Source organism: Tenrec ecaudatus, chromosome 2, assembly GCF_050624435.1.
Source record: "Tenrec ecaudatus isolate mTenEca1 chromosome 2, mTenEca1.hap1, whole genome shotgun sequence".
Taxonomy (NCBI): domain Eukaryota; kingdom Metazoa; phylum Chordata; class Mammalia; order Afrosoricida; family Tenrecidae; genus Tenrec; species Tenrec ecaudatus.
In genome coordinates, this window is record NC_134531.1 from 66,655,975 (window position 1) to 66,778,440 (window position 122,466).

Below are 122,466 nucleotides of genomic sequence, written 5' to 3' on the forward strand. Positions count from 1 at the left end.
TCAATCATGGTTGTCATTGTTGCAGCCTCTGTATCAATCCATCTCATTCGAGGACTCTTTTTTATTCCCCAAAGGCATTAATTGTCCAACTTTTGCATGCGTCTGCAGTGATTAAAAGTAACAAGGTTTTTGTCCAGCACAATTTAATCCTCAAAGTGACAGCATTTAGAATTGCCCAGACTTCCGTACCTTGATTTACAGGTTTGTTTCCTTTACCCTTGCTAACTTCCATCTCATCCCTACTGGGCTATTAACCTAATCAATATTTAAGACTACAAGTTTGTCGTTTTTCTTTTGGTTGTTGACGCTGCCTTGCCATCCAGGAATATGTTGTTCTGATAAAAAGGAAGAAACCAGCATTGTGTGGTCAAGTGTAACTCGGGAAACTCCAGCTCTTGCTGGAAAGGTCCACAGGCCAGGTCCCATCACACCACCGACGTAATGAAAAACTACTATCTGGTGTTCACATATTCTCTTTATAGTCCCCGTGCTCCCCTCACTTCCAGCTCAACTGTAGCCTGCTAAACGAACAAGCAGGCACTGGAGGGCACCCAACTCCAACGGGCACGAGTCGTGGCGCGCCAAGTTCCAAGTGCAGCATCCACGCAGGGGTTCTGAAGTTCGCGCTCCGGGTGTCTGTTCTACAGCGTTCTCCAGGATTGTGGGTAGTTGGACACAACTTCACGGGCTCCCATCGGAAGTCCCACGAACAACCCAGCCGGCGCGCACGCCGTTCCGCGAGGCCGAGGAGGGGACGTGCGTGCTGACGTGAGAGACGGAGGGCTGTCCCGGAAGTAGGCACGTCGGTAAGGGCTTCCCGGCGCCGCGCAGGCGCACAACGAGCCGAGAACGAGCCGAACGGCTGCAGCCCAGACCTCAGCACGCCGTGTGGCCGATGCTGAGGGTTCGAGCTTTTTAACGAGTGACGCTATGATGCCGTCGACGCTTTAGAGCCCTAAGAAACATCGGGGAGGGAAAAAAAGCACGCCGCTGTAACCATGGCAACCGGACCCAGGGGGCGGGGCCGGAAGGGGCGGGGCCGGCGCGTTTGCTCCTCCGCCCTCGGCGCTGAATTATTGGCGGGAGAAGCGACCTCGGAGGCACGCCCGCCCGCTGTTCTGCCTCAGTGTCCCTCTGCCTGCCCTGCGCGGCCACTGTGCTCGCCAGCCCGCAATGGAGAAGCCGCCGGAGGAGGACGCCGCTTCCACGCGCCAGGACGTAGGAGGGGAAGGCGGGCAGCTGCAGGCAGCCGGCGCCGCGGAGGCGAGCGAGGAGGACCACACCACCTTGCTGCTCAGGTTTTCCCTCTGGCCGCTGGCCCGGGGTCGAGGGGGCGGCAGTTCAGACCCGCCAGCACCTCGGGGGGAGAGAGAAAGCTTTCCGCTCCCGCAAAGATGTACAGCGTCCGCAACCCACAGGAGCGGTCTGCTCTGCCCCTTAGGGTCGCCCAGGTGGCAGTGAGGGTCGATTCGAGGGCAGTTTGTTTTTGCACACTCCCTAGGGCCCGTAGGGAGACCTCCACAGCCCTGAGAACCTTTGCTCACCTCCCGGGGGTGCCCTGGTTCCCGGCCAGACGTTGTGGGGGTGGGGTGGGGGTGAGTACCCCGCCCCTTTTTCTTTGAGCAAAACGCTTCCCTGCTGTTTCCTTTTTCACATAATCTTTTATTGGGTTTTCCGTGAATGTTGACACAGCTAAATTAAATCCCAGTTCTTCGATTTTTCATAGGAACTTGTTCAGTAACATTTCTTCGATTTTTCATAGGAACTTGTTCAGTAACATTGGTTGCCTTCCTCCCAAGTAGTTCAGCCTTCTCAATTTTTCTTCTGGTTGTCCCATTACCAGCCATCTCGTTTCCCTACCCACTTTCCTTCTCACCTCTGCGTTAAAGTAGCAGGTGGGCGAACAGTAATCCTGGATGATAGTCTTCTGATTTGACCAAAAGGTAACCACAGAATAAATATTCAGTTCAAGGTTTGAACCCTTAGTCTCAATTGGCTCGTTCAGTGAGCCTGGACCAGTTTCATATTTTTCTCCCATTTTATTGGGATCCATCCATTGTGGCCTGGATCCAAAAGCTCAATAGTGTTTGCCAGGCATCTAATTCTTCTGATCTCAGAGAAGAGGAGGCCATATTTTTAAAGTCCTTGCCATTAAAATTTCTTAGCTACTTAAAAACTCAGTCACTGCCATGGAGTCAATGCTAACTCCTAGCCACCCTTGAGGGACAGTAGAACTGTAACTTACCTGAGTAAAAAGCTCTCAGTTGTTCTCCCAAGCAAGCAGCTGGTGGTATCAAACTGCTGACCTTGCAGTGTGCAGCCTAGTGCTTAAATACTACTGCCACTGTGGCGCCTTAAGTCACAAGGAGGAACCCTAGTGGCACAGTGAATTACCACAAGGTCAGCAGTTTGAACCCACTGGTTTCTCAGGAGAAAGAAGAGGCTGTCTGCTCTGGTAAAGAAACCCACAGGGGAAGTTCTACCCTGTCCTGTAGGGCCACAGTGAGTTGGTTGGTTTTGTTTTGTTCTTGGTAATATTACAAGACAATTCAGAATTAGAAAACTACCATGCAAATGTGAAGCATTCCGTAAATACAAAGATAATTGCTTTTTTAAAAAACTCACTTTTATTTCTATGTTAGGAGCCCTCGTGGTATAGTGGGTTGCTAACTGCTGGATCAGTGGTTTGTATCCACCAGCTACTCTGTGGGAGAAAGAGGTTATCTGCACCCACAAAGAGTTAGTTTTAGAAACCCACCAGGGAGTTCTATGAATTGGAGTAGACTCAGTGAATGAGCATTACTCTTGAATTAGGTAGACCCATAAGAGTATGTAAATAGAAACAGTATGAATTACTTACCTATCCAAGGATCAGCATCTTGATTATTTCTCTGGGTCTCAAAAGATTACAACCTGTGTTTGTTACTCATTCCAGGGTTTACTGGTTTAACCATTTTGGTCTTTTTTGTTAGCAGTTATCATTAAGCCCATTCTAGCCTGGCCTACTAAGCAAAAATTTCTAAATCAAATTTAAAAATTAAGAACAGATGCTGTTTTCCCATTGTATTTCATTTTATGTCTTCTGTTGAAGTCTTCGATTTCTTGGTGCTAAATATTAGGTGCGATGAGGCCTATTGCACCAGGAGCATATTCTGACACTTTAAAGTTGACCCGTTTTGTTCTATCACCTTTTGAAAACAGGTGACTTGGTCTCTCACGTGAGACCAGTACCATTGTTGTCAGTGAATTCTGTTTCATGGCCACCCAGTGTGTGTGTCAGTACAACTGTGCTCCAAAGGGTTTCAGGGCCTAGTTTTTCCGCAGTAGCTCTGCAGGTGTTTCTTCTGGGGTGTCTCTGGGTAGACTCGAACCTCCCACCTCTAGGTTGCACTCTGAGTGCTTACGCCGTTACACCAGAGACTCCTTACTGCTGTCGAGTAGGACCTGTCAATAAATATGGCTCTCTTGTTTTGTTTCCCCTCAGGCTAAGAGCGCAGACAAAACAACAACTCTTGGAATACAAATCAATGGTTGAAGCAAGTAAATATTTTCATTTCCAAATAAAATATTGTGAACTTGATGATAAATAGTACTCTAAGGAAAAGAAAACCAATTTTACAGAAATTACTGATTTAGGGAATGTGAAGTGTGCAACCTAATGTGGCATGAGGCAATTTGTAGGAGCTTCAAAAAGCTGATGGAAAAAATGGAATTGAAAGATAATGGAGTTTTTCCATGAACTTTTTGAAGCCCTCTAGTTTAAGGCTCACCCTGAACCTTAGGAACTAGTTAAGGAGTCAATACACTTAGTGTGTATATAGTTTTTTTTTTAAATCATTTTGTTGGTGGCTCGTACAACTCATCACAATCCACACATACATCCATTGTGTCAAGCACATTTGTACATTTGTTGCCATCATCATTCTCAAAACAGTTGCTTTCTACTTCAGTCCTTGGTATCAGCGCCTCATTTTTTCCCCTCCTTCCACTAACCTCTCTCATGAACCCTTGATAATTTATAAATTATTATTATTTTTTCATGTCTTACACCGACTGATGTCTCCCTTCACCCACTTTTCTCTTGTCCTTCACTCTGGGAAGGGATTATATATAGATCATTGTGATCAGTTCCTCCTTTCTCCCCCCACCTTACCCTTACTCTCCTGGTATCACTACTTCAATATCGGTCCTGAGGGGCCATATCTCTACTGGATTCCCTGTGTTTCCAGGTCTTGTCTATGCTCATGTTCATGCTCTGGTCTAACTGGACTTGTAAAGTAGAATTGGGGTCATGATAGTGGGAGGGAGGAAGCATTAAAAAACTAGAGGAAAGTTGCATGTTTCTTCGGTGCTATACTGCTCCCTGACTGGCTCGTCTCTTCCTTGTGACCCTTCTATAAGGGGATGTCCAATCGTCTGTAGATGGGCTTTGGGTCTCCACTCCATACTCCCCCTTATTCTTAATGATTTTTTGTTCTCGGTCTTTGATGTCTGATACCTGATCCCATCGACACCTCATGATCACGTGGACTTTGTTGCTTCTAAGCTAGATGCTGCTGCTTGTTTATCTTCAAGCCTTTAAGACCCCAGACACTATATCTTTTGATAGCTGGGCACCATCAGCTTTCTTCACCTCATTTGCTTACGTTCCTATTTTGTCTTCAGAGATTGTGTAGGGAAACTGACCATTACTGTGGAATACCAGGTTATTAGAACAAAGTGTTCTTGTGTTGAGGGAGGACTTGAGTAGAAAAAGAATATCCGTCTGCCACTTTAATACTCAACATACAAATATGAGATCTATTTCCCTGTCATGATATATAAACATATTTACATATGTGCATGCCTGTATTTAGACCTCTGTAAATGTCTTTTGCCTCCTAGTTATTACCTCTATTTTCTTTTTTCTCTTGTACCACTATCTTGTTCGGCCTTTATTCGGGTTTCAGTAATTCCTCTTGGTTACATTGCCCTTGATCAGGCCTTACCAGGCATCCTACACCCGCTCACCATTGATTTTAGATCCCTTGTTGTTCCCTTGTCCCTGGGTTTGTTAACACCCACTTCCTTTCTCCCCCTCCCCCCTCCCGTGCCCCGCCCCCACCCAACTATTAGATCATTGTTTTTTCCTCTGGATTGTTTATCCCACCTATCTTATCCAGATAGACATGCAGAGACAATAAGCACAAAAACAAGACAGAGCAAAACAACAACAGCAAAAAACCCAAACCCTATAAATAGCGCCAGGTCTGTTAAGATTGTTTTCTGGTCAAGTCTGATGGGGTGCCATGCCCTGACCCCAAAGTCTTATTTTTAGTATTCCCAGGGACTTCATTGCTTTGCTCTCTTGGCTGCTGTGTTTCACCCTTAGCGTTTCACCCCAGTGGTGGGGCAGACTGGGTACAATTCCTGAACTGTGCCTCCAGTGTTGTTGTAGTGATATGGGTCAGTGAGGGAAGTCCTGTTTTTTGTTTTGTGGTGGGGCCCGCCCTATGGTCCTCTCTGTGCATTGGCTGCTCTGAGCAGGAATATCATCCTCAGGCTTGGTGGGTCAGGATGTGCTACACTCTCTCCTTCCCTTTTCGTTTGCTCCTGTGTGCTCTGATCTGACATGTCCCTTTCCCTGAGCTGTAGCTTCAGTGCTGTCCTCTGAACCTTTTCTATTTCTTATTAATCAGTGCAAATCCTTTATTTTAGAGAAACATGAAATATTTTCTCCTACTTTGTTCCTTGTTATCATTTTCTTAATCTCATTAGAAACAGAGGGGTTTAATTTTTTTAATCATTTTATTGGGGGCATGTACAATTCTTATCACAATCCATACATTGTGCCAAGCACATTTGTACATTTGTCGTCATCATTCTCAAAACATTTGCTTGCTACTTGAGCCCTTAATATCAGCTCCTCATTTTCCCTCCTCTCCCCCCACTTTTCCCTCCCCATGAACCCTTCATAATTCATAAATTATTATTTTGTCATCTTACACTGTCCAGAGGGGTTTAATTTTAATGTGTTGAAGATGTGTTCGCCTGCATCAGTACAAGTTCGCAGGTTGAAACCCTGTGGGACAGTTTCACTAGTTTGCTATGGGGTCACTATATTTGTCCACCAATTATTTGAAACCCCCTAGAATGGAAGGAGCCCTGGTGGTGGAGTGGCTATTCATTAGGCTGCTATATTCAAGGTCAGCAGTTCAAAGCCACCAGCCAGTCCACAGGAAAAAGAGGAGGCTTTCTACTCCCATACTTAGGTGCTCAGAAACTCACAAGAGCATTTCTATCCTGCCCTGTAGGGCCACTATAAGACCAACGACTCCGCGGCAGTGAGTCGTTAGTGTGCATGGATCTCTTCTGGGCTCTCCCTTCTCAGGTTCATGGAAGTATTTTTCTTTCTCAGGCCAGTACCACACTGTCTTGATTACTGTAGCCTTAGAATAAGTCTTGAAAGCAACTACTGTGAATTTCCAGCTGTTACCCCTTAGATATAGGTCCTTTCCAGTTCTCTGTGAAATTTAAATCAGCTTACCAATCTCTGTAGAAAACAAAATGTGATGAAGTTTGAGATCAGTCAATCAATATTAGAAAAATGTTACATTAACAACACTAAGCTAGGGGGTGGGGTGGGGGAACCCTAAAGCAATACTGAGCCGATAAGTGCTCATGGTGTATAGCATCACATTTACATAGCTCTGCCGTTTCTCTTAGCAATGCTTGGTAACGTTCCGTATAGAGGTCATAAACATTTTGTTAACTGTACCCTTGAGTACTTTGTGATTTTGGATGCTATTATATGCATTTTTTCCTTTAATCTTCCACCATTATGCTCGCCCACATATGATTGGTTTTATACTTTCCGGTCATCCTAAAATCGTTCTAATTCAGTTGCCACTAGCTACTGAACACTTGAAATGTGATTAGTCCTAGTTGAGATGTGTTGTAAGTGTAAAATACACACAGAAGAAAATAAATACTTGTGAAATATTATATTGATTTTTATATTGATCAATAATTGGGGTGTATTCGATTTACTAAAGTGTGGAAATTAATTTCACTTGTTTCTCATTTTTATTTGTGGAAACAAGTAATTTAAAATTACTTATGTGGTTTGCTTTTTTTGCTGAACATACTTCTCTTGAGTCACGTTGTTCTAAAATGTCAGTAACCTCAAAAAACTCTTACTCATAGATGAAGAAGAAACTCCAGAGGAACTCATGCAAGAAGAGCAAATTGAAGCGTAGGTTAAATTTTTCAATTTTGTTTGTGTGCGGTTCTTAGTAAGAGTTACGATTTTAGGGTATTGTCTATCTTAGAACATAGTTTTTCTTTTCCACCTAATTTGTCACACATGTATTGGGAGGGGTTGTTCATTGTGATTGAAACTTACATGTACATAAGTAGTTACATCAGCATTTTATGTTAACCTCTTATAAGATTTAACAAACCTACAAATGTACATTCTGCAAATTTACTATGTTTTCAAAGATTTGCTCTGACAATTTTAGCAACTCTCTATTTCTGAAATTCTGTTGTTTGTGCTTCTTTCTTAGTAAAATTGAAGGCCTGGAAAATGAAATTCAAGATGCAAAAATTGCATTTGAAGTGAAAACTCTTATGTTACACAGGTGATTACCGCATTTTAACTTTAAACATTGTCAACACAAAACAAAAAACGCACCAGTTGACCTCGAGTCAATTTTGACTTACATTGGCCCCATGGGACTCACGCAGTTGCTGTGATCTTTTGGACGGAGCCCTGGTTGCCTCATGGTTACACTTTGGGTTGCTAACCTCAAGATCAGCAGTTCAAAACCACCAGCTGCTCCGAGGGAAGAGTTAGAGTTTCAGAAAGCCACAGATGGCCTTCTGCTTTGCCCTGTAGATTTGTTAGGAATCAAATTGATGGTGAGTTTGGTTGGATTGGGTGATCTTTGGAAGGAACTCACTAGACCTCTTCTGAGGCTCCTCCACTGGGTGGACTGGAAACACCTGTCTTTTGGTTCCCAGTTGGATGTGTAACTGGTACGCACTGAATGCACAATGTTAGATGTTGTCCAGGGTTCCAAACCAAACTCACTGCCATGCATTCAGTTCCGACACATGATGACTCAGGTCTTGAGACAGCTTGTTCTCCTATAGACTTGTGTTTTGAATTAATAATCCAGGTCAAATGGATAACTTGCTTTCCCAGGTAAATGTCTTCATGTAGCTTACTGAAAAGTAGTTAAACTAACTATAAATGTTTCTAAGTGAACTTTTTCTGTTTCATATTGCTGGCTTATTTAAAGTGACATCATGGCTATTGTGATACCCCCTTTTAATGAATGAAATTTTGTGCGGTAGCAAAGAAGTAATTCCTATCATTGAGTTGATCGGTTTTTCTTTTAAACATTTTATTGGGCCTCTTACCGCTTTTTTATTCTTATTTGTTAGCAACGTGAATGTAAAAGTAATTATGGAGCTGGTATAGTAATTTATGGAGCTGGTATGCATGTTGTGAAGTTTCTCTCTCACCAAGTGTGACTTGATATTCGTTTCTATTTTCAGGCTGGTTAATCCCTGTAGTGTCTAACATGTCCTACAGCCCTGAACCAAAGCGGGTGATTCAGAGAGCAAAGCCCCTGCTGGGCTTCAGATTCCACTCAGCCCTCGGCCTGACAATACACAGTGTCCATTTCAGTCTTAGTTCATGTTTCCTAGGTTTTTTATAATGATGGCGATTTAGCTACATATTCCCCATACAATACTGTTAAGAAACCCACTTTAATGTTTAAAGGGAAATCGATCTTTCACTTCTGGTCTAAAATGTTTTAATTTGCCATAAATACTGTCCATGTTTTATAATGCACGCTTTTTTCTTCATAGGTTAAAACTTTCAGCTCTACTTGAACATAACCTGGAAGACATCGACACCAAGATGAGGTAAGTAATTTTTCCCCTGGCTGCAGTATGGATGGGAATTCTTAGATCTGCATAATGACTTTAATATTCTGAATTATTTTTCATTAACTATCACTTCCAGCCCCTGTTAACTTGGGAGTGAGGGAACGTTTATAGTGGGGCTCCTCAGCATGACAGCAACTTTTCCTTACTCGTCACAACCCTCAAGACTAATGGCGCTTTTAGCATCCAAGCCCACAAGCCTGTGTGATCACGAGGTGTCCATGGGATCAGGCATCAGAAGATCCAAAACAATCGTATAATGCAAACACAGGTGGAGACCCATAGCCCACCTGTAGATAATGGCACGTCCTCTCACAGAAGGGTCACAGGGAAGGGATGAATCAACTAGGGTGCAGTATAGCACCAATGAAAACCTCTGGTTCCTTGAGGTTTCCTCACCCTCCACTATCATGACCCCAGTCCTGCCTTCCACTGCAGGCTAGACTGGAGCATGTGCCAGGTACAGATAAGAGATAAGAGCTCAGAACACATGGAATCCAGGAACAGGAATGGGAGTAGCAATACACAGAAGGTAGGGGGAAGGTGGGGAGAGGAGGAGAGGAAGAAGGAACCAATCTCAATGATCTACACATAACCACCACCCACACCCCCAAGGGTATGAGCAACAGAAACCATAGGTGAAGGGAGACAGCAGTCAGTGTAAGTTATGAAAATAATAAATTATCAAGGGTTTACACGGGTGAGGGTGGGAGGAAAAAAGAGTAGCTGATACCAAGGGCTCAATAGAAAGTAAATGTTTACAAAATAATGATGGCAACATGGACAAATATGCTTGATACAATTGATGTATGGATTGTAAGAGCTGTAAGAGTTCCTAATAAAATGGTCTTTTCATAAAACAACAGTAATAATAATGGTGCTTTTATCCAAATGATTTTAAATTTTTGAAGGAGAGCTTTAAAGGTTTTTACTCAGTATTCGGTATAAACCACGAACAGTGCTATCTCATTTAGCAACTACCTAACAACTGCACAGTGGAGTAGGCAGCACACTCTCTATTTTTTCACTGGCAGAAATTAGTTTGCCCAGATTGGCAGAGAGTCAGGGAATTTCTAACTACCAGACCAGCCCAAAAGAAGCGATAAAGGAAGTCCTTAAGGGAAAAGCAAGGACATCAGACAATGACCTGAGATAAAGGCATAAGAGAGCATCCTTTAGATACCTCGCCCACTAAAGAAGGCACAAAAGCAGAATAAAATGAGGAAGCCAACTGGTTACAGGAACCAGAAGATTGTAAGTTGTAAGCAACAACTTCCAAAACAAAATGAGAAATGAAAAAAAAAGATAAATGAATGATGCTGTTAAGGAGCTTCCATATAAAGACAAAGTCAAGGTGGTTTCACGATAGGATAAATATAAACCAGAATAATCAAAGAAAACTAATAAAACTGTCCACAAAAAATGAAGAAAAAACACCAAATACCAAAGCAATAGTAATAAGTGAAAGTCAAAATAAAATTCATATACCAAAAAAAAACGCAGCAAAGACATTATCGCAGGATAAAGCTGTTGACGCCACACACCAAAAAAGTAAAACAAAATGGCAGGAGTGAATTCTTACCTACAAGTAATCACACCCACCACTTGTCTGCCAAGCTTGCCAAGGTGGATGAAATAAACCAAGTGCAGAGCAGGCGATACCACTTTTTATAGAATTAAAAGTCAAGGACAGAAAATGCTGGCTATAAGAGAAACTCATTGTAGTGCAAGGACAGGCATTAAGTTTACATGAAACTTCGGGATTGATTTTGTTAAATTAAGACCTGGTCTACAAGGAATCCTAGTGGCACAGTGGTGATAAGTTGGGCTGCAGTCTGCAAGATCAGCAGTTTGAACGCTGGAGCAAGACGAGCTTCCTACTCTCATAAAGAATTACAGCCTCAAACTGCAGGGTCAATTCTGGCCTGCCCTATAGGGTCACTAAGTGGGCACCAACTCAATGGCAGTGAGCGTGGTTTGGTGAGTATTGTCGTACATAGGAGCCCTGGTGGCATAGTGGTTAACCATTGAGCCGTGAGAGAAAGAGCAGGCTTTCTAGTCTGGTAAAGAGTTACAGTCTCAGAATCCCACAGGCACAGTTCTACTCTGTCCTGCAGGGTCTCTATGAGTCAGAATTGACTTGATGGCAGAGTTTGGGTTTGGTTTATTTAACGTACAGTGCATAATGAAAGCCAATGTATATCAAATGACTCTCATTAATACACAAGTAAACTCATTTTTAAAGTTGTCATAATTTATTTCTTTTTCAGTTTGTTTATCGATAACATGAAACCTATATTAAAGCTAAATAAATCAATCACAGCATTACAGCAGGTAAGCTTGCACATTAGGCAGTTTTGCTCTCATGATTTCAGTGGCCAGGTCTTGCTGATAATTGTACTGTATAGGTTTAAATAGGATGGCTCAAAGAAACCAGTGTGGTTTGAATATCCTGTGCTTAAGTGTCTTTCTTTCTCTCATGCTCTTATTGTTGCTCATATTCTGCTTGGAATTTAATGCACTGTCCTCTCCCTTTTATTGTGTAGAATAGAGTCCATTCTTAAAGCTCTTTAGACAATATAAACTAATAGATAAAATACAGAGGGAGGTTTTAAAAATGCTTGTGGAAAAGTGGAATTAAACGATAATGGTATTTTTCCATAGATTTTTTGAAGCCCCTTATACAGTCATTTAAATGTTACAGATTTCTTCTTAGGTAATTTGCTTTTAAAATTTTTCATAATAGGAATCTTGGGACTTAGAGGAAAAACTGCTTGCGGTCAGAAAAAAGAGATTACGTATGTAGAACACTTTCTTTTCTTTTTAATTGTAGAAGATGCTTTGTAGAAAGAGCCCTTACTGTGGAGATTAATAAGGCCAGGTCGCTCAGTCAATGAGAAATGTCCTAATTTTCAATATAAAATTTTTATATGTATCAATTTTTAAAATATGAGATGAAAGGCATATTTTGTTTTTGTTTGTTCACAACTTTAAACAGTAAAATTATTCTGTCCCTGATGGGCGTAAAAATTAAGTAACCCCCAAAAAGTGTCAGATGATCAACACCAGAGGGTAAAAGAAGGGGGAAAAGGTGCCAGAGTTGATTGTTTGTTTGTTTTTTTAAACATTTTATTAGGGGCTCATACAACTCTTATCACAATCCATACATATACATACATCAATTGTATAAAGCACATCTGTACATTCTTTGCCCTAATCATTTTCTTTTTTTTTTCTCCTCTTTTCTTTTTTACATTTTATTAGGGACTCATACAACTCTTATCACAATCCATACATATATATACATCAATTGTATAAAGCACATCCCTACATTCCCCGCCCCAATCATTCTCAAAGCATTTGCTCTCCACTTAAGCCCTTTGCATCAGGTCCTCTTTTTTTTTTCCCTCCCTCCCCGCTCCCCCTCTCTCATGTGCCCTTGGTAATTTATACATCGTTATTTTGTCATATCTTGCCCTATCTGGAGTCTCCCTTCCCCCCACCAGAGCTGATTGTGGTGATGATGACATAACCCTTCTTGATAGATCGAACTATTGGATCGTACGATGTGTTCTTGTAACTCAGTTGTTTTTAAAGTGTAATCTGCAAGTCATTCCTCCTCCTAGTCTCCCTTTCACCCTTTTCCCTGCAATGTAAATGAATATAGACACATACACAATGGATACCATATATATTCCAGTATAAGCCGACCTGAATATCAGCCGAGGCACCTAATTTTACCACAAAAACTGCATTAAAAATGTGCCGAAAAACTCGGCTTTTACATGAGAATATATGGCAGTTATGATTGTGCAGATTTCTTAGTTTATCAGGAACATAAGATGACGTTTTGTGTGGTAATATTGCAATATTTACTTCAGAAATAATCCATGTTCTCTTTAGGGCATGTGGAAATAAAAGTATATATGTAACAGAAGTTGTATTTTTTTTAATTTTACCACCAAGATGTAATCAGCCTTTAGTGCATATTGCCTATAAAATAAAATTGGCTGTAGTTTCTACTATATTTTTAACAGTATAAGTAGGATTTATTAATTTGTAGAATAATACACCACTGACTTGTCCTTTAGTGAACAATCTCAGCCATCTGATCCAGTCACCTTTTCTTCTTATCTGACATAATCATTCTTGATGCTCAGTTTTTCCCATTACATTTCAAGCTTGTTTGGACACACCCGTTAATATTATAGAATTACACTCATTGGTTTTTTAGAATTGTGTAATTCTTAGACCATTCCGGGATATATTCAAAAGCCATCAATGGTGTGTAGTCCTTGAGAAGGACATTTTCTCTTACCTTGCCAGGTGTCATTTTTGTAATTAAAGGAGGAAAAAATGCTTCCTTTTCTCTATGTACACGTGTATACACAGACGTATGTATGTTGGCATCTCAGAATAACCCTTCTACCACTGTTGGCGTCGCGTCTTTAGTCTCGTTGTCATATAAATACCTTACACGTGCCATCATGTATTTGTTACACGCTAGCACCTTGAACATTTCACAAAGGGTGCTTTTCAGTACAAGCAATCCCTGAGTAACATCCGACGTAGGTACAATCCTTAGTTATATAGCCAGCCCTTGAGAAGCCTATTAAATTAAAATTTGAAGTTCATACAGTGACTCCCATGACAACTGTGTACTTTGAAAAGTGCATCAAAACATCACTGTATTATGAGTACTATTATGTTAAAGGTATTTTCGTGTTTCTGCAGGTATATTGTTAATATTTTTTATGGATAGAAAGGTATACCATATAGTAAGACAAATATTTGACTGATGTTAGATCCAAGCCCATTTCTAATTTCCTATCAATGTACAAATTCAAACTAAAGGCAGACTTGGGAACAGAGCTCATTTATTTTCCAGGGACTGCCTATGAAAGTAGCATGTTAGTCCCCCAATAAAATTATTTAAAGAAAAGAAAGGTAAAATGAGGAAGCAAGTAAACTCCTAATGAGATTTGTAGGTAGAATTTGACACCGAAATACTACGACTAAGCATGTTAAACTCCAGTCCCCTAAAGTGGTTTTGTTATCTGTTCTAATGCCTGATTCTTAGCTTATGTTTAAAATAATGACATTTCTTGAGTCACAATCATGCAAAAACGTGTCCTCAAAAATAGGTTAATAAAATGGAGGGATTCTCTTCCCATTGCAAAACAAAAGAAAAGTAGCACTTTGGAATTTTCTGCTGGTATAGATCAGAGTAGAATTCCAACTTAAAATGCTATTCATTAAAACCTTTCTCCTAAATAACCAGGAAATGCCCTGTTAAGGATTTTCATATGCTTTGCATGTAGTTGTGTTGTATATAGTGTGTATTTTTGTAAATAATTTTTTTACCTAACAGAATTAAAGCAAGCTTCAGCAAGCAAGCTTTTAGAAATTCAAACTGAAAGAAACAAACAGAAAAATATTTTGGAGAGTATGGAAAACTCAGGCATATTCAAGGACATACAACAAAGCCTCCAGAAGGAGATACAAATTACTACAGTTGTTCAGCATGTGTTCCAGGTAATATTCAAGCCTGAAAATTGAGGAGGGAGTGGACGTTCAAAGAAACGAACATTTGAAAAATCACCCATCATGTCCTGTTGATTCACTTTTAATTATGAATATTCTTATATTTAGGTCATGATATAAGAGTTCAGTGCCATCTATACATCTGGTTACATGTATCTAGGATTCATGTAGAGTAGATGTTGAAGGCCTTCCACATTATTGTAGATATTACACACTTCTAAATAGAATGACGTCAGCGTCTCTGGAAGCAGTACGGTGTAATGGAGAGCTTCAGACTCAAAAGTTGTGTGTGTTTGGGGAAAGGAGGTGGGCTTGCGGTCAGTGGTAGCAATTAATAATTAAGATGCAGGCTGTTTACAAGTTACTGCTTTAGAGTATTTTCTAACTATTTTATCTTGTTCTTGTTTAGAAAGATTGGTGTTGTGAATAATCTAGGTAAATCTGTTTGATGTCTGATCCAAGTAATTCTCAATAAAGATTGGCAGTTGCTTTTATGTCAATTGTACAGTTCCAAATGTAATGGAGGTTTTTCGTTACTTTTTAAGTTGTAAAAAGTAATGGAATGTCCGGAATGGTTGAGATGAAATATTTAAATTGCTACATTTTCAATTAAGTAAGATAAAGAGTTGTATGCTGCCTACTATGTTTAAAGCTGACTTAGAGAATAGGAGGCTTCCTATCTTACCATAAGACATTTTTTTCCTGAATCTTATTCATTTTGCTTTTCTTAGTGTGTGTGTCAGTGAAATTTTTTATGTTTTAACATGTATTGTTTTTTGTTGTTTTTTTAACAAGTTTTTTTTTTATCATTTTATTGGGGGCTCATACAACTCTTATCACAATCCATACATACACACATCAATTGTATAAAGCATATTTGTATATTCGTTACCCTCGTCATTCTCAAAACATTTGCTCTCCACCTAAGCCCCTGGCATCATTCCCCCTTCCTCATGAACCCTTGATAATTTATAACTTATTATTTTGTCATATCTTACACTGTCCAACATCTCCCTTCACCCACTTTTCTGTTGTCCATCCCCCAGGTTTTTTTTTCTTTTTTACAGTTTCATTAGCACTTCACATACCATGCAGTTTAATAGCTCAGTCATATCAAAAAGAGTTGTACAGCCATTACCAAAATCAACTTTAAAACATTTTCTTCTTGTACCCTTTGTTATTTGTATAATATTTCTTTAATTGTGGCAAAAATATACACAACCAAACCTTTTCCAATTTAATAATTTCTGCATGCATAATTCAGTGCCATTGATTCATTTTTTACTTTTGTTTAGCACATGATCCCTCATGCTGCTTTGAGGCTTCTATTATTTTGCACTTTTGCATTTATTCATATTCTGTAAGTTAATGTTTATTTTGATATAATGAACTCATTGCTTTGTTAAATAGAACTTGGCTTTGACTCTAGAAACTTTGTTCCTAAGATTAACCATTATGAGTTCCAAACCAAAAAACCAAACTCCTTGCTATCTAGTCAATTTTGACTCCTAGTGAGTACTCCTGTAAGACAGGGTGGAACAGCCCCAATGGGTTTCCAAAACCAATTTTTCACATTAGTGACCCTCCCCTCCCACCGAGTGGCTAGTGAGTTTGAACTGCTGACTGTGCAGTTAACAGCCCGATTTGTCACCCCTCCGCCACCAGGACTCATATTCACTTGCTTACTTGTACCTGCCTCTGTACCTTGATTGGATTCTTAGATACCAGTCCTTTCATTAAGAGCCCTGCTGATGTAGTGAGTCATGTGTTGTGCTGGTAGCCACAAGTTGAGCCGTTGAAACCAACCTGCGACTTTTGTGGAGAAAGATGCAGCTTTCTGCTCCCTTAAAGAATTATAGTCTTGAAAACCCAAAGGGGCAGTTGTACTCTGTTCTTCCACGGTCCCTGTGAGTCAGAATCCACTCTAACCCTTTCGTTTATTAATGAATGAATAAGTAAGAGTGTTTTTGTATAGGCCAAAGTTATAGTATTTTTAGATGTAACAACTTATCATCTTTATATTTTAAAGTCTTTTTAAAACAGTATTGAATAAATAGTTCAGTAGCAATTCATCTTAGTATTTCAAAGAATAAAAACCTGAATTTTCATTAGATAGTATCATAACGATTCTCTTCTCATATACCACAAAAATAGTCTTGACTTTATTTTGTAGGTCTTTAAGAGGCCTGTGGTATCAGCTCCTCTTTTACCCCTTAAAACAGGGGATATTAATTAAGTAAAGTGACTGTTTTCCACCAGAGAAGTGTAACTTTAACTCTAACCTATTTCTTCTAATTTAGAGTAGCACTGTAAATATTTTTCACAAGTGAAAACTATAGTCACTGATGAAGCATGAATAGTTAATGTAAACATTAAAATATTCCCTGGCATGATTTTTTTGGCATTAAAATTTTTTAAAATTTCATTTTGTTGTTGAGAATATACATAGCAAAATATTAATCAATTCAACAGTGTCTACGTAAGGAACTTGGTGACGTCAATTACATTCTTTTAGTTGTGTAAGTGTTCTCACCCTCCTCTGAGTTACTCCTCTCCATTCACATAAACTCACTGCACCCCTATCTCTCAAGACTGTTGTCAGTTTGATCTCATAGGTTTTGAAAGCACTAATGCGCAGAGCAAGCATTCTCTATTATCCAGCTAAGCTAGTGTTCATTTTAAGATAATGAAATAGTGTTCATTTTAAGCTCTGAAATAAATCATTTTGGTCTGAAGCTTGAAGATTCTTTCAGGATCCTAGTGTTGCTGGTTCGTCTAGCCTTCGTGGCTCCGGAGAATCTGGAGCCCATTCCCCGTGTGATCAGGACCCTCCCAGAGAACGTCTGACGAGAATGTGCAGTGATGTAGCCAGCACCATTCAGTCCTGCTCGCCTGACAGGAGGCATTTAGTCACAAACTGCATGACTTCCCCCATACCTGACTTTTCTTCTCCCTTTGTTGCTCCCTGGTGGGATGTGATCTGCGTGGTCAACAGTTCGAAACCACCAGCAGCTCCAAGAGAGAAAAACTGGGCTTTTTACTCCCGAAAACAGTTAATAGTCTCGGAAACCTACAGCGGCTCACTATGAGCGAGCACTGACTCAATGGCAGTGAGTTTGGTTTTCAGGCAACTAGAGACCAATTATTGTGTCTTAGATGGTTGCTTATAAGCCTGGAGAGGCATTGCACAATATAGTGGAAACCCTAGACACTTAGTAGGCCACGTAACAGTGCTCTCCCATGGACTCACAAGGACCTTTGAATTAGGATTCCCTCGATGACAGGGAGTTTGGTTTTTTGGTATCCCATGGAACTAAGTCCCATGAGCTGTTTAGTTATATGAAGCAGGCTCAATGGCTACTCTTATTTATTTTGTCTTCATTGGGTGATAAATATATCTGTCACACAATATTTCGCCAGTTCAACTTTTTACAAGTGTGCAACTTATTGATAGCACATAGTATGCCTGGCTGTGCTGCTGCTGTTTGCTGTGGTCCAATTGGTTCTGAGTCATAGAACCCTGCACACAACTCTGTCTTGATTCTTCACTCACCATAAATTGAAAGCCAGGAAAAGATGTTTCTAAAATTGTGTAATTTTTTTTAAAGTACCCATATCTTAATTTTTATGTCTTTTTAATTCCAGAACCTCATTTTGGGGAGTAAAGTCAACTGGGCGGCGATTCCTGCCTTAAAGGACATTGTTCTGGATCTTGAAAAGAACCTCACCACGATCTAATGAGACAAATAACATCTAAGTGGACAGATTTCAAGTGAAAATGCATTCTTAGTGGTTTGGGCACTATTCTGTACTGTATAAAAAATTTTTAATTCTCATGACAACATGGCTTCTGTTATTATTTTTTGCATCTGTTGTTTTAAGGGTAATTAGAGTGAATGACAAAGTGTAAAAGGAATCTGACAACCTTTGAGTTGGAAGACTGCTAAAAGAAGTCTGGCCCAGCTTCCCATTAGGAGCCACACTGTTTCTACAATATTTCTGGCAGTCTTCGCTGTTATTTGGAATACTCCTGTACATTTGTCTGTCTAGTAAAAATATTAGAAAAGCATGGCCAAAGGGTGAACACCTGTGGATATTTCTGATGGGAGGAGGGGAGACTTTAAAAAGTGTTAATTTCTTTCTTTTTTTTTTTCTTTTACATTTTATTAGGGACTCATACAACTCTTATCACCATCCATACATATACATACATCAATTGTATAAAGCACATCCATACATTCCCTGCCCCAATCATTCTCAAGGCATTTGCTCTCCACTTAAGCCCCTTGCATCAGGTCCTCTTTTTTTTTTTTTCCCCTCCCTCCCCTTTCCCCCTTCCCTCATGTGCCCTTGGTAATTTATACCTCGTTATTTTGTCATATCTTGCCCTATCCGGAGTCTCCCTTCCCCCCTTCTCTGCTGTCCCTCTCCCAGGGAAGAGGTCACATGTGGATCCTTGTAATCAGTTCCCCCTTTCCAACCCACTCTCCCAGCATCGTCCCTCACACCCTTGGTCCTGAAGGTATCATCCACCCTGGATTCCCTGTACCTCCAACCCTCATATGCACCAGTGTACAGCCTCTGTCCTATCCAGCCCTGCAAGGTAGAATTCGGAGCATGGTAGTTGTGGGGAGGAAGCATCCAGGATCCGGGGGAAAGCTGTGTTCTTCATCGATACTACCTCACACCCTAATTAACCCATCTCCTCTCCTAAACCCCTCTATGAGGGGATCTCCATTGGTCGACACTTGGGCCTTGGGTCTCCACTCTGCACTTCCCCCTTCATTTAATATGATATATATATACATATATATATATACATACATATATACATATACACATACATACACACACATATCTTTTTTTTTTTTTTTGCATGATGCCTTATACCTGGTCCCTTGGGCACCTCGTGATCGCACTGGCCGGTGTGCTTCTTCCATGTGGGCTTTTTTGCTTCTGAGCTAGATGGCCGCTTGTTCACCTTCAAGCCTTTAAGACCCCAGACACTATCTCTTTTGATAGCCGGGCACCATCAGCTTTCTTCGCCACATTTGCTTATGCACCCATTTGTCTTCAGCGATCCTATCATGGAGGTGTGCAGTCAATGATATGATTTTTTGTTCTTTGATGCCTGGTAACTGATCCCTTTGGGACCACTCGATCACACAGGCTGGTGTGTTTTTCCATGTGGACTTTGTTGCTTCTGAGCTAGATGGCCGCTTGTTCACCTTCAAGCCTTTAAGACCCCAGTCACTATCTCTTTTGATAGCCGGGCACCATCAGCTTTCTTCACCACATTTACTTGTTCACCCACTTTGGCTCCAGCCGTTGTGTCAAAAGTGTTATTTCTTATTCAGCATCCACTACTTTTTTTTTAATCCATGACTTTTGATTTGCATTTCCCTGATGATGAATGATGTACTTACAGATCTTTTGTACATATTCCTTGGAGGGATGTCCATCCAGACCCTGTCTCCCATCTTCGTTACTTTATGTTTTTTAATTGAAGCAGAAGGGTTCTTTACATGTTGGAAGAGAAAGGTTTTCCATTTTGGTGAACCAGCTGGTTTTTCACACAGGTACACAGTTCAGTGGAGTTCAGTGGAGTGCCGGAGTCAGTGGGGTCCTTAAATGAACAAAAAGAACCTCCATCCAGGCATCCATCATACTGGATATAAAAATTAACTCACAATTATCATGGGCCTAGACATAGAGTGTAAAACTATACACGTTTTGGGGTAAAGCATAGGAAGAAACCTTTCAAAATATTTTGGCCCAACATAGAGTTCTTTGATCTGGCACCTTCTGGCTGTAGCTTCACCACCAAGCCACACAGTCAAGGCTTTCCTGTGACAGCTTTTCATCTTTTAAAAACCTGATGATCGCAGTCGCTTCAACAAATGACCCCAGAAATTTCAGTTTAGCACAAGGAAGGTTTGCTTTTCATTTGTGCAAGTCCTCTGCAGGTTAGGAACTCTCATGACACCCTGGAGAGAGCGGTCATGGCTTTATCTTGGCATAAAAGCATTGGTGGTCAGGGTCACTGGCCAGAACCAGTCACGTGATCTTACAGCTCAGCTTCATTTCCAGTTGGGACTATTTGGTTCCTTCTGCCATTGGGTATCCTCTTTACTTATACTGATACAATAAAATAAATACTGTTTTAATCCTGAATATGCGGCACTATTAGGCATTAAATTATGTCTCCCTCAAATTTTGTACCGAATCCCAACTCCTATGCCTGTGGATGTATTCCCCTTTGGGAATAGAGTTTTTTCTGTTAAGTTAATGAGACTGTGAAGAGAATGCAAAAGGGGAAAAGATGGATACTTTGTGAAGAACAAGGAAGCGAGGAAGGCTGGGGCTATAAAAGTTGAGACAAATAACTTAGCCCCAAATTGACAGCCTGCCCTAGAACTGGTGCCTTGAATTTTGGGTGTCTAGCCTTTTAAACCAAAAATAGTAATTTCTGTTCATTAAGATCACTCACGGGGTATTTGGGTTAGAGCAGCCTTAAGAAACACATTATATATATACCTTGCGATAAACTGATGGAGGGCCATATCTCACCTCCCCTTTGGCCAGAAGGCAAGGGTCAAACAATCCTCCATGCTCCATCCTACCTATTTTGACACCAACTCTACTTCTATGTTGGGTTCAGTGATTTGTTGCAGTGGCCACAGAACTCAGACCGTATTCACGATTAAGAAGGCTTATTAAGCACGTCAACAGGTTACTATAAGTCAGGATCAGCGAACAGTAAGGATACAGTCATTGGCCAGCTAAGTCTCTGGTCCTCAGTTTCTTAGCCACACGGTCTTTCTTGACCTTTCCTCCACTGGCCCAGGGAGGTGGCCCACTGTCATTTTGTCCCATGGTTCCACAGGTCAGATGACGAGATGGTATCCCATAGACTTGGTGCTGCTCAGAACCTGTGCCACAGGCTATGATGACTCGTCTTGGCGGCTTCAGCCACTGGAATGTGCTCTTCCATGATTCTCGGAGACTTCTCTCCCCAATGCTTCAAAGATGACTTGTAGCCAGAGGGGTGTTAATGAAAGTGGATCAGACCCCGTCTATTAGCATCACAAACCCCACTGGCTTAGTCCCACCGATCATTTGGTGAAAGTTACAGAAACGTGGATAGGAAAGCTTTATTAAGTTTCATGCCACATTTATTCTTCACACAGCTGTTTCCACTTCTGTGCTGTCCAGGAGAGCTTCATATACAGAGAGCTTCTTCAATTTTTATGAGTTAATTAGTTCAGTGTACAACTGTACTTAATTTGATTGAACTATTAAATTGTATGATCTGCAAATTATAAATAATAAAATAGTGGAGTAAAATATGTTCCATTTTCACTTGTAGCCAGTCTCTGAAAATTTATATTCCAAGTTTTTCAGTCATACAAATAATGCTGTAGTAAATAATCCTGTACCTATACCTATGCCATATCCAGGAGCACTGGTGGTATGTGGTTATGTGTTGGACTGAGTCTGTACCACACCATCCTGCCACTCAGCTTCACAGGGCTGGCAGTATGCCTCCTGGCTGCACACAGGCAACAGGGCCCCACCTGCCAGGAGGGGTGGGAGGCCTGCATTTAACCAGTGCTCTGCCTGTGGCTGCCCCTGCACAGCCCTCTGCCTGAACTTCCACCCATCTCCGGAATGGCTTACAATGCTATCCCACTCTTGGGCTGGCTCCAAAGCTGTCCAGAACAAAAGCACAGTTTCTATCGTTTACTTCCCATCTCCCTGGGTCCTGCCAAACTGGATCCATGACTTTCTGACCCAGACTTAAACATTTATTATACAAATATAATTAAAAGCTACAGTTTTGGATTGAAGGAAGCCGAAATCCATTTCTAGAAATGTCAGGAGACTGCATGGGAGCATGTCAGAATTTTGCTCCATAATTCTATCATGTACCATTGTATGTGGGCACAAAGGAGTTCTAGTGGCATAGTGGTTATGCATTGGGCTGCTAACCTCAAAGACTGAGTTTGAAACCATCAGCCACTACTCAGGAGAAAGGCAAGGCTTTCTACTCCCATGAAGAGTTGCATTCTGGGAAACCCACAAGCTGTCAGACTGTCCTAGGAGTCTGAATCAACTATGGCAATGAGTCAGTGAATGTGTGCACATGCATTATTTATGTGGGCATACTATTTTCAGGAAAACAAAAATGGTAAGTTGTGACTTTAAAAATTACCAATAGGCCTTCATAAAGGTGGTATCCTCTTTATTCTTATCAACAATGAATAAGAGCTCCTCTTTCCCCATAGGCTATATCGAGTGTTGTCCAAACTATGGTTGGTTGTTTTTTTTTGCCAACTTGTTGGGTGGAAATAATGTTTCAGTGTGGTTTAAATTTGTCTTCAATCAAGTAAGGGTGAGGGGACGGCCCCAATCCCAACGACGTGGACACCTGTCCCTCCCCTCCAAAAGAATTTATTTCAGAGGACAGCTCTGATACATACACTACAGTGGAGTGGATTCCAACCCACAGCAAGCCTGTAGAGGGCTGTAAATCGGCACAGGAGTGGAGAGTGGCATCGTGCCCCGCGGAGCATCGGATCCGGGGTCAGCAGTCTAGTGCTCACCCAGCAGTTTCACCAGGGCTCCTTGAATGTGTGGACAAAATTGATCTTTCTGGAAACCGGCAGCCCTATCTTTCTCCCTCAGAGATGGTGGATTCTAACCGCTGACCTACCTTTCCGTTAGCAGGTTAACTCTCCACAAGGCCTCCCCAGGGCTCCTAGGAAACCAAGGTGAGGCGGCCCGACGCTGACTTGACTGCCCTTCCAGAGCTTGCCTTAACTTTCACGTTTTAAAGAACTTGTACTATGTCGTTTCAGGTTGAGTTTTTGACTAGTCCGAAATTGTAAGCTGGCTAGTTGTTGAGTAAACGGCCCTCGATCATTCACCGGCTGGTAAAACTAGAAGACAAAAATAATCACTGTCCAACTTGGCTAGCAAAGTAAAACAGTGAAACCCCTGGGTCCGGCCAGAGGGGCGGGGCGAGACAGGCGCGGGGGGCGGGGCGAGCCCGTCGCCGCGCCCACTGGCCCCTCCCCGTGACGTCGTCGTAGGAAGGCCCCGCCCCCGGCTGTCCGCGACTCTAGTGCTCGCTGCGGCTCTCACGCGCCCGGCAAGCGGCCCCTACTGAGGGGGTCATGATGGGCAGCAAGATGGCGTCCGCCAGCAGGGTCGTTCAGGTAAGTGAGGCGATTGTATTGACTTCCGGCTCCGAGGGCCGCGGGGAGGCTGCTGAGCACAGCAGCGGCGCTGGGCAGGAAGGGCCACGCAGGAAGGAGCCTGCCGGTGTCCGCCACCCTGAGGAGGGCCGGCGGCGGCGCCCGAGGGTGTGTGTGACCATTAGACCTCTGAGCCGGCTGGGCTGGGAGCCGGGGTCCCGAGCTGAGGGCGGGAGCCCGCCGCTGAGTGCGGTGCGGCTTCTCGTGGCGGCGGGGTCCTTGAACTATCCTCTGCCCGTACCTCGTTAGCTCCCTTCGGAGTCTGAAAACAGGCTGGCCTGCCTCGGCGGTAGCTGGCCAATCGCCGCGTGGAGTTGTCTGTGACAGCCAATCGGAAGGAAGGAGGTAGCGGAGAGGGGCGGGAAGCGAACCCCGACTCCAGCTCTGTGTCCCTTCAAGGACTTGGGCTTGGCTGTAGCGCTGGCTCTCCTGGGAATGGCTCTCCCCATCCTTCCAAGCGTCTGGCGACAAGCGAAGTGAAGGAATTTAGGAAAAGGGATATTATTTAAGACTGGTACTGGCACTTGGTGACCAGAAGATGAAACACTTGAAGTCATTTGAAGTATCGTACTTTGTTGGTGGGTCTGTAGCCTCTTAAGAACACTGTCAATTCTACTAAAGTGAAAGATTGCCCTATTACCTACCAACTCTACTCTTAGGTTTATACCCAGGAGAAATGAGTGCAACTACAAAAAGAGTTGTATAAGAATGTTCATAGCTGCTTATCCAAGATAAGAATGATCTGGGCCCTTTTAACGGCAGCTAAGACCTGTATTCAAATAGTCACAGTGCAAAGGCATGTACGCTAATAATAAGTGATTACATGAAAATACTAGCAACATTTCTTGATTACTTCTGGGCCAGGCCTATACGTGGTGCCTGGCAAAATAGCCATTGATTCAACAGACTTCCACAAACTGTTGGGAAATCTTCAGTGGAAACATCTGGTGGGACTACACAAGTCATTTTAGAGGAGTAAGTTCAAGGTAAGGCCAAGCACTATACATTCGATTTGTTTGGGGTGGTGTCAGAGCAGAAAGGTGATTGCTCTTCATTTAGGATATGGTGGGGCTATCTCAGCCTCAGGGGGAGCACAGGGGTACTTGGATTAATTCAGGGTTTGGGATTTATAGGTGAGGTGAAAATAAGGGCCCAGCAATAAAGATGCTGACAAGAGAAGAGTGGAAGGACTCGAAACTGACTGATGAAGTAATTCAGGGAAGAGGAGGTTGTAGCTGGAGTTAGGTTTTAGGTTAAGATTTTAGGGATGGTACAGGCCCTGGTGACATTGAACTGCTAAACCACAAGGTTAGCAGTATGAACCCACTAGCCACTCCTCTGGAAAAAGATGGGGCTTTCTGCTCCCCAAAAGATTTATAGCCTCAGGAAACCCTCTATGAATTGAAATTGATTCAATAGTGGTAGGTTTGGGGATAGTGGGTTTGGCTACAGCCAAAAAAAACTGTGAGACCTGGCCAATCGACTGGAAGAGAGCCAAACTGTTCATTCCAAAGAAAAGTGATCTAACAGTATGTGGAAATATTGGATAAGACCATTAATATCACACCCAAGTAAAATTGTTGATAAAGAACATTCAAAATCTGTAGCAGTAGTACATCAACCGGGACGGCCAGAAATTCAAACTGGATTCAGAGGAGTATATGGAACAAGGATATCATTGCTGCTATCAGATGGATTGTCAGATGTCATTTTGAGCACTAAGATGCACCTGATCCAAGCTGTGGCATTTTTCGGTCACTTCATAGGCATGTGGAAGCCAGGTGGTACGTAAGAAAGACCAAAGAATTGATACATTTGAATTATGTTGACAAGAATGTTGAATATGCCATGGGCTGCCAGAAAAACATGGGTCTTGGAAGTAGGACGCTGAATGCCCCTTGGAAGGAAGTGAGGCTGGTGACTCTCACCTCATGTACTTTGGGCATGTTATTGAGGGGTACCAGTCTTAGAGGATGTCATACTTGGTAGAGGGTCAGAAAAAAAGTGGAAGACTCAGTAAAATAGATCAACACAGTGGCTGCAATAAAGAATTGAAATATGGCAAAAATTGTGAAGATGGTGCAGGACTGGGTAGTGTGTCCTTCTGTTGAACTCAGTGGCACTTAGCAGTAGTTTTGAGCTCAGTTTTAAAAAAAAGTCAGAAAAATTTTTAAATGTAAGAGAGAAGATTCTCATAAGTGAACAGTAAACTAGAAGAAACATAGAACTTCTAGGCAGGATACAACTGCCCCTGTGAGTTTCTGAGACTATAACTTGACGAGAGCAGAACTCTTGTCTTTATCCAGAGAGCAGTCAATAAGCACCTTGATAAAATTGTGAATAAGAAGAAAAATGAAGACAAAGTCACAGTAATGAAAAAGATGTAAAAGATTCAGGGAAAATAATTGAAGTAGATGAGAGGAAAGATGACTGAACTTCTGTTTGCTGACCATAACAATTTATAAGCTACAGTTCATTACCTCTATAGTCTAGACCAGCAGTTCTCAACCTGTGGGTCGCGACCCCTTTGGGGGTTGAACAACCCTTTCACAAGGTGTGTTAGTCTGGGTATTTTAGAGAAACAAATCCACAGAAACTTATGTATAAGAGGGAGTTCCATATAAGGTTAAGTGCACATCAAGAAAACATCCCAATCCAGTGCTGCCCAAGCCCACGAATCCAACATTAACCCATATGTCCAACACCAATCCATAAAGTCCTCCTCCATCTCACTAAACAGATGCAATGATGCCTACTGCAGGAAGAAAGCGGAGTCAATGAATGTGTAAGCATCTCAGCACTAGCAGGGGTCTCCACATGGCTGTTCCAGCACCCAGGGCTGCATCGGGGTAGGTCCATGTGGCTTCTCCTCAGGGATATCTTGTAGGAAATGAGCCTTGCCAGCTAAAGCAGGGAACTGGCTAAGGCAGCAGCACTCTGGTCCAACCATCAGAAAGCAAGAGACCCAAGAACTAGAAAGGTGAGGCTCACTGAGCCATTTATCCCTCTGCCCCTCAATTAACCTCACGTGATTATCAGCCAGGTTGGCACAATCAACTAACTACTTCTCAGGGGTTGCCCAATTCATAACAGTAGAAAAATTACAGTCAATGAAGTAGCAATGAAAATAATTATATGTGGAAAGCAAATGACTTGAGAATAATGAGGGCAATGAATGTACAAATGTACTTGACACAATTGATGTATGTATGGATTGTGATAAGAGTTGTATGAGCCCCTAATAAAATGATTATAAAAAAAGAAAATAATTTTATGGTAGTGGGGTCACAACACATGAGGAGCTGTATTAAAGGGTCTCGGCATTAGGAAGGTTAAGAACCACTGGTCTAGACTTTACAAGGCTATTGACTGCCACATCTTTTTTCTGCAGAGCAGCAAGTGGGATTAAACTGACTCCTTTGCATAAGAAGTAGTCTCTGCAAAAGAAAAAACAAATTGAACAGATTCTAAAACTTGTAATTCAGTAAATCATTTTCTGATTGAAGATGTGAACCTAAACCCTGTGTTGGGAAAAATGGGTCAAAAGGGAAAACATGATAAGATGTTAATTTTTAACCTAACTATATCTGCAGTGATCTACTTTTCCATGCACTCTGAGAGCAAAACTAATTCACATCCCTGGTCAATGGATGCTTATCTGCATGAGAACTCTGCAAACAGAAATGACTTTCACTGTCATCCAACTCAAACCCAAACCAAACACTGCCATTGAGAAGATACCACTGAGTAGAACTGTCACTCTTGAGTTTCCAAGACTGTTTAGGAGAGTATTTAAAAAATCCTATCTATCTCCCTCAGGCTAGTGTTTTTGAACTTCAGACTTTGAGGACTGCAGCTTAATTAGTAACCACTGGTAACACTAGGGCTTCTATTGCCATCTACAGCCTACTGCAAACCAGGCGCTCAGAATTTAAACTCTAATACAATTTCCCCCTCTCATTTTGGATTTTATCATTTAAAGTCCATGGCTGGTGTGTTCCTTCTGTTTGGAATTAGCTGACACCTCACTCAGATAACTGCTTATTTTAAATCAAGCCTTCAAGATCTCAGACATTATTCTTTCTGATAAATGAAGACCACCTAAAAATCATTCAATTTAAAAGGGAGAAAAATTCTTCGGTGCTCTAGGCAGCAAGACTAAGCTCACAAATGGGAGAGAAAGTCATCAGAATTTTCAACAATACTACTTCATAAAACAAACACGTGAATAACATGTTTATGCTATTGAAGGAAAGAAAAACTGAAACACAGATCTTATATCTAGCTACTCTGACCTTTAGTATAAAGGCCACAACTCTTCCAAATCCTCCGGAATTATGAGTGTTGTATTCAGGAGCCCTTTTCCACTCGAGTTTGTAATCAAGGAAAACTTACCTTAGAAATGACATTTGAGCTGTGTTTAAAAGACTAAGCATTCAGGTGAATGGGAGGTAGGGTGGAGGGCAGATTCCTGGCAGAGGGCACATACTGCAAATAAAGTGGGAATGGCATGGTACATTTGGGAAGTGAAAAGGACTTCAGAATATGAGGAGTAAAAAGGCGTGTGGGAGTAGTGGGAAGTGAGGGTGGAGAAAGCAGCAAGGAGAGGTCAGCTCGAGATGGGGCTCGTGAGTGCCAAGTGAGACTGAACTGACCCTGAGAGCTGTTGAAAATGTACCAAGAGGGCCAGCTAGGACACAGCAGTCCCTCAGAGAGCTTGGCCATAGGGGAGAACCGGCAGTTTCTCTGGAAGAGAGCTCTTTGATGGGTTAGCCTGGGAGACTTGACCATACCGTCTTGCTGAGAGACACAACCATCCCACCATTTCCTCACCACAGTGAAATCATAGTGCTGCATTTTAAGGTCAGCCTCAACAAGCTGATTTACTTCTGTGCCCACTTAAAATGTATAAACACACCTCAGGTGCTTTAGTCACACCACGTTTTGTAGATTAATTAAAATTTGTTCACTGTTAGATTGTGTGTTCAGGGGATTTCATGCTGATGTGTGAAACTGCATTGTGTGCTCAGGGGATGTCACACTGATGGGTTTATTTAAGGCTCTCCCAGTGTAATAACAGGAGTCACGTTAGGCTGCGGTCCTGCAATGAACATGGTTGATAGTTTGAAGCCACCAGGAGCTCCTCAGGAGAAAGACTGGGCTTTCTACTCCCGTAAGCAGTTCCAGTTTCGGAAACCCATGGGAGATTGCTATGAGTCAGCATTGACTGGATGGCATTGAGTTGAGCCTCTGTAATACTGTTATACATAACCAGACACACTGTCATCAAGTCAATTCCAACTCATAGCAGTCCTGCATGGGGTCACCTGACTGTAAATCTTTATGGGAGCACATACCCTCATCTTCTGCTGTAGAACATCTGGTGGGTTTGAACCTTTGATTTTGTGGTTAGCTTCCAGGGCTCCTATATAGCACTATGAGGACTCATGTAATAATATCAAGAACCATAAATAGATCCATCATTATGAAATCCCTTGAATCCACAATGCTAGGAATCTCTTAAACCAAGTACTATTTTTTCTAAAGCTTTACTGGAATATAATCCACATATCTTACAATTCAATAGTTCAATCATATCAAAAAGAGTTGTATAGTCATTACCACACAATTTTAGAACATTTTCTTCTTTCTTATACTTCCTGTTACTAGCTTCCCAAACCTCCCCTACCATACCCCAAGAAACCACTAGTCCAGTCCAAATAGTATTTTTTTCAAATACTATTTTAAAAAAAATACTGTTTTTAATAAAAGTAACCTCAATGGCATTATTAAAGAAGCCCTGGTGGTGCTGTGGGATAAGCATTGGACTGATAACCCAAGGCTGGTGGTTCAAACTCATGAGTTGCTCCAGGGGAGGAAGATGAGTTCTCTGTGCTTATAAAGCCTTAAAGTCAGGGAAACCCTCTCTCAGGCCTGTGAGTTGTAATCATCTCGATTGCAGAGAGCTTGGGTTTTAATAGCATTATTAAGGAGCACAGGTGGTGGAGTGGCCAGGCTGCTGTCTGCTAACAGAAAGGTCAGCAGTTCAAACCCACCAGCCACTTCAAGAGTAAGTGATGTGACCCTCTGCTTCCAAAGTTGGAAACCTTATGAGGCAGTTCTGCCCTAAGGTTTGTCCTTGAGCACTAATCTAAAGGTTGGAAGTTCAAACCCATTCAGAGGCACCACAAAAGACGTTATGATCTGCTTCTGTTAAGATTACAAACGAGCCCCAATCCCAACAACATGGACAGACTTACCACCCCTCAGAAGAATTCACTACAGAAGAATTCGCTACAGCTCAGGGAGAGGGACTTGTCAGATCAGAGTACACAAGACCAAACGAGGGGGCAGGGGGAAAGGAGCACATCCTGACCCATCAAGCCCTGTGGACGATATTCCTGATCAGAGCAGCCAATGCATAGAAAGATTCATAGGGCCAGCCCCACCACAAGACATGACGTCCCTTACTGACTCATAGTGCCATGGAAGACAACACTGGAGACACAGTGTAGGAATGGTGCCCTATCTGACCCCACCACACAGAGGCAAAACAGTAAGGACACGCAACAGAACAGCAAGGGAGCAGAGCAATAAAGTCCCCAGGAAATGCCAAAAATAGACTGTGGGGCCAGGGTGTGGCACCCCATCAACTGGGAAAACACTCCTAAAGGTCAAGAAACAAACCTTGACCTATTCATAGGCTTTTCTTTTTTCTGTCCTTGATTTTTGTTGTTGTTTTGTTGCTTTGTTTGGCTTGGTCTTGTTTTTGTGCATATTATTGCCGCTGCATGTCTATCTAGATAAGATAGGTGGGATAAGCAATCCAGAGGAGAAAACAATGGGACTGCTGGTTCTTGGGGGGACATGGGTGAGGGGGAGGCTGGGGAAAGGAAGTGGATGATAACAAACCCAGGAACAAAGGAAGAACAAGTGATCGAAAATCGATGGTGAGGAGGTTGTAAGAGGCTTGGTAGAGCTTGATCAAGGGCAATGTAACCAAGAAAAATTACTGAAACCCAAATGAAGACTGAACATGATAGTGGGACAAGAGGAAAGAACTAGGAGGCAAAGGGCATTTATAGAGGTCTAAGTACAGGCATGTACATATATATATGAGGATAGGGAAATAGATCTATGTGCATATATTTATAGGTTTAGTATTAAGGTAGCAGAAGGACATTGGGCCTCTACTCAAGTACTCCCTCAACACAAGAACACTTTGTTCTATTAACCTGGCATTCTATGATGCTCACCTTCTGGACACAGTCACTGAAAAGACAAAGCAGATGCATAAGCAAATGTGTGAAGAAGGCTGATGGTGCCCGGCTATTAAAAGATAAAGCAAAAATAAAATAAAATTTTAAAAGGCAAGAAAAAAAAAAGATAAAGTCACTAGGGTCTTAAAGACTTGAAGATAAACAAGTGGCCCTCTAGCTGAGACGCAACAAAGCCCACATTGAAGGAGCACACCAGCCTGTGTGATCATGAGGTGGTGATAGGATCAGGTATCAGGCACCAAAGACCCAGAACAAAAAAATCTTATAATTGTGAATGAGGGGGAGTGGAGTGGAGACCCAAAGCCCATCTGTAGGTAACCGGACACCTTCCTGAAGGGTCTCATGGAGGAGACAAGCCAGTCAGGGTACATACAGTATAGCACCCATGAAACATACAGTTTTCCTCTAGTTCTTAAATGCTACCCCCCCCATCATGATCCCAGTTCTACTTGACACATGTGGCTAGACCAGATCATGTACATGGGTACATAGAAGTCCTGGAAACATAGGGAATCCAGGAAGATAAACCCCTAAGGACCTGTATTGAGAGTAGCTATACCAGGAGGGGAAGGGGAAGGTAGGGGGAGAAAGGAGGAACTGATCACAATGATCTACCTATATAACCCCCTCCCAGGGGGATGGGCAACAGCAAAGTGAATGAAGGGAGACATTAGTCAGTGTAATAATTTATAAATTATCAAGGCTTCATGGGGGGGGAGGGGCCTGCGGGGAGAGAGGGGGAAAATAAGCTGATACCAAGGACTCAAGTAGAAAGAAATTTTTTTTAAATGATGATGGCGACACATGTACAAATGTGCTTGACACGATGGATGTATGGATTGTGATAAGAGTTGTACAAGCCCCCAATAAATTTTTTTTTTTTTAATGATTACAACCAGAAATACCCTATGATGCAGTTCTGCTGGAACACCTGAGCTGTCCTGGGTCAGAATCAACTCAGGGACATTGGGTTTGGTTTTGACTTCGACAGCATTCTCTCCCCGCCCCCTCAGTTTGTCATTCTGTGGTGCCGTCCATGTTTCCAGGTTGGGAAGAAGAAAATTGATAGTTAAGAAGTAAAGTATTTCATTTTATCAAAGATATATAAAGTTCTGTAGATCATTCCTTTTACATTTAGTACCAGGAGATGACTTTAGTGTTTCATCTTTTTTCTTTTTTTTAATGCATTTTATTTTTCCTTTAGGTAGTCAAACCACATACACCATTAATAAGATTCCCTGATAGAACTGACAACCCTAAACTCAATGGTAAGTTGTACTTTATTTAGATTTTTCTTATGTGTTGGTGCATATTTACACATACACATTTTAAAAATTTTACTATAAGTAATATTTCTCATGTTAAAATCAAAATGGTACCTTGGGCGGCATGCCAGTAGAACTGAACTTTGTGTTACCTACCTTTTGAAAAGGTAGCGACTCAGTGAAACCCAAACCTAAGTCACTGCCATCGACTCAGTGCCGCCTCACAGCGACCCATAGGGCAGGGTAGAACCGCCCCTGTGAGTTTTCCAGACTGATTACAGGAGTAGAAACCTCCGGCTAGTGCTTTCAAACTATGGACCATGGAGATTGCAGCCCAATGCATAAGCACTACGCCACCTGGGCTCCTAGTGACTTAGCAGGTGTCTGACCTATAAGGTTGGCAGTTTGAAACCCCCAGCAGCTTCACGTGAAGATGGGGTTTTCTACTGCTGTAAATAGTTAAACAGTCTCTGAAATTCACAGGGGCAGTTCTACCCTGTCCTGTAGAGTTACTATGAATCGACATTGACTTGATGGCAGTGAGTTTCTACCCTGTCCTGTAGAGTTACTATGAATCGACATTGACTTGATGGCAGTGAGTTTCTATCCTGTCCTGTAGAATTACTATGAATCGACATTGACTTGATGGCAGTGAGTTTCTACCCTGTCCTGTAGAGTTACTATGAATCGACATTTGTTTGATGGCAGTGAGTTTACCCTGTCCTGTAGAGTTACTATGAATCGACATTGACCTGATGGCAGTGAGTTTCTACCCTGTCCTGTAGAGTTACTATGAATCGACATTGACTTGATGGCAGTGAGTTTCTACCCTGTCCTGTAGAGTTACTATGAATCGACATTGACCTGATGGCAGTGAGTTTTGTTTTTTTCAAGCATATTTTTCTTACCACCCAAGTTTTTCTTCTTTCACTATTCATTGTTTCAAACATTAATTTTTGCTATTGTATTGATTAGTCCTTAGCATTTATTGATTATAAAGATTAAGAATTAGTGGATGAAGATTCTGGAAGGTTCTGCTTTTTCTGACATCTCCTCTTTACCAGTTTCTCTGTCGCTCTCTTTACTATAAGATGCTTGATCTTTAATACGAGGGGCGTTTTGACAAATTTTATTGGGATAGCGTTGTTATTGTAACCACTATTGAAGAAGTAAGATATGGGCAATAAGTGGGTGTTAAGGTATTGAGAAGAGTGTGTTCTCACCCACATTTATCATTTTCCTTATTTCCCATTGTAACTTATTACCTGTAAATTCCTATGGTCTATGTGACAGAAACAGGTAGGTCTCCCACGGTTGATATTCCACTAAATAGAAATTGTATTATTCTACAGATCTGTGCAATTTGGTAATTCACTAGCTAAAAACTACTTCGTTTTACAGTGAATTTTAATGAAATTATGTTTAGCAACCCAATTATTTATTTATTATTTTATGTTAACAAACCATTTGAAAGCCACCCAATTATAATACAAAAACATGAACAAACCTGTTGACATCAAGTTGACTCCTAATCATCATGACCTGGTGGAATACACTAGAACTGTCCCATAAGTTTCCAAGGCTATAATTGTCTGTGGAAGCAGAGGGCTGCACATCTTTCTCCCATGAAACCATTGGTGGACTTGAACCACTGACCTTTCAGTCAGATGCCTAACCACTGTGCGACCAGGACTCCTTACTCGACAATAACCAGAAACAAAACTAAACTCACTGCCATCAAGTTAGTTCTGATTCATAGTGAAATTACAGGACAGAGTCAAACTGCCCCTTTTGGGTTTCAAAGGTAAATCTTTACAGGACCCTGAAAACTTCTTTCTCCCGAGTAGTAGGGGCTGGTGGATTTGAATTGTAGACCTTGTGCCGACTTGTCCCATGAATAACCCACTATGCCACCAGAACGCCTTTACTCTATAATATTTACCTCTTGTAATTCAGCATTTATTTACTATTGTATAGTAATAAAATAGTATTTTAAGATACACAAAAAATTTCTCTGCGCATGCTGTTCTTGAATTTCAGTATCAGAAGCTTTGAGATCATCAGGCATTCCACCGCCCGCTTCTGTAATGTCACAGCACTCTATGGGAAGGACAGCACCTGATTTGTTGACGCAGCACGGCCCACCAGACACTGCAGAAATAATCAAAACATTACCTCAGAAATACAGACGGAAACCCGTGTCTCAAGAAGAAATCGAGTTTATCCAAGTATGTGGCTAATCTTTATCACACACAAAAAGACTACTTTTGACTTTGGGAATTTTGTATGCTGGTTAACATGTTCTTCCCAGTGCCTTGTCAAAATGTGACCAAAGACAGAGCTGTGAGACCAGGGTGTGCCCGCAGGAAGCATGCATAAAAGAATGTATGTGTGGAAGTATAAGTAGGCAAGGGACATAATTAAGTATCAGAATGGGTAGCTAAGAAATACCAGCACTTACTGATAGGTTGGCATTCAGAAGCTACAGAGTAGAGGTTACAAATAGGCAGCTCACAGGCCCAATCCAGCCTCAGGTGCTTAAAAAACAAGCACTGTCAGCATTTAAAGTGGGAGTGGGAGTACTGCCATAAAAATACAGATGTTTCTGAAATAAGGCGTCTTAAAAAAGTCAGAAGATCTGACAGCCCTAGGCTGAGTAGTGGCTGCCCTTGTAGAGAGTAAAAGCTGAGAGTTCACAAAATGGTTTTTAAAGCACCTATTGCAGACAAAACCAGCCAGCCAACCACTAAGCTCAGTGCCATTCAGTTCATTCCGATTCATAGTGATCTTATAGGTCAGAGGGTTTCTTGGTCTGTAAATTTTTTTTGTAATCATTTTATTCGGGCCTCTTACAGCTTTTTTATGTTTTAAATCATTTTATTGGAGGTTCATACAGCTCTTATCACAATCCACACATCCATCTATTATGTCAAGCACATTTGTACATTTGTACCATCATCATTTTAAAAACATTTTCTTTCTACTTGAGCCCTTGATATCAGCTCCTCATTTTTCCCTCCCTTCCCCACTTTTCCTCCTTCATGAACCTTTGATAATTTAAAAATTATTTTCTCATGTCTTACCCTGACCCATGTCTTTCTTCACCCACTTTTCTGTTGTATGTCCCCATTGGAGGGGGCTATATGTAGATCCTTGTAATCAGTCCCGGGCTGTAAATTGTTAGAGGAGCAGAAAGCATCCTGTTTCTTCTGAAGAGTGGCAGATGGGTTCCATCTGCTGACCTTCTGGTTAGCAGTCCAACACGTAACCACTCCATCTCTTAACTCATACACCGTATATGCTCCGGTTTTTCAGCACATATTTAATGGTAAAATTAGGTGCCTCAGCTGATACTCGGGTCAGCTTATACTCGACTATATATGGTATTAAAAAAAACCTCACTGCCTTTGAATTGATGCCAGTTCATAGTGACCCTATAAGACAGGGTCATTAAGTGACCCGATAGGACAGAAGTGAGGTTCTGGTCTGAGCTGTGTACAATAAATACATGTTGTCCTAGGCGGCAGCTGGTCAGGACATAAACCTCTGAGTTCTGTCATTGTGTTACTTCTCCCACCTTGTTAGTGGACTAGGGATTGTGGAGGATACATAGAAAATAAGCTGTAGTGCTGGACTCAAACGAGTTTAGAATTAAGATGGGCATGAAAAGATAGGTAAGAATACTTACCTAATTATGACAAAAGGCAACAGAGGAGATACATGGCAATTATTACAAGAGTGATATTGAAAGTAAATGGGTATTAAGGGGATGACAATAGGTGTTTATCAAATTTATGTTAATAAAAAGAGGCTTCACTTAAATTCTACTTGGAGGGCAAGTACATTATCCATTTCTTTAATGCCAGTTTTTTAAAAATACAATGAGCACTTACCACTGTTGTAATGGAGGAAGGATTAAAAAAACATTTCAACAAGATTGAAATGTTTTAAGTGATAGAATTCTGATTGGCAAGTAGCTCCTGTATGTATATTTCAAACCGTTAAACTCCATTATTTAGAAGAAGGAGATAGGCAAATGGGAAAAGCTGGCCTTTGGTCCAATTACAGAAGAAAAAAAAGACTTCATAAGAAATGCATAGTAAAAATAAAGCTAGCTCAGAGCTTATTCAGCTTTTGTAAGAGGTATATATATATATTTTTTAACAATTTATTGGGGCTCATACAATTCTTATCACAGTTCATACATATACATACTTCAATTGTATAAAGCACATCTGTACAGTCTTTGCCCTAATCATTTTTTCTCCTCTTTTCTTTTTTTACATTTTATTAGGGACTCATACAACTCTTATCACCATCCATACATATACATACATCAATTGTATAAAGCACATCCATACATTCCCTGCCCCAATCATTCTCAAAGCATTTGCTCTCCACTTAATCCCCTTGCATCAGGTCCTCTTTTTTTTTTCCCCTCCCTCCCCTTTCCCCCCTCCCTCATGTGCCCTTGGTAATTTATACATCGTTATTTTGTCATATCTTGCCCTATCCAGAGTCTCCCTTCCCCCCTTCTCTGCTGTCCCTCTCCCAGGGAAGAGGTCACATGTGGATCCTTGTAATCAGTTCCCCCTTTCCAACCCACTCACCCTCTACTCTCCCAGCATCGTCCCTCACACCCTTGGTCCTGAAGGTATCATCCACCCTGGATTCCCTGTACCTCCAACCCTCATATGTACCAGTGTACAGCCTCTGTCCTATCCAGGCCTGCAAGGTAGAATTCGGATCATGGTAGTTGGAGGGAGGAGGCATCCAGGATCTGGGGGAAAGCTGTGTTCTTCATCGGTACTACCTCGCACCCTAATTAACCCATCTCCTCTCCTAAACCCCTTTATGAGGGGATCTCCATTGGCCGACACTTGGGCTTTGGGTCTCCACTCTGCACTTCCCCCTTCATTTAATATGGTATATATATACATATACATATACACATATGTACACATACATACACACATTTATATCGTTGTTTTTTTTTTTGCATGATGCCTTATACCTGGTCCCTTGGCACCTCGTGATCGCACTGGCCGGTGTGCTTCTTCCATGTGGGCTTTTTTGCTTCTGAGCTAGATGGCCGCTTGTTCACCTTCAAGCCTTTAAGACCCCAGACACTATCTCTTTTGATAGCCGGGCACCATCAGCTTTCTTTGCCACATTTGCTTATGCACCCATTTGTCTTCAGCGATCCTATCATGGAGGTGTGCAGTCAATGATATGATTTTTTGTTCTTTGATGCCTGGTAACTGATCCCTTTGGGACCACTCGATCACACAGGCTGGTGTGTTCTTTCATGTGGACTTTGTTGCTTCTGAGCTAGATGGCCGCTTGTTTATCTTCAAGCCTTTAAGACCCCAGTCACTATCTCTTTTGATAGCCGGGCACCATCAGCTTTCTTCACCACATTTACTTGTTCACCCACTTTGGCTCCAGCCGTTGTGTTGGGAAGAGGTATATTTTTATAAAGAATTCTCTATATAGCTATTTGCTTGTAAATACTTCAAAGCCAATTATAGATCCATCAATTATTAAACTTCAGCTCCCAACTGGATGACACTTTATTTTTGTATGAAATTATTCATTTTCCCCTAAAAGTATTCCAAAATTCAAGTTTTCTGAGCCAAGTTAGGATTCCTGATGGCGCTTCCTAGTAAGCATTGAACTGCTAACTACCAGGTCAGTGATTCAAACCCAGCAGCTGCTTCGAGGGAGGAGGATGGGCTCCAGTAAAGCCTCAGAAACCCTACATCTGATCTCGATGAATCAAAATCAACCAAGTGACAATGCGTTTGCTTGTTTTAGTTTGTCCATTAGTTTCTCAAAAGCAGCCAGAATGCTACAGCCTGCAAAAGGCAATAATGTTGTGTGTAAGAATGTTGAATTAAATAAAGCCTTTTACTTGCCTCCGTTGTCCTAATTGGCAGCAAGAGACATTCTTGGTCACCGGTTCTCAATAGTTGGGCTGCAGACTCCTTCAGGTTCACAAGATCAAAACTATTTTCATAATGAAAACATGCTGCCTTCAGTCTATTCTAACTCCTAGTTGACCATGTAGGGAAGATTCAACCTGCTTTCCCCAGAGATTTTACAGTCTGTACATCTTTATGGGAGAAGACTGCCTCATCTTTCTGCTGTAGAAGGCAAAATGGGTTTGAAACTGCTAACCTTCTGTTGGCTCTTCTGCAAAAAGACCTAGCTGTCTATCTCGGTAAACATTCTGGGGCAGTTCTGCTTTGTCACAAAGGGTCCCTGAGTCAGAATGGACTCAGTGGCACTTAACAACAATGATGTGTCAAACAACAACCATGTTTTGGAGTCCTAGATAATTTATCATAGTGTAAAGGTTCTGAGACTGAGCAGTCGGAGTATCAGTGATCTAGGTCATCCATAAATTCCGCCAGATCAGAAATTATGTTTTCACGAGTTCTATGAGTACCCCCAAACTGTGAAAAACCTAAAAAATATAATTAAAAAAATTAGTTTACAAAGAGTTTGCTTTAAGTAGTTTTCTAAAACAGTTTGCTTATTGAGACTGTATAAATTTGTCTAGTGCCATGAAAACGTTCTTGTGTAAATTCAATACCTAATCTTACTGCTTTTCCCCACCCCTTTTCAGCGTGGAGGTCCAGAGTAATCACTGGCCGTGCGGCTGCTGTTTGTCCTCTGACAAAAGAATTATCTTTACAATAAAGGACTTCCAAAATGAGAAATGGTACATTAAGCAACTTTAATGAAGTATCCTGTAAAAAAAGAAGAAAATTTAGATGGACAGTTATATATTCTAACTTATGTATCTGGGTCAGCTTCTCCACAAGCTCACTAAATTGTTTATATACTTTATACTTATTATGCATTTTTAAATGTTAGCTTATCAATTTTCTCTTGATTAACAATAATTACCGGTATTGAACTATTAAAAGCACACAATGTCCAGTAAACTTTTTCAGACCTTTCTTATAATTTCCCTTTTCTTTGGGTTTCAGTTTACAAAGGAAAGAATTTACCAAGCAGAATTGCTGCTGTCGGGAAGGAATTTTTCTGAAATTGGATAAAAAACTGGAATTATGACTCTGTTACATGTTTTGAATTCTCTTGACATTTTTTGTTCACAAGCTTACTGACTCTAGCTGGCTGAATAAATACATCCTCCTTTAAAGGGTCAGAGCAGAGCCAGGGTGAAAGCAGGTGACTCTGTGGTATTGAAATGGGAGGTAAACACAAATTTATTATTTGTAACATATTCAGAACAAATGTCAGAGAGTTTAAACTGGAAAATACCTTCAGAGACAAAAGTGAATATGGAATAGGAATAAATGTGTGATTATAAATTATAATTTATTTTATTTTGAGGACTATTAAAAAAATCTTGTCCTTACATCGTTTTCTTTTTGATGTGATCATGTATGCAAATCCTACACCTATAAACTTTCTCAAACTTTTACAAATCTTATAACATCAACTTCAATATTGAGTTTCAGACCATTTGTGAAAGGTCAGTAAGATCGTCTGTGCCAAGGGGATGTATTGTTGCAAAAGTGAAGCCTCACAAAACGAAACAAAGTCTCTTGCACACCTTTGATGATTTCTAGCATATACTTTAAGGATAGGTCATGCCAAGGTACCAAAGCAAGCTTGTTATCGAGTACATTTCTACATTTGCCCAGGCAGGAGGGAGTGTCTCTTCACTCTTCTGTGTTAATCCAGAGGTGAGATGCTGCCGACCCACTGCCCGTGCTGCTCAAGGCCAATGAGATGCTTGCAGTATGTTGCTTTCTTAAGTTGTTCTGTTGACTACTGAAAAATACATGGTTCATGATTCCTTTTATCTATTTAAAAAAAAATTTTTTTTTCAGGAAAAAAGGGTTTTTTTAAACTAATATTAAATTAAGGCAGCAGAGTACTACCAAGTAAATCAGTTGCTCTGATTAATTAAAATCTTAGGGGATATATATAGTAATTAAATCTTAGGGGATATGTATATATATAATTCTTAGGGGACATATACATAATTTTATCAGAAACTGGACAAAATAATTTTGATTGGTTGACAATTACATCAATATGTATATCTTACAAGAGAGTAGTGTGTGCTCAATATCATCAAAGTATAAATAAGAGCTGAATTAAGACAGATGATCAACGAGCCATTTTTTTACTCATTTATTGGGGGCTCATACAATTCTGATCACAATCCATACATCCATCCATTGTGTCAGCACATATGTCCATTTGTTGGCATCATCATTCTCAAAACATTGCTTTCCACTTGAGCCCTTCTTATCAGCTCCTCATTTTTCCCCCTCCCTCCCAAGCCATGGTTTTAAGAACTCTGGAGTCTTGGTAACAGGACACATTCACTAATCTTCAATTGTTTTTTGAAAGAATAAATTTCAAGTGTTTCAGCTAATCTCATCACCTAAGTACAAATATGTGAAACTAGATAAGTTGCATCTAAAGGTAGGTTGTTTTTAAGGCTTAGTCATGAGCTTTTTTTTTTTAATCATTTAATTGGGGGCTCATACAACTCTTCTCACACTCCATCCATCCATCCATTGTGTCAAGCACATTTGTACATTGGTTGCCACCATCATTCTCAAAACATTTGCTTTCTACTTGAGCCCTTGGTATCAGCTCCTCATATTTTTCCCTCTACACTACCCCCTCCCTCATGAACCCTTGGTAATTTACAAATTATTATTTTGTCATATCTTATACTATCTGCCGTCTCCCTTGACCCACTTTTCTGTTGTCTGTCCCCCAGGGAGGAGGTTATATGTAGATCTTGTAATCGGTTCCCCCTCTCTACCCCACCCTCCCTCCACCCTCCTGGTAAAGGTTATGGACTTTTTTTAATGGAATTTTTCCACAAATATTTTGAAAAGCTATGTTTTTACTTTTTTTTTTACAAAGCAAACTTATCACCTTCAAAGTACTCTCCATTACACTTCTTACATTTTTCAAATCTGTGATTCCTTTCTTGGAAACCTTTTTCAAACTCATCTGTTTGGATAGCTGACAGCACCTCCCTCGTTTTTTTTTTCTTCACCTCTTCTACATCATCAAATCGCTGCCCTTCATGTCCCTTTTCATTTGCAGAAAAAGAAGTTGCACAGAGTGAGGTCAGGTTAGTAGGATGCATGGGGCAAGAGGCATACTGTTTTTGCCCCAAACTGGCAAACTGACATGGCTAAGTGAGCAGGTACAGTGTCATGGTGGCAAAACCAGTCCCATCTGCCACAATCAGGCCTTTTTTAAAAAAAAAACATTTTATTAGGGACTCATAGAACTCTTATCACAATCCATACATATACATACATCAATTGTATAAAGCACATCTGTACATTCTTTGCCCTAATCATTATCAAAGCATTTGCTCTTCACTTAAGCCCTTGCATCAGGTCCTCACTCCCCCCTCCCTCATGAGCCCTTGATAATTTATAAATTATTATTTTGTCATATCTTGCCCTATCCGGCATCTCCCTTCACCCCTTTTCTGTTGTCCGTCCCCCAGGGAGGAGGTCACATGTAGATCCTTGTAATCGGTTCCTCCTTTCCAACCCACTCATCCTCTACCCTCCCAGTATCGCCCCTCAGCCCCTGGTCCTGAAGGTATCATCCACCCTGGATTCCCTGTGCCTCCAGCTCCTATCTGCACCAGTGTACCTCTGCCTTATTCAGACTTGCAAGGTAGAATTCGGATCATGGTAGTGGGGGAGGGGGCATTGGGGGGGAAGGAAGCATTTAGGAACCGGAGGAAAGCTGTATTCTTCATCGGTGCTACATTGCACCCTGACTGACTCATCTCCTCCTCTAGACCCCTCTGGGAGGGGATCTCCATTGGCTGACAAATGGGCTTTGGGTCTCCACACTGAACTTCCCCCTTCATTCACTATGGTAAGATTTTTATTTTTATTTTATGATGCCTTATACCTGATCCCTTCGACATCTCGTGATCACACAGGCTGGTATGCTTCTTCCATGTGGGCTTTGTTGCTTCTGAGCTAGATGGCCGCTTGTTCACCTTCAAGCCTTTAAGACCCCAGACACTATCTCTTTTGATAGCTGGGCACCATCAGCTTTCTTCACCACATTTGCTTGTTCATCCGCTTTGGCTTCAGCGGTTGTGTCAGGAGGGTGAGCATCATAGAATGCCAATTTAATAGAAGGAAGTATTCATGCATTGAGGCAGTGCTTGAGTAAAGGCCCAGGATCCTTCCGCCACCTTAACACTAAACCTATAAATATAGGCACATAGATCTATTTCCCCATCCTCATATATATGTTTGCATGTACATGTCTTTGTCTAGACCTCCATAAATGCCCCTTGACTCCTAGCTCTTTCCTCTATTTCCCTTCACTTTCCTCCTGCCCCACTATCATGCTCCGTCCCCACCTGGGTTACAGCTATGCCTCTTTGTTACGTTACCTTACCCTTGATCATTCCCTACCAGGAAATCAGGCCTTTTTTGTTGTACATTGTTAGATTATTTTTAGAACCTCTCAATAGGAAGCTTGAGTTACAGTCTGACCTGGTGGATTGCACTATCAGTCAACATTTTCGTCCACTTGGGAAGTGGAAGAATGTCCAGAACGAGATTTGTCCTCAATTGACATTTCGCCATTTTTGAAATGAGAAACCACTCATACACTTGAGTTTTTCCCGTAGTGCTGTCCTAAAAGCTGTGTTCACCATCAACAGTTTCTGCAGTGTTTTAACCAAGCTGGAAACAAGATTTCACAGCCTCGTGCTGTTCTCTTAAATCAACTATCACAAAAAAAATGAGGTTTGAGGGAAACTGCTTTCATGGAAAAAATTCTGTGACCAGAGTGAAACTTTCCAGGAGACTGGGTGTTCTAACCCTGAATTGCTCCATGCTCTCCTAGGGAAAAATGCGTATTACGAAAAGCTCTGCTCTGCCCAGTGCAATTAGTTTTTTTCTTTAGGGGGTACTTGTATAAAAAGTCACTGTTGTTAGGAGAATTCCGATTCATAGCTCCTATAGGACAGAGTAGAACTGTTCCATGGGGTTGCTCAGGCTGTAATTATTAACGGAAGGAGAGTGTCATCTCACACACACAGTAGCTAGTGGGGTCAAACCTCCAACCTTACACTTAGGTCCCTGGTGTTTAACCCAAACTGCCACCAGGGCAGTATACACCAGTACCCACTAGGTACATCGAGTGGGCTATACCATGTGTATATGTGTGTATACATATATATAAAGGTATGTATACACATATATAATATGAGGACACTAAGAAGTTCATGGAAATCCCATCTTTTAATTATTCATGTATATGTACATCATGTCACATAGGTTTCTAATATTTAATACGATGATTTTCAGTGTCATGAATAAACTTTTCATAAAGCAACACCTAATTTATGTCATACCCTAGCTCTTTAGTTAAAAGCAACCCAAGACACTTTTCCTTTTATTCAGAATCCAATATTTGATGATCCTCTAGACTGAATCGGTGCATGAACTTAGAACAATCATCACTGTCTTGGTTATCTAATGCTGCTGTAACACAAATATCACAAATGTCAGGTGCCGTCGAGTCCGCTCCGACCCATACCAACTCTATGCACAACCGAATGAAACACTACTCGGTCCTCTGCCAGCCTTACAGTTGTTCCCATGCCTGAGTCCATTAATGCACTGTGTCAATCCTGCTTGTCGAGGACCTGCCTTTTTTTGGCTACCACTTCCACTTTATCACACATGATGCCCTTCTCCAGAGACTCCTGACAATATGTCCAAAGTATGGAAGAGGAAGTCTTGCCTCAGAGGAGCACCCTGGCTTCTTCCAATACAGACGGGTTGTCCTTTTAGCAGCACAGGGTCTTTCCCTTTTGGTGTTTTCAATATTTTTCTCCAGCACAATTCAAATACATCAGTTCTTCTACGGTTTTCCTTATTCAATATCCAATCACAGAATATCATAAATAGGAGGCTCTTGAGAACAAAGTTTTCTCGAAAATCTGGAAGCCACAAGTCCAAGATTTCAGCTGCGTCAGGTCCTTCTCTGAACCTCTTAGCTTCTGTTGCCTTCCAGTAAGTCTTGATGTTCTCTAGTGTCTGTCTGCAGTGTGTGCCTGTGTGTTCCGGTCTTTTTATAACTCAGAAGTGATTAGGTTTAGGATCCATTCTATACCCCATTACCATAAAAGAACCCACCCCCCCATTTACAAACAGTCTATATCTATAGGGACTGGGGTTATGTTTTAACACATTTGGAGTGGGTCAGCCACAACCCCCAGCACACTTCACCTCGTGGATTCTTAGGGTCAGAATAGCGGTCAGTTCAGCTGGCTATGTTATTGTCTCATGAAGTTACAATTAGACACCATCTGGGACTGCAGTCATGAACGCTTGACTAGGGCTAGGTGATAAATGCTCGGTTATGACTGGCAAGTTGGTGCCGGTTGGTGGCAGGAACCAGGTAGGCCTTTCCACGGGATGGAAACAAGGTAAACAGCCATTCCTGTTAGGATCTAGCCTCAAAAGTCACATAGTTACTTCTGCCACATTTTGTTGGTCACAAAGAACAGCCTGTTTTACTGTAGGAGACTACCAGACCACATTAGTACTAGAAGGCAAAGCTCACCGATGCCATCTAGAAAGCTGGCTACTACAGCTATGTGAAAGTGCTTCGGTAAACTGCAAGATGCCGTATAAATGCCGAATCCTATAGGGTTGCTATGAGTTGGCATCAATTCAATGGCAGTGAGTTTTAGAGTTAGAATATGTAAATTTCCCTGGACTATCATCCTGCTAATGCCTTTGTTATCTATCTAAAATGTCCCCACATGGAGATGTACGTGGCAGCAAGGTATTACGCTATGCTTAACTCATACGGTTCCACGCGTGGCATCCTAGAGCTTCACAGATACGCCGTCAAATTTAACTCACTAGCTTATTTCTGCCCCAGGGAAGGTAGACGACTGCTACAGTGATGTCTGTCAGAAGGGACTTTGGCCTCAGTCACATGACACCATGCATCACTGGATAGGACTTGCCACAAATAAGAAATAATAGTGTTAAAGTTGGTGAGTTTCTTGTAATAAGATAACTTTGAATGTATCATCTCAACAGAGACCCAGCTCAACGAAGTAGCAGCAAAGGGCTGAAAGGTGACACCAGTAACTAGTCAGCTGTCAGTAACTAAAGAATTTCTAAGTGTGAACTCATGCAGCAACTCCAAGAAGGGTTGTGTTTTTAAGCAGGTCTGGTTACATAGGAGAGAACTAGGTACAGAAAAGTAATTTGCTCAATTTATTGAGTGAGTGAATTCGGCTGAGGGTGCAATTCAAATTGCAAGGAGTCCCTTACCAGAATAAGAATTCAGCGTCTACACTCCGCTACCTTGATGACGACATTGCCTTAGGTAATTCTGCTGCATTCACTTTTCTGAACTTGGGATTCTTAACTACTAAAAACACCTAATGCAAAGAAAAGGGGGAACATTTCCAACTTTCTAGCTGCTCAAAACCTTCAGATCAACCCCCCTTTTTTTTATGACCAATATCAGTCTGTCTATAAATAGTATCAGTTTAAAAACCATCAAAAATGAACCATTGTAATAGTTCTCAATAGAACCTTTAAAAGGGATTATATTGTAAAATAGGTGAAACTTTACAGAGCAGATAATCACTTATGGTACATTAAAAAATTCATACATATTCTGATTCAACTCATCCACTGAAATCCCTCAATGTACCGTCACATACCATTTTCTGTTTTTCCTGTTTCTGTTCTTCCTCCTTTCCAGACCTTCTGCTTTTTGTCCTTGAGTAAATGCCGCTTTATTTTTTCATCTTAAGTAGTTAATTATTGTAATCTTAAGGTGAGTTCAGTTCCAGATTTCAAGGGTGACTACGGTCCACATTTCTGGGATTCCATTGGTCTCTGTATAACCAGGGATACTGGTCTCTTTTACTATTTTGAGATTTTCTTCCCCCATGATTTCCTCCTGCTCTAACCAGGACCTTCTAAGGCAGTGGTTCCCAACCTTCCTAATGCCGCGACCTTTTAATACAGTTTCTCATGTTATGGTGACCCCCAACTTTAAAATTATTTTTGTTGCTACTTCATAACTGTAATTTCGCTACTGTTATTAATTGGGAAACCCCTGTGAAAGGGTCATTTGACCCCAAAAGGGGTCAAGACCCACAGGTTGAGAACCCCTGTTCTAAAGTGATCTTTTTCAGAGAGGTTGGCGGCAGTAGCTTTGGGGCACCATTTAGTTCTCCTGGTGTCAGCATTGCAAAGACTGATGTTTGCATCATTCATTAGACTGTTTCTATGTCTTTCATTAGACTATTTCCGTGTCTTTCTATATCCATGATTCTTAAGTCCAGAGTATAAGGCTAGACCAATAGCTGCATTGCACTTTAGATGAATACTCGTGAGCTTGTAAGGCCCCAATTGATACTTACCCAAGTAGGATATAGCATAAAGCCTTTGTGAGCTGTGTTATGCCAATTGATCTTGGTACCCCCAAAACTATGACCTGACAAGACCTTTACAAAGAAAAAACTTGAAAGTATACACAGAAAAACACCAAGTCAACTATTTCTACATATACAATTCAGTGACAATGATTACATTCTTAAGATATGTAACCACTCATAACCTTTTTCTGACTTGTTCCTCCCCTACCAACATAAACTCGTTTCCCTCTAGAAATCCTTTATAACCTTTGAGTTAATTTTTGTCAGTTCAAATCTATATAATTTTTTTTTCTTTTTAGGAGCACGATGCTGCAGGCATACATTCTTTACTAAGTAATTGAACCTGTTATTTGGACAGGAAAATACTTTAGGGACTGTTTTTGGTAACATTTAGAGATTATCTCAGGAAAATAGCCTCCAGGGTTCATCCAACTTCACTGGCTCCATGTAGTCTGGATTCCATGAAAGTTTGAAATTCTCTAGCAGATGAAGTGCTCTTCTTTCACAAGAAGAGCAAACTCTTAAAAACATGAGGCGTCACTCATCTATTCAAAACCATCCAATGGCTTTTCAGTGATACTTTCCCTAAACTACCTCAATTAAAACAGCACTCCGTTTATTATCTCCATAGCAGCTATCACTATGTGTTGCATGCTTTTCGTGGTATCTGCTGCTCCCACTGGAATGCAGGCATGTTTTATTTTCTTCTGTGCTGGTTTCTCTCATAATCTACACCAGAGCTCGGCCTGGCATGTAGTAAGCATTCTACAATTTATTTCAATGAATGAATGACTTCATTTTACCTTCATGGTTTGTATGAAAATTGATGAGAATCTAAAAATTGGGTATGATCGCAGCTAATAATAGGCACTTGCCATGTCTGGACTTTGAGTACGTTTGATGGTGACGTTTGACTCTCACCATCCTATGATGTAGCCTATTATGATTTCCATTTCGCAGGGCAGAGAACTGAGGACCACAGCATATGTTCCAACTAAGTTCAATTATAGGTGTGCTTTATAAACGAACTAACGAATTCCTCTTGACCAGCCCTTAAGAACTTGAGACTTGGAAAAAATGAGGAGCTGATGCCAGGGGCTTACGTGGAGAGCAAATGTTTTGAGAATGATGAGGGTAACGAATGTACAAATGTGCTTTATACCATTGATGTACGTATGGATTGTGATAAGAGTTGTATGAGCCCCCAATAAAATTATTTTTAAAAAGTAATGAATGGCAACAACAAAAAAAGAAAATGATGGCAACAAATGTATAAATGTGCTTAACACAATGGGTGGATGGATTGTGATAAGAGTTGTACAAGCCCCCAATAAAATCATTTTAAAAAAAAACGAATTTGAGACTTGACTCTGTAACCCGACATCCATGGCTTGGCGTCCATAGCAACAGCGGCGTTGGCGCGCTTGGCCAATAGAAAGGACAAGAATAAACTTTCTATACACCTACACCTATCAAATCCCGTACGCTGAGCTCCAAACTCCTGTCCGGTAGTCAAGAAAGCACCGAATTGAGAGAGTACAAGGGGACCGATGACAACTAAACCCGGAGACACTGATTCTGCGGAACCGGGTGTAGACCACGTGATAAGGCGGGGCGGTGCAGACAAACCAATCAGCTGGGTCTGGTGCAGCTTCCGGAGGGCGAGCCCCGCCCATCCCGGAAGTGGGGCGGAGCTCCTAAGGCGTCCGTGCCAAGTGAACGGAAGAGGCTGTTAGCGACTCTTTAAATCCAGCCCCTGGGCCTCGGAGCTTCTCCGTCGTGACTGGAGCTGGGTTTCGCGACCCCGATGGCTTTGGACGTGAGGTCGCGCGCAAAGCGTTATGAGAAACTGGACTTCCTCGGAGAGGGACAGGTGAGGCCCTCGTGCTGGAATTGGGGCCCGGGGCGGGGAGCACCCTGACACCTCACAGCCGGGCAGCTTTTCGCGGGGAGGCCAGGGGTCGGGCCTGCCTCCTGGCTCTCCCCACACGCCCCTGCCACCCCACCTCCCGCCCCGAGCACCCCCTTCTTTCTGAAGGAGCGACGGGAGCGGGCGTGGAGTGCCCCCCCATCTCTAGCGTGCCTTCCCAATGTATGAGCAAGTGGCCACACTGCCCAACTCCCAGCCTGGTGTTATTTCTCTGTTTCTCTCTAGTTTGCCACTGTTTACAAGGCCAGAGACAAAAACACCAATCAAATCGTCGCCATCAAAAAAGTGAGTTGCACGGAAGCGTCGCTTTCCTTCCAGTGGCTGTGAAAATGTCCAAGGAGCTGATGGCGGACGCTCTCCGCACGCGTGGCCTCCGCTCATTGTCATTGGTGTGGTTTTCAAAGACGGTAGAATATGCGTCGTTTTCCGAGTTGGAACTCTGGAGTGAACCAATTTGTTGTTCCGTTAAATGAAATTGAAATGACGAGGCCGCCGCGTTTGCTGCAAACAACTGGGTGTTGGCTAAAGAACACGCACCAAACCCAAACCAAACTCGCTGCCATCCAGTCAATTCCGACTCAGAGTTGAGCCGTCCCCATGGGTTTCCGAGACTGTAACTCTTCATGGGAGTCTTCCTGCTGCGAAGCGGCTTGTGGTTTCAAACAGGGAACCTTACACATTGCAGCCCAATGCGTAACCACTATGGCATCAGGACCCCCTGCGGGACAAGTACAGCCTCTGTGTTTTCAGCAGACAAATTAATTGGCAAAGGGTTTCGCCAGCGTTAACAATAATGCGCGATACGCTATATTTAAATTTTTTAAGCGGGCTTAAAAGGCTTTTTATTTTCTTACATCCACTCAAGAAACTTAGTGAACGTAATAATCAGCTTATGTCTGTGATCAGCACCATAGACTCACTTTTGCCAACCATCTTAACTCTCCTGATTTTTATTCTAACTTCATAGATGCTTTCCTTGTCCACTCTGGTTAACACAGCACCACCACCCAGGAAAATACAGCAAAGAAGGACTGGGTGGTGGTGGAGGGTGGTAGCGGTGCTGTGCTAACCAGAGTGGACAGGGAAGGCATCTATGTGGAAGAGACATCTGAGTGAGACGTGGGATATAAAGAGTGGGCTATGCAACGTCATAAAGGAAGAATTATCTCTACCAGAAGGCAGAAAAAGGGCAATGCATCTGTAACAGGAATGAATTTAATGTGTTACAGGGGCAAAAAGGTCAGTGTGGCTAGTGGCCTGGTGGAGGTAGAAGTGTATTAGTGTCAAAAAGATAAAGTTAGTGAGTTCTAAACATTTGCTGTGAGGATTGAAAACCATAGGAGTGAGGCAGAATAAAAGCCAGTTTTATTAACTGATTTAAAACTATGAACATAAAATTGAAAAACTATAAGCATGTATGATTTGAAATAAAAGTTACACATAAAAGGCCCCACTATGCAACATCTTCAAGGAGGAATAGTTAATACAGAGAAACAAAAAAACTCACTTCCATTAAGTCAATTCTAACAGATTCTAAATCCTAATTTGTTAAAGGCAAGCAGCAACAAAAAAACGCCCCAAACTACCAGAACTTTCAGCTATAGAACTCAATTGTACAGAGGTTATACAATCAATTGGCTCAGAACATTTGTGTAGGTAGAAGGAATCTGACAATGCACGTACAGCAAAGATGCCCTCAGATTTAAGTAGAACTCACTTAACTGTCCTCTGGTTTATACTAACATTTCTTTAAGTAATATGCTTATCTTGTTATTCTTTGAATACCCTCTTCAATTTTAGATATTATTTATGCTTCCTACTGTGAACATGAAGGATATATAGCACTTGTGGACCTTCTCTGCTATGAGACCAAAAACTCAATTTGGCCTTTACCCTTGGTTCCTGAGAGATAATCCTTGGAATTTATTGCATAATCAAGATACCCGCATTATCTAAAACCTCCAGATAACACTTGAGAATTCCTACAAATGTGTGGGATGCTGCCCAGGCCACACGGCTCATCTGGTCAGCTAAGCTCACCGGGGTAGGGAGCCATGACTTAATCAAACATAATCAGTGAGGCCCCTCGCATGGCTATGCAGTGAAGTCATTCCAAAGGTTCTGGACGCAGACTCATGTTGGTAACCGCCCTGCCTCAGTCCCATGCATTTCTTCTTTATGCTGCTCTGATTTGTATTCTTTTAAAATAATAACAGTGTAACCATGAGTACGTTTTGTGAGTCATTGTAGCAAAAGTTGGATACAAAGGGATTGTGGGAGGCAGAGCAAGTGAAAGTGAGGTAGCCCAAGGAAAGCATCCCTGGAGCTTGCAGCTGGCTCCCCAGGAGAAAGTGGTAATGCCCCTTGTTGGTCAGCAAGTCAGGCTACGGGTGCTGTGTGGCTCCCAAGCTTGCATCTGGAGAGCGCCTGCTTATTTGATTTGTCCAAGAGCAAGTATCTTTCTAACTTGTGAGATCCGACTGGGTCAGAGAAAGAAGTGCTCCTTTTAGGTGACTAGTATCAGAACTGAACAGAAGAATGGAAAGTGGGGATTTGCTGAACTGAAATAGGGAAAATTGAGAACAGAATAGTGGGATTCTGGAAATTTTATTCCAAATGGGTTACACATTGGGTTACAACCACAGGTCAGCAGTTCAAACTCACCAATTGTTCCATGGGAGAGAGATGAGGCTCTCTACTCCTGTAAAGATTCGCAGCATTGATGACTGCTCACTCACAACTGTCGAGTCAGTGCTAACTCCTAGAGTCAGTGCTAACTCTTAGCCACCCTATAGGACAGGTAAGAACTGCCCTCATGGGTGTTTAAGATCGTCAGTCTTTACAGAAGTAGAAAGCCTCCTTTCTCTTGAGAAGCAGCTGGTGGCTTCAGACTTTGCAGCCACCCTCCATGTTATCCACTGCACTACCAGGGTTCCTTGAAGTGTTACAAAATATCGGGAATTGTTGAATCTATGTAATGAAATAGCGTTAATTTCTCTTATGTTGGTTGAATGTAATTTTTTAAATTGTATTTTTTTCAATTTCACAATTTATTTACATGTTGTTCAATGAATTGTATCTTTTTAGCCCCATTTTTATTGTGTATTTTTCCTTAGCCCTTTGTTTTGCCTTTTGTTTTTCTCTTAGCCTTTTATATTTCCATCTACATCTTGGGGTGAATGTCAACAACTATGGAAAGTGCGTGGAGCTATAGATTCAGTTTTATTAACATGTTTAATATGTTTATGATAATGAATTTTATTATCTAGGAATGGGCTATTTCTGTTTAATTTGATCTCTAAGCATGTTATAATAGGGCTTTATAATTTTATTATTGAAGTTTCTATATATCTCATTAGATTTAGTTCTAAACACCTTACATTTTTTGATACTGTACTAAATTGCCTACTCTTTTAATAAAAAGTACTATTTGTAGTGGATAGGTAGGCAGTTTATTAGGTTGTTTTGTTTTGTGTGAAGATAGAATAGTTTTGTTCTGTATTTAACTTTTAGTTTTGTTTTAAATTGTTGATGCTTGACAATCTTACTATAAGTAAGAGAAAAATCTGTTTTGTGTAGACTTCACCTATTGCCGTGTATACTCGAGTATAAGCTGACCCGAATATCAGCTGAGGCACCTAATTCTACACAAAAACTGCATTAAAAATGTGCTGAAAGACTGGACTTATACTTGAGTATACACAGTAGTTTGATTTGTTATGTTTATCCACTATAGCAGCAGTTTAATCAATTTTTATTATCCTTTGCAATTTAAAATTTTGCCTTTGAGGAAATGTCCCTAAGAGATGATTGGATTTACTACCAACAATATAACTTATTTTTGCCAATATGTCATATCTTTCCTCCTGAGTATAATAACTTGAATTAAAAAGAATAACTATTAACAAGTATACCCTCAGATATTTGCTTCCTTGTCAACCTTGCAAAGATAAAAACCAAAACTCGAACCCCCTGCCATTGAATTGATTCTGATTTACAGTGACCCTGTAGAATAAAATGGAACAGCTCCATAGGATTCCAAGGCTGTACATTTTTCAGCGTTGGACTATGAACCCCAGATGCAGGGATTCAAACCCACCAATAATTGCTTCCTGGGAGAAGGTTTGGACTATCTTCTCCTGTAAAGATTTATAGCCGTGGAAACCCTATAGAGGGTTGCTGAGTTGAGTTGACTCAGGGACAATGAGTTTGGTCTTTGTGGAACTCTTGAGGGGCAGACTCATCTTTCTCCTTAGGAATAGAAAATTCAAAAAAGGTAAGCAGCAAAGAATGATAGGTAACATTCTCCTATTCTTATTTTTGCCTTTCTCATCTATAATTTTCACTTCCATTTTGCTTATTAATACTACATGTCTTTGTTGTGGCTAAGTTTCTGAAGTATTTACATATTGTGTACTAGTTTAAATAATACATTTTTAATGTATTTGCTTTTTTCCCCACCTTACCAGATCAAACTTGGACATAGATCAGAAGCCAAAGATGGTACGTAGTTTATGTAATCTGGCAGAATAAAATATTTCCATTCGCTGAGAAAACAAAGTATTGATTAGAATTAGCAAGGATTCTGGGTACAGTTACTGTAGGGCCTCAGAATCTTAAGGATAGACTAAGGTAGAGAAAGGAGGTTTGGTGATTTCTACCATTCAGATGTTCAGATAAGCATTCAGATTACCTACCTGAAAGGAAGGCAGCAAGTTCCTTAGACTTGTCTTGCTTCGTTTCCATGATTGTTTTAGGCATTATAAACCATTATGTGGAAACAACAAGCAAAATTCAGGGCTTCATATAATGGACAGGATGCTGATCTATGTGGTGAAATCTGCATTTGATTTACAGTGTGTTTTTGGATAACACAGATTTGACCCATGCAGACCCCAAATATATGTGAGGTTTTTCTCCCTGAGACACTCAGATTTGCAGACTAAAATTCTCTAATCAGTGTCTTTTTCTAATTTTGCAGTACATTTATTAGTATGATCTGAGTGTGATGCTGTCATCATCCTGGGAATAATGAATTATATTTGATATTGAGTAACTGCTGTTTGGGGCAATTGAGTAGATCAGACAACTGCCTTTGAAAAGTTTCTCATGTGGAGACAATGGAAAGAAGTGTTGACACATAATAAATTAATATGCACCAAAATAAAAGAATCTGCCCCTAATAATGGTAGGGGGGCAAGAGACAGGAAGCTCTTGAGTCATTAACTATGTTACTCATTTATTCACGATCTTATTCCAGCAGTCTTCACATCTGATTTGCTGTAGATATAGTGAGACAATTTTCACTTTAAAAAAAAATTCATCTTTTATCATAGTCTTTGTGTTAAGCTGTTTTAAAAATCAGGCCAAAAAAAATCAAGCTGTATCAGAAAAACAAAGACTTTTTTGTCAAAAAAAAAAAAATCCCCAAACTTCAAAATAACCCTTATTTCATTGCTATTTATTAGATGACTAACCTTTTCCTTGCTTTGTTCTTTATGTAGGTATAAATAGAACAGCTTTACGAGAAATTAAGTTACTACAGGAGCTTAGTCATCAAAATATAATTGGTGTGAGTATGAACAACGTTCTTTTTTGTCAAATTTTCAATCATGGCCTTTTTTTTTTTTTAAGTGTGGTGATATTGACTGAAGCCTCAGCAAAAAATTCTAGGTAGCCTTACAGAAAAAGTTTAGAAGTGAATCAGCCTGAAAATATATAAGACAAGTAGAAAACAGTACACCTAGGATTCGAGCTTATATGCACACAAGACACTGCAATCAAATATGTTTAAGCATGTCTGTGCGATCAGTGCATGGCTACCAACAAGTTACTTCAGTAGGACGCTTGTTTCAGTCCTGTGAAGGTGCTTTTATAAAAAGGTCCTGTCAGAAAAGACCAGAGAGGTCAGTTCAGAAGGTTATGACAACTGATTTTTAGAATTCCAAAGAGGAAATTTCTGTATTATTGAAGGACACAGAGTGATTACAGTGGGCTTATGAGGAAGAAGTTTTTATTAAAATTGAAAACTGCACTGGTAAGGAAAAGGCCAGGAATTTTATCACAAGAAATCCCCCATCACCACAGTGCACTTGCCCATTCTCCAAGGACAGCGCAGCCTGTCCAGCAAGAATGTCATGGGCTTTTTCATCCCCAAAGCTGTAAAATGTTAAAAGGAATACAGTTTGTGTCCTGCGAGGATGCTAAGTGTCACTTTGGCATGGTATAAATCGAATTGTCAGCATTCCAAATGTACATTTGCATTTTTCAAAGTTATCTCAAGTTACACTATAATGTTGGCAACTATGTAACAAGCATCTTTTAATATCTTAAATTTTTTTGCTCTGCAGCTCCTTGATGCTTTTGGACATAAATCTAATATTAGCCTTGTGTTTGATTTTATGGAAACTGATCTAGAGGTAAGATTGAGACTCCTGGCAGAGTTCTCCCCCCCCCCCCCCCAATCTCTAAAAGAGAACTGAAATGTTAGTCTCCTGCTTATGAACATAGTGATAATCAAAACAGAGCTTAATTTTGGTGAGATTTCGGCATACTTCTAAGGTCAAAAGTTCTTCTGAATGATTCACTTGTGATGATCCTGCCATAGTCCTAGCGTTAAATGCAAAGATTGGGATTTCCTTAGCATTTTTGTCTTCAGAATTCCCTTCTTGATAACTGTTTTTAGAAATATCAGTGAGAGTTGAGAGCTTCTTAGTCCTCTTCCCCCATATTAAACTCACTGCCATTCTGTTTCATCTCTCTCTCACTGCCATCGAGTCAGCCTTGACTCATGGTGACTTCCCTGTGAGTGTCTGAGACTAACCGTCGATGGGAGCAGAAAACCCAGTCCTCCCTCGGAGCTTCTGGGTCTCAAACTGCTGACCACATCGATCATAGCCCAATTTGTAACCACCACACCACCCAGGCTTTCCAGGCTATAGCTCTTCAGGCAATCAGAGGACCTCATCTATCCTTTGAGGAGAGGCTAGTGGACTTCAACAACTGACTTTATGGCTACCGGACAGCACTACCAGTATAATATCCTCCTTTATAAGGCCAGTTTTTCTTTTTGAGAAATGCAAAATCCATTAATAATTGGATTTCAAAATAATTAAGTACTCTGTTTATTTGTCTGAAAGAATAGAGGATTTTTCTGTAGTTAATGACAGAAAACAAATTATCTCTCTAAACAGGAAAAAAGGGATACTTTAGAATACGTATTTTAAGAAAATGGGAAGGTGGGGTAGAATGGAGGAACCGAGTACAAGGATCTACATATAACCTCCTCCTTGGGGGACAGACACAGTAAAGGGGGTTAAGGGAGATGTTGGACAGTGTAAGATATGACAAAACAATAATAATTTATAAGTGATCAAGGGTTCATGCGAAGGGGGGAGCAGGGAGGAGGAAAAATGAGCTGATATCAAGGGCTCAAGTAGAAAGCAAATGTTTTGAGAATGATGATGGCAACAAATATACAAATGTGCTTGACACCATGGATATATGTATGGATTATAATAAGAGTTGTACAAGCCCCTAATAAAATGATTTAATTTTTATAAAAAAGAAAGAAAGAAAATGGGAAGACAGGGAGTAAACATTTCCAGAACACATCTGCTGAAGAACTTGTAGGCAGAATATATGACGAGCTCTCAAAATTCATTTGTACAGAAACCACCGCCACCCAAATGAGAAGCAAAGATTCCAACAGAAATGTCATTAAACCAAAAAAGAAGAAATGTCATTAAACATGGGATTTATTGGGAATTACTGTGTGCTTGCTTCACAGGTTATCATAAAAGATAATAGTCTCGTGCTGACACCGTCACATATCAAAGCGTACATGTTGATGACTCTTCAAGGGTTAGAATATTTACATCAGCATTGGATCTTACATAGGGTAAGGTTTTAAATCTGCCAAATTTGATTGGCTCTTTATGTTGTAGTCAAGTTGTATTTAGTCAGTTTAGTACATAAATAGTCTGAGTATTTAAATTGCTAAGCATGGTATAGATAAACTTGGACCATTTTATTCCACCTTGTTCCTCTGTTTCCTTCAATTGTTTCATCAGATGGTGTTATGAAGGCTCTGAATCATTATGTAGAAGTTAGAACTTGAAGAATTGACTGTCCAATCCTTGATATATGTATCAATATATGTCTTTCCCCTTTCATAGATGAAGAACTAAGTTGCTAAGTGATCTAACCAAGCCTGGATTTTTTTACAAGGCCAAATAGCTGATAACCAACAAGGGTTAGAACCTCTGTCTTTTTGTCCTATGTTTGTAATGGGAAAAAAATACCTGCGTGTCTGTGATAAATTACATAAAGAAAAACACCTTTGGAGAACTAGTATTTAAATGGCTCTAAAATTCTCTGGCATTGTGAAATAAGTTTATGAAATGGTTGAGTCCTTCTTAGGATATTCAGCTATTAGAACAAAGCTGATCATTTAGTTAGGGCAATGCTCTTATGGACTCTTTTAAAATGGTAAACAATAATCTATAGTTAGTAATTCCCAAACCTTAGCCTTGTCATATCAATTAGCTTATTATTAGTATTTTCTCAACAAAGAATTTGGAGAATATGTTACTCATCCTTTCAAAATGCAAACTTTTTAGTTGTTAAAGTTCATCTTATTCATAGTAGTTGCTATACAGTGCTTACAGAGTCAGTCATTGTCCTAAACTCTTTGCAGAAAATGTCATCTTATCCTCATAAAAATCCAGGTGAGGCATGTAGCTGAGGCTCCCCAAATGAGCTGCCTGACCAGAGATCTCTGTGAAAAATAGTATCAAATTGATTGGCTTTGATAGAACTATTCATCAATGGAAAGAGTGCATTGTTTTATATTGGGGACATTACCCTTTTTGGTTAAGCTTAGAATATGTTACGATAAAATTCTTTTTCCGCCTGCTTACTTAGTTATTTCAAACTTTTATGATACAGGATCTTAAACCCAACAACTTGTTGCTAGATGAAAATGGAGTTCTAAAACTGGCAGATTTTGGCCTGGCGAAATCATTTGGAAGCCCCAATAGAGCATACACACATCAGGTTGTAACCAGGTAAGACTCCCAAGTTACTGAAAGTCTGGATTGTAAAAGTTACCTCTCACAAATGGATTTTCAGTTGGCTTCTGTGAAATGTCTTGTCAGAGTTCATGAATCATTGCTGGTGTCATCTTAAAAATACATATATGTCCTTTTTTTCCCCTTTTTAACAGAGTGAAATTAAGTCAGGTCAATTCTAAGACATTTACTAGGACTTTGGGAATGATTTATACTGTTACGTTTTTGTTATACTAGCACTTCAGTGACTATTCTACCTCACCAGATTTGTTGGGCTTGTGTGTTTGATGGTAGTCAGCTCCAATCCTATGTTATGCTCTATACTTCAATGTGAATGAAATTCTCTGTAACCTCTGGTTTGGCATGGTAGGATGTGGTAAGGTAAGATGATTTGATATGACAGTAACTTGTTTGTCCTCGAGAACCAATGTGTCCTTTTTTTGCTGCCATTAAAAATATAGTAAATCTTTACATTCTAATAAGCTGAATAAACAATGTATTGATATTTGAATTTTTCATGTTATATTTTATTTTTGATATATGAAAAATATGTCCGATATGTAGGACAAAAGATTTTATCATTCCTGTGTTAATTTCCAAGACTCCTTTAAAGACTAAACAGACATTGGATTTTTGTATTTTTTTAGATGACTCTGTCACCTCCCAAATAGATTTCTTCGAGTGTCACACCTGAGCCCAGTGTAAGAAGCTGGGGATGTGAGGAGTGAGGAGGTCATGTAATTGTTGGAAAGATGAAGCCCATCATTCAGGAACTGAGGGAAAAAGAGATCTAGATACATACAAGAATGTTGTATACTATCCTGTCTCTTCTCCCAGTGTCTTATTTTTCTCTTCTTGCAGACTAAATGGTTCCATTAGGTCAAGTTGAAGGTCGAGAATTGAAAATTGGATTTAGCAGTTAATAATGTTGACAAGAGCCATTTGGGTAGAGTGGTGGATATGAAAACCTGTTTTAAAGGGTTTAAGAAAGGATGGGAGAAGAGGAACAGTAAGGACAGACAGCTAATTGGAAGCATTGAACTAGGACTAACCAGAGGATAATAATGTGTAGCTCAGGGAGGATATGGGGTCTGGAGAAGTTTTAGTTTGTTGTTTTTTAAGTCTGGAGAAATCATGGGTGGTGGCCGCTGGGGGGGGGGGGGGGAGAAATAGCAATATGTTTGCGTATCAATGGAGTAGAGAACAGAAAATCCATGATGTAGGAGAGAGGAGACAATTGCAGGAATCATTATCTTTGGAAATAGCCAAGAGAGCGTGATAGCCAGTGCACAAGTTGTAGGTGTTGATGACCCAGGAGAATGGGAGGATGAATGAACTAAAAATATATTTTCCAGTAAGATAGACAAGCTCACATCACCACATGTAAGCAGAACTGTCCTGAGAGCACTTTCCCTAGGGCATTCCCCCACCCCCACCAGCCTCAGCCTGGCCCCGTCATCTGCTTTAACACCACCATGGAATGCAGGTTTGTAAGTGCCCTTAGAGCAGTTCTTGTTTAAACTACCCCTCTACCCTCCCCAACCCCCCTCAGGAGATGCTGTCAGTCTTTCTCTCCGGGACCGGAATGCCCATTTCCCTTCCTTGCTAGGACAAGCTGGAGATGAAGCCAGGAATGGGGATCAGAAACCAAGGCGCCTGGAACTTCGCCTAACTGTACTTTTGTTTTACTTCTGTCAATACCACTTAGTGATATATGTATTTTAACTTGCCTTTTCTTCTGCTTTCTGAATTCTACCCTCCCCGAATGATGGAAAATCAGCCAGAGAAAAGGGGGCTACAGTCTGGAGACAGGTTCCCTCCAGGCGAGCCTGATCCGAACAACTGACTTCAGCAACTCTAATTGGACAGGGTAGTGGTCTTCTTTCATCCAAGCCCAACAGCAGCAGCAATGAGGGCTTACTTGGTTTTATAGCTGATTATTCTTAAATACCCGAAACAGTGTATTTCATCAGTGAAAGTCTATTTGTTGTGTTCTTCTCTAAGACATTTTTAAACAATTCAATTCTAAAATGACAGGCTTCTTTTGGTGGCTCTTTTTCAGGTGGTATCGGGCCCCCGAGTTGCTGTTTGGAGCCAGGATGTATGGTGTGGGCGTGGACATGTGGGCTGTCGGTTGCATATTAGCAGAGTTACTTCTAAGGGTAAGTCCTAAACCAGTGACTCTACTCACTCAGATGGTGCTGTTATCATTTGAGTAAGAATTTTCTATTATCTCTCTTTCCTTTAGAATTAACTGGGTTCTTTTTCCTAAAAGTAAAACAATCATGTGCTAAGTCACGATTGTGCATTAGTGAAAACTTATTTTGTACTTTCCCTCCTCCCCTTCCCCTTCCTTATAAATCTAAAGCATAAGCTTGTAAAGTCTGTGTTTTCAGAATAAGGGGATGTTACTGAATAGTGGCATGTTACCTAAATCTGAATGAACGGTCCACTAGCCTGTAGTTAATATTTGATTGAAATGGAGTTTAGTAAGTCTAGTAACTAATGAAGACTGGGATTATAGAAGAGCAGTTAATAGAGTTCATAAGTAGAATTCATATGCTCCAATTTAACCATATAAATTACTAATTTATGAATGAAAATTAGAAATAAATACCCGTACGGATGAAAAAAAAAAACATTTGTCAGACACGACAGTAGACTTCTTAGACAATATTGTATTGATCCGTAATGCAATAGAGACATTTTCAGATAATACATTTTTGTTGTTATTCATAATAACCCCAAACTGGAAACAACCCAAATATCTGTAAATAGAAGCATATAAAAACCAATTGTGGTATATTCATAAAATAGATCATAGAAATTTTAAACAGAATAATAGAATCACATAACTATTTCAATTGATGCAGAAAAGGTGTTTGACAAAATTTAACACTCTGTCACACAAGAATACTCAACAAGATAGAAATCCTAGGAACAAGGCAGGGACTCCACTCTCACCACTCCTAGTCAGCATCATGGTGGATTGACGAAGCCAAAGTCATTAGGCTTCGAAAATGAAAAGGTGTACAAAACAGGAAGGAGGACGAAACCATTCCTCTTTGCAGATGACATGACCCCAAAGACTCCACAAGGAAATTACAAGAACTAATCAATGAATTCAGCATGGGAGAGGGCTTAAAACTAACACACATCAGTGGTTTCTATATATCAGAAATGACTCCTACTCTACGGCCATCCCACCCTGAACACACCCGATCTCTGATCTCGGAAGCTAAGCAGGGTCGGGCCTGGCTAGTACTTGGATGGGAGAGATGACTCCTAAGCAAAAACTCCCTTTCCCCCTTCTCTTTTCTTTGCTTAAGAGTCATTGAGTATATGGTGTTTGTTTTTTTTTTTCATTGAGTATATGTTTATGGAGGTGGGTGATTTGGAAAATGACAGTGCTAACAGTTGTACAACTTGAATGTTATCCATATCACTAAGTTACACATGTAGAAATTGTTGAATTGCCAACTGATTTGTACATTTTTATTACAATGAAGTTTGTGGAGAGAGTAAAATGTGCCGCTCAAATCCTGTTTCCTTGGTTTAACACTGGCTGGATCTTGTGCCACAGGTTTCTGGTTTTCCTCACTAAAGTTATAACATTCTTTGTATAAAACTCTCTGAAACCACCTTCAATATATGCCAATGGCTTGCTTTCAGGTTCCGTTTTTGCCAGGAGACTCAGACCTTGATCAGCTCACAAAAATATTTGAAACTCTGGGCACACCGACAGAGGAGCAGTGGCCGGTAAGTCTTCATGCAGCCTCTGTGTGCTGATGCACACTGGTCTCTGCAATATCATGTTACGTGGACAATGGGTGGAGAGAGTGATGTCACTTGTATTAATATATGTATAGCTATTATAATGTATGCAAAGATTGTCTCTTAAATAAGACCTAAAACACTGGAAACACCACTTCTAGAAGGGGATTCTGGGTAGCCTGGGGGGCAGAAAGGTGGAGAGTTCAGCTGTGTGCTCATGTTTGTTTTTTAAAAATTTTTATACTAGTAAAATTACCTATTGAGATCATAAATAAAATTAAAATTAAAAATAGATATAACCAGCAGTCCTCCATCAATGAATTATATATATAAATATGATATTCAACATTTATATCTATATAAATGTGATTTCCTTAATGATTTCTTATGCATAACTTTCTCCCATTTTTATTACTGATATATGTAATATCATAGAAATGGCATTTTTCAGTCTGTGAAAACTGAAATATAAAAATATTTTTACAGGACATGTGTAGTCTTCCAGATTATGTGACATTTAAGAGCTTCCCAGGAATCCCATTACAACATATCTTCATTGCGGCAGGAGACGACTTGCTAGACCTCATACAAGGGTTATTCTTATTTAATCCTTGTACTCGAATTACAGCCACACAGGTATTTTAGCATCTCTTCCTTATACTAGAAAATATGAGAATAGGTTGAAATGGAGCATGATAAAATAAAGATTTCATGAAGTTTGCTAGCATTCTTTAAATACTTGAAAGGTACATTTTTGTTTTGTTTTGTTAATAAATAACAAGCTTTATCTTTTTCCTCAAAGCTACATGCCACAATTCAACCTGGAATTGAACTACGTTATATGCACAAAACTTTAAGAGAGTTTATACTTACCAAGAAATCTGTTTGCTGATGAGTTAATTCTAATTAGAGCAACCCTACAGCACAGAGTAGAATTGCCACCTTAGAGTTCCCAAAGGTGTAATTCTTTTTTGTTGTTTAAATCATTTTACTGGGGGCTCGAACAACTCTTATCACAATCCATACATATATCCATTATGTCAAGCACATTTGTACATATGTTGCCATCATCATTCTCAAAACATTTGCTTTCTTCTTGAGCCCTTGGTATCAGCTTCTCATTTTCCCCCTCCCTCACTACTCCCACCCCCCTTGGGAGCTCTTGATAATTTATAAATTATTATTATTTTGTCATATCTTAAACTGTATGACGTCTTCCTTCACCCCCTTTTCTGTTGTATGTCCCCTAGGGAGGGGGTTATATGTAGACCCTTGTAATCGGTTTCCCCTTTCTACCCCACCTTCCCTCCACCCTCCAGGTATAGCCACTCTCACCACTGGTCCTGAAGGGATCACCTGCCCTGTATTCCCTGTGTTTCCAGTTCCTATCTGTACCAGTGTACATCCTCTGGTCTAGCCAGAATTGGGATCATATAGTGGGGGAGGAAGCATTTAAAAACTAGAGGAAAGTTGTATGTTTCATCGTTGCTACATCACACCCTGACTGGCTTGTCTCCTCCCCGAGACCCTTCTGTAAGGGGGGTGTCCAGTTGCCTACAGATGGGCTTTGGGTCTCCACTCTGCACTCCCCCTCATTCACAATGATGGGATTTTTTGTTTTTGATGCCTGATACTTGATCCCTTCCACACCTCGTGGTTACACATGCTAATGTGCTTCTTCCTTGTGGGCTTTCTTGCTTCTGAGCTAGATGGCCACTTGTTTATCTTCAAGGCTTTAAGACCCCAGATGCTATATCTTTTGATAGCTGAGCACCATCAGCTTTCTTCACCACATTTGCTTATGCACACGCTTGTCTTCAGCGATCGTGTCAGGAAGGTGTGCATCATAGAATGTCAATTGAATAGAACAAAGTGTTCTTGCATGAGGGAGTACTTTGAGTGGAGATCCAATGTCCATCTGCTGCCTTAATACTAAACTTATAAATATATGCACGTAGATCTATTTCCCCCTCATCCTAGATAAATATATTTACATATGTATATGCCTGTATTCAGACCTCTGTAAATGTCCTTTGTCACCTAGTTCTTTCCTGTATTTACTTTTTCTTTCCTCTTGTCCCACTATCATGGTCAGCCTTCATTTGGGCTTCAGTAATTTCTCTCGGTTACATTGCTCTTGCTGAATCCCTAAGAGTGTAATTCTTTCATCTTTTTCTCTTGGAGTAGCCTGTGGTTCTGAACCGCTTGACCTCTCAGTTAGCATCTGTGCGCTTAACGACTGCACCACCAGGGCTCAACTACACTTGCTTAGGAAAATATCAATACCTGGCTATTTCATAATTAGTGAGTTTTTAAATAGTGTATGTCAAGGGGAGAAGCAAAGGCATTTATACTTTTTTAGCCCTAAAGTAAAATCGTATATTTGCTGATTGCTGTCCCATCAGAAATGGTAATGGGGAGAAATGGCAAATACAATGCTAGTGATATGGCAGAGATTTCCCCTTTCAGGTGTGTTTACTAGCAGACTTACTCATCTGGTTTCAGATAAATTACTTTGCCTATGTACTTATTATTTCCATTATTGGAAGTTTGTGACCTGTCTTTATCTAGACAATTGTTTTATTAGTAATGAAACTCAAAGCACCATTCCAGCCATTATTATAAGAATAACCCATTCAGGCTATATTTTGATAGGTTGAATTTATTACTGAAAAAAGAGTACAATGTTGGCATGGGGGTGGAGCGATACTTGAAAAATGTACATAGACTTCACTTCCATTCTAAGAGGATTTTCCAAAAAGAAATGATCTTAAATTATTGTGGATAATACTGTTGTACAGCTGTTGTAAATAGACAACTGTGAACTTGACTGACGTTATTTAGGCTAAAAATATTTTTTATTGAAATTTGAACCCAAGTAAAAATACTGGTAATGTTATATAACTTTGGATTCTGACAGTCAATAGAAATTGGCAAGCACGGCCAAGTAAAATTTCTATCATTTTGCAGTGGGTTGTTGAATTATAATTCATTGGTACTAATTTACTACATTTTAAAGTCTAATATTTAAGAATTCATGTATTTGAATGAATAGATGTAATGACAAACGAATGCTAGTTTTAAGCATGTTTCTTTCTCTGGGTTTTGAACTATAATAGCTCAAATACACAGAGCTGAAACATACAGTATTTTACTAAGGATACTTTATAATTAGTATAACATGTTTGTTTATGCAAAACTTTGAAGGGCATCTCATTATAGGAAATGCATTTACAGCTATATTCTGGGTGTTTATTTGCAGTTTACATCTTATTTTTAATACCACCAACAGTGTTGGAGGCCAGGTTTTTCTACCACCAAGAGCTCACTCCACACATCTTGGTGCTTACTTAAAGCTTTACTTTAGGTATTCATGGAAAACACGCTATCTTTTGTTTTCTCAGGCATTGAAAACCAACTATTTTAGTAATCGCCCAGGGCCTACCCCTGGGTGTCAGCTGCCAAGACCAAACTGTCCAGTGGAAGCTTTAAAAGAGCAACCAAACCCAGCTGTGGCAACCAAGCGGAAAAGAACGGAGTCCATGGAGCAAGGTAAGCAAAACTGTGCTGCAAGAAGTGAGTGAATTTGAAACAAGTTACCATATGTACTCGAGTATAAGCCGACTGGAATGTCAGCCGAGGCACATAATTTTACCACAAACACTGCATTAGAAAATGTGCTGGAAAACTCGGCTTATATACGAGTATATACGATAACTAACATACAACTGAAGGGCAGCTAAGAAAATTAGAGTTACTCATTCTAGGAAAATTTTAGTTGTATACAGTAAGTAGAACATATTTGAGCTGTTTGCTTCCAGTGAGAACGCTTTCATCATACAGGCTTAGGCACTTCAGAAAACGAGGGGGTGCCCCCCAAAAAAAACCCCCGTATTTTGCCCGGTAGGTGAGCACAGAGCAACTTATTCTTATTGCACCAGTGGCGTCACCTGGGAAGCTTCTCTCTGATCACAGTGAATTTTTTGTAAAAGCAGTCTCTCTCAAACCTTGTTTTTGTGTGTGTGATGGCTGATTTAAGAGAACAGCTGGTGGCTGTGAAATTTTGTTTCCTGCTCGGGAAGAATGGCCACAGAAATTGTTGTGAAGTTGAACACAGCTCGCAAGGACAGCGCTATGGAGGAAACTCAAGTGTTCGAGTGGTTTTCTCCTTTGTCAATTGATGACAAACCTCTTTCTGGCCATCTGTCAACTTCCTGAACAGACTGAGATGGCGACAACATTTGTGCCCTTGTGCTTGAAGACTGACGGCCACCACTGAAGTAAGAAGGGGAGTCATTGGAACTGTCTAGGAGCTCAGTTCAGTGAAGTTTAAGGGAGACTCGAGAATGAGATGGGTAGTTGTGAGATTTGTGCCTTAGTTCTGAGCGCCAAGTGGAAACATGCTGCGCTTGGAAATAACAGCTCCCAAGTGACCCACACTTTTCCCAAGGTCATTACTGGTGACGAGACATGGTGCTATTCGTTTTTGATCACTTGATTGATGGCTCTTACAATGCTTATTACACGCTCGACATCAATCGTATCAGGCATATTTGTACATATGTTGCCATCATTCACTTCTGGACAATTTCTATTGAGCCCTTGGTATCAGCTCCTCCTCCCCCACCTTTTATAAGTTATTATTATTTTCATATCTCACACTGACTACAGTCTCCCGTCCCCCATGGTTTCTGTAGTTCTGCCCCCTGGAGGGTGTGGTGTGGTTGTGTGTAGATCGTTATGATTGGTTCCTCTTTCGACACGATGCTATTCTTAACAACTCCAAAAGCAAGCATCTTTCAAGCCTGTGGAAGACGCCATCGTCACCTTGCCCAGAGAAGGTTGCATCAAGTGAAATAAAAGATCAAGATGATGCGCATTTGGTTTTGTGATGTGAGGGGGACAGTGCATTTGGAGTTCATTCCACCAGGTCAGACTGTTAATCAAGCTTTCTAGTTAGAGGTTCTGAAAAGATTGTGTAACCGCGTATGACAAAAAAGGCCTGATTTGTGGCAGACTGGGGACTGATTTGCTACTGCTGCCACAATGCTCTGCTCACGCAGACATCTCTGCACCAGATTTTGACAAAAACCAGCATGCCTCTCTTGCCCCACCCACCTGACTCACCTGACCCTGCTTCCTGCAACCTTTTTTATGTTTCTGAATGAAGGGGGAGCATGAGGATATCAATTTGATGATGTAGAAGAGGTGAAGAAAAAAACGAGGGAGGTGCTGTCAGCTATCCTAACATATGAGTTTTTTAATTGTTTCCAAGAATGGAATCGCAGATTTGACAAATTTATTTAGTATAATGGAGAGTACTTTGAAGATAATGAAGTTGTTTTGTCAAAATATTTTAAATACATAGCTTTTGGGGGGGAAATCCCAGAGTTTTTTTTTGGTGGTGAGAACTACTAGTGTGTACTTGCTCCCTTCAGACGTCCCTCCTGGCGCACTGGTGCATAACATTCAGCAAGTGCTGCTGGAAAAGCAGTAGGTAGAATAAAGGTAGTTGAATATAATGACCGGGTGAAATTACAATAAGATTAAAGGTAAACACTCTTTGTCTTTTTACTACCTAGGAGGATTGCCTAAGAAACTAATTTTTTAACTATGGAGAAGACTGGACAGTATTTCACAGCTGAAGGAATAGTCAAAAAAGACCAATAATGAAGTAGTAAACAAAGGCTGTAGAATTTAATTTGTAAATATTCTATACATGTAAAATATATGAAACTGGATTATTTTTATTAAATGTATTTTAAAGCAAGTGTAATTCTGATTTTCTGATTATAAGTAAAATAAGCTCAATTCTCTGAAATATAGAATTGAAAATACATTAGGAAACCCTACTAAAAGTAATTATCAGTTGTTTGGGGGAAATGGTCACTTAGCATCACAGTTTGATCAAAAAAGACATTGTCTTTTAACCCATAGAAAATATTTAGTAGTAATACCATAAATCGCCTATTACCCAGAATTAACAGATACAAATTTAAGAGAATCAAGGCGTAATTGATACTTCGTTCTATTTCCATTTCTTGCTTTTCATCCTCTCCAAGGTGGCAATGACAACTTCAGGGAAACTTTTTAGTTTAAAGCTTGATGACGATCTTGGGGAAATGGTTTCAGTGGTGCGTCCGTCTTCACAACCCTCTGCTGCTCCTGGCGGCACACGGTGCAGAGTAGAGCTGCCCCGTACATCTGTGGAGCCCCAGGGACTGGACTAGGCTGTCGTATGGTCTCTGAGTCGGGATTAGCTCAGTGGCAGTGAGAGTGAGCGAGAGCTGCCCCCAGAGTTTCCAGGACTGATCTTCGTGAAAGCGGATTGCCACATCTTTTTCCACTGAGCCACTGGTGGTTTTGAGCCACTGACCTCAATGGGGCCGCTGAGCACTTTAACCACTGTGCCACCAGGACTTCTCATTCATCCTCACTGGTCCAGGAAGTCAGGATTCCATGAGAACTTAAAATTCTCGTCCATTTATCCAACACTGTTTTTAACTCTTTGTGCTAGTATGAGAAATCTCATTTAATTGCCATATAATAATATTTCATATTACCACACAACCCTATTTCCCCATGTTTTCTTCATAGACTGCGTTCTTTTTCTACTGCCATGTAACAGCTTCCCACATTAACTCAATTCTGGAGGTCACATGCCTCGCATTGCTCAACTCGGGTTTTTGCTCAGTGTTGATTCAACAAACCGAAATCAAGATGTCCGAATTATTTTTCTGGAGGCTCTCAGAAGGTTGTTTCCAAGCTTTTGCACGTCCTTCAACCGCTTTTGGAGTAAATTCCCTATATCCTTTCTGGCTGTCAGCCAGGGCGCTCTCGGTTTCTTGAGGCCCAGCCCTCGGCCTTCACCTGGCACTTGGCCTCAGCAGCTGCCAGGGGGGAAATGCCACGTGGAAACGGAGATCTCAGCTGACAACGGTGATCCACACAGTAAGGTCCACTCGGAACTCCAGCGATATGTCCAAATCCTTTCCCGACAGTCCTGGCGTTTAGAATGACCAGGAGACACAGGAAGCGGGAGACCATCATTGACAACTCCGTAGCCATGCAAACTGTGCGCATTAGCAGTTCGGTAGTTTTTTGACTTTTTAAGCGGAATTTTCCCCCTTAGGTAAAAGTCCTGTATGTTGAGCTAAAAGAAAGGCTTATAGAAACGGCCCTTCTGTTTAGAGGTTCTGAAAAGACTGTAACAGAGGGAACAAAAAAGGCCTGATTTGTGGCAGCCTGGGGACTGGTTTTGCTACTGCTGCCACAATGCGCCTGCTCACACAGCCATCTCGGTGCGCCAGTGTGTCCATCTGAAATAAGCATTTGCTGAGCAGTCTTTGGCATTGTTTAAATAATGAGCTGGTGGTTGAAGACATAATCTGGGGGATATCTTAAATTTCATGTCTTCCTGCTGTCTGCTATAGCCCCCATACAAAGCCCAGAAACCTGCTTTCAAAATAATCCTCAGCAGATGGAGGTTCTGAATCCGACCCAGCACCAGTCACCTGGGAAGCATTTTAAGGAGGAAAAACAACCCAAGTTATATGCATCCAATTGGGGTGAGGGTGGGGAGCCTGGTTTGTCCCCTTTTCCACCTATGGCCTTCCTAGATTCCCCTCCACAGAGGCTAGGAAAAACAACTCTGTTATCAAGTCAGTTCTGACTTAGAGCGACTCTATAGGACAGGGTAGAACCCCTGTGAGTTTCCGAGACTAACTCTCCTCTGAGGCAGAAAGCCTTGTCTTCCCCATGGAGTATCTGGTGGTTTCCAACTGCTCCCTGTGTGGTTAGCAGCTGGCAGGTACTACTCAGTCCTATTTCCTTCCAGATAATGTGTGCATATTGAAGGTGGCCGTTTCTCCACCCATACTTCACTACAAATGAGATTGCCTGCTCGATGGAGCTCAGCAGTTTTTTGTCTTAGCCTAGGCCTTCTAGAAAGCAGGCCTGAGGCCCAAGGAGCAAGTACTGAACACCTGAAAGGTACAGTTCACACTTGGAACAGTAGGAAGGGACGGCAAAGAAGGATGAGAATCTGTAGTAACAGGTTAGCATGAGGAACTCCATTCTATTTTAAACTGCCTCCAACCCCTTGCTAGCAGCTAGGTCCCCCTTTCCCTCCTCCCCCTCCCCGCTCTCCTGACAGAACTTGCCTCTTGAGATGTCTCCAGACTCTGCCTATCCAATTAGCAGGAAATGTAAACTATCCTGCTAGACCTTGAATTATTCCCTGCAGCTGTGCTGCTCCCCTTAGCCCCCCCTCTACCCTGCCAACCTGATAAGGCTACAAAATCCTAACTCACTGATAAGAGTGTAACCCTTTGAATACCCATCCCCTTAAGCCAGTCCACTACTTTGAATTATAAAAATCTTGCACTTTTTTTGACCCTGGTGTTTTTCAGGGTGCTTATCCTCCTCTTGAACCAGCTGTTAATAAAGGCTTTAAATATTAAATAGTGGTGTGTACTGATCTCACCCAGTACAACTGTGTAACCAGAAAGGTCAGCTGGCTGCTCAGTATGTGCACCCCTGTGGCCACGCAGCAGAGTGGGAAGAGGAAGGACACCCTCACCCTGCCCTCCATTTCATATGTCTTGGTCATTTTTCACAGGAGGTGAGCCATGCGCTGCATTTCCAGGTTGTATTAACTGACCCCTTGAGCAGCCAGGTGGAAGTCAGGTCCCACGCCCATGATAACATGTTTTATCCCAGACCAAAAATAGCAAAAGTCAACTTCAGGGCTAGGGATTCAGGCTCCAGGCAGCAAAATTGTACACCTCCCCTTGGAGGAGGGGCTATGGTGGTAACTGCAGTGGAAAATTCAGCTAATGTCTAAGAGCGGACCCTGCCACGGGAATCTGAAGTTCAAAGAGAAAAGCCTAATGTGCACTTTACTCTATAAGATAAAGTACATATATCCTTTTTCTCTATTCATTTTCTTTATAAACCTCTTTAATACGTGCTATTAAAATTTTCAAGTGAGAAATACATTGCTTTTCATGCCCACAGCCCCTCTTTACAACACTGATCACACCAAAAACCAAAGCCCTTCGACCTGTGTGGGGTAGCCTTCCGGATGCTCCTTTACATGTACACATGTGTGCACATGTGTGACTTTCGTCCCTAAAAGTAGACATGCAAGCTCCTTGGTTTTCATTTGTGAGACGTCCACAGAGGTAAGTGCAGGTGGACCTCACTGCTTCAATCCTGCATGGTGTGTCCGCACACAACTGGCCGATTAGGTTCCTGGAACCTTCTAACTAGTCAAAGCAATGCTGCCATGAATATCCTTGTGCGGTGGCCTCTGTGGGGTGTGTAAGGCATGAGATTATTAAACTTTAAATGAAACTATGACTTCAGAGTCTGTTTTTCTAAGGGCAGCTCAGCAATGTCTCCATAGAAGCTCCCAAAGAGAACAAAAAGGCACCACCATCAGCACAAACGGCCAGCAGTGCTGCCTCCTGCCTGGAGAGGCTCATTGTGCGTGATTATAGTACATTCTCGGAGAGGTCCCGTGGTCACTCAGTCTGTTGACTAATGGGACGGTTACATTGGAAGTTCCTACCCAGTTAGGAAGGTAAGCTAGAATCCTAAGGTGACTTGTCAGCCCACCTTATAGTCATAGAGAACTGGTCGGTGGCCTTTCGGTGGATCTCAGCCCCTCGCCACCCTGTAGGACAGAGTGGAACTGCGCCTGTGGGTTTCCAAGGCTGTCACTCTTGAGAGAACAGACTGGCTGGCTCCTCTCTCCTGTGGAGTTGATGGCTGGCTCAAACCACTGGGCTTTCTGTTAGCAGCAGGGCATTTAGCCACTGTGCCACCAGAGGGGTGAGGGCTCGACAGCTCCCCACAGGGTATAAAGGGCTGGAAGAATAAAGGTTTAGGGTCTGGGGAGATTTTTTAGCTAGGCAGTGGGGAAGGAGGAGGGATTTAGGTTGTCACCTCAAGTCCAGCGAGAGGAACGCTCAGAAAGCCTGCTGTGTTCGCTGTAATCGGGGTCATGGGCTTTGGGTGGGCAGTCTCCTAGTCTGCCCATTCCTCCATCTCTGTCAACATGCCCAAGCTCCTTGTTGAAAGATGCAGTTCTTCACAGTCTATTTGAGAGCTAGATAAGCTTAAAGAACTGAACCACCAAGTAGTTAAAAGATTTGGGGTTATCTTAGTGAAGTTGTATATCACAGGAAAAACAAGTTCTTCCTCTGTGAGACCACTGCTCCCTGGCGTAAATGAGCCACAATCCTGACAGGAGAAAATGGTTCCTTCCCCAGCGCCTTTATCAGAGCAGGACATCTGCGGAGTGCCGAGAAAGTCAGCAGAGGAGCGACAGAAACCAGAAGGGCGAGGGAGCAGCCTTAGGGAGTGTGTTGGAGTTAAGAGGAATAAATCTAGAAATACATGTTTTTTTCTCTGGGAGTATTTTATACAAGAAACAGTGTGGGTATTGGAATTTGTGGTTTCCAACAAGGTCAGAAGGGTGACAATGTGTGTGTCTGCTGGCCCGCCAAAGAAAACCAGTAGTACCTTTCCTGAATGATCAGGTCAGAGGGAAAGCATAGGAAAAAAATGTTTAAATGTCCCCAGTAATAATATGCTGGTAAAAGATTAATACTGCCAGAGAAATAAAGACTTTGTCTGAAGAAAGAAACTTTTCCAGGTAATGACTATGTTTTCCCTTATGCTTATAAAGTAGATGGTCAGTAGTTCTAAGCAAGAGTAATTAGACAGCATAGCTAGATTTCCTGCAATAGCCTATTCCTGGGCCGTGGCATCCACCTGAGGGGGCGGCAAGGAAGGGTTCACGGAGGCCTGAGGACAGGGCTGGGGGAGAGAGGGGCTCACACCGGAGTCCTCTGCTGTGTGACAGCACTTCCCCGCTGGGCTGACAGTGTTCTTGTGAACAGCCATGTCCCACTGCCACTTTCCATCCGTTTGCCGTAGTTGAAGCGCACTTGTCTCTGACTTGTGGCCAAGAAGATTTCTAGACGCTGATGAAGAGGAGGCGCAGGTAGAGAGCACAGCGCTTGTCACATTTCCAACGACCTTTACAATAGAATGATCGTTTGTGATGTCCACTTGATTCCATTATCCACATACTTAGGATATAGTCTCCAATTACTGCTTTTTGGAGAGGCTACGCTTTTTATCTTTATTGGAAAATAAATATGCAACTTAGTGGTTAAACAAAGGTGAAGAATCAAGTTGACACAGAAAAAAATGTTTCTCTACCAGAAGTTCAAATCGTCTATGGAAGTCTGGATAATAAATACATTGAGACGTAATAAACCCCACCTACGGCCATGGCGTCGGTTACCCTAGGGTGTCCAAAGCTGTACATCTTTAGGGGAACAGATTGCCTGAACTTCCTCCCTGGAAGCAGCTGGTGGGTTTGAACCACTCAACCTGGCCTTTAGCTGTCCAGCTCTTACCCAACACGGCCAAGCTGGCTTCCTGTTACACAATAGTACTTTACATGTAGGCTGTTAACCCTGCACAATCTGCACAGCCGCAACTCCATACTGCAGTACAATTCCTCAAGGTGAAGGCCATCGGCCCTGTTGTTTTTGGTCTGTCCTTTCCTTAGCTTTCGTGGCAAATCATTATGTAGAGTAGGTCTGTGCACAGGCTGTTTCCTATGTCGTGGGTAGTACCGTTCTGCTTTCATTACTGTATCTTTATATTGCTATCAGGACAAGGCATTTTGATATCTGTAGCAGGAGATCCCTATCACACAAGCGCCTCTTGTCAAATGTATTTATTAAGCTTTTAATGGCTATCAGTACAACTATTGTCCATTTAAAATAACTACAAATCGCTTATGCTGCTACCTTACAAACCTCGTGTTATCTCATGTTTAAGTAGGATTTGTGTAGCTATTTTTTTCACCATAGGTTATAGAATTTTATTACTGCTAACCCCATAATGCCTCTCCTCTGACATACTGTAATGCTATTAAAGTCGCAATAGTATTTATATCTTGATAGAACAAAGCTTACTAGTAGAGACCAGGTGCGGGAGGGGGAGGAAGGGGGGTGTTAATGGAGAGGGAAATGCTGGTTAAGGACAGGCTTGCACCGCTGACTGTCATGATTGCTGTCAAGTTATACATCTGCAAAAAGTTGAATAAGCAAAATTTGTGTGACGGGCATAATTTAAAGTGATGACTCTTATAGGATTTGATTTGTTGGTTTGCAAGGTTCAGAGCCACAGGTTCAAGGAACACCCCAGGTACTTGGCCTAAGAACTCATTTAGTGCTTCTGTTCTACCTCCTAGTTCACTGGGTAGGGCCGCCCACCAAAGCACAACAATGTTGTCTCTTCACCCGGAACAGCAGAGGAAAAGAGACACTGGGATTTGAAGGGTGTGGAACATGTGGCTAGTTGCCTGAATGTACAACTGCTGCCTTTGCCATGAGACCAGAACTGGATGGGGTCTGGCTACCATTACTGAGCATTGTGATCAAGTTTGGTAGAAGCATCCTGATCAAAGGGGGGGAAATGCACAGCAAAATTTTAAATTTTCATGAAACCCAGACTTCATGAAGACATAAAGGCTACATGAACCCTTGAGATTATTGTCCCGAGATAATCTATAAACCTTAAACTAAAAATATCCCCTGAAGTCTTCTTAAAAGCATATAATTGCAAAAAAAAAGGAAAACGAGCTGATTCTAGGAACCCAAGTGGAAGGTGAATTTTGAGAATGACGAGGGCAATGAATGTATAAGGGTGCTTGATGTATGTATGGGTTATGACAAGAGTTGTATGAGCCTCAATAAAAGATTTATTAAAATTTTAAAAAGCATATAATTGCTTAACTTGTCAAAAAATGTCTGCCTCGAGCATTAAGGTCTTTTGAGAACTGTATGGGATGAGATTGACAACTGCAATTTATAAAATTAGAAACATTGGGGGGAGTAACAAAGCAAAATATTTAGAAGTTACTAATGATTAACATGAAACATTTGTAGCGAAATTTAAAATGACTGAAAAAAAATAAAACTGACTGAAAAGTTGACATCAAAACCAAGAAGCTACAGAGAACTTGGGAAAGACAAGTATAGAAGCTCAAAGGCCTAAATCTGACCTTTTCAGTTAAAACTTTGTCTATAGATCCCCCTATGATGCAGGCTGAACCTGATCTGGTTTCCAGAGCTTTCTGGATTTTTGGTTTGTATTGTTTGGTTTGGTTTTTCTTTGTTCATAGTAGAGTGTCTCTCAGAAGTGTTATGTCACTGGAGGTCACCCTCCTGAAACTGTGTTATGCTTTTCCGTTTTTGGTCTACAAAACCCAGGACTGATGAACCTGTAGGGACAGTGAGTAAAATAAGGGTTTCAGGGGGAGGGGGTGCAGTGGTGGGGTTGGGGTAAAAGGAAGATGATGTCAAAGAGTCCACGTAGAAAAGCAATGTTTGGAAACTGACTGTGGTAGTAATTGTACAATTCTACTTGACATGATTGAAATATGGAATGACATGTTATATGTATTAAATCCCAATTAATAAAAAAATCACAGAGGAGACAATGAGAAAAAAAGGGGTCTGGTTGTCAGAATTCTGTGCAGACCTAGCTATAAAGTGTTACCATTCTGATAAGCTATGAGGGCAGCCAGCAGTGACTTGGGATATACTCGGGCCAGAGTCCCAGCATTATCATTTTTTTATTGGCATTTACTTAAGAACTTTTATTTTAAAACTTTCCATGACACATTTTGAAAAAATTTTAAAGGCAAATAAAGCAAGATAAATGTATTATTTCACCAGTCACTCCTAGGCATTGGGAATACCTTGAGTGGACCTATAGAGCTAATTAATGAAGTTGGTTTTTTTCCCTACCAAGCATTTTTTTCAGATCTTAGCAAACTGAAAAATTCATAAGATATACTAATATAACTTAAAAACAAAATACATTCATACAGAATACTAATAAAATTATTGTAAAATATATTCTAACATTTCCTTATTTAAGCTGTTTCCTAAAACTCAGAAATGCCAGGCACACATACAGCTTCTCAGGATGCAGCAACATTCAAAACATGATACCTGATGGCAGAGAATGGGATTTCTTAAGAGTTCGTGCATAGTTTTGATCTGCTTGAGGGTAAGGGTTCGAAGACATGCGGTTCACAGAATGAAAACTGTGGTTGTTTGAATTTATAGGATCATGTAACACAGGCAACTCTGAGGCTTTCCGCCAGGGGGGTTTGAGGGAAAACGTCTCTTCCCCAGGCTTTTTTCCGTTGCTGTCTCTGGAGGCAGTGTCTCTGTCTTCCAGTGCACGAGCAAGCATGTAACTCACTTTTCTTTGATGAGCCAGCGCCTCCTCTTTGTCATTCAACTGCATGCACAGAAATGAAAACCCGCACCGTCAGTTCCAGCATAGGGAGCTGTCCAGAGCAACAAAGAGGGAATTCCTGGAAAATCCATTAGCTTAACCACAACCTCTAACAGAATGCAAATATACTAACCAAATCGATTAGCATCTTAAAGGCTTCTTGAGGGTTATCTGCGTCTGCAGACCTCTTCAACCCGCTTTCTGAAGGGAGCACCCCCAACAGCCTCTGCACTAACGTCTTCTTACTCTTTCGGGAGAGGAACCCTAAGGCAGAACATAAAAACTCAGCTGAGACCGAAAACTATCAAATGGATGTACTTCCCGTAAAACAGGTAGCTCCGAACCCAGGTTAATGAAATCCTAAATCAGTCAGGAGCCCTTGAGGACAGTCAGGTCAGACAGCAGTGGCGGGTAGTGGGGCAAGCAGAGATTTAGAACCAGGACATCACACACAGGCTTGTGGACCGGGAGAAGGGCTTGAGGAAACACACACAGAGACATGGCCTACACCAGTCCCACAGATGCCTAGTGTTTTCCAACAGCTCCTAAACAACTCTCTTTAAACACACACACACACACACACACACACACACACACACACCAGCACCACCACCACCACAACCCCCCCCCACACATCATCCCCAAATTCACTGTCATCAGGTTGATTCTGATTGTGGGCTGCTAACCACAAGGTCAGCAGTTCGAAACCACCAGCCGCTCCTCAGGCATAAAATGAGGCTTTCTACTCCCATAAAGAGTCACAGTCTCAGAAACTCTCTGGGGCAGTTCTACCTTGTCCCACAGGGTCGCTAAGAGTCAGCATTGACTCGGTGGCAATGAATTTGGTTTTTCGGAACCTGGGTTGGGCTTCAGAATTATACTTTCCGCTTTTATCAGAGATCATTATCAAAGCTGCCATGTAAATTTGATTTTGTATTTATTATAAATTATAGCTGAGGACTTTGTCATCATCTTTGCTCAATGGCCTCTGGAAGTCTCAGGTCAGAAATGACTTTCAGAATTTAGTGTCAGGACAACAGTGGAAGGCCCTTTGAAGAATATGAGTTCTGAAACGGTTTCCTTTTGGCTCTGATGGGATCTTCCATCAGATGCTCGCTATAGATCTATCAAACCCAGACCAAACCACTGCCATCAAGTCCACTCTGACTCATCAAAACAAAAACTGAAACCTCCCAGCTACTGGGTTGATGACAGCTCACAGTGACCCTGTGGGACACCGTAGAACCGCCCCTGTGGGTTCCGAGAGTGTACCTCTTTTCCTTCTGTCTTCTCAAAACCATTTTGTTGGTTATTAATTCCAGAGTTCAATAAAGAGTGTAACTCTTCTCAGGAGTATACAGCATTGTCTGTCTCCTGGGGAGCAACCGGCAGTTTTCACCTTTCGGTTAGCAGCCCCAAACATATCCGCTATGCCAGAGGCACCATACTGCAGAAAGTATTTGATTATGAAACTAATAATAATTTAGCATTTATCAAGGGGTCATGGAGGGAGGGGGAAAAAAAGAAGAGCTGATACCAAGGGCTCAATAGAAAGTAAATGTCTAGAAAACAATGATAGCAACATATGTACAAATATGCTTGATACAATTAATGTATGGATTGTTCTAAGAGCTGTAAAAGCCCCCAATAAAATGATCTCTTAATTTAAAAAAATCCATCTGAGGCTATAAATTTTTACAGAAGCAGATAGCCCCTACTATCTCCCATAGAGAAGCTGATGGACTTAAACCTCCAACCTCATGGTTAGCAGTGCAATGCTTCCCCTAGCATGCCACCTGGGTTACTGTAAAAACTCGTAGATAGCTCATAGATAGCCAGGGAAAAGGAAATTTCTATAAAATATAGTTTACATGGAAAATCTATTTCAAAGTAACATTTTGTGCTATTTTAATATGCCCTGTTTACAATAACACTACTAAAAAGATCAACTGCTCAACAGATTTGTGAACCAAAATCTAAATCTACATTTCAATTTCATTTTTTTACCACAAATTTTTTTTCTAACACCAGATTTTTTTTTCTCTAACCCAAAATATCCCTTCCAGAAGCATATGTTTCCATGCATTTTAATTAGTTAAATATTGGTTTTTACTGTCATTTTGAGTATTATTTCCTTCTCGGCCACTTTTTTCAATCATTTTATACTCTCATACACTAAATCTGGTCCCTTCCTTCCTTCCTTCCTTCCTTCCTTCCTTCCTTCCTTGCTTCCTTTCTTTCTTTCACTGTGATTCTTTTTATTTGTTGCACACTAGCCGCGGTCCTCCCAGAGTCCCTGGATGGGGTACAAACGGTTACACACTCAACTACCCACCCAAAGTGTGGCCATCAAATCCCCTCAGAGGAGCCGTGGCAGACTGGCCTGGAGATCTGTTTCTGCAAGGTCACAGCCTGGCAAACCCGACTCTGCACACACAGAGTTGCCACCAGTTGGAACTGACTTGAAGGGACTCACACCACCACCAGGCGTGGTACAAAGGAGATTCTCCTGTGATGTTAGGGTTTTGTTGGTCCACATAGCATACCTGTAACATTCAGTGTCCTCGTTTTCTCCACGGTTGCTAAATCTTAAAGTAGGCAGGTGGAGCATTTCAGCTATATTAATGATCTCATGTGGGTTTAATCATGCCCAATTAACTCAATATAGTGTTGATCAAAATACAAATCAAACTCCATGTGCGCCTGATGACTGCCAGGAGTGCCTTAGTTACCATCCTCTTTGAGGGGCTTCCCGTCGATCGGTTTTGTTGCTTTTTGACACAGCTTGTCCACCTGCGTCCATTTGAGCGCGTGGTCATTTTTCCTCATCAACTGTTGCTCAAATGCAATGCGGAAAGCATCTGCCATCAGGTAAGCTTCCTCTTTACTCTTCTGCGAAAGCTCAAGCTGTTTTGAAAAGAAAGTCGAAGTATCAGAGGCAAAACCAGAACAATTCTCGCTGAAATGCTGAGTAAGATTAACGGCCTCCCTGCTTCTGGTCATGCCCAGAGCCTAGCATGGTCCACAGCCTGTCTCTGAGGCAGGCTCCCTCTGATTCACCGACCTCCGTTTCTCTTCTGCATAACTGCCCTCTCTGATCTGGATCCCAGTGATTTCCCTTTGGGGGACTGTCAACTCCCTGCTAATCTAACTTTTGGACTTCTCTCTTCTCGATTGGCCCTCTGTGTCTGCCCAATAGTCTTGGATGAAAGGCCAAACGAGAAAGACAGTGTCCCTGAAAATTACCGTGAATACCACCTTTGAATGCCTCCCACTGCTGACCCTGATTCTGCTCTCATCTTATGCTTACATGTTTGTTGCCCCAGTGAACTGCTAATGATTAGCTGTCAGCTTTCTATATCTCTGAAGATTTTAACTCAGCATCCCTAACTTCAGTAAAACTCACATGTTTTAGAAGGACAAGGGGGTTTCAAAGAGCTCATGGAAAATCTTTTCATTTCATTTTGCCAGGGACTTTAAAAAGAAGTTTTATTGGGAAATGGGTGAAGATTTATAGACTATAGTTTTACATGCAACAACGCATACATACTCCGATTCAATTCCTCACTGTAATTCCCTCAACATCCCATCTCATATCTCGTTTCCTCCCTGAATTTCCTATTTTCATTCATTTATCCGCCTTTCTTAACCCTCTGGTCTTTGAGGTTAGGTAAATGCTGTCTTTTTTATCTTAAGTGACTGATTATTCTACTGTTCGGTGAATTCCGTGCCAGACCCAGGCGTGAGGGTCATAGTCTCAGGAGTCAAACAGTCCCTACCCAACCAGTGAGCCTGGTTTCTGTTCTGAATTTTGGGTTCTGTTCCACATGTTTCCCCCACTCTCTACAGGGCTTTCTCATGGGACCCCTTTCAGAGCAGCTGGCAGTGCTAGCTGGGCACCATCTAGTTCTCTTGGTCTCAGAGTTGGTTCCACGAACTTTTTGAAGTCCCCTCATATAGTGCATGTATTTGTAACTCAAGTCTAATTATAGTGACGACTACTGAGTGATTAAAGGCCTAACGTGTGCATGGCGCTGTGCTAGACATGTCTATATTATCGAAACAAACTTCCAAGACAGTCATGGCCCCCAGTGATTGTCACATGGGGAAGTTAACAGCCTCCCAGCGGTGAGAGGATGGAGCTCTGAGTCAAATGTAGGTCTGTCTGGCAGGAAGGTGGCTTTCCCTGTACCCTTGCCTTTCTGAGAAGCTTATCTTTCCATTAATCCATGTTGCTTATTCTAGTGATCATAGGAAGCACGCCTTTCTTCTATCACACAGTAATGTTAGGGCCATGTGTGGATACATGGAATATGAATGTAGGCAACGTTAACGACAGGCTTTAGGTAAGCAACCATACGTGGTTTCCAATATCACGCCAAAAACTATCTGCCTTCTGGAGCCACATAAAACCTAGTTTATAAATTAGCTCTATCATCTGTAACCAAGTATACATCGCACCGGCAATGATTACTACTAAAATGAAGCCAATTGCAGCAGACGCTCCCACTTAGCACACTATCAGCAGAGACCCGACCCGACGCTTGGCCGACGCTTGGCCGCACAGTAAGTACCTGGTGTTGGAGCTGAAGCAGCAGTCGGCGAGTGGAGGCCCCCGTTTTGGCACAGGAACAGGGGCTCCCTCCAGGTCCGTGACAAAGGCAGGCTCGCAGGACAGCAGGCTGTAAATCCAAAAGCATTGCTCCCATGGCTAAGGGCCACAGTGCCTTAGGGGACAAACACAAGGGCAGCCACACACATACCCTTGCACTGACTATTCAAACATCCGATGCACAGAAATTGGAAGGAGAAAAAGAAATGGAGGAAAGAAAGCTAAAACCAGGCTTCAAAGACCCACGTGAGATTAATCACAATCGACTGGTGATGTAACTTGGACCACCACCACCAACAAGCCTAAAGGAATTTCCCATTCCTCTTTTTCACCCTTAAGACCCTCAGCTTTTAGCACCAGTCTCCTAGTCCTGAATCCTGGGCGCTCACACCCACACTGGGCGCTCACACCCACACTGGGCGCTCACACCCACACTGGGCGCTCACACCCACACTGGGCGCTCACACCCACACTGGGCGCTCACACCCACCCTGGGCGCTCACACCCACCCTGGGCGCTCACACCCACACTGGGCGCTCACACCCACACTGGGCGCTCACACCCACACTGGGCGCTCACACCCACACTGGGCGCTCACACCCACACTGGGCGCTCACACCCACACTGGGCGCTCACACCCACAGCGTGCATCTGTCCGCTGCCAGGCCCCTCCACGGACAAGGGCTCTGCAAGCAGTGGGCTTGCTTGTTGTCGAGGAAAATACAACCGCCTTCCCCAGCCCTCAGAAAACAAAACAAAACGCACAGCCAGGGAGTCGATTCCAATGCATAGCAGCCGTATAGAAGGGGGGGAAGGGGGAGCGCCCTGTGGGTTTCTGAGACTGCACCTCTGCTACGGAGTAGAAAAGCGCCGCCTTTCCCCTGGAGCACGTTGCCCTTGTGTTTGCAGCAGCCCAGAGCTCCTGGCCCCAGAACAGCGGTTCTCCCCCTTCCTCATGCCACGAAATTATTTTCGTTGCTACTTCATCACTGTCATTTTGCTCCTGTTATAAATCGGGCGACCCTGTGAAAGGGTCCTTCCACCACCAAAGGGGTCACAACCCACACGTTGAGAACAGCTGCTGCAGAAGTCCTCTGTAATCTTGTGAAGTGAAAGAAATGGAAGATTTTGCTTCTCTCACCCATTTTGGCAATGAACCACAAGCAAGGCACATCCTAACTAGCACCTGTAGAGGGCAGCATGGGCCCAGTCATCAACATGGGATGCCAGATCTTTTGTCAGTTTCACTTGGGAATTGAGCTCGCTGTCTAGGCCCCCTGCTGCCATACATTTCACCTGGATGAGCTGATTTAACATAAAATCTTTCTGTAGAGTCTTATGGAGGAGGGGTTCACTGCTCCCCTGATATTAAGAGCTGAGGGTTCTTCGCATGATGGGTCTCCCGGCTGTGTGGCCTGTAATGGCTGCCAAGCGTGCTGTGCCACAGCGGGGAGGAGAAATGCCGCTGGAGTGGCCTGGAGGAGAAGAGGAACGGAGGCCAAAGCCTATGGGAAGTATCCCGCAAGAGGCCCCAGGTCATATGTGCATAAATAAGATACAGCCTAGGGGAGGAGGATACATTATTATATTCCAGTAAAGGGTTAAATGTTAATAACCGAACAATTGATACACAATGTAACTTCCACCAAAGGACTTGTCCCTGCTCCCTGGGTCTGGTCAGAAGGTTGAGGAAGATACTGATAGGATTTGCCTGTGAGTAATTGTCAACTGGATTCCCTGCAATGCCATACTGCTGTGTATAAAATGAGTTCACTAAGTAGGGTGAGTGAGCTCATCACAGCAAGAGGCAGGAGTGAACGCTTTCTCTGGCCTCAGCATCTGGCTTACCCCTGCCTGACCTTTGGATTTGGGGCTGAGCAGCAGGATCCACCCTCACGTGACATTTCTTGAGTTTCTGTGGGACACTGCAGTGATTTGTAGAACCCAGAAACATGAGGGAATATATTCAAGGGAAGAGTAGGGGCTAGGGGGAGAATGGAGTAGACTAACTCTTGGAAGAGTTAGACATTTGGGACTTCATAAATCTCTAACTCCATGGGACTATGGTAGTTACATAATTTGGTGTCAACTTGAGACTATTAAGGCATCTAGCCTGTCAATCAGGTTTCAGCTTAATGACCTCATTTGGAAGTGCAACAGAGATCAATAGCTCACTGGAGGCCAGATACACTCACTCCCTTTGAGACATTCCTGTTGACAAGCCACAGGGACATATGTTGATGGCAGCCAGAGCCCTGGAGCTGGAGGAGCCATGTGGAGATCCAAGCCAGCACTAAGATTCTTTCAGTGCCACTGGATCCACAAGACTTCCCACCCACTGGCTTGTGACCTTCCTGTATTCATCATCATTGCATGTGCTGTGTGAGTCTGAAGAGAAATTTACAGACTGGTATTGGGCATCGTGAGCTAATATCGGACTTATAGACTTGATCTGAATTAGGCTGGGATGCTTTCTCACTCTTTCCTAGATGCATATGAGTGTCTCTTGATTTGTTTCTCTGATCTACCCGGACTAACACAAGACTAGTTTGGAATGAATTCTTATAATAGAAATTATTACCACACTGGGTTCTGAATTTGGCCCAACCACAGACTGACCATGCAACTTTGGGGAAATAACATCATCTAACCGTGAGCCTGTGTATCTTCCTCTTAAACGGGATAGAAATACCTGTTTTGCAGCCCTCCAGTGTCTACAAAGATCAGATAAAGACAGTGTGTGAAAGTTCTCTACAGCTATAGGCCTCTTCCCAGGGAGTGACACTCTACTAACAGAGCTGTCAAACTATAAAAATCAGAAAGCCTGGGGAAGTCAGTGGCTGGCACATCCCCCAGTGGCCCAGAACATGCATGAGAAGCTGGTACAGTCCGAGCTGAGGCCTCTGTGTGTGACCCAGGGGCCTCCTGTAGTCTCAAGTTACGAGGGTTGTGGCTGACCCTCGCACAGCTGTTCTCAACCTGTGGGTTGCGACCCCTTTGGCAGTCGAACGATCCTTTCATGGGGGTTGCCCGATTCATAACAGTAGCAAAATGACAGTGACGAAGTACCAACAAAAACAATTTTATGGTTGGGGGGGGGGGTGTCACCACAACATGAGGAACTGTAGTAAAGGGTGGCGGCATGAGGAAGATTGAGAACGACTGCCAGCACCTATACCAGAAAGGCAATAAGAGAAATGGGTAGGAGAGAGGAGGGGCTATTTACCTCCAGACCCGAGGCCTCTGTAAAGCAGCTGTTCTGGCTGTGGCCCCTGGCTTCCTGAGCCATCGTCTGCTGTCTGACCTCCAGCAGCGCAAGGGCCTCCAAATGCCGCTGATTCAGAACTAGGTGGAAGCACACAGCAGTGAGTGAGAATCCAACATCCAGTCTAGTTACACCAACACCCTGCCCTCATTTCTTTTTATTTTAACAATTTATTGGGGCTGATACAATTCTTTTCACAGTTCATACATATACATACATCAATTGTATAAAGCACATCTGTACAGTCTTTGCCCTAATCATTTTTTTCTGCCCTCATTTCTTCTGGGCAGAACAACCCCACAGCTCCAACACTCCGGACTTTTATTGGTACAATAATGGGTATCCAGTGAGTGAAAAAGGATTGCTACAAATTCATTGAAGCCTTTTTTTTTTTTTTTTTACTTTTTAAAATCATTTTCTTTGGAGAAACCTTTTTATTCAACAAAAAATACCAAAGTGTGAAGCTACTGCTTCTTATATATATCATGGTTTTTATCAACACATCCTCCACTGTGTTGAGGTGGAGGGCTGTACACTTTAAACTTTATTTGATAATTGCTCTATCAACCTGTACAGTAAAAGTCATGATCTTCTTATGACTACTCTGTACAAGGTCAGAGTGCACCCAAGAGAAGCCATTGCTGTACAATGCTATCACCTCAAGTCACTCTCCTGATGCCCCTCCTTCTGATGGTTGCTTTTACTCTGCAGGAGTTCTCAGATTTTACAGGCAAATAAGTGTGGGTCTCCCTCACACATTACCGGTAAATATGACAGAGACTTGTGAGGTGTGCAAGAGAGAGTCAGGACAAGGCTAGAGGCTGGGGTCCAAATCTGGCAGCTGTTGTGGGCTTCCAGTGCTTTCTATGAACTGGGCTTAACATCAGGATTAACATTTCCAGCCATTAGTAGCTGCACTTGCTTCTGAAATGAACTTCAGTCTGAATAGCTTTCTCCGGCAACATGAAGAGTTGCTATGCTGCTGGTGTGCAGGGTGTGAAGGGCACCCCTCCCACGTCCGCCTTTCGTCTGCAAGAAAAGCCAGGCCTGGCCTTGTGAAGACCTGCCACACGGTGGTGACACGGTTTGCTGTCTGCCCTGGTGCTAAGTTTCTCTGTGACTTACTTTTGGAAGGGCAGTTATCTGGGTTCTGCCATGAGCAAAAGGCCCATTTCCACAAGAAGCATTTTCAAGCCACCTGATAATCCATGAGGTTGAGTGTCTCTGAGAACAGATCGGAGGGGCCCAGGCCCACTGAATACACATGTTTTTCAGAGTGTCAGCTTTCCTTGAACAGAATAAGGAAAGGGGTGCCTCAGGGCTGTGTCCTTTCCCTGGATTTAATCTGTATGCCGAGTAAATAGTCCGAGTGGCGGGGTTAGAGGAAGAAGAATGCTGCAGCAGGATTAAAGGAAGGCTCAGGAACCGCCTGTGACAGGCAGACATCACCTTGCTTAATGCATTTGCGGGTGAAGGTCAAGGAGGACCGCCCGCTGTATGGATGACAACGCAACATCAAGAAAACCCAACCTTACAACTGGACTAACAGCAGCAGCATGATAAACAGAGGAAAGACTAAATCAAGGCCTTCATTTCAATCATATCCATAATCCATGCTCATGGAAGCCGCAGTCAAGGAATCAAGTGACGTTTTGCATTGGGCAAATATGCTTCTCAAAATCTCTTTGGAGCATTCAAGGGCAAAAATGTTCTGTGTTACCGGATGTGTGCCTGATCCAAGGCCCGGATTTTCCATCACCTCCTTCGCAGGTGAAAGCAGGACAGTGAAGAAGGAAGCTCAGAGAATTGATGAGTTTGAATGAATAGTATTGAAGAAGAGTGTTGAAAGGACCGTAGACTCCAGAAGAACAAACAAATCTACAGCGGAAGAAATACATCCAGAATGCTCCTCTGAAGTGACAATGGCAAGACTTTGGACATGTTACCAGGAGGATCAGCCCCTGAGAAGGACATCACACTTGGTAGAGGGTCAATGGAGAAGTAGAAGGCACTTGACGAGGTGGGTTAGCACAGTGGCTACAACAATAACTGCTAGCGCAGCCATGCGGGCAGGACAGGGAAGTGTTTCTCTCTCTTTGGCTCGTAGGGATTCTAGGAGTCAGGCCTGACTCCGTAGCACACAACAATAGCCACTCTTCCCAGAAGAATTCTGGCTTTTTGATATACACCACATCAAAGGGTGTACATTTGACCTCCTCCAGAGACTCGGCTCTTGTTTCTGTTAATCCTGAGTTTGGGGTACAAAAAAGTCATCGGTTAAGAGCAGGGCTGCAGGGAGACACAGGGTAAGGGTTCCCAGAGACATTCTCATAGGATATCCTTGCTACTCTTGAAGAAGGTGTACTGTGATTTCCTGGCCTTTTTCTCCACAATTAAGTTTTCCATTTTCTTAAGGCTTCTTCCTAATAAATCCTTGTGGCCTTCCTGTGTCCGTCAGGAAAACCCATCAAGATCAACATTTCAGAATCCTCAAAGAATAGCTGTAATACTTCTGATTCTCTACCTTGAATTTGACTGGCTCAGTTGATCTCCCTGGGAAACCACTGCTTGAACTAGATCTCTTTGTGAAGGTACCCTCGTGAGACAAGGGTAAGCGTATTATTGCGAGAACTGGTCTTCAGCCTTCCAGTGAATGCAGACGCGTGTTTAAGGACACTCAAAATACACCCATGTACAGATGACCTGGAACTCGAGTTGCAATAATTTTTAGTCTTAGCCTTGTCTGGAACATAGGACACTTCATGTAAAGCTACAGTGTTAACATGTGGTTATAAAGGAATTACCAAAATATATTACTCTTTACTTACTTGCATTTTCAGACTTTAGTATTTTAACTTCTTCTGTTTTCAGTTTCAAAGTTTCTTTGAGGACTGCATTTTCACAGTTTAATCTGTGGGGAAAAAGTTCCCTCCAAATAAATAATACAATACCACTTCCTAATCATATGAAAATATTTTAATTTAATCATCAGAAAACAAAAACCAAAGTATAATATTCTTACTTCAAATTTGCATATCATTTATATGTTGCACAAATAAGACAGTTTAAAGAAGTATGGTGAGATTAGGCTCTAATAGTTATAACCCCTTTATACTTCTTTATACTTCATTGAGAAGCAATTATAAATACCCTTAAATTCATTTTGTACAATAATTCTCATTAGTAACATTTTAATTTAACTTAGCAACAATTTGAACACCAACTATATGCTTAGGCCACTTTCAAAAGCATGCACAAAAAGGTACCTAGAGATCAAACCAATCAATATCCAGCAACAGGACAAATGGGCATCACTGCCTTCTGCCGGCCTTGTGTCTCCTGCCAGTGAGCCCTGCAAGCAATACACAGCTTGCAACTAACCCAGAAACCCAAGCACAGCTAACTGCGGGAAACTCTCACTAACACAAGTGGTCTGCCTGCCTCAAAGATGCCAAAGGCATGAAAGACAACGGTGCGTAGTTATTTCCGATGAAAGGAAGCTAAAGCTCACACAAGACAACCTAACACAATATGGATCCCGAAACTGGAGATAGTCTCCCTTTTGCTATAAGGAAATTATTAGGACAATTGACCAAATATGAATAAGGTCTGTAACTTAATACTATTGTGTCAATATTCGCAGTCCTGATGGCATCATGGGTAATGCATTGGACTTGCAACCACAAAGTAAGCAGTTCCAAACCACCCATGTGCTCCTAGGGAGAAAGATGAGACTCTACCCCTGTCCTACAGGGTCGCTATGAGTCAATTGACTCGATGGCATGACTGAGTGAATATTATTAATGTCTTGATTCTGATATTATAATATTATGAAAAAGAATGTATTTTGCTTTTAATATAAATAAGTGTTTAGGGTAAGTTAGTTTCATATGTGCAATTTTAAGTAATTCAGAAAAAATTTATATATACACACACACAGTAATCTACAGGGAGAGAGTCAATGAGAGAGAATGACACAGCAAATGTGCTGAGAGGTGGAATCTGGGTGGAAGATTAAAAGAATTCTCTGCACCAGCTCTGGTTAGCAACTTTTCTGAGAACCTTCAATTATTTCAGACAAAAGTATTTTTTTAATAATAAAATTTTTAATTAAGAGTAAAGCTGTCTATAACCTCTATGAATTACTTTATAAATATATGCTATAATTTAAAGTTAGTAAATTCATACTAAGGAAAGAGTACTTCAAAAGATTTTTGTTTGAAAAAGAGCTCTAACGCAAAAATAATTATGGTTTTCCCTTTAAACTTTATTCAAAAATTCAGGTACATATTGTATCTGAACATTAAAGAAATGTGAGAATTAAGACTAACAGATAAGCAGTAAGAGTTACTATAGTTAAATAGTATAAAGAAGAAAAATGTCAAATTCAGTTAAATTACACACAGTCTAAAGATTTCAAAAGGAAAACTGGAGTAATAATATACAAACCTGTCATGTTTTTGGATCCAAGATTCCTCAATATTTTTAAATCTGTTTTGATCAAATTCTATTTCCCACTGTAAGGTATTTATTTCCTTTGAAGAGAAAGTAGAGCTTTCATGAAAAATCACTGTTAATAAGTGATTTAGGGACATACTGAATTACTGGAGTAAATCATTAACCCATTTCACGGAAATGCATTAAAGAGAAAACATTTAACTCTTGTTGAAAAAGGGTCTATCCCATTTACCAGCATCTATAACAAATCTCTTTACCTCTTAATAAAAGTCTTGCCAAACAATTTCAAACAAATTTCTAATTGTTTACCGTTAAAACTTGCCAGAGTGAACCGAGACTTCTCAGTCCCACCACCCACCACCCTCCGCCTCCTTGACCTAGTCAGGATCTTCGCATCAAAAGGGGGTGCGCCAGGCACAGAAACTTGACAAAGATGAGTCCTAACTGCCTTTTCAGTGAGGGCTGTTTGGTGAAAAGGACACAGGCTCTGCCAGGTAAGCAGGGAAACAAAAGAAGAAAAGGTAGGCTGAAAAATAGACCAGGAAATGTCCAGTTGACCTGCCTCCTACCATCTCTAAATAGGGAAATAACCAAAACCTTAGTCTGACACTGCGACCATCTGTTAGACTGTAAACTCCAAAGAGGAAATAACCATGCGGACCCAAAGCGCAGGTGGCAGAGCAGGTGTGCAAACGGAATGTCCGTTAGAATGGCGATGCTAAGGGAAAGCTGCTGGCGTGAACACATCCTCTGGAGGTGACCCCTACCTTCTCCAAGGACCGCTTTTGTTGCACAGTTTTTTGAAGCACTGCCTGGGTGTGACTTGTGGCTTTACCCAATATCGCCTAGAGAAAGAAAAAGAATATTCACAAAAATGGAAGTGTCGATCATTCCTGTATGCCCAGCAGTTCACATTTGTGAGGAGTACAGAATTAACTCGAGCTGGCAGTTCCACAGGGACGTCTTTTGTGGAGGGTTCCAGAGTGTAGGAATCAGAGGATCTTCGTCTAGCTCTCTCCCAGCGTCTACCTGTATTGTCGTGTGAGTCTTACGAGGAGGTGAAAGGGATGAACAATTATTAAGTACTTTATTCATGCCAATAATTAATTAATTGCTTTCGCCAGTGGTATGCTGGGAAATGTTTCACTGTCGGGCCTCCCTTCAAAAATATGTGTGCAAAAAGTGTGTGCTTATGTATGGATACACCCACAACCAATATGTGTATGAATTAAAATATATACCTCACATTCATAAATATATACAAAGGTTATAAACTATACTAATTAAAGAATGTATGACATCCAAAAAATAAATAATAATAAGTATGTATTAAGGAACCCCGGTAGCATAATGAAATTATTCTTTAACTCCAAAACACATTTATATTTGTGGTCAGTCTATGATTGCAACTGATGAAATTACAGATTAGACCTGGAAGTTGGTTAATGTTTAGTTTACTTTAAGGAGTAAGATAATTTAAAAGAACATGTTGGAATTTCACTTATTTGTCAATATCACCATCAACCTCTTCATTTAATCAGATAATAGTAAAATATAAAATCAAAAAATAATAATAATTATAAATTATCAAGGGTGCAGGAGGGGGGCAGGGTGAGGGAGAGAGGGGGAAAATGAGGAGCAGATACCAAGGACTCAAGTCGAAAGCAAATGTTTTTAAAATGATTATGGTAACAAATGTACAAATGTGCTTGACACAATGGATGGATGGATGGATTGTGATAAGAGTTGAACTAGCCCCCAATAAAATGATTTAAAATAGAAACACAAATATAACTAAATAAATATAATCACTGGAACGTGATGAGCTTTTAGTACTTACTACATTGGTTTTTATTACCGTGATGGCTGTATATTTAATAAATAACTTTAACAGTAACGTTATTTAATAAATTTATTAAATGTTGCTGTGATCCTAGAAGCTATGCCACTCATTTTTCAAATTTGGGGTCAGTGAAAGAGGCAGCCCCCACCAGGTGGGTTTTGAGTGCGGCGCAGGCGCAGGCAGGGCTGTGTTCTTCCGTCAATCAATCGGGTCGCTGTGAGTATGAACTGACCCCGGGAGCCCCTAACAACAGCATGCTGACCCGACAGCGGGAAGTTTATGGTCGAGTCAGAGGGGCTCTCACAAGCTGATACTCGCTAGCGCCAGCACACCGCTGGGGAGCTCACCGCTGGGGAGCTCACCAAAGTGGTACCTTATTTCATCATCTAAAAGTAAGCCAGATGCAAGGGTAAAAGCAAGAGTGGGTTTTAGACCAAGAGATAAAAACCAAACAAAAACAAAACTTTATTATTAATGACCAATAAAAGTGTGAGAACATGCTGGCTATCATAATGCAAATATAAATAAAAGTCAAATGTATCAAAATGTATAAAATTAAAATGACAAAATAACAAGTATTAGCAGTCAAACAGGGAAGCTGGAACCCAGGAAATTGTATACAATATTGCCATTTTAGAAAACAGTAAGTCAGTTTCCTGAAAGCTTACATATAAATTGGTTATGTGGTTCTTAGGTCCCATTGAGTCCGTTCTGAGCCGAGAATGGCCCCCTACAGAGGACAAGCCACACCTGGCCCAAGCCCAGTCCAGCGCATGGGGGGGGGGGGGAGGGCCGGGTCTGCTCAACACTGTCTGCAACTGAACTCACCTCTACCTTAGACTCAGGAACCACTTCAGAGCAAAAGGGGAGCATTTACACAAAGCCAAAATGGAAAGGACTAGGAAAGGCGGGGAGGCATCAGGGAATTTGGGGGGGGGGAGGCGAGGGGAGGGAGGTGAGATGGCAGTGGGGGGTGGAATCAGAATGGGTATGACTCGCTGGAGGCAAAAATGATGAAGTGCTATGCAAACCTTCAACTACATCACAAGAACAAGGTATTTTCTTAAAGGAATAATTTTGCTTTTTAATTCTTTAAACAGGTCTCTTGCAATAATTTGCCTAGTATGTTGCTTGATTTCTGCACTGCTGCTTCCACAGGCATTGATTATGAATCCAAGGAAGTTAAATTCTTGGCAACTTGAGTCTTTTCTCCACTTCCTATCAGGTGAGGCTGCTCACTGGTTCATGGATGAGCATTTTCGTGTTTGGTTATGTGGCGATGTAAGCATTCTGAAGACTGTATGTAGCCTCTGATCTTTATCACGGAGTGCTCCTAAGTCCACTTCACTCTCGGTAAGCCCGGGTGTGTCCGCTGCACGTTGCATGTTATTAATGAGGGTTTCCTTCGATTCTGATGATGTGCACTTCTTCCTACAGTTTGGCTTTCCGGATTATGTGATCGGCGTACAGATGGAGTGAGTATGGGGAAAGGAGACTACCAGGATGCACACATTTTCCGGGGCTAATCCACACGGTATACCCTTTTCCTGTTCAAACAACTGCCTTTTGGCCTATGTGTAGCTTCTGAGTAAACACAATTAGACATTCTCTTCACACTGACCCACAATCTGTTATGACTCACATAGTCTTTGGTCTTTGCACTGTCAAGGAAACCCAAGTCAAAAGCCCCCCGCCTCGCCCCCCTCCTTTCCAGAGGAGCTCACAGTGTCTTTGGAGAAGCGCACTGAGAGCAAGGCAAGGCCAGCCATCCTATGAAGGGGGAGGTCCCGGGGAAGAATCTGGAGGTGCCGAGGCGGCAATGGTGCAGGCGAGGAAGTAACTGGAGATTGCAGGGAAGCTGGGGACAGAAGAAGCTCTGGGCTGTGACTGTGCTCGCGAGGTCGGTCAGCAAGCAAGCAAGCGGCGTGGCGCTCCTGTGGAGTGCGAAGAGACAGGCGGAGGCCCCAAGAAGAAGCAAAGGCCGGGAGGCTCCACGGGAACATGGAATGGAAGAACTCCGCTCGCCCCAAACGCAAGAAAAAGAAATCCTTTCCCAAGAAGGAGTCGGGAATAGTGTCCCCAGCAGGAAGGAGTCTAAATCCTTCCCACAGAGGAACCAGCTCTGCTCCCAGAGAGGCAGCAAACAATGGAATGTCCCAAAGAAAGGAATTCCCTTCCCAGGAGGAGCCGGGCACCAGTGGACCTGAGGAGGCTGCTGGCAGCGAGCGAGCGCAGTAGTGCCTCCCTCGTCCCCAAATGTAATTAAAAACCAGCTCAGGATGATTGAATGCACATTTCTGGGGTGATGGACCCCAAACAATTTCAATTTTTAAAAAAAATTCACAAAAATAAGACACAGACATTTTTCTGGTATTCTCTACTACTCGGACAGCAGTGATTGACATCTCTCGTTCTTGGGCGTCTTTTACATCAACTTGGATTTCTGGCAGCTCCCTGTGAATGTGCAACTGCAACAGTTTTTCATTGACCTTCAGCAAAATTTTACTTGCTTGTGATATTAACGATACTATTTGATAATTGGCCTCATTCTATTGGATCACCTTTATTTGGAATGGTCAAATGTATGAAGTGCTTGTCTGGCAGTTTGTCCTACTGTGCGGGCTTGTGCGTTCCTGGGATGCGGAAGGTAAGCCACCGGTCTTTCAAATACAGATGGCTCATCAAGAGTGAGCAGGCCTCAGCAAGGTCACAGACTTCAGCAGACTAGAAAGCAGAAGCAGGCCACTTCTGAAGAGAACTGATGAATAGCCCCGACACCATCTGATGCAGTGTCAGCACTGACCCCCTCAGGCGGGAAGACACTCAATACAACTGGCAAAGCGCTGTCTTCTCAAAGGAAAGTCCGCCTTAAGGACACGTTGGAGCAAAGCTACAAGCCGTACTGAAGCCTGGTGTAAAACCAGGCTCCGGGAACTGAGGGAATGCAACCCACGGGTCTGCTACGGGAAGCACTCGTCCACTGTCTCCCAGGAAGGGAACTGGAGAGGCAGCAGCTATCTGACCACAGGCTTTATTTGTGTCCATTCCGAAGAATGGTGACCCAGCAGATGAGAACCTTTTCACATAATTTATTAAAATCATAAAACAACCCAAAATATATATATATATATATATATATATATATATATATATATATATATATATATATATATATATATATATATATATATATATATATATATATATATATATATATATGCAGTATACAGACAGGGAACCAGCAGAAAGGCAAGTTGGCTGCAGAGACAGGCAGGGAACAAGGAAAGTAACTGCTGACGTCAGCTGGGTCTTGGCTGAAAGTAGAGAGTACCAGAAAGCTGTTTACTTGTGTTTTGCTGACTACATAAAGGCATTTGACTGTGTGGATCGTAACAAACTCTGTCTACTATTGTTAAGAATGCAAATTCCTAAATGCTTAATTGTGCTTATTAGAAACTTGTACTTAGATGCTGGTTTCAATAATTCATTGCAAATGACTACACAGAACTCGACAATATTCAGAATTAAAGGGGGTTTATTAGGAAGTTAGCAGGTTACCACAAGTCAGGATCAGTAAACAGTAAAGATGTAATCATTGGTCTGCAGCATGCCTCTCCTCAAACAGTAGCCAAGCCTCTCAGAGGTCCCTTGCCCTCTGTCTGTGTGAGCCAGGAAGCCAGCCTGTTGTTCTACCTCACAGCCCCATAGGCTTGGTCCTGCTCCTCTGTTCTGTCTTCTGGTCTCCTTGCCTAAGCCTGGGGTCTTAGCGTGGTTCCTGTGCCCTGCCTGTCGCATGGTCTCTGTGACGTAGCTTCTGGTCTCTGCCACTTCAGACAGAGATTTCATATGTGCTTCACTGATGGCTTCTTCTGAGGGCCCTGGGATTTCTCTCTGAGCTTCTGGAATGGCTTACCTATACATAGATATGGGTTTGATGGAGGTGCGTGTGTGTTTTTTGTCTTTCAGCAGATCATACCCAAAAGGCAACGAAGGGTGGTCTGGCAGTTACATAATCCCCTGTCAACTTGTGAAGGGGTGGAGTCTAGCTTGTCACTCAGGTTGCAGCTTGATGACCTCATTTGGAGGCACAAAGAAGATTCATAGCTCACTGGAGGCCAAATACACTCTGCTATACTCTCCCTGTGAGACATTCCTGTTGACAAGCCATATGGAACTACGCTGATGGACCCAGAGCCCTGGAGCTGGAGGAGCCAGGTGGAGACCCCTGCCAGCGCTGAGATGCTTCCATCGCCACTGGATCTACAAGACTTTCCACCCACTGCATTCAGCGTCATTGCATGTGTTGCGTGAGCCTGAAGAGGAATTTATAGACTGGTATTGGACATATGGGCTAATATCAGAGTTATGGACTTGATCTGAACTGGGCTGGGATGTTTTCTTATTATACAATAACTCTTTATATAGAGCTCTTTCTTATATACATGAGTATCTAAGAACTTGTTTCTCTAGTCAACCCAGACTAACACAGGTGGTGACTTGGTTCACGCCCTTTACTAAGATAGAGACTTAATTTCACCTTAATCCTGTTGGACAGGATAGCAGAGAATGCCCTCCAAAATGGGATGATAGCCATGGGCATATATAATGCACCCATAAGCATTATGGCTAGAAGGACCATACTAATGGACTATATCTCAGTATGCAATTTATATCTCACAGATATTTTTAAAATATCTCAAGAAAAACAGTAGTAATAACGGATCTATGTTAAAGACCTCTGCCTTTCTAAAGGCTGAACCACATCCTTATTCTGGTTGAGCATGTATGCCCTGCACAACCAGTGTCGCTGATTACAGTGCTCATGCTGGGCAGCCATACCACCTTCCTTTTCAGAGCTGGGTCTTCCCTGTGCGCACGAGCGTCTGTCCCCGGAATTGATGATCTCATCTTTTGAGTTGCTGTTGTCAATTTGGGTCTATACAGATCTTAAAAGAACATGATACTCAGTGCATATTTTTTCACAGGTTAAGCTAAACTATTGTTCAGTGTTAAGAAGACTTTAGGAAATATTTTTGGTTTAAGATTTAAGGATGATCTCAGGGTAACAGTTCCTGGAATCCATGAAAATTTGAAATTCTGTTCTGCATTTCCCCTTTCTGTTCAGGATTCTTCAATGGAATCTATGGACAATTGTTCAGTAAAATCACCAGACATCTAATGCCCATCGGTAGAAGAAATGCTAAAGAAACTCCATGGGAACATACACTGGAAAACAGGGATGAATGCCTGAAACACCTCATACACAGGACCTGTCCGCCATCGTGCTAAGTGAAGGTAGTCAGTCACAGAAGGGCACACATCATGTGAGACCACTACTATAAGGGGAAAATATGTACAGAAAAACATTCATACCACAGGAGACGGACATTGAAGACTGCCAAGCGAGGGAAGAGAAAGTAATTGACTAGACAGACAATGGATGTCAACTTTGGGATAAAGAACGATAGGACTGCTCAAGAGTAAGAAGGGCAGTCAGAGTGGGTAAAGGGTAAACTTTTGGTGGTGTTGATTAGAAATATATGCTGTTGAATACAAAGTTGATGATCACAATTTAGCCCCTACCTAGTTTACAATAACAAAATTTTAAAACAGTTTTTAAGTAAATAATTTTTAATTAAAAAATAATAAATGGGGGAAAATGGTGCTCAGACACCACCCAATTTTCCTTGTTCTCGAGGCAGACTAGGTCTGGGAAGCAATTAGCTGCAGAATCTGTTTCTGCTTCCTCTCCTGACTCTCCTCTGCTGCCCCAGGCAAACAGAGGTCCACTGTGACTTAGACAGCCTCTGGCCAGCTCTGAAGACCCCATTCTACTACACTTGGAAGTCAGAAGTAGAACAGAAGCACTTATGCTTCATTAGATCAATTCACTGGGATGTCCTAAGAAAGATATTACTGGAATGTGTAAGAGATGAAATTTAAAAAGTGACTCTTTACCATGCTCTGGAGAATTTTCAGTGCTTCCTCTTTACCTTCAAGCTGTCTTTGAGATGCTTCAAGCTCAGTTTTTAAAACTTCTACCTCCTGAGGAAAGAAAGAAAATTGGTCTTCCCGTTTGCAGATATGTAACCCAAATGTTACCAATTTGGCTAGCCCACTTTGCCTGTCAAAGAAGGTGGACATTTCCATAGGCTCTGTAGGTGAGCCTCACCATCAAGTGCCGCATTACGGACACATCCAGGTCGCACAGCTAATCGTTTGGAAAAGCATGTATGTACCTTTCGGCCTCACTAATCAAGCACATGACCATTCACACAGATAAAATAGCTTTCATAGGAGCCACAAAACCATGCAAATATGGGCTTCCTATTTCCCAATCTGCAGTCTCCCTTGAGAGCAATCTCTCCTGCCACCAGTCCTGATGCGTATCTCAAGCTGCTAAGTTCACTGAGCCTGACTATAAAACCCACTGCCCAAAAGTCCGTTACAATTGACAGTGACCCCACAGTATGGAGCAAAACTGCCTCTGAGAATTTCCACGGCTGCAAATCTTCCTGGGGGCAGAAACCCTTGCCTTTCCGCGGCAGAGCAGTTGATCAGTCTGAACTGCTGACCTTGTGGTTTGCGGCCCAACACTTAACCCACTGCACTTTCTCCAACTTAGGTTACCTTCTCGCTGCCAGTGAGTCGATGCCGACTCGTAGCAACCTATAGCACAAGGTAGAACTACATTTCCAGAATTAGCCTTTGTGAGACGAGGATGGGCCCAGAGGAGAGGGCACTTGGACACTACACTTGATCTTAGCCAAAAGGCCGAGAAGCGATAGGAGAGGGCACTTGGAAAGCATAAAGTTTTGACTGTGGCTCCTTGAGGATGCCTACGGAAGCAATATTGGCCTTCCGTATTTTAGTATTATCTATGAAAATATCTATCAGCGGACTTTTTCCAGATGAGGATTTTTAAGACACTTTTATTGAGATATAATTCACATATTCAATTCAGTAGTTCAGTCATATCAAGAAGAGGTATACAGTTATCACCCCAATCAATTTTGGAACATTTTCTGCTTTCTGTACTCATCATGATTAGCTCCCCATTTCTCCCAACTTCCCCTGCCACGGCCAAAGGAACCATTGATTCAGTTACTGTCACTGTAGAGTTGACTATCCTTGACTTCACATGTAGAAAAATATATACTTTTAAAGGAACAATAACAAAGTAAAACATTAAAACCTCAATCAGAAAGAAAGAAAATATTAAGAACCAGAACATTTAAAAATGGATCAAAAACAAGGTCAGGTAATAAGGTGCTAAATTTTAACATAACTGCATCTGTAATCATCTACTTTCCGATGCATTCTGCACCACAGGGCTGTTCGCATTGCCTGGTCTGTGGTCAGAGGGAATTCATCAGAGTTTAATCCACGTGTATTTCCACTTCACGCTTTTTTTTTTTTAAGATCAACAACTTTAAAATGAGTCAAAAGGGAGATCAAATGAGATGACACTACACTTAACCATGTCTGCCATGGATGACTTTGAAATGCTCTCTGTCTGATCACAAGGTTGTTCACAGCCCTCAACTGTGCTCAGAGAGGATTCACCAGAGACTTAATCCATGTGTGGGCTTTGCAAATGGATTTTGGGTTTCAACTGTCATCCACTTTGCTGTTAGGTGCCATTGAGCAGTTCTGGACCAGAACAACCCTACGGACAATTGAACAGAACACCACCTGGTCCTGTGTCATCCTCACAATCATTCCTGTGTCTGAACCTAATGTTGCAGCCACTGTGTCAGTCCATCTTGTTGAGGGCCAGCCTCTCTGTCACTGCCCCTCTGCTTTATCAAGCCTGATGTCCTTCTCCAGGGACTGGTCTCCCCTGACAAACTGTCCAAAGCACTTAAGACTTCATCTATCATCCAGAGCCTTCTACGAAATAGGTGTTCACAATTTAAGCTCTGATACCATTCCATCCTTCAGATTTTATTACTTACAATCCTTGGATCACCCAGGCTGGTGTGCTTCATTCATGTGGACTTAATTGATGCTTCACTTAGATGCTTGCTTGTTTGAAGACAAGCTTTTAAGACCCCGGACACTATTTTTTCTGATAATTGGGCATCATCTAGTCTCTTCATCACACTTTGCTAGAGTGATCTCTTTATGAGGGTGAGCATCAAGCAGGGCTATGTCATAAGAGCTAATTGTTCTTAGATTGGGACTGGAGTTAAGTGCCAATAGCCAAATCCATTCCTATACCTATGATTTACATATATGCCTCTGGTTTATCTTACAGACATAATTGTCATTTTATGTCAGAGAATTTTATCAGTCATTTCTCTGGGGCTAGATGAAGATTTTGAATTAGCCAAAGTACCTACCTCTAAAGCTTCACGAAGATGTTGCTTTAATTCTGCATTTGACAATTCTGAATTAGAATCTGTTTTAAAAAACAACAGAAAATTAACGTGAATACTTTTCTTAATTTGTTAAATACAAGATATCTATTTACAAAATCTCAAATGCAGGTTTCCTTAAACCGCAGAGAGGGAAAAAATGAAAATCATCCAATTAATGATGAAAATATTTAGCTTTAAACATTTCACAAATGAAAAGGCAAACTTGGAATAAACGTAGTGAGTGAAAAAAGATTCTAAATACAAACCAAGACTAATGACTTGTTTTTAGTCTTCTACAATAAAAAAAAACACACAAAAAACACATGCATGTTGAGTCAAACAAGTACTTGGGCGTTTTGTTTAAACCCAATCATTATAGTGATATGAGTATCTAAGAAATAATCTGAATTTCACTTCTTGCTAAGACAAACAACTAGAAGTTTCCTGTAACTTCAGTGACTCTCCTTAATGTGATCAATTGAGAATTGCAAGTGAGTTTCCCAGGAGCTGCCTTTGCATTGGGGTTCCTCTGGCAGCAGGAAAACATCAGGTGAGAAGTTACAAGCAAAACGCAAACTCATTGCCATCAAGCTGATTCAGACTCATAGGACTCCTATAGGACAGGAGTGGATTTCCGAGACAGTGGATTTTCGAGACGATAATTTCCCCTGTGGATTTCCGAGACAGTAATTCTTTAAGGAAGTAGAAAGCCTCAACTTTCTTCCTCGGAGCAGCAGGTGGTTTTGAACGGCTGATCTTGGGTTAGCAGGCAAACAAGTAGCCCACTATGCCACCAGGACTGTCCCAGATACAAGCAAGTGGATGAGAACAAGAGAAAGGAATAAGACTTTAAGGCACATTAAAATAATTACCAGACACACTCAGGATTTGCCCATTAGTTTAAAAATGTGGTATTTTTAGCACTTGTCATGGATTAATTTGTGTCTCCCCCCGCAAAAAAAAAATGTATGTCAACTTGGCTGGGCCACAATTCTCAGTGGTTTGGCAGTTACAGGGTTCGGGTGGGACACAGCCCCTTTTCTCAGGCCTCAGAGGGATTTCCCTGGGGTGTGACTGCATCGCCTTTTATTTTAGGAGACACAAAGGGAGAGAAGCTACCAGAAAGGGATTTCCTACCACCAAGAAGAAAAACCAGGAGAGGGAGCCCCAGTGACGTGGTGCTTGCCCCAACCATTGGGCTGCGAACTGAAAGGGCATGGTTCGAAGGCACCAGCCAGTCAGCGGGAGAAAGGCAGGGCTCTCCTTTTCCGGGCGACAGTGACGGTCTGCTTCCCGAGGCGGTTCTGCCCTGTCTGGGAGGCTCACTATCACTTGATGGCAGGGAACTTGGTTCAGGTTAGACCTGGAGTCTCAGGACTGAAACTCAGACCCAGGTGAAGACAGATGACAAGGACTTTCATCCAGAATGGAGAGAGAAGCCTTCCTGGAAGCTGGCATCCTAAATTGTGAGAGAACACATTTCTGTTTGTTAAAGCCGTCCACTTGTGGAACTGCTGTTAAAGAAACACTACAGAGCTAAGACACCACCTTAAAAACAATACTCTTATTTTTAAGTATTCTACATTCACGGATAGTATTTTGATAACGATCTTTTTATATTATTAAAAGATCCTTTTATTGGGGACTTTTACAAGTCTTATAAAATCCATATATCTTTTGTATCAAGCATATTTGAACATATATTTCCATCATTATTTTTTAGACATTTACTTTCTATTGAGACCTTAGTATCAGCTCCTTCCCCATCCCCCCTTTATGACCCCTTGATAAATTATTATTTTCATTTCTTACACTGACCGCTGTCTCCCTTCCCCAATGGTTTCTGTTGTTTCTCCCTCTGGAGGGGGGTGTGTGTTTCAGTCATTGCAATTGGCTCCCCCTTCCTCCTTTCCTCTTCTCATCTTCCCCCTGCTCTTTTGATAACGATCTTATAGCATAAAGAAGAAACCAGAAATAGGCCTGATCTCATCACCCAGCTGTAGCATTGTTATGATTTCAGCACATCCTCTTCTTTTTGCTGTGTATATTTATAGTTCCCAAACTGAGCTTATTCTCTACAAATAGCCAGTCCCTTTCTCTCATGATTGTTTCTTTATTTTACAGATCATAAGATAATACAGAAGGAGCCCTAGTGGTTACGTGTCAGGCTGTGATCCATATGGTCAGCAGTTCAAAACCACCAGCAGCTCCATGGGAGAAAGACTGGGCTCAATCTCAGAGACCTGCAGGAGATCGCTCTGAGTCAGCATTGACTTGATGGCAGTGAGTTCGGTTTGATTTGGAAGATAATACATACTCATTATAGCATGTCTAGAATTATATGTTTGGGCTGGTCCAGACTAGGCATCCCCCATCTCTTCTCCAGCTCCTCAGGAGGATAGAACTTCAAAGCCCCCATTTCCAACCTCTCAGGAAGATAAATGACCTATTGTAGTATGCATTTTCTGCCCCAACATTCCAGGGAGCTTATCTCTCCAGACCAAGGTTGTGCAGCCCCTGTCCCAGCACTCCAGGGAGCAGGTTGGCAAACAACAAAGACTCATCCCACTGATTGACTCCTGACTCAAGGTCCTGCAGCTGGAAGCAAAAAAACCTCCCTTCTCCTTGTCAACCTACACCTCCCTAGCTCCAGCCCTATAGATCTCCCACCGCCTCACCGACAAGCTGCGACTTCCCTGACCTAACTAGTTGGGTCTCGAACCGCTCAGGAGCTCAAGATGCTCCTGTCCCTCTCTCCACTATCCCTTCCCTCCTGGGAGCTCTTTCCTACCCTAATAAAGCCACTCTTAACCTCACGTTGCCCGTCTCAGTGCTAACCTCTCATTATACACCAAAAAGGATAAAGGAATAAAAACAGCAACTTACCCCACAACTCTATCACTAGGACCAAACATTGATATGATATTGATAAACTATAGACTAAAAAGCCTATAATATATACTAGATGTGTGTACAGATGGATATAGTTGAGGTCATCATGTATATAATTTTGGATGTTTAAAATTTTAAGATAAACATTTAAGATTATTGTTAGCATCATTTCTATAATGTTTCTAATATTTCACCTTATCAATATTCCCTAAATATTGGGCACTGAGATTTTCAATGCTGTGCTAATGTCTATCTTGTTACTTTAAACATCTATTTTTACATAAGTTTCATCCATATTCCAGGAAAATTTGCTAGAAAAGGGAAATAAATAAAATAATCTCACACTAGGATAAGAAAAAAATCTTCTCACAAGACATTGTTCTCCACAGCTTTCCCCCGGGTCCTGGATGCTTCCTCCCCCCAACTACCATGATCCGAATTCTACCTTGCAGGCTGGATAGGGCAGAGGGTGTACACTGGTACATAGGAGGGCTGGAGGTACAGGGAATCCAGGGTGGATGATACCTTCAGGACCAGGGGTATGAGGGGCGATGCTGGGAGAGCGGAGGGCGAGTGGGTTGAAAAGGGGGAACTGATTACAGGGGTCCACGTGTGACCTCCTCACTGGGAGAGGGATGGCAGAGAAGTGGGGGGAGGGAGACTTCGGATAGGGCAAGATATGACAAAATAACGATGTATAAATTACCAAGGGCACATTGGGAGTGGGGAGCGGGGAGGGAGGGGATAAAAAAAAAAGAGGACCTAATGCAAAGGGCTTAAGTGGAGAGTGAATGCTTTGAGAATGATTGGGGCAGGGAATGTATGGATGTGCTTTATACAATTGATGTATATATATGTATGGATTGTGATAAGAGTTGTGTGAGTTCCTAATAAAATGTAAAAAAAAAAGAAAATGATGAGGACAATGAATGTACAGATGTGCTATACACAATTGAGGTATGTTTGCACTGTGATAAACATTGTATGAGCCCCTAATAAAATGTTTAAAAAGAAAAAAAAAGACATTGTTCTCTGATACTGGGCACTTTCATCAATAAGATTGTGACTGAGGCAAACTGAAACTGAGTTTTCACTCTGATGTTACCGGGTGTCGAGGATGGGGAGAAGTGACACTCAGTTCCCAAAGACAAGTTCTGTTCTCTTATACGTTGGCAGGATACTGTTGAAGAAAGGATGACTTTGAGGACTACGGTGTGCTGGCCCCCACCATGATATTTTCAGTTACCTCATAGGCATGTGAAGAAGAATCGATGCATTTGAATGTGGTGCTGACCCACAGCACGAAAGCACCACAGACTATGAGAAAAACAAACAAATCTGTCCCGGAAGAAGTGCTCCTTAGAGGGCCGATGGTGAGACTCACATACTGGACATGCGGTCAGGAGAGACCCGTCCCTGGGGAGGAAGTCATGCTTGTGAAGCGGAGGGGCAGCAGCCAGAGGAAGGCCCTCGATGAACGATGAACAGGCAGAGTGGTTGAGAAGCACCCGTGAGGCTGGTGTGGGACGGGGTGGTGATTTGTTCTGCTGCACAAGGCGCTGTTGGAGGGGAACCAAGGGGAGGGCACCTCACAACCACAAAACATATCCAGAACCTGTGAGTATGCTACCTTATGTGCCACGTTGCCACCTCACAGGGACCTTGCAGGTGCTGTTACATTTGAGGATATTGGAATGGGGAGATGATCCTGAATTATCTGGGTGGACCCAATCTCAGGGAACCAGTAGACTCAAAAGAGGAGATGTGATAAAGAAACTCGAGGTCAGATTTAAAAGCTGCTAGCTTTAAGATTGAGGAAGGGGCCATTAGCCAAGGAATGCAGGCAGCCTCTAGAACAGAGTTGTAGAACCTTTTTTTTTTTTTTCAATCCAAGGGCCATTTGGATATCTATAACATCAGTTGGTCAAACATTTCATGAACTCAACTCTATGTAATGGCTGCGACTGCTTTTCTTCGGTGAGACCTGTGACCTTAGCCGGTATTTACTATTCCAAAGACCTTACCCAGCCCACAGTCCTGCTCTAGAAACTAGAAACTGCAAGGAAACAGACTCTCCCCTAGACTCCAAAGGAGTCCATTCTTGCCAACACTTTAACTCCGGCCTAGTGAAACCCAGTGTGGGTTTTAAGCTAAAAACGTATTTAAAATAATACCTGTCTATTGTTTTAAGGGACCGACCGCATGGTAATTCAATGCAGCAGCACTAGGAAATGAATGTAGCCCCCTGGCCTAGGGCCAGACCAATTTTGATAATAAAGCCAAACATCCAGAGCTCAACAAAATAGGGTACGGATTATGGCTAGCAAGTCTTCTTTCATCCCAGCAGGTCCAGCAGGCTTTCAGGAAGGCACCCGGACAGCAGGTCCATATCCAGTACTTGCTTGTGAACAGCATCCATCCATGGTGCAAGAGATAAGGAATGGATGAAGGATATATAAGTGATCTCATCTGAATTTCAAGGATTTTGAAAACTCGATAGATCCCAGGCTGCGACATGGCTTTTGTGGTACCTGAAATGATATTTCTTATTTGTGCTTTGTTCTAATTGATCGATGCTTGACTGGGCTGGAGACGTTTCGGGAGAAGTTTTATAACAAGAATTAGAAAAGATCCAACAGGCAAGAGCTGGTGCCACCGTGCGTGCAGACAGACGGACACTCATCCACCAACTCCCCGAGTGCGTGCCGTGACAACGTTCCTCCATGGCGAGATTCTGACTTCTACTTAGCACGAGGCAGGACCTCCTCTGGTGATGGCGAAGGAAGCTGTGGTGGAGCTGTGGCCATGGTTCACATGTTCATGACCTCTCTGCACTAACTGGGAGCCTGGATGTTCTGGCCGGCCCGGTCCCCGCCCTGCCCACCAGCAGGCCCTCTCCTCACTTCACCCAGGAGCTCAGGTGTCAATTCATAGAGAAGGCATCCTCACCCTCTCCTGCAGGAGCAGGGCCTCCACCCCTACCATCACTCTCTAGCCCCTTGGCCCGAGGTTGTATGCTGCCAAGACCATTTCCAACGGATACGCCCCACAGAACTGTCCCATAGCGTTTTCCAGGCTGCAGACTCCACGGGAGCAGGTGGCCTGGCCTGTTCCCTCTGAGACGCTGGTGGGCTCAAATGGCCAACCTTTCCATCAGCAGGTGAGTGCTTGCACAATGCACCACTGAGGCTCCTCCCTGCCATTAAAAAGCTACATGATCTTTGTAGGCTTATTGTCCATCTCCTCTACTCCAACGAAGCCCCCAGTAACATTAGAGGGCCGGGCTAGTTCCCTGGTGTCGTTCCCAGCACCTTCAACAGAATCTGGCACCGGATAGGTGTCTGATAAATAGTTGGTGAATATGAAAAAGAAATTAGTGACATCTACCATTACATCACACGCAAAAATCAAGGTAGGATATCTCTGAGGGTGGGTGCCACGGTAGTTACTCACCAGGTTGCTAACTGCAAAGTCAGCAGTTCGAAACTACCAGCGGCTCCTTGGGAGGAAACAGGGCTTTGGACTCCTGTAAAGACTTACAGTCTCTGAAACTTCAGAGGCTGATCTACCTGGTCCTACAAGATCACTGAGTCAGTATTGACTTAAAAGCAGCGAGTTTGGTTCTTTTGGGGGGAAAAGTGTTACCTGTATATTCATTGACTTTCCATTTGAGTGCAATACTCTGAAATAAAAACAACAATTGCTTTTCCACTATCACCAATCCTATGAACATGTAGAAAAGGATGAATTCTAAAACCCACCATGGTTACAGTTTTGTGCTGATGAAGTGCACGGGGCAGGAGGGGGCGGGTAGCAAGCAGGGCAGGAGAGGGCTGTCTTACCAGCGCCACCTTGACGTCCATCACCGGGGACTCTGCGCCCTGGAGAATTGGCACCTTGCACGCTCTTATGCTTGGAAAACTGAGAAATGGCGCCACCACTTTCTGGACCCTTTCGGGGACACGGAGGCGGGCTCATGTTGCTTCCATCCCATCTTCTTCTGGAGGTCAATAGACACGAAATGTCTCCTTCATAAATCCCACCGGGTCTTCGTCCGAGGCCATACCCTAAGTCCCCGTCTGTCATGTCATCTTCCGCTCCCCAGGCCTGCGCTTCCGAGTCACTCAGCGACCTGATGGCCCTGCTCATGAGACAGGTGCAGCGCAGGTGACCTGCAGTGAAGGAAGACAAGCCGCCCTTAGAAACCGTCCACCAGAGGAGTGACGCTTTTCAAGCTCTTCTCAGCTCACCACGCAGACAGACACACTCCTTGCAGCCCAGCGCCAAGCATGGCACATTCTAGCGCTTTCACTGAAGAATCGTTTCTGCCTGACTTGAATAGGGTTAAAGTGAATGGCGGGAAAACAGGTGCGCGACCATCTCCTGCTCGGGATAAAGCAGACCAGCTTTTGCCCAGGAAGGGAATGCCGCTCTCACAGGAGCTCTCCGAGGAAATGGTTCGGTTTCATCCGAGCCCCGGGCCCACTGCCAGCAAGTTGATTCCAACTCACAGCGATAAGGCTTCCAAGAGGGTAAATCTTTAAGGGAACAAAGAGCCTCATCTTTCTCCTGAAGTGGTAGTGTATGAGTTTGAACCGCCGACCGTGTGGTTCACAGGCCCAAACTCCACCCGCTGTGCCACAAGCGCTCCTTACATGAGCCTGAGACCTACATAAAACCAGTCTCTGAAAAATGAGCCTTCAAATTGGAGGAAGTTCCCTGCTCCCTGCCTCCACCCTTGCACCCCAGACCACTCCGGGAACCAGAGCCTCCCTCAGCCTTGCCTGCGGCTCTTCCTGGTTGGCTTTCTACTGCTGCGCCAACACCGTGAGCAGAGGTTTTGCATTTGGGACAGGAAGAAAGTAACCCTCTTCCTCTCCCATTCTTTCTCAAATCATGCCATCCTGTGTTCAAGCCTGGACCCCCCTCCCTCGCTCCCCACCCCCCTGCCAACCCCCGCCCATCAAAGCTACTCTGACCCCATAGGGCAGAGTGGAACTGCCCCTGGGGCTTCTGAGGATGTCTATCTTGACAGGGCAGAAAATCTCACCTTTCTCCAGCAGAGCACCTGGTGGGTTTGAACCACTGACCTTGTGATTAGCAGCCCAACACAGAACTCACTATATACCATCAGGGTTCCCTCCTAAACTCCCACCCCCTCCCACCACCCTGCTTCCCTAACTCAGAGTAAAAGCTCAAGACTGTCAGCGGCCAAAGGCTCCACCTTCATCTGTGACCTCATCACCTCTCATCAGTGGCTTCTGGCCGTGCCGACCGCCTCGGGCAGCTGAGCTTCTGCATCCGCTGTTCCCTCTGCCTGGAATGCCTATCCCCTAGAGACCTGCATAGTTGGTGTCTCACTTCCTTTGGGTCTCCTTTTCTTTCTTCCACAGCACTTAGGACCTTCTACGCCCAACATAAGGAGCCCTGGTTTCATAGTGGGTTACATCTTAGACTGCCAGCCAGAGGCTCAGCAATTCAAAGCCACTGGCTGCCCTGGGGAAGGAAGAAGAGGCTGGCTGCTCCCGGAAGGCTCGACAGCTTGCAAGCAAACACCACACAACAACTCCACTCTGTCTTCTAGGGTTGGTATGGGTGGGATCAAATCAATGGCAACAGTTTCTGTCGTTTAGCACATGCAGGATACAGGATTGCATTGGCTTTTCTATAATCAGGGTGAAAAACCTTAAACTCACTGCCAGCGAGTCCATGTTGACTCATTGGACAGTGCAGAACTATCCCTATGGGTTTCTGAGGCTGTAACTTTCTTTACAGCCCTCTCTTTTTCCCGAGGAGCTGCTAGTGGTTTCGAACGGCTGACCTTATGGTTAGCAGCCCCACATGTAACCCCTATGCCACCAGGGCTCCTTAAAATTAGAATGAAACTAGAATAAAAATGAAAGTCAAGGGAACAGAAGGTGACCTAGCCCCATCTCTGGTGCCCAGCAATAAGTCAGGTGACCTGAACATTTCCCTCCACCAGCGCCCATACCCAGCAGGCTCTAAGGAGATGGCCCTACAGAGAATGTGAGTCCCCTAAGAGTAGACATTTTTTTTTAATGTGATCAATGCTTTTGTTGTTGTTTTTATGTTCTGGGCACCTTTCCCCTACCAATTATTTCTTCTCATTTACATTTTATTTTTAATTATCTTTTTCCTGATTATCTGATTATAACACCCACTTTCCCCTGTTTTCCAGAAATCGGGGAGAATTTGTTAAGTTCATTGTCCCTAATATTTTAATGATCATTTAACTCAAAGCTCAGAAATTAATTCTATTTATTGTACGTAGCAGTCACACCCTGGTCCTATTTTTTTTGTAAGGGAAGACATTTTTGTCTGTGTTGTGCCTGTATTACCAATGCCTAAAAGGGTCTTACTGCAAACTCCCTGCCATCAGTGGGACGCCGACTCAGAGCGACCCCGTCGTGGGTTTCTGACACTGTAACTGTCACGAGACTAGAAAGTCTCACCCCGCTGCGGTCAAGTCCATCCAGCTGATGGCCACCCGTGTCCCAAAGCAGAGCAGACCAGACCAGACTGGAGGGTTGCCTGGGCTGTAGTTTTTCTTTCTTCTTTACTTTTTTTTATATAGCAGATTCTCAAAGATTCAATCACATGAAGAAGAATTAATTGTACAATTAATCATCATCACAATCAGTTTTAAGACATTTTCTTCATTCTTGTTTCATTGTTACGGTGTCCCCCAGCTGTGGTCTTCATGGAAGTAGACTGCCAGGCTTTTCTTCCCAGGTGCTGGATGGCTTCCAACTGCCAACCTTCGCGTTAGTAGAATGCACCACCTGGGACCAAGAGACATCACGGCCCTCCACAGAGACGTGTTGAAAAGTGACAGAAGTGTGCTGGTGGGCTCATTCATGTATTTTACGGAGATCCATTTGTTCCCTCTTAACCAGGAAAAAGACATGGAATGATCCGTCAGTGGATATCAAGGCATCGTGGGTTCAGAGGATTCTCAGTCCTGTGGCTACATGCGAGCACATGGAACCCAAAGGAAAGTGTCACAGCATCACGACTGGTCGATTCATTATGGTTGTAGGCGGAGCTTCAGAATCTGGAAAGGAACCATTCCTAGGACACGGGTACTGTAGCTGGTGAGAAGAGCTTACCAGATTGGTTCAGAAAAATGATGGTCTCATAGGTAAATCCCCACCTAATTTGCAACAAAAAATTTTAAAAAAAGAAAAAAGATTGGCTCAAGGTCAGGATCCTCCAACCACCTTGACTTTGGTTGGTGTATGATTCATGACTTGTGGCCCTAGTACCCCAACTTCCATCTAGAGCACTCCTAGTCAAATTCCTGAGGGCGGGGCTGCCCTTCCCAGGGCTTGTACTTGACCTGAGGGCAACGCCTTGTTCATAGCCTGCCAGTGGTCTGCGAGAACTCAGCGGGGCGCCTCATTGAATCTACTGGAGACTCAAAATGGATTTAGGGCTCTCACTGTCATCCCGGTGCTGGGAATTTAAGCTCTGATACAGGAGGAAGGAATAAACAAACAAGCTCACCTGTAAGACAGGGGAAAACAAACCTAGTCCCCTCCGCAAGACTGCAGTCCGTACACTGCCTGCCATTCTTCCCCAAAGAAAAGTATTTTCTGGCAAAAATGCCCTCTGGAGACCTGGCTTCCTGGAGCACTTCCACTGTAGACGCCTACCACCAGGAGGGGGGGGGGGGAGTGGGTGGATGGGTGGGGGGGGGGGTAGAGGGAGGGAGCGGGGCGAGGAAACACGGAGTGCAGGGAGGAGCGGCTTGCACCACCAGGTATTTCATAAAAGTGCCTTTGCAGCAGTGGTGTGGAAATATTTCATCCTGTTCTCAAGACTGATTTTTCAAAGTAAAAATAAACACCCCCAACATTTCCTAAATATCCTGTTAGTAGTTGCTCACCAGGTCTTGCAAAGAAATGAAATCTCAGGTTAGAACATTTTACTGAGCTCTCCTTCCTGTTTAGAACCCCGCACACCTGCCAAGTAAACCTGCTGAAGCAGGATGGAGCTTCTGCTGCTTTAGAGTCAAACCACCATCCACTTGGGGAGTCCTGAAGGCATTGTGTGCTACAAGTCCGGCTGCTAACTGCCAGGTTAGCAGTTTCAAATCACCAGCTGCTCCGCAGGGGAAAGAGAAGACTTTCTATTGGCACGCAGAGGGACAGTCGTGGAAGCACACAGGGGCAGTTCTACAGAGGGACTGACAGCCATGGAAGCACACATTTAACTAAAAGCTCAGAAATTAATTCTATTTATTGTACGTAGCAGTCACACCCTGGTCCTGTTTCTTTGTAAGGGAAGACATTTTTGTCTCTGTTGTACCTGTATTCCCAATGCCTAAAAGGGCCTTACTGCAAATTCCCTGCCATCAGTGGGACGCCGACTCAGAGCGACCCCGTCGTGGGTTTCTGACACTGTAACTGTCACGAGACTAGAAAGCCTCATCCCGCTGCGGTCAAGTCCATCCAGCTGATGGCCACCCGTGTCCCAGAGCAGACCAGACCAGACTGGAGGGTTGCCTGGGCTGTAGTTTTTCTTTCTTCTTTACTTCTTCTTCTTCTTTTTTTTTTTTTTAGCAGTTTCTCAGGAATATCTGCCTGGTCTGGGGTCTTAAAGGCTTGAAGATAAACAAGCAGCCATCTGGCTGAGAAGCAAGAAAGCCCTTATGGAAGAAGCACACCAGCCTGTGTGATCATGAGGTGTCGATGGGATCAGGTATCAGGCATCAAAGAACAAAAAAAAATCATATTCTTGTGAATGAGGGGGAGTTTGGAGTGGAGACCCAAAGCCCATCTGCAGGCAATTGGACATTCCTTTACAGAAGGGTCACGGGGAGGAGACAGAGCCAGTCAGGATCCCATATAGAACCAATGAAATATACAACTTTCCTCTAGTTCTTTAATGCTTCCTCCCTCCCACTATCATGATTCCAATTCTACCTTACAAATCCGGCTAGACCAGAGCATGTACACAGGTACAGATAGGAACTGGAAACACAGGAAATCCAGGATAGATAAACTCCTAATGAGAATAGCGATACCAGGAGGGGAAGGGAAGGTTGGGGAAAAAGGGGAACCAATCACAATGATCTACATATAACCCCCTCCCTGCGGATGGACAACAGAAAAGGGGGGGGGAAGGTAGACAGTGGTCGGTGCAAGACATGAAAAAAATTATAAATTATGAAGGGTTCATGAAGGAGGGAGGGAGGGAGTGGGTTGGGAATAAAATAAAGAGCCGATACCAAGGGCTCAAGTTGATAGCAAATGATGATGGCAACCAGTGTACATATGTGCTTGACATAATGGATGTATGTATGTATGGATTGTTATAAGAGCTCCCCCCAATAAAATGATTAAAAATAAAATTATCCTGCTTTATAAAATTTTTAAAAAGATAAAAAGAAGGTCTGCTGGGAGCTTTGTAGCCTTTCTGGATCTGTGTGAGACTAAATGGACAGCAGCAACTCACAGATCAGACAGGAAACTTAAGGGGCTGTAGGTGCATGTGAATGCGGGAGTAACATCTCGGAAAAGCAGGGTAAGAACTTGAATGTAGTCAGTGTCACCGAATTGTACCTACACAAACTGTCATATCGGTGTATGTTTTGCTGTGCAAATTCTCCACAAGAAAAAAAAAGTTGTTTCCGAGATTCCTGGCTGGAAAGATGCTCAATTGCATTAGTCACCAAATGTCAACCAGTCTGAGATTCAATTATGCATTGGAGCTTAAATTCTGGGCACCCTGGTTTGCCGAGGCTATAGATGACAGTGACAGCCCCCAATCCATTTGCAGCGTCCCCACAGAGATGACGCCTCCACGGAAACCCTTCCGCTACTTAACTAAGGATGTAAACTAATCGTGCTTCTAGGCAGTGCATGGGGACATGGATTGCCTCCAGCCAGCCCAGGAAGGGGCAGTCTCTCTCAGAGGCTTTCCTGGGTGTGTCCTTGATGGAGAGGATCCTACGATCCTAGGAGACAGTCCTGGGGTTCGGAGAGTCAGGAGTCATGTCCTGGCTGCCTTGGTCAGAAGGCCCTGGGCCAATCTTGTAAGCTATTCTGTCTCATGGTGTACAAGTCCAATCATGGTCCGCTCCCTCTTTGGTCGTCCCAAGTGTACCTGCGATGTACAGATGTGCCACCAATCCTAAATTTGGGACAGTTTTCTTTTCCTCCCTCATGTCTTATTTAACTATCATCCCGATGGTGAATCCTTAGACACCATGATGGCCTTGTGCTAATGATCTCCCTTAATCTTGAAATGTTTGTGCCTTTGTATTATCATCGCCTCAAGACTTATTAAACGTTCTCCTAAAACAACTACAAACCAGTGACAACTCCAAATGTTCTCACTATGTGGAGAAATGGAAACTCTCACACTTTTAGGGGCAACCACTTTGGAAAACAGTTCGGCTGTTTCCCTAAATATGTGACCCCGAGCATTCTCTCTGGGATCCTCCCAACAGAGAGCACAGCAAATGTCCATCCACAGATGGGCGGTGACCGTTCACAGCATTGGTTGCATTTGCTGAAAACGCGACCCAGCCACAGATCCATCACAGGAAGCATATTTCACATCCACACAAGATCCTGCTCTCCAGCCATCCAAAGCAATTAATTTCTGATACACACAATCTTGATGGATTTCACAGAACTTAAGTTAATGAAAAAAATATGTAATGTATGAAACCTGGAGTAGGCAAAATGAATCTACAGCGACAGGAAAGAGAGGAATATTTGGCTTCAAAGGACATGAGAATATTTTGGGGTCATGGAAGAATTTCATATCTTGCCTAGAGTGGTAGTTGCTTAAAAATCACCAAACGGGAAAAAAAATCCCCAAACGGTACACTTAAAACCCCACCACACGCCCCTTGAGTCAATTCTGAGTCATCACACCCCAGCTAGGGTTCGAGGCTGTCGGTCTTTATGGAAGCACAGTCTCATCTTTCTCTGGTCGAGTGACTGGTGGGTTTGAACAACTGTCCTTATGGCTAGCAGTCCAACCCTAGCCATAGACTTAAAATGGGTATATTTTATCATCTATAAATTATACCTACATAATTTGATTTTAAAATAAAAAACGTATTAAGGGAAAAGATGAGGCGTGTATTATCCAGTTAGGACTCCTAGATAAGATTAACTAACGACTAAGCTGGACTCTAGAGCAGCCGTGTGTCTGTCCCATTGCCAGCCAAGCCCATGCTGACTCAGGGCCACCCTACGGGGAAAGGGAGAACTGCCCTTCTAGGTTGCTGAGACTGTAACTTCTTACGGGAGTAGAAAGCCTGGTCTTTCTCTGGAGCAGCTGCTGGTGGTTTTGAACTGCTGACCTTTCATTTTGCAGCCCAGTGAATAATGTTCATTGGTAGCACTTGTTGCTTCATTTCCATGTGTAAGACACTGTACTGAGTTTATTCTCCTTCGTCTTCACAAGTACTCTATGAGATAATACTATCATTGCTTATGTACTGTCAACTAAGATGACGCACAGGGAGGATGAGTAGCACAGCTAGTCCGGGGAGGAACGTAATTTTAACTCATACTCCTAACATGAAGCCACGGCTTAGAGCAGTGGTTCTCCACCCTCCTCATGCCGCGGCCCTTTCATACAGTTCCTCATGTGGTGGTGACTCCCCAACCATAAAATTATTTTCATTGTTACTTCATAACTGTAATTTTGCTACTGTTATCAATTAGATTACCCCCAAAGGGGTCGTGACCCACAGGTTGAGAACCGCTGGCTTAGAGGATTTCAATGAGATTAATAGTGTGCCAACTTTCCATTAATTACGACACCCAAACTGAGCAGAACACAGAAGTTTTAGGAACACCCAACAGTGCGTTGGATATTTACCCCCAATTTTAAAACCATCTTGGATCTTTTAATAAGGTTGTTTGCGTAAAAGTAATTGCCTTGACTTTTATTTGGTAAGGTAGCCAGGAAAACGATCTATTGAATCAAAGAATAATCCTTCAGGAGGCCCTTTGCCCACTGACACGGCTTTCCGCTGCCTGCGTGCCCGTCAGCCCCGTGTTACCGGGAGGGGGTTGGAATCAGGCAGCCCACAGTGAAGAAAATGGAGTTGGTCAACAGCGATGGGGACAAGAAAAAAGCAGAAGAGAAAAAGTAAGCAATTGCAGGATTAGCTAAGAATTTTTTCCCCACATAATGCTTTTTGAAATGGAACTTTGGGCCCTGTCTGCAGCCTATCCCCACTTTGTGTGCCTGATAGCAACAGTAACATAGTGCAGTTCACAGCAGGAGCCGGGAAGCTTAAGCATTGAGTGCTAGTCAGAAAGGCTGGTGGTTGGAGCTCACCTAGGGACAAAGATGCAGTTCTCTGTTACCGCAGACATTACACCCTATGGGACAGTTTGATCCACACATTCTGTAAGCCCTTAGGTCTTGTTGTGAATAAGGGTCCTTTAAAAAAATGGTCTGTCTTTTAAAATAGTTTCATCAGCACTTAATCCACCGATCACACAATTCAATAGTTCAATCATAATAAGAGTAGCACAATCATTACCGCTATCAGTTTCAGAACATTCCAAATGCAACCGATGGTTAAATCACTTTTAAAAGAAAGTGTGTCATCATCAGTTCTAGAGAGGGCTCCCTCCCCCTAAAAGGGTCCTTTTGATGGCATGGGAGCTAGGGGTTACGAGTTGGGCTGCTAACTGCAAGGTCAGCAGTTCAAAACCACCCGCTGCTTCTTGAGAGAAAGCCAGGACTCTCTACTCCCATAAAGAGTGACAGTCTTGGAAACTCACAGAGGCAGATCTACTCTGTCCTGTAGGGTTTCTATGAGTTGGCATTGACTCAATGGCAGTTCTTAGTTTTCCAAAATTGTACCAGGAACACTGGTGGCACAGTGGTTATATGTCGAGCTGCTACCCTCAGGGTTGACAGTTCAAAACCACCAGTCACTCCATGGGAGAAGATGAGGTTTTCTACTCCTATAAAGAGTTACAGTCTCAGAAACCTCAGCAGATGTTCTACACTGCCCTAAAGGGTCTCCATAAGAGAGAACAGACCCAATAGCAGCGAGTTTGGGCTTTATCAAGATGCTCTCCTTTCTCATCAAAGACTAACCAACTTCACCAAAACGTGCTCCTGGTCAAGCCAGAACTAAAAATGGTACCCTTGACTTCTTGCCCTGTGTCAGGCCACTTGGGAAACACCGTAACAAACTCACTGCCTCAGCCTGTTCCCACTCATCGTGATCCTCTAGGACAGGCCAGAACCGCCCCTGCCCCTGCGGTTTTCTAGGACTCTAACTCTGTGGGAACAGCAAGCCTCATCTCCCCCTCACACCCCAGCCCCCAATCACAAGAGGTTTCAGACTGTTAACCCCGTGGCTAGCAGCCCAACACGTAGACCCTACACCACCAGGTCTACTCAGAAGTATCTTCCAACGCAGTCATCTTATCTGCACACATCCAGTGATGCCCTTCTACAGCCTGAACCATTCCATGGCTCCTCCAGCGCCACGTGGAATTAAAGTGTCGCCCTGCTCTCTAGAGGCGTGTTTCCCTTCCAGTTTCCTGTCAGGAGTCCCTGCGAGGGCTGCTGTGAGAGGGAGGGGAGGCACCTGCTTGGTCACCTCCAGGCTCTGCTGGTGCTGGTCTGGGCGTCCTGCAGGCTTTTTCCTCCCAACCCAGGTCCCAGCCTCTCCCTCCAAGCGGCTTCCTGATTCCCAGAGCCAGACCTGACCTCTCTGGCCTCCGGGCCTCGCAGCTTTGTATTAGATCAAATAAGGCTATTAAAAGTCTGACTTCCGACCCGATTTACAGACTGCACATCCCTCATGCAAGGAGTATGTGTCCCTTATGCATCTGCATTCTAGGTATTTAATGGACAAAACTTAAAAAGAAAGCAGATTCCTGACAGGAAACGGGCTAGAAACACCCACATCCACTAGTTTGACTCTTTCCCTGGCCACGCCACCTGAGCAAACACACTCGTCAGACACCCAATTCCTGTCCCTCCCTAAGTGGCGATCTCTGGGCTGAACAGTAGGTTGTAAAAATTGTACAGAGCACGCCTCTCTGCAGACCTAACATTGCAATCAGGGCGAAAAATACCACTCACTGCCACGAGGCGCTTCCAAAGGAAAGCCTCATCTTTATCCCGCTGGGCAGCCTGGTGAGTTTGAACCAGCGCTTCCCGGACAGCACCGACAGGGCTCCAAAACGACACCGCTCAAAGTTAACACACGGACATTGGGACGTACTACTAATTAAACCACGCTCACGTTCCGATGTCCCCGTGTTCCCTCCGAGGTTCTTTTTCCTTTCTGGGTTTTAATCTAGGATCGGACCCCGCATTTGGTCTGCTGGTTTTAGGCTCGATTTTTTGTTGTTGTTGCAGGCTCAGCTGGGGCCACCCACTAGAATTAGGGGGAAATTAAACGAAGGTACCACCCACCTGCTCCACCACCTGTCCAGTTTCCAGAACTTCTGTTCACCCCGTGCCCGGGAGCACCCTTCCCAGCACCCACAGGCGGGAAGTTCGGGTCCGGCTGCCGCGCAGCTCCTGGCCCGCCCTCCGCTGGCCCGGCGCCCCGGCGCGCTCCCCGGGCTGGGCTCGGAGCCTCCACGTCTGTCCGCGCGGCGCCAGGCAGCCGCCCCCGCCGCGGTGCCCGCGTCCCCGGCCACGTGACGCCCGGACCCGGCCGGAAAGGCAGGGCGCGCGGCCGGGGCGGGCGGGGCTGCCGGCCGGGTCCCCACGCCTCGTCCTGCCCTTTCGAAGCGCATCACGCTCCGACAAGGGACGCCGAGGTCGGGGGGACACGTCGGGACCCGGGAAGGGCTCAGCAGTGCAGAATTACGTGGTTCAAACCGTGGGCCCCTCCCTCGGGCGGGCTGCGAAAGAGCTGGGGCTGAGCTGAAGTTCAAATCTCTCCGCACCAGGAAAACCAGCATGCCAGCGAGGTGGAAAGGGGGAACCGATTACAAGTGGGTGACGGGCCGTGTGAGACGTGACAGGATAAAAATAATTTGTAGATTGTCCAGGGCTCATGCGAGAGGGGCAGCGGGGAGGGAGGGGAGAAGGGCGAGGAGCTGGTACCAGGGGCTCCCGTGGAAAGCAGGTGTTTTGAGAATGATGATGGCAACAGATGTACATGTACGGCTGTGCTTGACACAATGCGTGTGTGTGTATGGATTGTGATGGGCGTGGTACGAGCCCACCAATAAAATTTTTTTTTAAAAGAAGAAAACTAAGATTTCACTAATGCCAAGTGAGGAGGGTATTTTAGGTCAAAGGCAGGGTCACGACCAGTAGTGGGCATGGGCAGGGCAAGAATGAGGGGGAATGGCCCTGTGCTCTAAGAAGCGGCTATTGGCCGCCACTCTCTTTTCGAGGAAAGAAGCGGGATAAAAATCCGAAGAATACAGGAACATTTATCCGGTGAACGAGTGGACCACAGACACGGATCGCCACAACCCTGAGACAGAGGAACTAGAGGGTGCCAGGTGACCACTCCCAATCGGTGTGACAAGGGTCACATGACAAGTAGGAGGACAACGTGGAGCAGAACGCAACGAAGAGACCAAGCTCACAGGTAGGACCACGGAGACTGCGGCTTAGTGACCCACGGAGTCCGCGACTGCACTCTCGCCCATGCGTGGACAGTCCAGCACTGAAGGCCAGAGGGGCAGCATTCAGCCAAGGATAAAGTGGGGAGGGCTCGGTGATGAGGAATGGAGCCCGGGAAGCGGGACACCCGATGGGACATTGAGGGGTTTGCAATTGATGAGTCGCAACAAAATGCATCTAAGTTGTTTAATGTAGCTCTCTGCACAGACCTGGCTCATGAAGTCACGACTGCGAAGGCGGACATCACGCAACTCGCTCGGAGGTAGTGCACCCGGTGAGGTTCTCTGGGAAGGTTCTCTCCGGTCACAGTGATTTTTTTCTTAAAAGCAGTTTTGCAACAACAAAAAAAGCAGTTTTGCTGGACCCTTGTTTTGTGTGTGGTGGGGGTCGGAGCGGGGTGGGGGGGGGGGTGTCCGGGGGCTGATTTAAGAAAATAGTGTGCAACTGTGAAATTTTGTTTCCTGCTTGGAAAAAATGCTGCAGAATCTGTTGTGATGTTGAACACAGCTTACAAGGACAACGCTATGGAAAAACTCAAGTGTACACGTGGTTTCTCATTTCAACAATGGTGAAATGTCCATTAATGACAAACCTTGTTCTGCATGTTTGTCAACTTCCTGAAGGGATGAAAATGTCTACTCTAAGTGCAATCTACCAGGTCAAACTGTTAATCAAGCTTTCTAGTGAGAGGTTCTGAAAAGGTTGCCTAACAGTGTGTGACAAAAAAGGCCTGATTTGTGGCAGAAGGGGGACTGGTTTTGCCACCACGACAATGCACCTGCTCACACAGCCATCTCAGTGCTCCAGTTTTTGGCAAAAACCAGCATGCCTCTTTTGTGTCACACACATTACTCCCCGTCCTTCGCTCTTTGTGGCTTCTTTTTGTTTCAGTGAATGGAGAGGGACCTGAAGGATTTAAGGACCTAGAAAAGGTGAAGGAAAAAGCAAGGGAGGTGCTGTCCATCGTGCAAACAGATGAGTTTGAAAAATGTTTCTAAGCATGAAATCACAGATTTGACAAATGTATTAAGTGTAACGGAGAGTTCTTTGAAGGTGATAAGGTTGCTTTGTAAAAAAAAATTTAAATCCATAGCTTTGAAAAAAATTATTTAAAAAATCATTTAACGTAAAAGTAATCTATTCTGTAAGCCACTGAACTCAATAAAACCTGCTTTACAAAAACAATTACTCCTTTGGAATCCTAAAACACAGTTCCCATATATTCTAAGGTGACCTTTCTGTCTTGAGTGAACTGGCTTAGCAGATCCCCTCTGAAGCCACTATTTTGATTAGACCTTTGCTGTGAATGCATCCTCACTAGACCAAGTCATATGTGTTCTTGGGAGAGTGTGTCTGCAGCCATCCACTGATCACAAAGACATATTTGAACATGATATGATCATTATAACTCAATAAGGATGCTAAATGCACATGTTAAATGTCACGTTGATAATACAAGTGCCAAGAGTCATGTGTTTCATGTGAAAGTGTGGCACTGTAAAAAGTATCGAGCTGGGCAACCAGCACCTCAGTCAATTTTAGAGCATTCCTGTCACCTCAAAAAAGAAACCATGCCTATCAGCTGTCAAGACCAATTTCTCGACTCTTTAACCAGTCTGACATTTCATATAATGGGAATACTATCTGTGGTCTTTTGTGATGGGCTTTCCCGCCCCCCATCATGTTTTAAAAGATCTTCCATGTAATAGCATATTACTAGTGATTCATTCTTTTTAGAGCCAAATACAATGTCATTATATGGGTATACCACATTTAAATATTTGAATTGTTATGCGGGTGAATATTGAAAGTACCATGGACTACCATGTAACAAGTACCAACTATTGAAAGTACCATGAGAAGAATGGGAATTCCAGAGCCCTTCATTGTGCTCATTTGGAACTTGTCCGGGACCAAGAGGCAGTTGGGCGTACAGAGCAGGAAAGGTGTGCGCCAGAGTTGCATCTTCCCATCATACTGTGCAATCTAAATGCTGAGCAAATCATCAGAGAAGCTGGATTACACAAAGAAATGTGCAGCTTCACAGTGATTAACAGCCTGTGCTATGCAGATGACACAATCTTGCTTGCTGAAGGTGAAGAATTGCTTGCTAGAATTGAGGAGGAATTGAAGCCCTTGATGATGATCAAGGATTGTAGTCTGCCAAGTGGATCACAACCCAGTGTAAGAAAGACCAAAATCCTCACAACTAGGCCAATAGGTAACATCATGGTAAATGGAGAAAGGGTTGAAGTTGTCAAGGATTTTGTCTTACTTGGATCCACAATCAATAGTCTTGGAAGCAGCCGTCAAGAGATCAAGTCATACTGCACTAGGTCAACCTGCTGCACAAGCCCTCTTTAGAGTATTGAAAAGCAAGGATGCTACTTTGAGGACTGAGGTGCACCTGACCCATTGCAACATATGCATGTGAAAGTTGGACACTAAATAAGGGAAACGCTGTAGAAAAATTGATGCATTTGAACTGTGTGCCAGAGAAGAATATTGAAATTATCATGGATTGCTAAAAGGACAAACCAATCTGTATTGGAAAAAGAAAGGCCAAAGTACTCCTTAAAGGCAAGGATGATGAGACTTGGGCATGTTATCAGGAGAGACTAATTGCGAAGAAGGACATCCTGTTGGTGAAGTAGAAGAGCAGCAAAAACGAGGAAGGCCCTCAAGGGGATGGCTTGACATTGTGGCTGACGGCACAGGGCCGGGCAGTGTTTCACTTTGTTGGGCATGGAATTGCTAAGGGTTGGAACTGACTCCCTGGCACCTAACCATCACCACCACATCTTATTTATTCATACATCAGTTAATGGGACAGTGGGACTTTTAAACTTTTTGTCCATTATGAGTAATGCTGCTACAAACGTTTGTGGACAAGTTTTTAGGTGCACAGATTATGTTTTTATTTCTCTTGGGTGTATGAGTAGAAACAGACTTGGTTATAGAAGTAGAATTGGAATTGCTGCGTCCATATGGCAACTCCACTTGGTGGTTTTTGTTGTTTTATTTTGGGATGGGTGTGAAAATATACAGAATAAATTATACCTACTCAACTTATGTGTATAATTCAGTGACATTGATTACTTTTTTAGTTTTTGCAAAAGTTATGTAAGCAAAACAGAAATACTAAAACAAGAACTTCCTTTGCTATTGCTTTGACCATCCTCGTTTAAGACAAATCATTAATTTTGAAGTAGGTTGTTTAAATTTTTTATTTTGTTGTGATTGTTGAAAATCTATGTAGACCTGCCCGTGAGGGTTTCTGGGACTGTAAATCTTGATGGAAATAGAAAGCAAAACACATACACCAGTTTAACTGTTTCTGTATGTACAGTTCAGGGATATTGCTTACATTCTCTGAGCTGTACAATCATTCTCACCCTTCTGTTCTGGGTTGTTTCTGTCCAGTTAACACAAACCCACTGTTCCTCACGTTCCTAGTTAATATTTTTTTTTCTCCCAATTCAACAATTTCTACGTAAGAGCCTACAACACAGGGAATCCAGGATAGATAAATCCCTCAGGGCCAATAAGGAAAGCAGAGATACCAGGAGGATTAGGGGAGGGTGGGGAGAGAAAGGGGGACTCAATCACAAGGATCAATCTAGAACCCTCTCCCAGGGGGATGAATAGCGGAAAGTGGGTGAGGGGCGATGGAGGACGATGTAAGATATGAAAATAATAATCTATAACTTATCAAGGGTTCATGAGGGAGGGTGAGCGGGGAAGGGAGGGGGAAGAAATGGGGAGCTGATATCAGGGGCTCAAGTGGGAAGAGAATGCTTTGAAAATGATGATGGCAGCATATGTGCAAATATGCTTGACACTCTGGATGAATGTATGGATTGTAATAAAGAGATGTAAGAACCCCCAATAAATTATATATATATATATATATATATATAATTGTTTTGCATTGAGTAAATCTGCTACCGAGGTCTTTAAAGTGTTGAGTAGTAGTAAGAATGTCACTTAAAATTTTTTCTTTTATTGGGGGCTCATACAACTCATCACAATCCATACACAGATGTCACTTAAAAAAATCATTTTATTGGGGGCTCATACAACTCTTATCACAATCCATACATATATCAATTGTGCAAAGTGCATTTGTGCATTCGTTGCCCTCATCATTCTTAAAACATTTGTTCTCCACGTAAGCCCCTGGCATCAGCTCATTTTCCCCCCTCCCGTCCTGCTTATCCCAGGATGTCACTTTTTGAGGACTAAATTGCACCTGACCCAAACCTTATTTTCAGGGAACTTAGATGCATGTGAAAGTTGGACAATGAAAGAGACCAAAGAATCAATGCATTTGAATTATGATGTTTACAAAGATTATTCACAGTCCCATGAACTGCCAGAGGAACAAACATATCTGTCTTCAAAGTCCAGCTAGAATGGAAACCTGGCAGGTGGTCCCAACCCCCTCCCACCTCTGAGGTAGACCAGGGCTAGGTGTGTACCACAGGCAAGCCTTGAAAACCCAAATCAGGTGGAGAAAAATAGGGGGGGGGGAGTGCCCCAGTTAGTGTGAGCCATGCCCGTTGGCCACCTGCCACCGAACATTTACCCCTATAAACCAAGTTACTTCCCGGATGAGGTCCTTGCCCTCCCACCCCACTGCTAAGCTGCAAGGAACCCTCTCTGGGTAGGCAAGGGCAGTGGGCAGTGGGAGGGGTCACTGCCAGCACTCATGTTCCAGTCAGAGTCTCTCTGCATAAATCATTTTTCTTTTTCTAAAGTCATTTTATTGGAGGCTTATACAACTCATCACAATCCATACATCCATTCATTGTGTCAAGCACATTTGTACATTTGTTGCCATCATCAGTCTCAAAACATTTGCTTTCTACTTGAGCCCTATCAGCTCTCATTTTCCCCCTCCCTCCTTTACCCCCCTTAAAAAAATTTTTTACGTTTATGAACAAGTAATTTATTCAAATAAAGCACCATACATATCCTTCCTTTTTGCTAGTATTTAAACATAAATGAAATTTTTATAGATTGTATATTCCTCAAGATTATAGTTGTTGTTTTAGTCAACATAAAAAACATTTTTAATTAAAAAGTACAGCCAGAATGCTCCTAATAAACAGGGACGGCAAGATCTTCTCATATACTGTGGACAGGTTATTAGGCACAGGGTTATGAGGCTCAGTCCCTGGGCTTCATAAAGTAGGTGGTTAGGAAAAAAAGAAAAAGCCCTCAAATATCTGGATTGACAGTGGCTACAACAGTGAGCTCAAGTGTAACAGCTGTGAGGAGGGTGCTGGACCAGGCAGTGTTCTGTTCTGTTCTACAGAGCATCGCTGAGTCAGCACGGACTTGATGGCATGTAATAGGTTTAGAAGAGTTTTTTAAAGTAATACAAAAACGTGTAGTGAATGAAGATTAAAACTTCCGTTCTCTCTTTCTCCAAAATATTGCTATTGTTTGCCTTTTCTCCTTCCAGACAGTTTTTCTGGATAAATACTGACAGTTAAGTCCTTAGGTTTATACAAACAAAAGTATAAAACATGCTGT

At 42.6% G+C, this 122,466-nt stretch overlaps 4 protein-coding genes across 5 annotated transcripts; 3 read left to right on the forward strand and 1 right to left on the reverse strand.

Moving 5' to 3' along the window:
* The first annotated feature begins 842 nt into the window (after positions 1 to 842).
* CENPH (centromere protein H) lies at positions 843 to 18,326 on the forward strand. Its single transcript, XM_075541128.1, has 9 exons — positions 843 to 1,298; positions 3,485 to 3,540; positions 7,186 to 7,234; positions 7,548 to 7,622; positions 8,863 to 8,919; positions 11,211 to 11,274; positions 11,687 to 11,738; positions 14,312 to 14,475; positions 18,130 to 18,326. The coding sequence occupies exons 1-9, from the start codon at positions 1,174 to 1,176 to the stop codon at positions 18,220 to 18,222; spliced, it is 735 nt and encodes a 244-aa protein (XP_075397243.1). The 5' UTR covers positions 843 to 1,173; the 3' UTR covers positions 18,223 to 18,326.
* A 5,224-nt stretch (positions 18,327 to 23,550) lies between these two features.
* On the forward strand, positions 23,551 to 41,213 carry KGD4 (alpha-ketoglutarate dehydrogenase subunit 4). Its single transcript, XM_075541129.1, has 4 exons — positions 23,551 to 23,705; positions 32,229 to 32,292; positions 34,330 to 34,517; positions 38,921 to 41,213. The coding sequence occupies exons 1-4, from the start codon at positions 23,664 to 23,666 to the stop codon at positions 38,936 to 38,938; spliced, it is 312 nt and encodes a 103-aa protein (XP_075397244.1). The 5' UTR covers positions 23,551 to 23,663; the 3' UTR covers positions 38,939 to 41,213.
* Positions 41,214 to 48,466: 7,253 nt separating this feature from the next.
* Positions 48,467 to 67,307, forward strand: CDK7 (cyclin dependent kinase 7). 2 transcript variants are annotated; one of them, XM_075541130.1, is made up of 12 exons: positions 48,467 to 48,635; positions 48,918 to 48,977; positions 53,162 to 53,195; positions 54,197 to 54,264; positions 55,043 to 55,111; positions 56,482 to 56,592; positions 57,642 to 57,760; positions 59,826 to 59,925; positions 61,436 to 61,522; positions 62,024 to 62,173; positions 64,942 to 65,089; positions 67,120 to 67,307. In XM_075541130.1, exons 1-12 carry the CDS (start codon positions 48,570 to 48,572, stop codon positions 67,146 to 67,148), a joined length of 1,041 nt encoding a protein of 346 aa, XP_075397245.1. In that variant the 5' UTR covers positions 48,467 to 48,569; the 3' UTR covers positions 67,149 to 67,307. The 2 variants fall into 2 exon arrangements, with proteins under 2 accessions (XP_075397245.1, XP_075397246.1); XM_075541131.1 differs by lacking the exons at positions 54,197 to 54,264; positions 55,043 to 55,111 and having other exon boundaries at positions 48,468 to 48,635.
* A 4,569-nt stretch (positions 67,308 to 71,876) lies between these two features.
* On the reverse strand, positions 71,877 to 115,943 carry CCDC125 (coiled-coil domain containing 125). The gene is made up of 12 exons (XM_075541132.1): positions 115,753 to 115,943; positions 105,153 to 105,482; positions 98,401 to 98,459; positions 96,014 to 96,100; positions 88,980 to 89,057; positions 88,204 to 88,289; positions 86,583 to 86,665; positions 83,716 to 83,834; positions 80,452 to 80,559; positions 78,610 to 78,784; positions 76,011 to 76,141; positions 71,877 to 75,880 (listed from the first exon to the last, which is right to left on the reverse strand). Exons 2-12 carry the CDS (start codon positions 105,457 to 105,459, stop codon positions 75,572 to 75,574), a joined length of 1,542 nt encoding a protein of 513 aa, XP_075397247.1. The 5' UTR covers positions 105,460 to 105,482; positions 115,753 to 115,943; the 3' UTR covers positions 71,877 to 75,571.
* Positions 115,944 to 122,466: the final 6,523 nt, after the last annotated feature.

Bases quoted from the DNA above. Each gene is read 5' to 3' on its own strand.
- CDK7 (XM_075541130.1), top strand. From the start codon at position 48,570: ATGGCTTTGGACGTGAGGTCGCGCGCAAAGCGTTATGAGAAACTGGAC. The intron at 48,978-53,161 runs GTGAGTTGCACG...CCACCTTACCAG, and splicing joins AAATCGTCGCCATCAAAAAA to ATCAAACTTGGACATAGATC. The intron at 54,265-55,042 runs GTGAGTATGAAC...TTTGCTCTGCAG, and splicing joins GTCATCAAAATATAATTGGT to CTCCTTGATGCTTTTGGACA.
- KGD4 (XM_075541129.1), top strand. From the start codon at position 23,664: ATGATGGGCAGCAAGATGGCGTCCGCCAGCAGGGTCGTTCAG. The intron at 23,706-32,228 runs GTAAGTGAGGCG...TTTTTCCTTTAG, and splicing joins CCGCCAGCAGGGTCGTTCAG to GTAGTCAAACCACATACACC. The intron at 32,293-34,329 runs GTAAGTTGTACT...CTTGAATTTCAG, and splicing joins TGACAACCCTAAACTCAATG to TATCAGAAGCTTTGAGATCA.
- CCDC125 (XM_075541132.1), bottom strand. From the start codon at position 105,459: ATGAGCAGGGCCATCAGGTCGCTGAGTGACTCGGAAGCGCAGGCCTGG. The intron at 89,058-96,013 runs GTAAAGAGTCAC...TTCTTTCTCTAG, and splicing joins TGAAAATTCTCCAGAGCATG to GCGATATTGGGTAAAGCCAC. The intron at 76,142-78,609 runs GTAACTAAGGCA...GTTCTGCCTTAG, and splicing joins GAAGCCCCTCAAAGAGGATG to GGTTCCTCTCCCGAAAGAGT.
- CENPH (XM_075541128.1), top strand. From the start codon at position 1,174: ATGGAGAAGCCGCCGGAGGAGGACGCCGCTTCCACGCGCCAGGACGTA. The intron at 1,299-3,484 runs GTTTTCCCTCTG...GTTTCCCCTCAG, and splicing joins CACACCACCTTGCTGCTCAG to GCTAAGAGCGCAGACAAAAC. The intron at 7,623-8,862 runs GTGATTACCGCA...TTTTCTTCATAG, and splicing joins AAAACTCTTATGTTACACAG to GTTAAAACTTTCAGCTCTAC.